This window comes from Balearica regulorum, chromosome 1 (genome assembly GCF_011004875.1).
Source record: "Balearica regulorum gibbericeps isolate bBalReg1 chromosome 1, bBalReg1.pri, whole genome shotgun sequence".
Classification (NCBI taxonomy): domain Eukaryota; kingdom Metazoa; phylum Chordata; class Aves; order Gruiformes; family Gruidae; genus Balearica; species Balearica regulorum.
The window spans coordinates 149,513,535-149,657,713 of record NC_046184.1 but is presented as its reverse complement, the minus strand read 5'-3'; the positions used below and the strand labels follow the sequence as shown (position 1 = coordinate 149,657,713).

Genomic DNA, 144,179 nt, shown 5'->3' with positions numbered 1-144,179 from the left:
CTAAACAGCATCTACCACTTCTACAGAAGATGGAATTCTTATATGCCGCAGAGTTTATTCATTTTGTTATATATTACTATATCCTCAGGCCCAAAGTATAGTTGCTTTTTCATTGTAAAGAAGAGAAAAACTGATGCTATCAGATCTACTGTATTGTTGGACCAGTGGCAACAAATTGTAAATACACCTTTTGCTCTGGCCCATGAGCTGCATCCAGATTTCACATCAAATTGGCCTATTCAGCTGTAAATCCATGGTCTACTGACAGGTTCCTCTGTAGTACTGCTCTGGCTTTTTTCTTTCTTCTTTTTCTTTTTTTTTTTTTTTTTTTTTTAAACCATTGTCAAAAAATGGAATAAAAGAAGAAAAGAGAGGAAAAAAAAAAAAAACAAAAAAAACCCCCAAAAAACCAAAAAAAACCTGTTCCTAAACGGCCAATCCAGAACAAGCCCTACTTTAGGGCTCTCTGCACCCCTGAACAGACATAAGTAAATTGTTTGCAAGCAAAAAATGAGCAGCAGGTTATAAACTGGCAGCTTGGCCTGCTAGTGCCATGGCAGGACAAGACAGAGCTTTGTGCTGGAAACACCCCATGCTGCATTTTCTATTTGCCAAGGGTCTGATCTTTTGATCTTGGTGTCCAGTGAAGCTGTCCAGGTTATAATTTCTTAAAAGTGTCGTGTCTAATACATGAGATTTGGGAAGATGAGGGACTAAGGGAATTGGCCGTGAAGTTTCAGAAGAAAACAGCTGGAAGGAGGAGGATGCAGATGGTCAGTCTGACCTTACCAACCCTGTGAAGTCAGCTGCCCTGTGTCCCTCTCTGATTTAATTAAGACTGGGAAAATATACTTGCTTCAGCCCAAATCTCTCTCTCTTACTGCTGTGATAAGTGCAATGAAAACACTCAAGCTATTTTGTTCCCTCATTAAAAAAAAAAAAAAAAAGCGCTTGCTTTTAATGGGTAATAATTTTGCAGCTGGATGAGTTTCCCTGGCAATTAGATTTATCCTCCTTAGATTTTTTTATACTACTCATATTTTCATAGTGTCTAATTTGATAGCCTAAGTGTTCAGAGCAGCTTCTCCTGGCCAAGCTACTCACATTTGGGTCTACAAACTAATTCCTGAGAAGAAATCGCCTCAGCCTTCTCCCTTTCTTTTCTTGTTCTTTTTATGGTAAAGTTATAACACTCAAAAAATTCATATATTTCCCTCATTTATTATTACAAGGAATAAATTAATTTCAGATTCATTTAGAAAAAAATGCAGTAGATGCCTTGTACACAAGAGGGCAGATCTGCTTCTCCTTTCATCATCATCAGTCCTCTATTCTACTTTGTTCAGTGATAATTTCTCCCTTCGGCCAGGCATCTGGGGCTGGATGCCACCAAAAAAGCATGGCCGTAAGGCAGCGTTTTAGTCTGAATAGACACTACCATCTAGGGATGGTTTAAAGGCCTTTTATGCTGCTAAAGCAATACCCATGGGAGTATAAACACACAGTTAGAAATGCTCCTTTATATTGTTATCGCTGTGGTTATTGAACCCAAACTGTTGGTTTGCAAGCCTAAAAAAGCCCAGACTTTCAAAGCAAAAAAGAGGCAGGGTTCACATCCAGTTTTTTCATCCTCTCCCCCACCCTCTTTCCTCCCCTTCCCCCAGTACCTAGAAGCACAGAGACCAGGAACCAGTTTCCATTCCTCTCTGCTGCCTGAGTATGAAGATTTAATTTCAAAACCTTTAGATGGGGAAGAAATATGCCCAACCTGAAGGTGGGCTGGGCACTCTGCAGCTCCAGCGTGTTGCGTGATGTGGAACCGAAACCCCGGCATGGGTGACTTGCTGTCCCCTCAGCCCCATTTCCTTGGTGCGTGCTTACTGGGCACTGGCAAGCCTGGCTACGGTTTAAGCCTGAATTTAACCTCCCCAAGAGGAAAGGAAATAGACTGAACCCAGACTATTTGCTAGCCCCTTCCCAGGCTTGCTCGGGGCACCAAAAAGGAGAGTGGCCACCCCAAGAGACCCAGGGTGTGGGTCTCATTCCCAAAGAAGCTTTCCACCGCAGGGAGGAAGGAGGACTTCCCCAGACTCCCCAGGTAAATTCATTGCCAGGGCTGCGCTTCCCGAGAGAGCTGGCCGCTGCCTCTTGCTTCCCTGGGGAAGGACTGCGCCTCTTTCCTTTGGCTCGTAAAACACTGCCGGCTCTTCTGCTCGCAGCGCTGCCAGAGAAGCCAAGGCAATTTCTGTCAAACTCTCCTGAGGGATGGATGTAAGCAACCCAGCAGAGGTGTAGGAAGTAAGCTGCTTCTCCCATAAAGTCTTGATTTAACTTAGCAAAACCAAAAAAATCAAGGTTTTATACAATAGTATGAAGTCACACGACTACACTGTCTCCAGCAAGCGGTCCAAAAGCAAAAAGGAAGTTATAATTTTGAAGAGCACCAAACGGCTTATTTTTTTAAAAGAGAAAAGACACTCTATATCAAACATTTTTCTTGTAGCACCTAGAGTCTTTGGGGAGGGCAGAAATGAACACGGTATTTGCCTTCCAAATGCCCTTGGAGAAGAGCTGAGGTGAGCAAATGGGTGAGCAAACCCAGGCTTCATAAGAGAAGAGCAAAGGTCAGAAAAGCTCATCTTTAAAAAAGGAAACCAGGAAAAAAAGAGAACTGGCCACGGTTTATCTGGATGCTTTTCCCTCCTACTTTATGGTGTCTCCTGACTCTGTCACATCCCTTGTATTTCATGTACAGGGGCAGAATATTGCTGTCACCAGTGTCACTTGGTAACCATCCAGCTAAAGGCCACCTGTTAGAGAACATCTCAGAGCTGAATGCCAGCTTTGAAAAAACCAGGGATATAGTTAAAGCCACGCATGTCAAATGTAATTAGAGATTTACTGGGACATTGCTGGAAGAACCTCTGGAACTTTCCAAAATGCTGGGCCACTGACGATCAAATGTATTTGCTTTTCCATTTTAGCAATCAATGAATCTGCACTTGTAGAAAGGCTGCTGAACTATTTATCACGTCAATCACAATTAGAGAAGTGCTAATCATGTTAAGGAGTTGTTAATCATACATTAAATTAAATGAATGACACATGCTCTCATACAGTGCGCTCACTGAATGGCAAGCCCATCTTAGACACTCTCCCTTGCTCTCTACGGTATGCCTGTTTGGCCTACAAGTATACAATAATTTATGCTTTTAATTAGATTATTGCAGTGCATAAAGTAAGTAGCATTCCTATCATCTACTAGCCATCTTTTTCCTTCTACAGAGACCTCTGCACGGTCAAGACATTAACAGATCTACCTTATCAATATATTCCGCAGTGCTGCTGAAAAATTGTTTTAAGGACTGACACCCATTCAATGGGGAGGGAAAAAGGAGGATTGTGTGAATGTGTCCCCTGAGCAAGCCAGCAATGGAAGACAGCTAATCTGTTGTGCTAGACTGGGGTTTGCATTGCCTGAGCTACGTAAGTACGGGGAAGGTGCGTCAACAGGTACCGAAGTGGTATATCCAAAGGTTTTCTCAGCCATGGCTAAGAAGTGCCTCTTCTGCAATTGAGCGAGCTTTGGCTAAAGTATAGGCTTGTTAATAGTGAAAATGAGAGCATATGTGTGTGAGCGTGTATACACCTATAAAAGTGAATGTAGGGAATGTAAAGGCAGTTAATACAAATCAGAAAATACACTGTGTAGCAAAACAAAAGAAAATATGAGTACACTGGCTGGCTGCTGGAAGAGCATCTGGGGCTATTTACCTGTTGTCCTGGTTTCAGTAGGGATGGAGTTAATTTTCTTCCTAGCAGCTGGTATAGTGCTGTGGTTTGGATTTAGGATGAGAATAATGTTGATAACACACTGACGTTTTAGTCATTGCCAAGCAGTCAAGGACTTTTCCACTTCTCATACTGCCCTGCCAACAAGAAGGTGGGGGGAGCACCCAAAATCTGGGACAGCTTGCCCAAAAAGCCAGGACAGCTGACCCAAACTGGCCACAGGGATATTCCATACCATATGGCGCCATGCTCAGTATATAACTGAGGGGTGGGCTGGGAGGTGGGGCAGGTCAGGAACTAGCTGAGCATCAGCTTCGGGTGGTACGAAATTGTGCTGTGCATCACTTGTTTTGTGTATTATTATCATCACCATCATCATCCTTTTCCGTCCTATTAAACCGTCTTTATCTCAACTCATGAGTTTTACTTTTTTTTTTTTTTTTCTTTTCAATTCTCTCCCCCATCCCACTGGGAAGGGGACAGTAAGTGAATGGCTGTGGGGTTGTTTTAGCTGCCGGCCAGGTCAAACCACAACACCTGTCCTTATCAGCTCTCCTCAGCATTTGCTTTTGTGCACTGCTGGTGCCGTGCTAGCTGCCTCTTTGCTCAGGAGCAGTACAGCCTGTCTTCTAACAGGTCACAGACTGTTAGAAGAATTTTAATTCCACCAGGGGCAAAATACTTGCTGTGATATCAGCCGATTGCTAGAGGGAGATGTCAAACTATTTAAGATGATAATTCAGTGGGAATTTGTATTAGTGGTAGCAAAAAAGCAAGATGGCTTGTTCTGATACTAATTTTGTAGAGGTCTTGGATCACCATGCAAATCCCAGAAGTGTGGGAACGCGCTGATTCGGTGTCACCAGCAGACCAGCTGCAGCTATTGAGCCTGATACTAGACATTAGCACATAGAAAAGCCTTGAAAATGAGAGAAGGAGCAAAGGCAGAGCATTTCATTAATGCTGATCCACATGGCCTTATGGAAAATTGATCTGTTTATAAAGAAAATCTGATTTCCTTTCTTTGATGAAATTACAAGTTTGTGTGATAAAGGAGCTTGACAGCAGAAGTATTCTTAGATTCTCCTTAAAGAAATCCTGCATGACACATGGGCTAGTGCTATCAGTACAACACATTAAGCACCCTAAGCTGTCTGTATGACAGATACCAAAATTGTTTGTCCATGGGTACTCATAAATGGTTGTTTCTAGTCATGTTCCACAGGGATCTGTATTAGAGTTGAACTCCACTCATCATTTTAAGTTGAGAAGCATATATAAAATTATTTCTAGTAACAGGTATAGATGATGAAGAAAGGCACAGTGGTGAGGAAAGGACGCTGATCCAGAATGACCTTGATCACTTGGGAAAGCTGCAGCCTAGGGCATCCAGGAGCACTTCTGGCTGTACCCTGCATCAGGTGTGGTGTCACAGCCAAAATGTGCTTTGATACCGCCGCCACAGCTGGAAAAGAGCCGGCCATCTCTGCAGGGTGGAGAGCCATATCCTCAGAAATATCAGCTCCCTACAGCAGCTTGAGAGGTGACGGCGTACAAGGACCAGCACGGTGGCCCGGGGCAGTGCCAGGTGCCGAGATCCTGGGTCTATAATCAGAGGAGCAGTGAGGTAAATTTAGCTCTGTTGTCAACATAGATACTAGCATGTAATTCTGGTGTCCCCATTTTGAAAGGGACTTGAAAGGGTGCAGAGGCTGCAGCGAAGAGCCACCAAAAGGAATCGAAGGCTGGAAAAACTGCTGTGCACTCAGAGGCAGGAAGAATCTGTTAATGCTTCAAAAACAGACTGAAGGGAGATTGAGTTTCTGTGTGTAATTTCCAGTGTGAGGTGGGAAAAAAAGCGTCTTAATATCTGGATGTTAAATCCAAGTGCATTCAAACCAGAAACAGTGACAGACATTTTCAGCTGTGAGGCTGTTAGTTGCTGGAACAAGTTACAAAGGAAAATGCTGCATTTGCCATCAGTAGGTGTCTGTGAGTAAGGGCAAATCTTTCTGGGGAGACTTTTTTCCCCACCCCACGAAGATACAGCACTATGGCCTTTGTTCTGAAGCAGATGAGAGAGGTGGTCAGATTTTAAAGTCTGTGCATTACTAAGTTACCTTTACGCATTAGGATGGAATAGAGGATACGGTCCTATGAAGACAGTGCAGGTCACAGCCATGTACTCAAGCCCATTAAATGTCACTGCAGTGTCTACTGCTGAGCCTCTGGGACTGATAGTTAATTTTAAAAACAGGCTGGATTTCTTCTGACATGGTGGTTTCTTATATGACTGAATTAGACCTGGGCACGGATGTGTGAGGCAGGTGCTGTCTGGAAGAGCATGCACCAGGAATGTGTTTAGATATCCCAGATAGCGCTTTCCAGTGCGAAACAGACACACATCCCCATCCAGCCTCGTGCTCTTACCTGTTTACTTTAGCGCTGCTGGAAGCTAAACACGCTCCTGCCTCTCTCCAGTTGCCATGTAACAGCCCCATCTGTTGTCACAACCCAACTCTTGCACTTCACCAAGATATCTTCCCTGTTTTGAACCACTCTTGGCTGTTTTTCTTTCTCCTCTATCAAATCCTAAATTTCAAGTGACTTAGTAGGGTTTTTCTGGAAAAGGTAGATTTGCTTAAATAGAATAATTTCTCTAAGTGTTTTCACCTCTAAGTTGCAAATGCCATTCAACCCAAAGTGACTATTTTGTATTTGCATAGTAGATTTCATGCACACTAGGGAGCATTTCAGACCTGCTGTGTTTAACTGCTAATAGGATTTGCAGCTATGTTTGTGAATTCCAGCTACCCCATTTACTTCACTGAGCTTCAAGTTTATACACTGTAATGTAGAATCAGAATGAAATATTAACACCATACACCTAAACAGAGAAAGTTTGTACAGTATCCTGCACTACATTATTCTCCATTTTCCATTGGAAAAAGGAGAAAGGCACAATGAGGCTAAAATAAATCTATAGCAATGCATGGGCTTTGGAAAACATTTTCTTTACTTCCAAAATACCCTGACTCACATATAATTTATGTGGAGCATGCAGATGATTTAGAGAAGACCTTAAAATGACCCATTAATCCAAATTCAGTTGGAAACTGGAATAGCTGTGATCGATCTGTTGTCACAACAGCAGTACACAGCAGCCATAGGAACAGACTGAGAAGATAACGCTGCTAAATTGTAGATGTTTTCCCACAGGATCTTCAGCCAGCTACAGAAACTTTCACAGTTTTCAAAGAGATACAGCAAAGATAAAAATTATATTTCATGTATTTTCCTTGCCTACTTTATGTGAACCAAACTATTGCTTACTTTTTTGTCACTTAAATGGTCATCTCACCTTATGTTTCCCTTTTTTTGTATTCCCCTCAGCGAATCTATATTTCTAGCCGATCCCTTCATTCCCGCACATCAGCACATCACCTGCATGTTAGGATTTACAGCATAGGATTCAGTTTAAACCAGAAAAGGACTGAACCCTGATTGGACCAGTTCTAAAGCAGAAAACAGGGATAAAGTTCTTATTAATTTGAAGTTTGTAGGCCTTGACCGTAGTTAATAATGAAATATTTGGTTTTATACCAGAGTTGTTTTTTTAATCCTCTAAATATTTGTTCATACCAGCCATCAGTTCCAGAAACATCTGCACGCTGGGGACTGCTGGAGCTGCTCGGTCTGCAGCTGCCAGGCTTGGTACGAAACTGGAGGAAGGAAGCCCAGAAACTCTCCTTCAAGGTGGCGATGACATACATGGAGCCATCTCTTTGTCTCTGTCCCTTCCTGGAGGACATGCACAGCCTGCATACCATATTTTGTGGGTACACATGCCATAGTGGATGGCATGAGGAGCACCTCTCTGGGCAGCCCCTCTCCAGCTGACTGACGAGGGAGAAGTCAGACCAAGCCAGTCCAACTGACAGTCCTAAAATGATGGCAAGCCACAAATTATCCAGATATACCAAGGGGGAAAAATGAGTCTGTATCATGGCATGGGCAATTCCCACACAACTGCCAGATACCCTGTTGCTGATTCTTTCCCAGAAAAAGTTTGTCCTTAGCCCTTGGTCTCCATCTTCCTCTCACCCCTCCAGTAAGGGAATATGCTTGTGGTGGCCTGAATGCCCCATTACCCTCCATGGGTCCCCTGTTCTTCTGTGTAGGTGGCTCCAATGGCTCACCCATGCTGAAGGACTCACCTTCCTTGCTGAACTTGTATGACCTTCCTGCTGCAGGCGGGGGTTTCTCTGCTGCCTGAGAAGGCCCACCATGAAAAGCGTAAGGAAGTACACAAACCATCAGCATGTTAAGCACGTGAAGTTTGCAGTCATCACCAGGATTTTTAATTGTCATTTGCAATGTGAGCAGATACAATTCCCACCACATGATTTGCCTGGATACAAAAGGCTAGTCTTGTCTGGGCTTGTCACGTGGATGCTTCCGTATTTGTTTGCTGTGCTTTTCTTGTTATTCATAATTTATTTAGAACCAACCCTGTTCAAAGTCAAAACAAAGACAGTATGTTCAGTCACTCAAATTATAGGTCATTCACCAGGGCAATAACCCAAGACTACGCAAATTCATACAATGCCTTCAAAAAAGAAGGAAAAACAGCAGCCTCATTATTTGGCAAGCAAGAGCTATGATTTTGTTGAGACTTGCTTAAAAGAGACATTATCAGATTTTGTTTTGTCGTCTCACCAAGGAATCTGTGCATAAGCATAAATTATTCAAGCATTCAGGATTTAGGATATGCCAGAGTAAAAATCTCCATCACTGTACCCTCCATTTGCCCTATGTTCCTCAAAACAATCCTCCTGTGCTGAGCTGCCTAATGATCCACAAAATGTTGGCATACTGCTTGCATGAAGTGGCTTTCTATCCCATGAAATGATAGTTCGCATCAGAGTTATGAACCGCAGAAGCACAGGCTAGGAAAACTGTTCAGAAAGCTCTCTCAGTTGAGACAAGAGACATCTGGATGTTTACAGCCGTTGAAAAATTCAGCAAGAAGCTTGCAATCCCAAGCACAACTACAGACTGGGTGGAGAATGGATTGAGAGCAGCCCTGAGGAGAAGGACTTGGGGGTATTGATTGATGAGAAGCTCAACATGAGCTGGCAGTGTGTGCTTGCATCCCAGAAAGCCAACCGTGTCCTGGGCTGCATCAAAAGAGGTGTGACCAGCAGGTCGAGGGAGGTGATCCTGCCCCTCTGCTCTTGTGAGACCCCACCTGGAGTACTGCGTCCAGCTCTGGGGGCCCCAGTACAGGAGAGACATGGAGCTGTTGGAGCGAGTCCAGAGGAGGGCCACAAAGCTGATCAGAGGGCTGGAGCACCTCTGCTATGAGGACAGGCTGAGAGAGTTGGGATTGTTCAGCCTGGAGAAGAGAAGGCTCCACGGAGACCTAGTTGCGGCTTACCTGAAGGGGCCTATAGGAAAGATGGCGAGGGACTGTTTATCAGGGAGTGTAGTGACAGGACAAGGGGTAATGGGTTTAAGCTGAAGGAGGGTCGATTTAGAGTAGATGTTAGAAAGAAATCCTTACTGTGAGAGTGGTGAGGCACTGGCATAGGTTGCCCAGAGAAGCTGTGGAGGCCTCATCCCTGGAAGTGTTCAAGGCCAGGTTGGATGGGGCTTTGAGCAACCTGGTCTAGTGGAGGGTGTCCCTGCCCATGGCAGGGGTGCTGCAAGTAGATGACCTTTAAAGGTTCCTTCCAACCTGAACCATTCTATGATTGATTCTATGATTAAAAAAGAGGCCACAGGACAGTGATTACACTAATACAAATAGAGATGTTTTTCCTGGACATGTACTTGCTGATTTGAAAGTGGCCTCTCTGCAGGCACAAGGGGATGGTGCTCAGTGTTCACCATCCAGCAGGTGCTTGGGTATGGCCTTCTGGTTGTTGAAATGAGCTATAGGATGAGGGGAAGGAAGAGGAGATGTGCCTATGGAAGTGTTATAAATGCCTAATCCCAAGCAGACTTCCTCAAACTGACTCTTTTTTTTTTTTTTTTTGCTTCTCATGATTTGTGGTCAGACGTACACAGAGTTGCAGGTCAAAGCAGTATTTCCTGCTAAATTGTCATTCTTGCTGCTACTCCTATAGCACAGCACATCTAAACTTAGCTAACTGTAGCCTTTTACATTTTTTTTTTAATTTATTGCTTAGACATACCATACCTTTCTTTCTTCAGATCAATGTGATAGTCATTTTTGGACACTGGGAGTATACTGGGGGGAGGATTCCTGTTCTGTACTCATCTCTACATATCTCTTTTCAGCCACTTTTGGAGGCAGGTTACTGAGATGATTGGACTTTTGGTCATGTCATTATAATTTCCTCCCCCCCCCAAAAGAAAGCTGTTTTCTAAATAACAGCAAACACGAACAGACTCTGATTATGAGTAGCTTTGTAACACTCTACTCCAGAGCAGCTGTAGTTTTGGCAATTTAGATCAGTAGCACAGAAGCCTTATTCCCTGGGTACCTTTCCCAGGTGGATAACCTGAGGTACTGTTGTGGGTGGATCGAAGTCTTTTTATTTCACAGTGGCTAATGAGCAGCCATGATATGGCAGAAATTTTTATGACCTCCACTTAGGTTAATCTGCAGTTAGCTACCATTTCTGAAGTGAAATTGCTGACTGAAATTCAGTCATATGGACCATTTGAAAGCCTTAAATGCATTGTTCACTGGTCACCTTACTTCTGGACTGTATGTTGACCTTTGTGTGTATTTCCTCTAATTTGTTAGTGAAGATGCAAAAATGAGCACCAGAAATAGCTGAGCAAAAAGCACTAATCATACTTTTTATCCCTCATCAAAAGTCTTAAGGCATTGTCATATAATTAGGTGAGGTGGTGCAGATGACTGTTATGCAAACTTTGTGGAAGAAGCAAGAAGAGGGAAAAGATAAATCAGTAGAACTGTAAGAAATAAAAAGGCTCTAGTTACCATGCTTTGTAATCTGAAAGAAAACCCAGTAAAAGCAGGAGAAAACAAATCATATGATCCAGTAGTTCATCAAAACCATCTTTATATAGAATGTTTTTTTTCCCCAATGTACTAATTTAAATCACTTCTGTAGATGAAGAAAAAAACTCCCTTTTGAATTTAAAGAGAAAAGGTCAAGAGCAATTTCCTCATTCTCTCCCATGACACAGCAAAGCCCTGTGCAATGGTCAAAGTTTTACCATAAATCACAGTCCGTGTGACCTTTTAATTTATTTATTTTTAATAGCTATCAAAACCAGAGGAGACCTTTACACTATTATCTGAAAGGGCAATGAGTAAGGGTCAAACCCTTCTTTTTCTGAAGTCAAACAGTCTGGGAGCTAGTGTCTTCTGCACTGGTAGAAGATAACTGAATTTGGGGATAGGTGTGTCTCTTGCCCTGCCTGCAGTCTGATCAGGGAGGAGATTTTGTTTCTGTTGATGGCTGATGAGTTTTTGACCAACACTGCCCATGCTGCTGCCTGACCCATCTGCATCTGCTCCGGGAACTATTGACTCTTCTTTATTCAAAGAAACAACTATATCAAATTAATTATCTCTCTCTTTCCTCTCTCTCTCAACACTTGAATGAGAGATAGGATTCCTGTCTGGGCGTGACTTAACATTTGCCAGTGAAGGCCATTAATCCCAGAGACAGGGAAATTTCCCATCGCATTTTCTCTTCTGCCTGAAGAGTCCCCTCCTTTTCCTCCTCACCTCTCTCCCAAACACATTCAAGAGAGGTAACAGCCTCTCCTCTGGGGTGGCTGGGGCTGGCTGGGGCACCAGCGGGAAGACACCCCCAGTCAATTTAGCAGGTCAGGCACGGCACAGGTATGAACTTGGCAGAGCTATGATCTGATCTTCCCACCCTGCCTTTTCTCCTCTGGACATCAGTGTGTTTGTTTTGCCTGCAGCATCTGAGTGACAAAACTAGCAAGGTCGTGGAGATAAAACAGAAAATTACTGAGCAGATGAGTGCTGAGAAAATCCGAGGATGGGATGGAGAAGCAGACAAGAATAGCTAGAGCTGAGCAGCCAGCAGGGAAATGGAAATAAAAGCCCATAGCTCTCCTTGGGTTTGCACAAATTTCTGCTCTTGTATCCATGAAAGTGACTCATGACTCCCTCAAAACTGAATTTTAGGATGATGAGGCAAAACCTGGCAGACAGCCTTCCCATGCTGTTCCTGCTCTTGCTCAGCACTATTTCTCCCCTCCCACATGGCACTTTAAATCACTAGAGCTGGTTCTGGGCAAAGTTTTGAAATGCCAACACGAAGGCAAAAATAGCCTTCCAAATGCTTTTCCGAAGTAATTTGATATAGAGGAGCCTGACAGGTAAGGTTTTCAGGCTGCTGGACTCTGCAAAACTCTGACTTTTATGGGAGAGCAGCTTGTTATGTACATTGCTGCAGATGTCTTTCTGTCCAGTCTTATTCTATGTATGTATGTGTGTGTATCACCCAACAACAATTGAAACCCCTTGATAATTTCCATATACGTTGTTAGAGGGGTAGTGCTCTCAAATATATATATATGGGGTTTTTATCTGCAAGAGTCATGAAAATAAGCAGCTAGCTAGAGAAACAACACCCTAGAAGCATGTAGGGTTGAGGTGGTCTCCTCATTAGTCATCAGAGAATCCACACTGAAGGCCCCCAAAAAAAGGAGAAGTTTCAGTTTGAGCTTATGCATTATTTGATAATGCTGAATCTAACCAAAGCCATAAACCCCTATTTTTTTCCACTTTGTATTTGTATAGAGCAGTAGGACCTTGCTCTTGGTTTTAATTGCTAAAAAGTCTCTGCTTCTAGTTGTATCTGATGTGCATGTTGCAAGTGTGTTGGCATTTTTTCAGATTTATTATCTTATAGATAAGAAACCTCCACACATCCCTACTTTAATTTGTCTGTATTTTAAATTCTCATCATGATCGGAAAGGTACTAAGGGTTTTGTCAAACAAATGTAAGGATTTGCTATTTGTCAGCTAAAAAATCTGTTACCTCAGCTTTACGAAAGAAATATTGTTCTGGTTTGTATGAGTTTCTGGACTCTGTCAGAGCTCCTGGGCACTATGGCAATACAGATAAATAATAACTGCAGCTAGTGCCAAATGGCACAGGTGCAAAAATAGTTTGTACCAGCTGAGTAGAGAATGGATGCTTCCCCTTCGTTTTGCAAGGAAAATTTGATTTTCTGAAAAAAAGAACAGAAGCGTTTAGGTTATCATTTTTTATTAAAATAAAAAAAAACCACAACAAAACAACACAACAACAAACCACCGAGACGAGAACAAATGTATTTTAGAAATAGCTCTGCAATGACTGTTGAGCTGTTTATTAGCTCTCTCACATCCCTGTCCTTTCCAGACACAGCAGGCTCGCTGGGCAAGCAGCGCCTGTAGCAGGCCATGCGACTCGGCTGCTGAGGAGCCACATTCCCCAGGGAAGCGGTGGGACAGGGCAGGAATCAAGCTGAGGAAGGAGAACCACTGAACCACAGCTTTCATAAGGTCTTAGGGTCAAGGTTTTAATTAATTTGCATTGTTTTCTCAATAAATTAAACATTCATTTCAGAAAGCAAATACTTAATTGAGGAAAAAGATGTTACATTGGTTTTCACCAAAAATAATTTTGAAGGAAAATTTTGGACTAACCTAATCAATCCTGTAGGGATGGTTTATGATTCCCAGTAGCTGGCCAAAGGAAGCAAGAGTCTACACAGCCACACAATCTAAAACTGAAACATTTACTGCTGCAAGACTGCACGCTTCTCCCTGGTCTTAGTTGTGGTAGAGGATTATTGTATGGCATTTCCATCAGAAACTCTGATGTCTTTAAGAGAAGAAGGCCAGGATGTGTTGCGTTTTGATGGTGATGCCCATGTGTCATTTTGTTCAATGGTTAAATAGTATTTGATGTTTTACTTCGAGCTCCAGATCCTGAAGACACGGGACTGAGTAATAATCTCAGATTTAAAACAACATCTTCAAGCCTTGAGATAAATAAAGCAAGCCTGTAAAGGTAACATCTAATCCTTCCCTTCCCACACATATCCAACCTTTCCTTACACCACAAGCTCAAGTATCAGGAGGCCATTAACACAAGCCAGAGGCACTGTTTTTAATCTCTAGCTTGTTGAAATCTGCCTCATTGTTTGTCTTTTTCTCAACACTTGGCATTGGCAATGATTAATGCTGCCAACATTTTCCTTGCCAGGAAAGATGTTTCTTTCCTCTCTGGAGATCCAGCGAAGCCTGGAGACACCTCCTGCTCTGGGGCTGCCTTTCCTCCCTCACCTATGGGGAGAGCAGCTAAGGAGGAGGATGGAAATTTCATGCCCCTTTCAGGAGAGGCGTTTCCAAGTGTGAAGGAAGGAAGGAAAAGCAGCAGTTTACAATTTTCTTGTAAGTCAAGAGCAATGGGAAAAGAGTCAAGGAGCTCCAAACAGCTTTTCCCTTTCTTTTCCACTCCTGCTGAAATGTAACTCAGAAGGTGCTGATAACCGTTCTTCTCTCCTCCCCAGGCACAGCACCATGGATTGCCCCAAGAAATGCTGCTTGACAGAAAGCTGTAATTAGAACAATTTGATTAACCTACAGCCTGCTCTAGGTTGATCCATAAAATGAGGGCTACCAGGATAGTACCTAGGTAGCCAGGTGGTACCTCGCCAGCTGGGTTATCTCAGCAGTCTGTACCCAGGCTGCAGGTTAGGACACCTCACTTACAGTGGCGCAGTGACCTGGGTTAGGCTTAGCTTTACGTGGGGCAGATCTCCACCTGCTTCTTCTCCATTTTTGCTCTCCCTGTGAGGTGGGGTGACCAGGAGAGCCATTTTTGGCTGGCCATTTGCAGCTGGATGTTTGCCAGCTCCTTTTCACCTCCTGAACACCACAGAAGTGCCAGATCAGATTTGAGAATCTGGCCTATTATTTTTTGATTATTGTCCCAAGGATAGAAGAGTACCCTCTTCACTTGTCAGCAACTAATAGGTCACAAGTTGGCTAGTTTACCAAACACGAAAACAATTTGCCAACGGCAGGGACTTAGACCCTAAAAGGAGCGAACACGCTTTTAGCTGGCAGCCTCCTCACCACCTTGAACAAAGGAGAGATACAGGGTATCGGTAGCTGCTTTTAAGTTGTCCCGAGTGATAACTTGTTTCTGATTTTTAGGCTGTCTGTCTTTTAAGTCTTGCTTGTCTATTGCTAACAACTGCTCAGTGAGCTAATGCTTCTTAAGAGCTGCTATCAGTCACCCACATTGCCCAGTCTGGAAAACAGGCGTGAAGATTTTGGTAGCTCAGTCCTTATCCCACTGCATCAGTGGGATCCTGCCACCGATGATGAAGGGTGGAGGATTAAAACCAAGTCATTCTGCTGCCCATTGTCAGGCTTCAGCAGTCTTAAACATGCTGAAAGGGCCTAGATTTATTTCATTTCAAATGATTGTAGTTCCAGCTGCATCTTATGTGAGTATAGAGGCAAAAATTCCTATTTAACCCTAATGGTATTTTAGTATATTCTAATTGCACATTCTTCCTTCCCTCCTATGCAGCAGCTACAGAACTTGGAAAGAGATGCCAGCAGTAGACGAAGAGGGTTTGGAAGTTATACAGAGATGTGGAGGAGGGGAGAGAAGGCTTAGGATGGACCGAAGGGAATTGCATTCCCTTCCTTGCTCACTGCTGACACTCCTCAGCCTCACATCTCTGCAGCCCTTCCCTTGGATCCCCTGCCACTCTGCAACACTCTTCCACTAAAGAGATGCTTAAGGTGGGAAGGGAACTTGCAAGGCACTAAAATGTTGCCCTCAGCTGTGATTCATGCTGGGAAGAGTCCTTGGCCCTCGCATTCAGCCCTATAGCTCATTTTGGCAGAGGAGCAGGGGTGGGGCTTGGCCGTCTGAAGTTCATGGAGTTATAACAGGAACACTTTTTATTCTTATTAAGGCAATGAGCTGAGTGTGGTTATTTAGAGTATTTGTGGGAAGATTCACCAGCCCTGATACAAAGACCTGCAATTTAGGGAGTTCATTCAGCTGCCCACACAGAGGGGGCTTGTGCACTGTGTGATGCCCTGGGGAACCCCAGGCAACCACAACAGAACCGGTCACCTCCAGCTCCTGTGTCCTCTCTCCTGCCCCATACAGATGTCTCAGAGACCCCAAGGTATGTCCAGTGGCAATAGACAGCTCCCTGTGGGCAACTGCTTGGAGCCCTCGAGGGCTGAGACTAATAGAGTCTCTTTTTCTAGGAATGAATAGGCTGCTCCAGAGGACAGTTAAGCATCTAAGGGAGGTCAGATGAATTTCCCTCTGGAGGTTAATGTTTCACTTCTTTGGTCATGCCCACAGACTTTAGACTTACATCTTACTTGTATCTTGTATAAAGTGAGACAAATCTCACTTACGCTGCAGCAAAACATGGTGTGGGCGAAGTAGATTGCAGTCATTTTTTAGAACTTTCTTTTAGGATCAAGACACGGATCAAAACAATTTACAAACCTCCATTTATCCTCTTTTTCCATTCACACATTACCTTTCTATTTTTGAGCTTATCTCTCAAGTTCTCTTTTTAAGGACTGCCAAAAGGACAGCTACTGATAGCCACGGCCACTTCCCGCCACACCACGTTTAGCCCCCAGGTGTGATTTCCAGGAGGTGAAGAGAGAGCAAGCGTTGGCGCGCGCGTGAGCAGGAGGGCATACGCTTTATAACAACGTCGAGATGCTGAAAAGCAGTAGCTGCAATGTTGATCATATCAAGGCAGCGTTACCAGGAGACACCTTGCAGCAAGGCAGACGCACACTGTTGGAGTCTCTTCGCCCTCTGGAAGGTAGTGGGTGTAATGTTTTACATCTCTCTCTCACTCAGACATGAAGGACGAGCAGCCTAACAAGGTCACGTTTGTTAGAGGCACGCATACTTCCATCTGCTCAGGCGGATGGCAAACAAAGTGCCTGGCTCAAAGCAAGACACTCTAAAAAGGAATTGTTTAAGAGGGAGTGTCTAGGCAAAGCTAGAAAGACGAGTGGTGGTTAGATACCATACTTTGAGACAGGCATAGGTACATTAAATCAAAGCCTTGTGTATTTATTGAGAAAAACAGCAAAAGCTAGTTTTGATTTTCAAAATCCTTCCAGCTGTATTATTGCTTTCCAGGCCACTATTAGCGAAGTGGCAGAGGAGATGCGTGAGCCTTAGTAGTGATGTACCCCCAAAGCTGAAAGTTCACTCTTCCACTTCTAATGCAGAACCTGCACTGCAAAATGGTTTGTGGCTACTGCTGAGTCTTTGCTAAACTTGAGTGAGCACTGTTTCATCTGGTAAGTCTTAAACAGGAGATCCACAAAGACATAATGCTAGTTTAGGCTGAATTTCTTTCATGGTGACTGAAGATAGAAAAGACCTCTCTGCCTTTGAGGTGAGAAGGCACAGTCTGAGAAAACTTGACTATAAACATTATTTATGGTAAATCCCTGTGAGATGAAAGCTGTATATGGAAAGCTATAACTCCTGGACTCAAGGATCTTCAGAGCATGGAGGTTTCAAAACCTAATATCTTACAAAATCTAGTATCTTGAATCTACCATGATAATAGAAATTAAGATGTCCATTAGGTTCAATGTTAAAAGCATTCTCTTTTCTTAAATATTATTTTGGCTAAATATATTAAGCAAATGACTGTTTGTACATGCTTAGATAAGGCATGGGAATAGAGAAGAGTAGTGTGTCTAAAGAATAAAGGTATTCTTTAATATTTTTCTTTTCAGACTTCCAGGAACACTCAATAATTAGTACAGAAAGGACACGAAAGTAGAGAATAAGAAATGCACAGTTTGCCTTTGCTTTGAGGCATCACTAGGATGTATTTTGTGATGATATGCACTTAAAGGTAGATCTTATCGTGGTTTTACTCAGGTTTAAGGCAATGGCATTATTCTCTGTTGGCTCCTGAGAAATGCAGCTCTTATTTGAAGGCATACCGTCAATTTGAATCAGCAGCTATTTCCTTTCCATAGAATGTTGTCTGCAAATTTTGCAGATTTGGAGTTTTCCAAGAATGCCTATCATCTCAGAAATACGCACTAAACTCAACTAACACTTGTGAAGACTTGTTAGTTTAGTACACAAAACTCAACTAACACTTGCTGAGACTGCTGTCTGAAGAGCAGACAACAGATGTCCCTGCTTCTGGGGCCAAGATCCCTCTCCTCCCTGCCTTCAATGTTGATGTCTCAGTGAAGAGGAACAGCATGGCCCGAAAAGAGATGCTTGACTTTTAGACATTAGAGTAATTGTCAGCAGTACCAGAAGGGAGCCCACTGACACAGCAGCAGAAAGCCAGAGAAAGCCAGGCCCTCTGCTAGGGACTGACTAGGGATACATGTCCATGGCTGGACACAAGCAGATGGATCATGTGGTGATGGCTCACCTGCAAAAATGACTCAGGCACCCTCTGACTCCTGGAATGGATGGGCAGCAGCACTGTAACATTAGCAGAGCTCTGAGTGAGACCCAGGCTTGTAAGCAAGTCCATGCAGTGCTACCACTGCCACCCACATGTCCCGGCTCATTCCCTGCTGCCATGGGCACCTCTGCACTTGGGGAGTGGAGACAATGGGTGAGGGTCAGAGTAACAGGCAGCCAGGTTGGAAGGGGCTCATCACATGCATGTGTCCAGCCTGTTCCCAATGGGTTCCCGCAGGCTAAGGACCTCGGGGAGCCATCACAGGCAATGAAGGAGGGGTGAGGAGCAGCAGCTGTGAGGGAAGCCCCATGCCAGCCAAAATATGCATTTGGCTTCAGAGCCAAGAAGATCAGCCAGCACCAGCTCAAATAATGCACTGTACCATCCTACCAAAGGATTTCCTGGAAATCCTTTTCAGACTCCCAGATGACTCCTAGGCAGCTTTAGTTGCCATCATTGGAGTAGACTGACAGTAGGCAGGTTGCTAAAAATTGAACATGGCATAAAATTTCAGCCATGCCAGAAACAAGATGACATTTTCTAAAATTGAGAGCAAATACTGTTTGACACATTTAGCCACAGAAATTAAGAGCTACTTAACTTGGTTTCTGCAAATGCTAGGGTATGGATATACAGTAAGAGCAAATTCCTAATGTCTGGGAATGGCTCCTAAAGCCAATCTTTATCTTTTACTTAGCTTAATTAATAGCTAATCACAGACATATAAGGTGGATAGCCATTGCGCACCTTAATCAATGTCAAAGCCTTACACAGCTCCTCCTGGTTTGTTTGGCTGGCTTGAAGAGGACTGTCAGCAGCAATTCATCACTTCTGAAGAGGGGCTGATGATAGGCAGCAGAGAGTGTTCTCAGAAACTCAGCCCCTGGGGAGGGACGGCAAAGTTTGGCTGTGCAGGAGCAGCCCTGAGGTCAGCAGCAGTAGTCAGGAAGGCATTTCAGGGGCCAAAGTCCCCTGCTGTCATGATGAGGGAGCCACCGTAAGATATGGGGGAACAGCACGGCAGAGCCTGTCTCCAGGATGAACTCAGTGAAAAGGAACCACTTTAGTCCCCTGCTCTTTTGCACGGGATTGCAGGCACTTCAGGAGGAGGTTCACTATTCTGGACTCACCTTTTATTTGTTTCACATTTAATGACCAGAGGTCTTGACTTCTTGACCCTTCGGAGGGCTTCAAAAGACTTGACCACGAGAATAAGTGATAGCCAGCTGTTCAGAGACCACGATGGTAACCAGAAGAATAGGCTGGGCCCAGAGTGGTATGCTTCTCTGGACTGAACTGGTCAACATGTGAAAGGGGATAGCAATCCCCTGATGCCAGAGGTCCTGAGTGGCAGACCCTGGTCTGCACAAAGCCACTTCACAGTTTCATGGTAACCCTCTATATTTGCTGACGTATGAAGGCATGAGATATTGAAGGTGTAAATAAGGAACGTTAGCATCCTTTAACTGGCTAACAGGGAAATTTTTAAGCAAGGATTCATGTTTATTAATAAGTCTCACAATTATTCTTCAGCATAAAAAAAATTTATTTCAGGAGCTTTTCCATGGTACATGAGACTATGCTGAAATAATTATGCTAACTGGAATCCTCTTAAAGGCAATAGCCACATTTTTTTTTAATTACTGCAGCACTCAGAAGCTGGCCAGGTCAATGTCTTGGTTGTGCTGGGTGCTCTGCTAAAACAAAGCAAAAAGGAGCACTCAGAATCTCACTTATATGCCAGCCTCATTCACGTTTTAAGCCAGGAATAACCATCCCTCTGTAGTAACCCTGTGGTTTGCATTTGTTTAAAAAATGTCTCCTGTTTTGTGCCTTGGTTAAAATTATGAGGGAAAGAGCTTAGACGAAAGATTCCTGTATACTTTCTGAGGTGTGTGGTTTCCTCCTTCCATACACACCTCCTGATTCTCTTCTGAAGAACAAATCAGAGCTTCACCTGAAAGCTCGTCCACTGACTGACTTCTTAACTGAACAGCACTCTCCCAAACTATGCTCAAAATAGTATTGCTCCTCATGCACAGATTATTCCCAATACTTTATTCCCCTTAATCATGAGACTGAACTCTTCTTGTTACTCGAGTCTCTCAGGCAAATTGCGTGCCCTCTTATCAAGAGAAAAAAGGTGAAATAAGGATCATGTTACAACCCAAATGTAGCAAGAGGTTTCTGTTGAGCTGTCCTGTTTATTTTAGTCGTTTGGACACCTTCCCACACCAGATAACGCTGAACTGAGGTTTAAGTTGTGGGCTCTGTGTGGTGTTAGAGATACATAAGACAAGAAGCTCTTTTTGGTGAAAAGCCCACAGACATGAATCATACTCAAAATTCTCTGGCCACCTCTGTTAACCCGTTGTACTGTTTTTCTTTCTGATCTCTTGGGAGTGGATGGTTGCAAACACAGAGACTTAGCCTGAAACCTTCTGTTCATGGCAGCTTCCCGTGGTGCGGGTGGCTTTCTGTGATACCATAGATTTTATTTCTGTGGTCACTTCAGCTAGGAGATCCTCTGCCAACCTCCCCACCTTCACCAGTAGTTTCCAATACCGTCTTCCCACTTTACCTGCACTGCTACATTTGCTTGTGGGAAGCACGAGCTGAACCAAGCAGGGGACCTGGTTGGATTACAATCTTTAGATGGCTCAGTTCTCTCAGCACAGACTCAGGCAGAGCTGCATCAGCCCAGCTGGGCTGGCTGTGCTCGATGTCGCAGTAGCAAGGGTGAGCGTTTGGGGGCTCAGGCAGGAGGAAAGATGGGGTTTGCTGACAGTGGCATGGCCACAGGGAGAGTTATCCATGGAAACATGCACCACACCGAAGAGATTAGCTAGGTTTGCCACCTGTGAATGTTGCTTCATGAAGGGAAATGAACCTGTGAATGAGGAGAGGAATGGATTTAGGAGACTGGAAAAAGGCAAATGAATTACCTCAGGAACACCTTAGAATCATAGAATCATAGAATTATAGAATGGTTTGGGTTGGAAGGGACTTCAAAGATCATCTAGTTCCAACCCCCCTGCCACGGGCAGGGACACCCTCCACTAGACCACATTGCCCAAAGCCCCATCCAACCTGGCCTTGAACACTGCCAGGGATGGGGCATCCACAGCTTCTCTGGGCAACCTGTGCCAGTGCCTCACCACTCTCACCAGTGAAGAATTTCTTTCTAACATCTACTCTAAATCGACCCTCCTTCAGCTTAAGCCCATTACCCCTTGTCCTGTCACTACACTCCCTGATAAACAGTCCCTCGCCATCTTTCCTATAGGCCCCTTCAGGTAAGCCGCAATTAGGTCTCCGCGGAGCCTTCTCTTCTCCAGGCTGAACAACCCCAACTCTCTCAGCCTGTCCTCATAGCAGAGGCGCTCCAGCCCTCTGATCAGCTTCGTGGCCCTCCTCTGGACTCTCTCCAACAGCTCCATGTCTCTCCTGTACTGGGGCCCCCAGAGCTGGACGCAGTACTCCAGGTGGGGTCTCACAAGAGCAGAGGGGCAGGATCACCTCCCTCGACCTGCTGGTCACACCTCTTTTGATGCAGCCCAGGACACGGTTGGCTTTCTGGGATGCAAGCACACACTGCCGGCTCATGTTGAGCTTCTCGTCTGCCAAGACCCCCAAGTCCTTCTCCTCAGGGCTGCTCTCAATCCATTCCTCGCCCAGCCTATAGTCGTGCTTGGGATTGCGCCAACCCACATGCAGGACCTTGCACCTGGCCTTGTTGAACTTCATGTGGTCCGCACAGGCCCACCTCTCCAGCCTGTCAGGGTCCCTCTGGATGGCATCCCTTCCCTCCAGCATGTTGACCACACCACACAGCTTGGTGTTGTCGGCAAACTTGCTGAGGGTGCACTCGATGTCGCTGTCCATGTCGCCAACAAAGACATTGAACAGTGCCGGTCCCAGTAGTGACCCCTGAGGAACACCACTCATTGCCGTTCTCCACTTGGGCATTGAGCCGTTGACCACAACTCTTTGAGTGCGACCATCCAGCCAATTCCTTATCCACCACGTGGTCCATCCATCAAATCCACGTCTCTCCAATTTAGAGACAAGGATGTCATGCGGGACAGTGTCAAATGCCTTGCACGAGTCCATGTAGATGACATCAGTCACTCTTCCCTTATCCACCAACACTGCAACCCCGTCATAGAAGGCCAGCAAGTTTGTCAGACACAATTTGCCCTTAGTGAAGCCGTGTTGGCTGTCACCAATCACCTCCTTGTTTTCCATGTGCCTGAGCATAGTCTCCAGGAGGGTCTGCTCCATAATCTTGCCAGGCACAGAGGTGAGACTGACTGACCTGTAGTTCCCTGGGTCTCAAAGCTTTCCTTTTTGGGAAGTCAAGATATACCACATAGGGGTGTCTAGGCTTGCACAAATAAGATATACAAGCCTTTGACGTAGTGAGCCCTAGCAGTATGGCTTCATGCAAGGGGAAGGTGTGATGTTTACATGAGCCCGCATACCTGTACTTGCTTAATCCAGCCAGCTTCTTACACAGAGGCAGGGGAGACTGTGATGTAGAGTACAGCTTAATCTAGAGCACATCTGTGGAGAAATTATGCATTGGCGGTCCATCTAATCTTCAGGCTACCTTGTACCTACACTGCTTATCCCCACGTGAGACAGACTGAGCTGACAAATGCCACGATCACACCTTCACTGCATTTTTTTTAATGACAATTTAACCCATCCCTTTTTCTTTATTTGGTCGTCATGGAAAGTGATTGATCCCAAAGGCACATTGTCAGAGGGAGTGTGCAAGGCTGAGTTTCTGGATGCAGAAGGCAGGGCAACTGAAGCAGGTAGGGAGTACGGCAGATTAGTGTAGATAGACTAGGTTACAGCTGCCACCTTAAGAGGCAGTAGCTGTTGGCCCAAAATAAGACAGATGTAGCCTGACAGGTCAGACCAGGGTCACAGGTAGCCTCCTGCAAGCTCTTTCATTTGTCTGTGGGGGTGAAGTTGCTCTATCATAATTTACAAATGCCATAGGTGACCTGCTATACATCTCAGGTCTCCTCACACTCTTGCTCCCTGTCATGTGCCTGTAGCTATAACTTCAGTTTTAAAGTGCTGAAGAGCTGTTACAGGCATTTCGGTGACACATACATATGTCCGAAAGCCTGGGCCCCAAAGTTGTTTATTTATAGGCTACTAGACATGCTCGGCTCCTATTTCTGAAACAGGCACTTCCCCCTCACATTTGTGGCCATCGTAACCCATGCTCAGCTCATGCAGTTTAGATTTTCTGCTGTCTTATGCCACCCCTTAATAGAAGGCACCAGTGGTGGAACCAAAATGAGCTTCTCCAGCAAGGCAGGACCTTGAGCAGAGGGTTAGCTCTCCTGCGGGACAGAGATTTGTAAGGGCAGGGGCTTGGCCGTCAGCAGTAGGCGGCTGACCCTAAAGCCTAGACTTGAGCCCTGGGAAAGGAGGGGCCTTTGCAGGCAGGAGCGGAGCTATACAATGCACAGCAAATGAGCAGATCAAGGAGAGGTATGTAAGGCAGGCCCTGAGCAGAGGCTTTGGGTTTTTTTTGGATCATTGTTTTGGACTGATGATATGGACACCATGTGTCTGAATCAAAAGGGACTGAAAAACAATCCAAAACCAACTCTTAACCTCTCCCAGGTATTCCAGTATTCTCAGTGTACTTCTGTGAAATGAAAAAAAAAAGCAAAAATACAAAATCTGAAGCAAGAAAGCCCACATAATTCTCCAAATACAGACTGCCTCACAGCTGAAATCCCCCCAAGCCAACCCATGTTCTGCTGGCAAACAAACAAATGGAGAATGCTGCGCTTTTTGCAAGTGTGTGGGTGAAAATCCTGCTACTGCCTCTTCTCTCTCTGCCTAGCTGACCAGACAGTGTGATCATTTGTGTGAACACCGAGGTCACTTCACCTGGACCTAGGAGGGACAGCCCCAGCCGTAACACTTGTTCCCTGTCTGTACACTGCCATGCCTTAACGGGGTTACAGAGGAGAGGGGTGCAGGCAGCTCCCTCTGCAAGAACCAGGCTTGCCACCTTGCTGTGCGCTTATTAAATAGTCTCACAGCTCTGGAGTGCTAGTCATTCTGGGGTTAATGGCTGGTTAAAAATGCAGACCTTTTTTCCAGAATATGAAAACATGTACAGTATTAACTCACCATTCAGATAATGTAAAACGACATTTTAAAATCACCTAAGCATATAGGTGGAAGTGGTTTAATTTATTTCAAAATAAAATGTACTGAAGGGTACCAAGATTCCCCAGTAAAAGGCTAAAAAAACCCCAGCAGAGGCCTGAGGGTTGCTAAATCACCTTTAGCAATGACACATGCCCACAGGTGAGGGGGAGACATGGTGGAGGCAGGATTGTGCCCCCGAGCTGGGCTGAAGAGCTCCTGCTGGGACGATCACCTCGCTGCAGAGAGCCATCTCCCTCTGCTCTGAAAGGAAAAGGGCTGCGGTCGGGGGGGGAATGGGCTGGGGATGAATCCAGGTACCAAGAATACAGTGGACCTCTTGTCCTGCAAACTGTAGACGTTTCCTCCCACCTCCCTCACCCCTCTGGGCCGACCCCTGGCACCTCGTGCCCACTGTGACAGGGGAAAGATGCAAGTTTAATCTCAGAGAGAGGGTGGAGGAGAAGGAAAACCTGTGAGAGCAATGGCCTCCGTAGGGAAATGTCAGTCCCTGATGTAGTCTGTCCCTCTGATAGCTACATTGCTTTTTTCCAAACCCCCATTGCATGTGGCTGCATAACACAAACCCCAGCTCAAGGGGGACTAGCTGAAGAAGAGGACGGCACCTGGAGCAGCCTCGCTGGGGCTCCTGCAGGCGATGCACCAGACTTCCATCCAGACCTGGCTTCGAGAGTTGCCCCCACCAAAGGCAGGGCTTTCTCCTGCCCCAGAAATCAGGCTCAGCCACCCTTGCAGAAGGAGAAACCATGGAGGAGCTGCAGGGCACCTGGCTGGGGCTAGGTGAGCCTTGCTGGGGGAAGGAGGCCACCACCGTCCGCAGGGACAGCACTGACGCAGACGGAGAAGGAGGGCATCCTTGCAGGGAGCCGTGCCTGCTGGTCTGGTAAGCTTGTGGCAGTGTTTTCCTGTTAAATCCTGATTAACTCAGCCTTAAAGGCTCAGCCCAGGCAAGCCTGTGATATACAAGGACTCCTCGAGGCAGGTCAGGTAAACTATATGCTTTATAACTTCTGCTTTTAGTGTCTTACTTTAAGAGTCTATTAACTTAGCATATAAATTACATCTTTTAATATAGGAAAGAGAGATAGGTTTGAATTAGAAAATGCATTAAATTCAGGTTTTGATCACTATTCTTCCCCTACTTCAAACTAAGAGTAGGTTATTAATGGCAACACAGAAATTCCTGAGTAATGCAGTTTAAGCCGGATGCTTTAAACCATTTAAACATAAAGGACCAGATTCTCCTTTATACAAAGGCCCTAAAGCAATAGAAAATAGTATTTAAATCCTCTTTCAGACCTAAACATTTTCATTAAGAGCAATTTTTATAGTATGTGTCTAATTCAATCTAATCTTGCAAAAGATGGTTTAGTGCATTTAGTACAAAGTATTTACATGATAACAGATAAAGTGAATACATCATTTTGCCAGCTATTAGAATACGGTTAATAATTCCAGTTGGAGCACTCAGCTGTAAGAGATGCTTTCCATTTCAGTGAACTTTCTGCTACGGAGAGGAAAGAAATTATTCCTCCACATGGCTGAGCATCAGGTTTCTTTCAGCATGAAAGCAGGCTTGTAAAGGGTCGGTGTTTATGGTTGCTTGTCTCCGTCAAGCGTGTTTTCTGACATGCAAATAACTTGCCATCCGCTAGCAGGCTTTAAGCAGCTCCACTTTAAAACCTTCTTCTGCAAGGCTGTATTAGCCCAGCCCAGCGTGTGCATGGATTAGCTTCATTTTAGGAGGCGATGTAGTAGTTTCTTTGGTGCTGTGCTGCTACAGCTGCTACAGCTGTGTAAAAAGTACTGTGTGGTAAAAGAAAAAAATTGAAAAAGGTATCTGTGGATACCTGCCCCCTGAATTCAGCTCTCAAGACAATCTTTGCTAACTCTGAAGAACACCAGGGGTTGATTTGTGACTGGACATTGACTTGGAGCAACTCTTTCTGAACTAGTCTTTACAGCTAATAGCTGGGTTTTGTCTTGTTTTGTTTTAGCAGTGCTCACTGTTTAAACAAGTGAGGATGTTTAAACAAGTGAGGATGTTTAAACAAGTGTGGATGTCCTCATACTTTTGGGTAAGCTGAATAATGCTCTGGGCTCCACAGGCTGTACAAGACACCTGAGGTGGCTCACTCAGTGGTATCTATCCAAGCTGTAGCATCTATGTGCCCTCAGCTGGTACCCTCCCTTCTGTATACATGTACCTTTGACTTTACATCGCAGGAAATAAAACGACTGTGTCACACAACTAAACTTACACCATGAAAAAGCCATTTTTGTGTCTGACAGCTCAGGTATGACCTCAGGCTGAAGCCAGAGACTCCCTCTATAATTGACATCCTGAGGGATGACACTGCTTTTACACTCACTCAGCAGAGCGGGGTGGGTGAAGGGCTCCCCTCAGCCCATCACATTGCTGACCAGGGCAATGCTTTCCACTGTGGCAGACCTGCTGTGGGACCCAGCCTGCAAAGTCAGCCCCTCTCCCTGTTCTCACAGCTCTGCAACTGCTGCTGTGCCACATCTAGCAACCAATCTGGCTGAAAAAAAAAAAAAAAATTAAAATGCACATTTTGAAAAAAAAACCCCACCTTATTTCATCCTAGCAGACGAGGTAGTCTGTGGGTAAGAATGAGCAGCCAAGACGAGGGCAAGACAATAATGTCTAAAAGCCATCTGACTAGCTAAAAGGTAGCCTGGCAGGTGACATGTTAAAACGGGCCAGACTGCAATCTGGAGTGAAGGGACATGGAGGAGAGAGAAGGCAAAAGGAAGGGCAGGGAGGAGAGGACTTGCACCCATTTGGAGTTTCACCCTGGGTGGAGCAGGGTGGCTGAGACCCTCTTTCTTGGGCAGCAACACGTGCCCCTGCTCCATGGAGGCTCTGCGGTACAACATGACTTACCTGGGGAGCACAGGGAGCACCCCCCAGGTACCCTGCACTCCAGTCACACCTGCACGACAAGCAGTACTTCTGCCACGTCACTATTCATCTGTGCGAAAGTAACTGAGTGGATATTTTGGGGGGAGAGCTAATGTTATGGTACTTTTTCTGAAAGGCAATCTACCCACGGCAAGGTTGCATAGTTGAAGACCAGGCTCCCATAAATAATTAGTATCGCAAATCTTCGCCTTGAGTTTTATCTTTGTCACAGTGACTGGAATGCACCCCACTACCATCTGTGATTATAATTCATGCGTCACTAAAACCACAAGGTATGCTTTTTACACGCCTGATGTCCACCCCTCCACCCACCAGCACTGCCCGTAAATCTCCTTTTTTTCCAAATATGCTAGGACCCACTGGCAAAATCTGAAGACTTGCCAAGTATTTGCTTGAAATATTAATATATTGTTAGAAACAGGACCTCTTCACAAAAGACATATCTGACATTTCCAAGGAGTGTCTGGTGAGCTAGAGTATCTGGAAAGTGTCTGTTGGGAGCATGATGGAAGTAGTGGGTCAGAATAATCTTTTGCAGCAGGAAGCAGTTTTAGCAAGGACTTTGCTTCACTAAAAATGAAGATGCTGACAGAAGCTAACCTAAATCAGCTGCTATATTTATTACCATTGTTAGCAGTTTTGATAATAATAGCAATAACAACAACAATAATAACAATAATTAATCAATGCAGGATGGGCTGCCTGCAGCAGTCTCACTGCCCCACAGCCTTAGCTGCTTGTTTACTGTGCTGTACAGTGCATGATCCCTAAAAGTGACTGCATATTCAAGAAAAGGGAAAAAAACCCAACAGCCCTGCATATTTTTAAGATCCACTGCAAAGTCTCTGTAGGTTATGAAAACATGTATAATCTAAGTAGCAAAATAATAATTGAAAAAAATTCTGCCCGCCTCAGACAATCCAAACCAAGAGCCTTTCCTTGAGTAGGATCACACACAGTAGTGATCCTAAACAAAGCCAGGGACACTGCTTAGGGCAGAGGCTTTTTGTGCCATGGCATTATGGAGAAACAGACCATTCCCCAAGGCATTGACACCGTTTCCACAGGTAGCTCGCTTGTCTGGGTATACCTACAGGCTGACAAAATGTTTTTATTCTGAAGATTGTTTAGGACCCAAAATTATTTGACATTATGAGATATTTAGTTCAGTGTGGTCCTGTACGTTGCTGCCAGCTTCTTGGGAAATCATAGTACCCCAGGAAGCAGGTTGCAATATCTTTGCTTAGGAATTTTTTTTTCACCTCTGCCACAATGATGCAGGTGTAGTTAACCCATCCACCATGATGGGTAGTTAGTGCTATAGAGAGAAAAGGACAATGATTCTTCTGCCGTGCAATGCACAGGTCACAAGGACCCAGACTTTGATAGCAGGGAAGGGAATATGCAAGGTGACTGAGGACTAGCCCTAGATCAGACTCTTTCATTTTCTTGGGTGCTGTGGTATGCGTGTATCAGCAGCTTTCATAATAACTGGTACCAAGAAGGGGAATTTTCACAAATAGGTTTCATGGGAAAAAAAAAAAAATTTCTTCTTGCTTACCTTTGCATGTGGCCACATGTGGTGGCACCACTGGTCACCCTCTCTGAGCACCTACAGCACAGCTGGCCAGATGTGCTTCACCCCTTTTGCCTTTACCACACCATGAGGTTCAGGAGAAGATCTTTAGAAGAGTTTTATTCCAGATCAGGCTGGTACAAAGCAGAAATGCACACAGCAGTGTATTCACATTGCCTAACCTAACTCACCCAGGTCATGGGCACCCCCTAACTGAGCCACCTCTGCTCAGCACCCTCTGGGGCCTCCACTGACCACAGCAGGACTCAGGACTTTTTATAGATTAATTGAGCTAAAGGCTTGAGTCAGCATGAGTAAAAAAGGCTGAAACACTTCAGGAAGGCTGCTGAATATCGCACAGGCGCTACGGGTGTTTAAGAACAAGCTAACATTTTGTCAGGACTTCTGTCAGAAATGGTATGTCTGCAGCTGATCTTGCCCAGGGGCAGAGGACTCAGCCCTGCTTTTCTGTGGCTCTGCGGTATTCAGTGAGTTCCATGGTCAGGAGGAGGAAAGCTAGAGGAAGCCACAGAGACCCTGAATTGCTCAGGAAGCTGTAACAGCTTAGGAAAAAAAGTTAATGAGAAAACAGCTTTGGGGAAATGAGAAGAGTATCAGAAATTTAAATTTTGAAACTTGCCTGAGGCATCACTTCTGGAAAAATCAAGCTACTGTAACAAGTAGTGGCTTGATGTGGGGGTTACCCTTACAGCTATGCGATGTTCATTTTCACTAGAAAGCAGTGCTAAGTGAAATGGGGACTGTGGGTTTTTTGCTATGAGATTCAGTGCCTTTGTGAAAAAGCCTGATGGGAGGCTTTGGCAAACCTTGTTCTGAGCTGTGCCTGCCTCAAATTGTATCAAACAGAGCTTATAAGTTACTGGTAAGTCTTTAGCCTCTACCTCAGCTATTTGCAAAGTAAGGTCTGGGAAGCAAACTGGTCTAGCTCACCCTAGTTTGAATAAATCGGAGAGTTTAAAGCAGTTCTCGTCATCTCAGCCTCTACCACTCTGTCTGTCTGTGTGGGACTGGTTTTATGGCCGGATCCTTATCTGGCCTCTTTAATAGCCTTGGTGCAAGGGCTGACATCAGTAGGCACTCAAGTCTGTAGAAGTTTATCCATCTATCTGTGGCATCAGACAATGTCTTGTCTATTAAGCTGACTCTGAAAATTTGCTATCTAGGGTTGTTTTCACATCAGAGAATAACGTTTAAAGATCGACAGTTTAAAACACAGATGGCCTGGGCCAAATGGGCGCTTTGGTGACTATTTGCAGAGATCATGCAGAGTTCTTCAGCCCAGCCCGAAGCAGATGGTGCCTTATCCAGAGAGCTACGGTGTTACCAGATAAAGTGTCGTACGGTTACAGAGTCACCACCACAGGGCTCTGTGTGAAATTGTGCAGTCAAGGACCAGGAGAAGGACCAATCTTGTGATGTGCAACTCCATTGCTAATGGCAACTTCATTGCTAGAAGGGAGCCAGACCTGTCCTCCTTTCTGAGAAGAGGTTCAACCACCATATCTCCAGAGAGACCTGCTTGTGTGCTGGAGAAACAGGGAAAGAGAGAGGACTTACAGAGCACTCATGTGCGACACTTGTAAGACCTATGTGTTTTCACCCTGAGTGAAAGGCAGGATACTCACACTTTTTACCACCCCGCATTTGGGGCCTGATTCAGAGACCTTGAAAACTTTCCATTGGCTTCAGTGGAGTTTGGATCACGCCTGAAAGCTACCCAGCAGCCTGGAAGGGGGAAAATTTAAACAAACTTTTTCCCCTGGAAAGATCCAGAAAAATAGTTCAGGAAGAGAGAAGTAGGATATTGTGGGGGTTTGGTTTTGCTGGGGTTTTTTTTGTTGTTTGGTTGGGTTTTTCTTCCCCACAGCAGCTCTTAATCTAATGCTTGGATTATTTTTAATGCTACATTCTTCTTCTTGTTGTGATTTCTAAGGAGAACAGCCTGCAGGGCCTTTGGCCGCGGGGCCCGGCAGGCAGCTGAAACAGAGCAGCAGAGCTCCCGCAGAGAAACACGGTCCACGGCCCAGCTGGCAGCCGGGGCTCCCAAAGGGCCGGGGAAAGCGGGGGGCACTGGGGCAGGACGAGGTTGCAGAGCCGCACAAGGATGCCCTCTCCCAGAGCCGTGCTGGGCAGACGCTGCCGTGGGGGGCAGAAGGTGACTGGCAGCCGGTGCATCAGCACCAGATAGCGGGGTGACCCATAGATTCAACAGCAGAGTTTACAAATCCATCGCAGTCCTTGTGGCTATCCCAGGGGCCGGTGAGCAAGCTCTAGGAAAGACACAGGTTTGATTTGGGCTATTGTGAGCCATGCTCTTGTTTAGTCTGGGCCTCTTCCAAAGTCAGTCTTAATGTTCTGGTTTGTGTTCTGGATGAACTAAGCTTTGCTTTTCCATTTTTGAGAGAGCCCAGAGAGCAGGCTCCTGGTGTGAAAGCCCTATCAGCCAGGCTGCTGATGGGAAACGAGTGTCTCACATTTGTTTCCTTTCACATCCTTTTAATTTAGAAGCGCATAGATACATTTAACAGGAGCACACACCCTAAAAATAGCATCTTCAGAACAGCTGGAGAATCAAGAGTTTTACTTTTTAATGATTACCTTAAGCAGCCCTGCTTTACAATCTGGCCTTGGAACTGATCAGCCTTACAAACAAAAACATTTTTCACACCTTGCTACTTTTAAGATACAATGTCCTTTAATGGCTTTTCTACTAATTAGCTGCCATAACTTCCCAATCTCTTGGCAGAGGCTCTTTTTAATGTATGTCAATAAAACCGCCAAGCATTATGGTCTTTTATTCAAAGTGTGTCGATAAGGGATAAGCAAGCATAACAGCGCTGTTTTCTCCCCACTAAAGGCCACCTCCAGCTGCGTCTCTCCAAACATCAGACCTGCCCAGGCAGGAGTTGCCAGGAGGGGCTGTGGATGGGGAAACCCCTCAGTAGGGCTGAAGTGGTCAGGAGGACAGAGCAGAAGGCTATTGCTACAGCCCCATCACAGGTTTCCCTGCTGCTAATGCAAACTGCAAAGCCCAGAGGAGTAACCCCTCACCCAGGATACAGGGGATCGATAACCCCGGTGGCTGTTTCAGAGGCGGAGAGCATTGGGCAGCTGCTGTGATGCTCCTTCATAGCTCTTCTCTTTCTCATGGGACAGCTCTTCAGCCTGACCGATCTGCCAATAAACATGTCAGTAAAGAAAAAAACCATCTGAATATCAATAAAAGGGGCCAAAGTCTCCTTAGCTGTGATCAGTCTCTAAGCATCTCCGTGATCTAGATGTTGCCAACAGTTAAGTCCAGCTCTTGCACTTTCCCTTTTACAAATGGCTTTGCTCAAGCAGTATCAAGTGCTGGCTGGGCTAATATCAATAGTGGATATTAAGGGAATACACACAATCACGCTAGAGAGTAACAAATGATCTGCAACATGCCCTTGGGTGCCCATCTTAAAATAAACATTTACAGCCTCAGTTCTTCAGCAGTCCATAACAGAACCAGCCTAATGCCATAATCTCAGGATCTGTCAGCTTGGATCACACTGAACATTGGCCTTTCTAGTCTTACACTGCAAGCTGTCTCATTATTCCTAGCTAACACAATTATCTGTGCTCACATTTTCCACACAGTCTCAATAAAACACTCAGATATGTCAAACCAATAGTTTAATTAAATTATGGCAACTGGTGTTATTTCAGTTACAGGAGTATCTGAGGCAGAGATGCTGAGGATTAAACGTGGAACTTGTGCTTTCAGGGAAGGGGATAGACTCTGTTCTGTGTGAAGATGAAGCTTTCAGAGGGCTGAATTTCATTAGCATCTGAATCCTTTAGAAATCATGCTCCTTTCACACATTTCAAGTTGGATGCTCCAAGAAGGAAGCCATCAAGCTCACTTGTGGAAACTTTGTCTTACACATGCAAGATCCAGCTATTCCTCTGTGCTAAAGAAGCCTTTGTAAGTGGTTTAGATACCCTCTGTGCAGCCAGGCATGCCAAGACAGCATGGCTCCCTATGGGAAGCTCTGCTTGGCCTCTGCTTTACTAGCCACCCAAAGAGCAATGTTAGGTTTCTATGTGTTATGTGACTAAAGGGCAACCACAGCAAGCAGTAAGACGAGCAAGGATCAATGACAGATGGAGGCAGCCTAGTGACCTGAGCAGTGAAAATAGGGCCCACACAATCAGCAGCTTCCTACGACCATCAAAGGAAAAGGATTAGACCATTACCGGTGTGAAACACCCCATGATGGGACAGCCAAATGGGTCAGACAGCCATGCACAGAAAAGGGAGATACTGCCTAACAGGATGCAGCATGGTATGCACAGGAAGAAGAATCTGAGGATTGTATAAATTTTTTTACAGGAGGTTTTCAGGGGACTGTGGGAAGGTGTGGGTCTCAGTAAGGGATGCTTATGGGAAGGACCAGAGATGGAAATATGGAGGCATCAAGGTGAATTAGGGGGATAATCAACATGAGGAAATAGAGGGGAAAAGGAGATAAAAGAGCCCAGTTGAGTGTATACTTGCTTAACTGAGTCCTGTGCTTCATCACCACCATCTATCCTGTATTCTCACTAAATCCTAATTCTAACTGGCTTCTGTGAGGGTGCACTCTCTGTCCTGAGCCATTTTGTGTGAGTGTTACCAAGCTTCAGACCAGACTAGCAGGACTGGAGAGTACCAGCACCCAGAGGGGGACCATGAAACTCTGGGGCTCATAGGTCCAAGCGCCAGCAGCTGGAGGAGACCAGGAGCTAGGTGGCAACTAGAGGACAGAGCTGCTGAAGTGACCCATACATTGTGTGTATATCCTAGTAGAGGACTTTAATCCTGATGCCCCAGAGAGGGGGAAGAGGATTGGGCTGTCTGTGCTGTGCATGTCTGTGTGAGTGCTGGCTGGGCCGATAAAGGCACTGATTCCTCTTTGTGCTGATCCGTGTGACCAGCGACGTGCAGGGGGGTGTGTGGGGGTTTGTGTGTGTTTGCTATCAGGAACACATGTTCAGCCTCAATAAAGGCTGGACCCATGAATGTGGAGCTGCAGCAGCTTCACCTACATCCCGAAGCTCACCAGATGAACTTGCTGAAGACTCCGTGTTGAGGCACTTTCCTAGCTTTCCAGAGATAGACTCTGTCCCAAGAAGACTTCCTTTCCAAGCCTCATTATCAAGTTTCAAAATGTCGCATGCAACTTGGGGAGAAACATCTGGCTACCTCTGGTTTTGTATCTTTTCTAGGAGAACAGTCCAACACCCCGGGTTACTGAGTCGTCGCTTCTTTGGAAATGGAATGACGGTGGTTTGCCAGTTGTCCTTAAATCACTCCTACCACCAGACAGGCTTGAAGATAAAGTAAGGAATGAATTTATTCAGGAATCCAAAGATCAGCAGTATGATCTCCTTATTTAGAGGCAGCTGTGCAGAAATAAAAGAAAACTTACAGCTGCAGTCAGATTATTCTAACTCTGTTCTCTGTTTTATCCAGTTAAAACGCTCTCAGCATGCTTACATACCTTTCAGCTGGAAACTCATCTTGAAGCAAGATCTGGCCCAGAGCTTGTACTGAAGGGATCTAGATTCAGTATGTCCTTGCACATCTCTTTTCTGCCCTGGGATGTTTCAGGTCCCCCTCACACCTCTCCTATTCGTGCCCTCACCTGGCCTGAGAAGTGTTGGTGCCTGCTGGATAGATGGGATCTCCTTCTGCCCAGACAGGGGAAAAATATCACCATCCTGGTGTCTACAAGACCGAAGAAAAGCTTCTTCTCAAAGGCAGAGCAGGATTCAAGCCTCCTTGCATTAATTCTTTATACACTCAAAACACCAGCTCATGTATATGCATAAGCTAACAATCATAGTAGATATAAACATACAAACAGTGTTAATGCAGGTAGTTAATTAGATCTTGGCTGCATCGAGACAAGAATTAATGGTATCCAAATTATTTCAGGATGACAATGACATGAACATGCTTGTCATGAACAATGACCCTGCAATACCTCATGAGGGCATTTTCTTCCTTTGAAGGTACTGGATGAGAGATTTTTGGAAAACATTAAAATCAAAAGTCATTTATCATACTCCATATCCTATTAACACAGTTTTATTTCCCACCTGTTCTCCCAAATCCAGGATCCATGTTAGCCAACACTTTGTATCAAGCAGTCCCTGTGTTTAGATGTCATATTTGACACTAGTGCCTGTCCTCACTTGCAAAGTTTCAAAATTGACCACTGTTGGCAGGCATATGAATTATTTTTTTTTACTTCATTTGTAAGGATTGTAGACATACCTGCCACCGTTGCATTAACATCAGGAGGAATGATCTTGGGCTGTTCGGCGTTAACCTGATCTCACTCCTGTGAAGAATGATTTTGACCTGCAGGTTATTTTGCTTTTGTTATTTTGCTGGCTGGCTGGTGTTTCATGGGAGGGTTGTCCTTTATAAGATTCTGGCATTCAAATCTACCAGGCTACCAAGAAAAAGACGAGCAATTTTTGCTGCTAGCATGATGCTATGTTTGAAAAGGAGCAGAAATGCTCTGTTATTCACAGTCACATCGAGAGATGATGCAAATCATTTTCCATCATAGCAGCAACTGGCCACACATTTGAAAGGTCTCTCTATTCAGTCCTTTAACACAACTGTGCCAGAAAGGGGACTTTGGGAGTTGTGTTTCTGGGAGCCCCTGGGCCTCCCCTACCACACTTTCTTCCTCCTCCTACTCCTCCTCCTCTCTCAAGCCACAGTGCCCTGCAGCATGTGTAATAGAGGTGGAGTAACCCTCTTTTATAGACAGGGAAGTGACTTCACATCACATTTGGTGGCAGATGGCTGTGACTGCAGAGCAGCTCCTCCTGGGCTGGCAGCAGCCCTGGGCATGCTGGCCCTGGCCCTGGGATGAAGCTACAGCAGAGGCTGGGGAGTGAGGGGTTTCTCCTGCTGGGGCAGTGGGAGGCCCCACGGGAAGGGCTTTAAGAGGGCCCTATCACAGACCTTAGCTTTGGATCCTTAATCTTTTCTGGTCAGACCTGGATGCCATAAACCAGGGGAATATAAAAAGCAGCAGAGCTGCTTAAGTGCCCAGGTGAGCTCCTACCAATGCTCTCCCACGGCTCTGCACAAGCCATCCTGGAGACATCCTGCGGCTTTGCAGGGGAGCAGGCACCCTCTGTGCTGTTTTGGTACCCAGCTGCAGCCTAAAGGGAGATTCACACCTCTTCTGCAGCAGTACGATTTTTCTTAAGATATAATCTCCCCCAACCTATTATATTCTATTAATGAAATTTTGTATTTCTATGCCATTCAACATTTGTTTTCCTAAAAACTTGATCTCTAGAAGGCAAAGTTGTCTCTGGAGCCCTTCCTGTACACAAAGATAGATTAGGATCAAAGCAGAATCGAAGCCAGAGAGCCCACAGGTCCTCCCATTTTTCTAGACTCTTCAATGCCCGGAGGCCTTTCTTTTTATACTCTTTTAGGTTTGCCAATTATTGAACCTCTTCAGGCCCAAGCTCAATTGCAAACCATGGGTGATGCCCACAGCTCATGCAGGCGCTTGGAAAAGCACCTTCTTCTCAATACGCTTTTGCAAAGGAGCACATTCTTCCTAAAAGAGAGAAAGAAGCACTGCTGCCTGCTGAGCAGGAGCCAAGTTTAGTGCAATCACAGATCAAAGAGAGGTGTGAACCTCTCGTCTCCATCTTGGCAGGGCACTCTCCAGAATGTTTAATGCTTGTGCCCAAAAATTAAATGGCAGATTTGTTTACAGAAGTGTTTTCCAAGAGATTCTTGGGCTACGCTCAGCAGCTGCCCTTATCGCTGGTGCTGGGCATACCTTGCGTGTCTGGGTGATTTATCGCTTTGAACCGCTTTCCACAAGACTCCTGTTCGTGAGGCAGGGGCATGCTCCAGCATCACTGAGGAGCCGTAAAACAACAGCTGCAACAGATGGCTTCAGCTCTCGTCTTGGTTTGGCGTGCCCTGCCAAAACTGTGCCAGACGCGCACGCTTGTGCGGGGCTTGATGAATGAGGAATAACGCAAGAACATTTGTCAACTGAAAACGAAGAGCAATAATGTGCCGTAGGGACATAAAGTTAAACAGAGAGATATGGGGAGTGAGGTGAAGAGGGAAAGCTGCAGGTGTTTGGAGGAAACACCTGCTAGTCCTTGAGGGGAAAGAAGCAGTGGCGAGGATGCAAAGGAGGCAGAGATTGAGAGGATTAGCTTGCAGGTTTCGTGGCTTGAGTGGAGAGGGGAAGTTGACAGACCATGCACTGACACTGCAGATGCCTGGGGCAGAAAGGAAGCAGGAGAGAGATGTGGCGTGCCAACCACAACAGTAAAGAGGAGAAGAGATGGTGGAACATGGAAAACCCATGAAGAAAACGATGGTAATGCTAAGGTGGTCTAGTATTACATTGGATGATGGTTTTATGAGGCATACAGGTGGCAATTTGAAAAAAGATCAGCGAATTCATAGTCAGGATATATGCAAAAAGAGAATGCAGATTTTGCATGATAAAGACTCTAATCTCACTATTCTCCAGTTATATTGTAAGTTAGTGTATCTTTTTAAAGTATGAAAAAGGCACAGTGGGTTTTTTTCCTAACAATCTGAAAATCAGAGAGCTCTTTGTGTATTTTGATCAGTATGTAACTAACAATTTAGCTAGTCTCAGCTGATGAGACACACACAGCAAAGACCTGTTGCTTCCTTGTTCAGCATGCTTCAGTTTTGCTTTCTGCACTCCGACAACTTAATGGCTAAACACGTCTGTCAAGACTTTCAAATTAATGCGTGCCCATAGAACTGATTATTTGTCTTTGAATTGTTTTTTTAAAAATCTGAGCAGCTCTGATGATGATAGGTGTAGCTCTGTTTAACTGAGGTACCATAAAAAGCCATCCTCCTGGTAAATGTCATGTTCTCTGTCGAACTCGGCCATAAAATTAGAGTGCCACTTTTAATACACATAGCTTTTTTAAGCCACCAGAAAAATCACTGTAAGCTCTCACAAAAGACATCACTGAAACAGAGAAAGTATTAATACAATCAGCTGAAGATTTTTTATGTTATGGATGAGAAAAGAGGCAAATCGGTGCTTCAACAAAGAGAGAAAACAAGAATCTAAGAATTATCGTAGTCATGCACAGGATCTGGGTGAGGGGAAACGGTAGGTATCAGGTTTGACATTAATTTTGGCACTTGCATCCAGGCTAATCTAGGCTCTCCAGTTAAATTTTTCGCGTTGTGCTAAATGACCTGAAAGGTACATGGTAGCCCTGCACTGCAATTCTATCAGTAACTCCACAAAACGCCAGCAAAGATTGAGTTACCAGTTATGTAGTTGATTATGTCTCCAGGGGAAGGATACACACCATAACACTAACAGCTGCTCTTTATAAACATAACTTTTTAATATTGCTGGGCTTGTTTCAAATTGCACAAGATGGCCTTCAGCAGGCTAAGCCAAGCCACCAGGCTTACACCAAGGCAACGCCAAAAAGTGGGGCCACAAAAGACACAAGGCTTAAACATTTTGTGGAAGATTTTAGATTTATCACCACTGCCAGCTGCATTATCCCAGTTTCTATTTCTGTGCTGTTTTGGGAAGTGCCTTTGAAGGTAACGTGTTGTACTAGTTTTGCAAGTGAAGACTGATGTCCTACTTAGTATGTCCTAAGAACAGCCTATTGATTGCAATGTAGTGCCTGCAGACAGGTCTATTCTGGGGTGCCAGAGCACCTCTGCTTGAGACAAAGTGCCCTCACCCAGCATGAAACCTGAGGCAGAAGAAGTAGTCTTGGGGCTTTTTGCTGGGAAGCATGCTCCTGCCAGAAGGATCCTTCTAATGGCTGTGGAGGTCTGGGAAATTCTTAGTCCTCCAAGGGCTGGGGTTTTTTTACGATCTCAATGTATTTTTCAGATCTTGTTCTCAGCAATGATGTCTCCCATAGTTTCCCCTATAAGTGGGAAACCTGAGCCCCAGGGAGCTTAATTTGATTTTTTTTTTTTTAAGTGCTTGGCACTTGCACCTCCTCTGTCCTTCAGTGGGACTTGCATGCACTTGCCAGGTTTGATAACGTGGATGTGAGTGTCATGTCCAAGGTCACACAATGAATTAATGCCAGAGCTGGTATTATTATTGCTTATTATGGGCGGACTGACAATTACACCTATGCTTAAGGCAAACTACAGCCTTTATTACAAAAGTCAGCTTTAGTCTCTATACATACCAAAATAAAACTGCTTAGGCTGAAATTCCTTATCCATACAAGCACCCTTGTACTTGAGGGCAGGCAAAGCAGCCTGGGTTCTTGCTTGCTTAATTTTGCTGGTGGCAATTTCTGGCTCTCATTGCTGGGTTCACAACACTGTACTGCTGTCAGATAATAGTTACCTCGTGAAAAAAATACCTTTCTTTTAAAAGGAGTCCTGCAAGTTTCTTTTGCACGTGCACTCATACTCACTGGTGGAGTTAGGTACAGTGTGGTAAGGGCATTCGTTCAAACAAGGCAGGTAAATGTGCAAATGGGCATCGAATTTTGGTGTTACTGGGATTGCTTCTCCCATCCGCTTTGAACTCAGGCAATCACTTGGATCACTTTGTCACTGCAACTCACAAAGAGTTATATCTCAGTTTGTTGTTAAGTGAAGGCTGCTCAGCTTTATCAATCAGGGCTTAGTTTGGTGGATTATGAGGGTAGATTTAGTTCGGGACTGAAGAAATCTTAGAATGATCCAAAACCATCAGCTACAGAGGAGTGGATGAGTATTTCAGCCAAAACAGGAAAGGGCAGAGGTGGAGCCACGAAACAGCTGCTAAGAGCAGTGGCCTTTTGTGAGCTGTAACATTTGCTGGGCAGATAAATAGAGGAGTGAAGAAGAAATGATTCCTGCTTTTCCAACTTTATTTGCACTCTGAAAATATATCCAGAGGTGTCTCTGGCTAAGAGGGCACCATCAAGTCCTCTCTTTACTTGGGGCATGTGTCACTGGATTTGCAAAGCGAATCCTCAGATACAGGGCCATTATGTAGGGGCGGAAAGGCAGCAGTGCAGCCTGGGGACTGGATTCCTCTCCCTGAGTGTGGGTGGGGAAGGGGATGGAGAGGGGGAAAAAAGAGAAAGCTCCCTAGGTTTTCCATGCAAAGTTTGGATTTAGAGATTTTTGGAGAGTTGGGTGTCTGAATTTTCAAGCTAAGGCTCATCTGCATCATTTACATGGTATTGTTTGTGCTGGAGGAAGAGCTCCTGCCTGTGCTCTGAGGTTCTGTCAGCCCCCAGACCCGGGGGGTGCAAGCCACAGAGGGACTGAACACCCTGAGCACTTGGGTTCAGAAGCAGCTGGAGAATTTCACAGAAAGAAAAGAAAGAAAAAATCCATTAAGGTCATTAAATATAGTTTGCTTCTGTCTCAGAGAGTCCCCAAATGAAAATCTGTGGGAATTCAGGAAATTGTTCTGGGGAACATATATTCCCAAGCATGAACTACTGGCCATCACTGGAGGCAAGAAAATGGGCTAGGTTAACCTACATGTGGCCCAGCACAGGCATTTTTGTGTCACATTACACACAGCAAGGGCATCTCACGCTGAGTGAGGTGCATTTCACATCACTTCAGTCACCATCAGTTAGCTGTCTGGTGTGAGTCATATCCTCTTCCCCTGTAGTCAGCAGTGGGAGATAGACACCTCCACCCACCAAAGAAAGCATGCAGATAACCAGCTTACACTAGATGCCAGCTTTTGATGGCAAAAAGTAGGTGAGGTGAACTGCTGATGACAGCACCCATGGAAAACACAGAGGTCACAGGGCTCCAAGTGTTTCAGCCTGCTCTCAAGCCTACACGTAGCTTTGCAGTGATGATATCTTCTTGGAGCCTCGGCTCAAATCACAGAGCAGGAGGGGAAGCTGGGCACAGACACAGCCCTTGGAAATCACACATGCTTTGCTGCTTCATATGAAGGCACCTCCACGTCATCTGTGCTCCAGAGCCTGGGCATGGTGGTGGACAGCTGCCTACCATGAGGGAGCTGGGGCTGGGGTGCTCCTCCATCCCCAGGGGCCTGGAGGTCATTGGTGTCCCTGAGGCCACCACAGCCTGCCACAAGCATTTTGATAGGCATGGGAAGGCCTGAAAGGGTGCAATGCTCCTGATGCCCTGTGTGCCTCCTGGCAAAAGGCTGTGTGTCCACAGCTTTGCATGGGGGTCAGCACTTGTACATGCTCTTCCTCCAGGTGCGAGGCAGCTGGGTTCAGGGTTCCACGTGCAAATGACTTATCTGGAAGGCACTGGTGAGACCTGTGGCTCTGAAGGGCGAGAAGAAGCAGGCAGGCTGATGGCTTGCTGGCACAGCCAAATCCCCAGTTCATAGTGGCAAATGCTAGTCCCATCTTCCTCAGCGCAAGTGCCTGAGTGTAAAGTGTTTGCAAAATATTGACTACCAGCAGAATCTCCACAGGTTCTCTCTTACCCTCTGGCTCTGCTACTAAGTCTCTGGCAGTCAATATCATATGTACAAAACCTACCTCTAAATCCCCCAAATTAGATTAAAGGCTCAACAACATCATAACATGGTTTTAATCCCTGCGTTACCTACAATGAACACAAATGTCAGGACAGCAAGGTCAGATTCCCATGAATATCTGTCAGTAGAGCTCTTCCTTTAGAGAAGGCAGTACTGGTGCAAGCTGGTGAGCTTTTGTTCGTTAAAGCTATCCTGAAGATTTACATCCTTCTTGGATGCCCACACTATGGCATCTTCTGTGACTTGCAGAGAATGGCGGGGTGAATCCTGAGCATGAGGGATCAATGGCAAACCTTCTAACCTCAGTGTAACAAATGGGTAACAGGACCTTGGCGTGGTTTCCACAGGGGACTGTGCTTTAAAGCTTGCAGCATTTCCTTTGCATTTCAAAAGCGCAGCTGGACTCCATGATCTTAAAGGTCTTTTCCAACCTAAATGATTCTACGATTCTAAAGCAGTTCCTCTAGCACACGCACCTCCCATTGCCCTGGAGTAGATAACTGGCTGAAATTCTTGCTTTGCTTCCTCCCCATGCCCTAGTCGTGCGAGCAGCAGGGCTGGCTCCAGTGCCGCAGACCCATGGAGATGGCAAAGGGGCCCGCTGTGCCACCGCTGCTTTGGGCCAGAGCGCTTCAGCCCCTGACCTTCTTTTTAAAGGGCTAAATTCCAATGCCACTATAAAGCTGAGAAGCCTGGAGATGTCTCTGCTCCCAAACAACATCCACCTCTCCTCCATCGTTAGCCTGGCACCCTTCTGTATCTCAGAAGTGCTGGTGCCCCGAGCGTGGGGCATTTACCTGCCCATCTCAGGGGAGCAGCCCAGCTGTTGCCTGCTGTGGGGAGGACAGGATCAGGCCCAGCAGCCTGACTTGTCGCTGATGCTTTAGCCTTCTGACAGCATCCTTTTTCAAGGAGTCATCTTTTCCCCAGTGACCCTTATCAAAGAGTAAAGCAATACCCAAAATGAAACTGGAGACAGTTTAATTAGAGGGACAGTGAGGGGCAACCAGACTTACAGAACATTTGCTTTTTTCAGAGAAAAAAGCAGTAATGTTTGTGTTAACAGATCTGTAATCCACGTTCTCAAGTAGAGTTGAAGTGTGTTGGGAGGCCACGTTTACCTCAAGCTGGTCCCCAGTTGCTCAATGTTTACATCAGATCCAAATGTGCTCTGTAATTGGACTGACACCTGGGGATTAAACACGTTGTTGGTGCCCAGTACAGCCTGGACTGAGGACAACCATCTTTTATCCAGGTTGTTTCTACAACGTCACCTGGACCTTTGAATCATGCAAACAAAAAAATTGGCTAACATGAAAAGGTTGAGGCTTTCCAGAACTGTCCAAACATATGTCCTAACTACCACATTTTTTGCTGCTTATACAGCTTTTTATAACTGTTTATTGTTCTGGGAAATGAGAAAGGGCTGTTTACAGAGTAGCTAAAAGAACATGTGGCAAAAGGCCGCTGACTCTAGGATGAACAATATTTTCATCAGAAACCTGTGGGACATTTCTCTCATCTCCCTAACCTGAGTCTCTAGGCCATGCTCCTTGTGCACGGCACTTGGGAGCTGGACATTTCTGCATGGACAAAAGGAGATGGGTGAAAGTCATTTGTTCCAGGAGACTTGACTCAGGCTGTCAAATCATGCTGCTTGGCAGGGAATGAGGACATGTTGTTATGAGCTTTTTTGTGTTAAGATGAACCCTCCAGATGCCAACTTCTCATTGGTTTGGAGTTAAAACCATAAAACCTGACTGGGCTCCATGTCAAACCATAAATCAGTTTGTCGTGTCAGAAAACCTGGCACATGGTTTGTGTTGGTATCCAGTCTCCACGGCTTAAACCATGCTTGCTATCCAAATGAACTGCTCAGAGACAAGCTGGGAGGTGACACTATCTCCTAAAGACTATTACTCCAACAGCACTCTGAAGAGAAGAGGAGGAAAAGGGAGATGAAGGAAATGGGGGGGTTCTTTGGGACTGTGGAAGTAATAAATAAATCCAGCAAAGAAATCAAATCCCTCAGCAAATACCCCTACTTCAGCCAGGAGGAGGAACGACAGGCAATCTCAGTTCAACAGCACAGTACTTCTTCAGAGAGTTATGCTGCCATGTAAAGGAGAGTCATTTGCCTACACATGGAGGTTACCCGATGCTATTTCTTCACCTCTCTGTGTTAAAGTGAGGTTTCCCTTTTCCTCCCCTTAAAAAAAAACCCCTTAAAATAGTTCAACTTCATATCAAGGGCTGTATCTCTGCTGCAACTTTCTCTGCAGAAGTACATTGAAATGCAGAGCTGGACCCAGCACTGGCAAGGAGGTAGGCAGGTTGTAACCCCACCTCTGCACTGAGCCTGGCTCCATCAGGTTTTCCTCTGGAGCCAGCAAGATGCTGCCCACAGTAGCTGCTGGAAGAGCTTTTTTCCACCTCTAATCTCTCACTCCTTCTGTGTACGACTGTCCTCTTCACCCGGTGTCACACCTGTGATTGCAGTGGGAAGGGAGCCGCTGCCCACGCTGATTTATTTTGTGACCTCAGGCTAGACTCTGAAGCCACCGTCTTTTTTGCTGTGAAATGGTAGCACTGGCACTACCTCCCCGCACATGAGGCGGTGCAGGGGTAAAACCAGGCAGGACACGAGGCACGGACTCCCCTGCAACAAGGCTGCACAACTGGGTTGGACAGACAGACGGATGAAGGGGAGTTGGAGTTACATCCGCAGAGCAGTCAGCATTTTCTGTGTTTCTGTGAATCACGGAGCCCTGACAGATAATCTGATTGAGAAATTAGTATTGCTTAAGCTCAGCCAAAATATCACACCCTGAAATAACGCTGGCCCCTTGAGGTCCCTCGCAGGACCTCCCTACAGCAGGTGAGTGTATTTTAAGATCAGGCACTCCCAAATGGAGAAGAGGGAAGGGCCGGGGTTGCTCAGGAGCGCGGCAGCCCTTTCCATCGGGGCCTCGTGCCACTCTGGCTATGATGCCTTAAAAGGCTGGTAGCACAGAGATGCTGCGGTCCTTATCTCCTGTGGATGGCTGGTACTTTGGAGATATTATATTTATAGCTCATCCAAAGCACGAATGCCTAACTGTCTAATTACTAAACATATAGTCTGGGCAATCCAATAAAGCAGCGAGTCTGTCCCCGTCCTCTCCCGTTCGCAGACTCACAAGCAGAGGCAGCTCCAAGCTGCAGCAAGGTAAGACAGTGACTTATTTTGGTTTTCACTGTCCTTTTGGCCCTTTTCTCCTTTTCATCTTCCCTTTGCAAAGGGGGCTGGCAATTTCTCAGGGTTCTGTGTAGACATCCTGAGGGGAGCGCTTGTTTTTTATGGGAAGAGTGGATTTTAAGATGTTTGTTCCCTTCTTGCTGCCAGGGCACATACAGAGCGTCTCTCTTTGTATTTGCAGTCTGCTGTTGGGAACCAGGTGCTAACTAACAGCTGCTCTTTAGTTTCTGCACTAATAATACGCTGTCATGTTTTCGTGTTCTCAAGGAACACAACCATGTCTAACTATAGACACTTTCCTGGTTTGAATAGCAAACTGAATGACTTCAGGCAGAAAGCTTTTGATTAGGTTTTTTTTTTTTTCCTCTATCAGCATTTTCTCCTCTATGATGAATATTTGGAAAATGAATAGATAGTAAAAAAACAGAGGACAGAAGGAACATTTTGCTTTTTTTCCCCTCTTTCAGACCATTTCCTAATGGCCATGAAAGAAAGAAAGGCAAATTACAAGCGATGCTTGCTGATTTAATGTTTAAACAATTACTTGTTATGGATTACAGCAGCTGTGAGGAAAGGGAAAAGAAAGCGAAGCACTGAAACATAACTGGGTGTCAAAGCAGGAATTCGTCAGAATCAGCCTGTGAAATAGCATTAGCGATAACTGCCAAATGCCAATTATCAGGCTATTGTTACATTAAATTACTTGTAACCTCATCTCATGAGAGCATTAATTTTCAAATGAAGCCAATAAAAGAAGACCTCTTTGGAAAAATAAGATTGTTTGTGCATGTGTATACATTTGTTTGGATGCATTTACACAAGCATTTTTAATATAAACATTCTTATAAAGAAAGATTTTTAATCCAAGGATCACAAGGTATGACACAGAGGTAAGAAATATTAACTTGCGTTTAGCCTGAGAACTAAAGCTATCACATTTCCCACCAGAGATTGTTTACTATTCCATTATTTAGGAAATTAAATGAAAGGAGGCTGCTTTTTTTTTTTTTTTCTTTCTTTCTTTCTTTCCCCAAAATGCTGAGCAACCATTGCTCCATGGGCTTTGACAGGATCGTGGTCCCCTGGCACCCCTGGGGAGCAGAGCCCCTTAGACCTGACCTAAACCCAAGGCTTGTAGGAATGGTCAGACCACTTCAAAGTGTTTGGGATTACACTCAGTCCCTAAGTGAGGATTTGAAAGGCAAAAGGGTAGATCCTTAGTTGGTCCAAAGCTGTTGGAGATCCACTGGCTTTAGCTAAGAGGTGGATATTTACATCAAGTGCTGATCTGGCCGGTGGATGTGGAAAAGTTGGGTCTGGTCCCAGGGCTGTCTCTCCAGCTCTATCGTGGCAATACAGGCAATACGCCCAGCAATGCTCCCGCGGGAGATGAGGCCCTGGGGCCGTGCTCGGGCCATTACACACTCCTGGCCTCTGAAGCCAAGTGACCACATCCAAAACATGTCCTAGGGACAGGGTTTGCTCCCAAACCATGCCGTAGCCAACATCTAGACAACTGACCAGTGTGGCTGACTGAGTTTCAGTGCCTGGGAGCATCCAGTGGTCCTGTTCGATTTGTGAGCACAGACACAGCCTCTGAGGGTGCCCCCACACGTTCAACCTCACCTGGGATGGGCACCCACTCCTGTGGTGGACATCCTCGGTTAAGATGCCTTGTCTAGCTGAGCTGTCCAGGCTTAAGCTGGCGGGGACCCACAAGTGTCAGTGCAGATAGCGGCAAGACAATGTGCTTAGGAACAAGCTTGCTCTACCTTTTATGTGAAGAACAGCACATAACTTAAGCGAAGAAAAAAGGAATGCAAAATACCAAATTGTCTGCACACATGCATATCTTATCTCGAGGCTTACTGTCCCTGCACGGATGCCTTGGAGGCTTAACCGCAGCTGGTGCCTCTGCACATCCCTCTCTTCTCCAGCAGTAATCGTCTCGCTGCTAGACCGTGGTCTGCTCTGTTCAGATCTGCACAGAGCTCTGATATTCTGCTCCCCAGCACAGGTGAGATGAGTTTTGCAAGTTGGCTGGAGCCCAGAGGTAGCTTGTCCCACCAGGGAGCACAGCATGGACTCTTAACAGGCCACCAGTGGGAGCTGGCAGCTGTCTTAGCTGGACCCACTGTTTTTTTCCAAGATCTTGCTACTAAGCTAAACTGATGTGCCTCCGCAGTAAATTGTGCAATAAAGAAATCATGTACAAAACTAATATTTTCTTTATAGAGTAGTCTCGCTTCTCCCATACGAGAAATTTTCTCATGTCCTCAAATTCTTTTTCTATCATCCAAGCCTCAGGCTCAAACAATAAAAATAACAAAATCATTCTGGTTGGGCACTTAATGTTGAAGTATCACCACTGGTGTATTGACAGTATTCCCTCTTAAAAACAAGAAGCAGAAGCAGCATTCCAATCATGTGCAGCCAAACATTAGGGTTGGGGTTTTTTTAAAATATTTTGGCCAAAGATCTTTAGCTTGAATAAAATGCAAGAACATACATATTAACACAGTGATTTTTCACTGGATTTGAATTTAAAAGTGAAATAAAACAAAAAGACCCAAAGCCTGTTCCCAAACTGAACCCATTCTAAAGGCAGTCTTTCCAACAATAATACTTTGTTCTTACCTAGCATTTGAAAATATGATTAATGGATGAATAACTTTACTTTTTCCCTTCCAAACAGCAAGCCATCAGAACAAGGCAGACCTTTGATTGCAGCTGGCAAGAGGCTGGGAGGGGGCAGACTCATTCAAACACTTCTTTAATACAGAAAATGTAAAAGGCCATTTTACAAGGAAGAAAAGCAGAGAAGGAAGGGAATGTGAAGACTGACTCGGGGGTGAAATCCTGGCCCCACCGAAGTCAATGGGAATTTTCTCAGAAACATCCACTTATTTTAGCAGAGCTCAGATGTCCTCCTTTTCCTTCTATTTTTAACAGTGCCAAACTTGTGTAGATTTGCACCACCAAAGCACATTTTCACATTTTTCCTTATCAGTTTTCCTTTTTTTTTTTTTTGTAGCCATGTATTGTCTAACCAGAGCACAGGCATGCTGACACAGTTGTTTTTCAGTGAGATGAATTATTACTGGCTGCAATATTTTATCTTTGGCTTTATATCACAGTGAATACAGTTTCATGCTGATAAATCTCAGGCTGTTTCAACAGTGTTCATCATCTAACGCTGATTAGCTTTGAGAAGCATAGGTCATATTACAGAGAGTCCTAGTTTTTTCTGAAAGCAGTTGCAGCAATTCTGTCTGGTTTTGCTCAGCTCACTCTGACACAAACATGGAAGGAGCACTACCATATATATTTTAAAGGAATCCATCAACTTCATAAAACTCAAAATATTTCTGCTGCAGGTTGATTTACTGGCTACCATTAACACATACCACCAGGAAGCAGTGAAACTGAAAGAGCTAGAATAAAAAATATTTTCCCTCAATTTCAGTTTATATTTTCAGTAACATTTTGTGTGAAGCTAGTTGTACAGGTTTTCTTGTAAAATATTTTTTTTCCTGCTGTCTCTGTGAAACTTCCATATTGCAATGAATGAGAGAAAAATTCTCCTTAAAAAAGGGAAAATATGTACACTTTCAAACTGCATTGTCACAGGAGTAGAATGGGCACCGACATGGGGACATAAATTGTTTCACACACTTCATAAACAAAGCCAGTGGGCTTTCAGATCAGCATATTCCCTGCCAAGCTTAACGGATTTTTCACCAAAGTCTTACTAGAAATTTGCATGCTTTCTGTTGGAGGAACGTAGGTAACATTGGCTACTACTCCTTTTTGGTAGTCTGCAGCTAGGGAAGCAAAGCCCAGCATGCCTAGAGATTACCATACGAAAACAGGAATACCTACAATCCACAGATACCACCACACAGAAGCCCATTATTCTGTCATTTATCCCGTTTTTTAAATGCTGAGTATCCTAATTTCCCATGCATGAAGTCCATTGACTGCAACACGCCCCACAGCCTCCAGCGTTGGGTGCAGAAAACAGCAGGACACTCAAGGGGTTAGGACACTGCTCATAATATAAGCAGAGCGATGTGCCAACACTGTATAGCATGGCACTCCTGGTACAGAACAGTAAAAGAGAGAAAGCTATCAGAATAAATTCCATTTGTTGCAGTTTTCAACTTGAAAGCTATCAGAATAAACTCTATTTGTTGTAGTTTTCAACTTCTGGGTGTAAGCCCTAGCTCAGGAATTCGCATGAGCGCAGGTTAACCACATTGTGTGTTATGTATTCCTATGGCCTGCATTTCATATCGTTGAGTATTTCTTCTCTTAACATCCTTTTAGGGGAGAAAAGCAGCACTTTCTCCTAATTCAGGAAGGAGAAGTAAGGGCCAAATCAGAGGGCATACTCAAGTGCTGAAGTGCGGCGAGGGTTGGCAGGCTGTGAGACCCAGCTCAGGGCTGCAGTGACCCAGGGCTTCAAGAAATACATCTTGGAGAGAGACTCTCCTCTCTCTTCCTTTCATCTGCCTTAAAAATCCTCTAGCCAACATGCACGATGCTGTGCCCAGCTCTGCTCTATTAAGCAGGAGGGAATATAGCGGCTGAATTCTGTCTGCCCCACTTTAGCTATCCAAGGTCAGATGTCTGAACTATGCAGCTGGATTCCCTCTAGATTCAATGGGGAAAGCAAAGCACATATATAGGGTAGTTAATTTCATCCTCAATAGGTGTCTAATGAACCACCCCTCACGAGTGCCTCTCCTTCTCCACCCACTATAGTGACATCATGGATGTCTTGCTTGGATCAGCCAACATTTGGTCAGTTAAAATGAGGTGAGATGGATGCCACTATAGGTTATTTGCCCAGATTACACAAAACATTTTCTTGATTGAGGTACAGACTGTATTACCACAAGTCCCTGGCTACTACCTGCAAACTCTCCCCTCCGTTCTACTTTTATGAACCAGGGTGCTTTAGTAACGTAGACAACAAAAAGACCTGGGTTGTGCTTATGTCTCATCTTTCACCTCGGTCATTTTTACTTCTTGTATTGGTTTTCCTGTATATTGATGTGTTCTGGGGCATTCACTGGATACTCATGAGGTGAGCTGAGGCTATCCTGGTGCTATAGAAACTCTTGAAAGTCTGCTTCCAGGTGCAAAGTGGCACCATGAGCACAGAAGGAGCACATCAGAAGAATGGAAAGTGCTTCTGGTGGAAACATGTAGGAAGTGGAAATATTTTGTTAGGAATTTTTCCTCTCTTGGTGGGGCTGTAACAGAGCAATAGTCTGCAGAAATGACTTTGCCTCTCAAACCAAAAGGGTGTGAAAAAGTTTTTTCAGGAATGAGGGTTATGAAAGAACATAGAAACTTAGGAGGAGGGAATGAATGGTGATGTTTTTCTAGACCACCCATTCTCATCTGCAGGGAGAAAATGACACAAACTTATTTGAAATCTTGTTATGGCAATAGTCTTTTCAGCCAATATTACCTGAAAAAGTTTTAATTCAATGCACATTTTTGTGCAAAGTTGAAGGTCTCTGTAAAATTGGAGATTGCACTGGAAAAGTTAACAATCTTTTGTAGAAATCTTGAATGGAAAGATGAGGTTTTGCATGAGATTAGTACTTTCCTGATCTGATGCTATGAGTTAGACTTGTATTCTTAATTATTTCTACTGAACTGCTTCCGAAAAAACATCAGCATGACTGTGGTAACAATGACAATCAGGCAGTTAGGACACTGGTGTCTCTCATTGCAGACTGGCAATTTAAAATAAGAAAAATAACAGAACTTTCACTACTAATGGAAGGTGCTTATGTAAGTTTGTTAGTTAGGCAATCAATGGGAAAATATTCAATCACTATAGATAACTTATTGTAAAAGACAAATTGGAACTGATGCCAAGGCCATTCATTTGTAAACTGTTTCACCCTCCATCTCACCAAATTCAGTAAGAGTTTTACTCTGAGGTCTCCAAGATTGGCTGCAGAAGCATTTCTGAGCTTCATGGTAATAATATTCACATGTCTTTATAGACCACAACCTTAAATAAAGCCATGGTGTTATTTGAGTGTCATCTTACTTAAGTCTTGCATTTCAATAACTTGCAGATTCATAACCTAAGGAGGATCTAGATTTATTAGTGCAATTAGTGTTTTAGGATACAATTATTTGTTGCTGTGGAATATTGGTGGCTAAGCTGAAGGTATAATTATAGGGACTTAATTACATGAACATAGTATATGATGTGCACAGTAAAAAGACATGTTGTCCTGCTTAAGAAGATCTTTAGGCAGATAGAAGTGAAGAAGACAGTGGTTGCAGATGTTGGCACCCCAGCACACACTTGAAAAACAACCAGCAAAATGGTCTGTTTCAAGGATCTTCAATCCACCAGGTCTGAAAACCAGGGGACCATGGAACTACAAGCAGCAAAGGATTCAAGAAAGAGGGACTAGAGTGTGCCCAAAAGGCTTTTTCCTGACCCTGAAGAACAAATGGTGGATGAGATAGAGGAATAGACCACATCAACCAAACCAGAGGAATCTCAGGAACAGGTTTTCTAAGGACATCCTTCTGGAAAATAGGTAGATCTGATTTACTGTCATGTTTCTCTGTTAGATAGCTTTGTCTCAGTTCAAAACTTTTTGATTTATAACAAAATATTGGCCCTCAGGCCAACTAGCATTGGCACAGCTGATGTCCATACAGTTATACTGTTTTACCAGGCAAAACAAGATGGACACATCCACCCTTCTCTTAGGAGCAGTCCTTTGAGCAGGCCAGCTCTTGGGCTGTGCCAGATACCCCTTGGGAGAGGCAACGGGGGCTTTGGGCTCAACCAGACCAGAGGCTGCACTTACAGTTGAACAGTGTGGACCATCCTCTGCTGTGTTTGGGCAAACACAAGCTACTGGTGTAGATGCAGGCAGGGAAGGCAGAGGGGCCAGAGGAATGGGCGATGTGGTCACCCAGAGATCTCCCTGTCACTGGCACAAGAAGGTTGCAAGGAGGTTGCAGTATGTGAGGGCAGTTTGTTGATCCATCCTTTTCTTCTCAGTAGCCCTCGCTTTGCTTCCAGTGGCAAAATGGCACGCAGGGATGGCGTGGCTGGGCCACCCTCTCCCACCACCATGAACAGGAGCACTCAGCTTGTGTGCTGGGGATCATTTGAGTCCATGCATGGTCTTCCCTTTGTCCTAGCCATTGCTCCCCCTGTTATCATTGCTTCCTGCTGGAGTCTGCCGCTCCTCCCATTTGGCTGCTTTTGGTAATGGCTTCCTCATTTGTTGAATGAGAGTGGCTGAGTTAGCTGAGATCTAGCACATGAAGGGCATGGGCACGTCCAGCTCATCGTGCCCAGAACGGGTTAGGGTTGGGTTACCAGGTGGTTGTGCTGACTGCTGGGAGAGGATTTGTGACCAGACGCTCAGCCTGGATACCTGCCCAAGTACCTACAGCCGTGCCTCCTGTCTGCCTTTCCCCCCGTGCTCACAAGTGCAAATGTAGGGTGGATATGCAGCTTAGTAAAGGCAATAGCAAACAGCTCTGGGTCCGAGGCATGTTCACATAGAAAGCTGGCAGGAGAAGCTGAGTGGGCATGGCTGTAGAAGAGCTGTGGGCACCCAAGCAGAGCAGCCTGCCTTCCTCCCAGGTCTTCCTCTGCCCTCTCCTGAAAAAGTTTCTGCTGCCTGTCAGTGCTGTGTCTGCTGCCAGACAAGCCAGGCCCTTCCCCACGTTGTTTTTTTTTCTGGATATCCAAGTATTAGGAATTCTTCCTCATAAATGAGGGGTCTGGATTCCTGAAAATCCTTCTGGATATAAGGAAAAGCCAGCATCACTGTGGACCGAGTGCTCTTCAGGGAGCAGCCAGCCAGTGCTCAGTTGTGTAAGGCATTTGTATTGTAGCAACCCAGCAAGGGCTTGCTAGACTTTATGGTTAGCCATTAGGGATAAATGAAAGGACTAGCACTGCTTCATAATTTGATTGCTGGCTCCTCTAATGATTCAAAAAATTACTTATCTTCCAGCATGAGACACATTATCTTCAAGACAAGCCATTGTTATAAACATTTATTTCATTTTACTCCCAACATTTGAATTTCATTCACATTAAGACAGCAACTCCACTAGACAGCCTTGTGAATATAAACTTGGCAGGGACAAACACAATCCATATGTCTATCAGGCTGACAATGCATGGTATATTTTTTCAGCTCTATGTGAAGTGTTAGACATGAAATTCACATCAGCAACTAAATGATTGCTTTAATCCTATTATTTAAAGGGCCTGAGCACTTATACAGTTCAAAGTAAGCACAGGCCTAAGAGGATCAACAGCAAGGACTCTACTTCAAAGTGCACAATCTAAGCTCATATTTTCAATCATAATATATGTCTGAGCCCACGTCTCAGACCCTCTCAGTTTATGCATAGTACATACAGTGGTTGAGCAGAAAAATAACTGTTGCCATACAGAAGGAACTTTCTGCAAAACAGGATGTCCCCAATCATATTCAAATTGGAGAGGGTGACTGTTTCTACTTACATCAAAATATTAGGAGTCTGAAGTAATCTGGTAATTGATTTGCAACTGTATGCTTCTTTTGAATACTAGGCAAGTTGAACGGTTTGGGGAATGACAGGGCCGATAGATAACAGACTATCTGTACAAAAAGAGTCCTCAGGGAAGAGATTGCTGCAACAGAAAAACCTAAATGAATTTTTTTTTGCTCCTGTGTTCACTGTGAGGAACTTGGAGAGCTTCCCACACCAGAACGCTTCCTTATGGGGATCGGCAGAGGATCTATTTCAAGCTGAAGTGTCTGTAGAAGAGGTATGGAACAAATAAACAAAATGAATAGGAAGAAAATGTTAGAACCAGATGGTGTTCACCCAAGAGATCTAAAGGGACTCAAGGATGAATTAGCTGAAATAATAATAGTGCATGGCCTCTTATTTAAAACAGGCTTAGAACTGAGCACCTGAAAGTAGCTAGTATGGTGCCAGCCTTTTTAAATGGCTCCAAGAGAAACAGGGGGAATTAGAGCCTGGTAAGTTTGATAAATTTAGTAGAAGTTACTATGCAGTGTAGAGAAGATGGATAAATATGATACATTGGGAGAAATTCAATACAGCTTCGTAAAGGGAAATTATGCTCTACAAATCTACTGGGTTCCTGTAAGATGACAAGAAGCACACAGATACAAGAGATCTTTGTTTGGCTTCTTACTTGTACTTTTCCATGCAGTCAACAAGGGTCCCCACCAAACACTCTTAAAAACACATAAACAGCCACAGGATAAGAGGGAAGATCTTTGCATGGATTGCATAAAATCAGTTGAAACATAAACAGGCAGTTCTTGCAGTGAAGGGAGATTAATAGGAGATTAATAGCGGAAATTCTACTAAGACTGAGAAACAGAAGGATCTTAGGCAACAAGATGAGTGGGCATTGGAACAGCATCTTAAACTGAATGTAGATAAGCATAAAGCAGTGCACATGGGGAAAAATGTAACTTTAGCTATGAAGTAATGGTTCTGAGCTGACCACCTGGGTGTGAAATTTGGGGGTTATGTAGTTTACCAAAAAAACCTGCTCAGTGCTCAAAAACAGCCAAAAAGGAAATTGAATGTTAAAGTTCTGGCCCCTTCATCTGAAAAAGTAAATTCTCATATTGAAAAAAGTTTGGGGAAGGATGATAAAACACAGGGAGTAGCTTTCATACAGAGTGACTAGGTAGGCTGGGACTCTCCAGCCTAGGAGAGAGATGGCTGAGGGGAGATACGATAAAGATTGGCAAAGACATGAGCAGCCTGTAAAGTGTGAATAAAGACCAGTTGTTCATTATCTCTCCAAATGTAAGACCTAAGAGGCATCAGGTGAAGCTAGTGGGTAATACGTCCAAAATGAACACAAGGAGATGGTTCTTCAACAACATAGAGTAGAGCTACCTGTTACAGGAAACTGTGAATTTCCTTTCAGGGGATCAGGAAGGAACTGTGCAAGTTCATGGAAGTGATATTCAGTATGGATACTGCCTCCAGGTTGAGAATTCCCTGAGTCAAAATTTGTTGGAGGTTGGGAGAGTATTATGAGGATATATCATTAAAGACTATTCTCATTTTCTTCCCAAGTCACTTCTTGGACCCCAAGAACAGGACAATGAGTTGGAGGAACCCTTCTGCTCAACAATTCTCATATTGCCATGGCATGATCTGAATACCTACAAATTACAGGTTCTGTCTGACACTAGTCATCATTTGCAAGCACTCATGTTAGACTGAAAACTCTAGTCTGAATGTCTTTTTCTTTCTTTCTGCCATCTGTGTTAGACTGACAGAACTTATGCTCATTTGACTTTGGAGGTTCTGGAGTCCTAACGTTAATCCTTAAGGGCAGGCTAGACAAAGATCTGCCAGGAATGAGTTAGATCTTGTCACTCCTGCTTTGGGAATGACTTAGATAAGTTCCTGAGGCGTCTGCCAACTGCTCATTTTTACAAACCTCTCTTTGCTCAGAAGCTCCCGGGGCCTCTGGCTGGCTGATAAGGGGAAATGGCAGTTACAAACGTTGCTGTTGGCTCTTTCTAGAGGGTCGTAAAAGTTGTCAGGGATGCAGGCAGAAAAAGCATTGAGGGGAGCAGAAGGAAATTATTCACACAGAAGTAAGGTTTTGGAGAAGAAGCCATGAGCAGTGGGAGGGGGAGGATTCTGGAAAGGGGACTTTGCCTAAAAAACAGTGGAGAACACTGGGAACACTGCAGGGAACACTAGTATGTGAGCTATTTTGTAGAGAATTGCATGTCTCTTGTGCTATCAGAAACACAGAGCGATCAGGTTTTTTGGAACAATCATAGTGTGCTTGTTTCATGTGTCTGAAACAGGGAACCATAAATCATGATTATACTAAAATGCATAAATCCTAAATTAAGGGGTAGTGTTTGCCAGTTCAGAAGACCAGCAATTACTGCAAACTCTGTAGTAATTTGACATCCCAGGTTCCACCCGCAGGGGTAGGAAACCCAAAAGCCTCTTCCCATCTGTTATACTCCGGGCCCCACATGGCGATGAAGCTGAATCCAGAGGAAAGGAAAGAAGCAACAGCTCCTCCGCATAGGTCTCTGCACTGTCATCGTTTAGAGTCATCGTTTCTAAAGACCACTCACCTCTCTTCAAAGGTAGCCTCTGGATCCCAAAGCACTTCCAAAGGCGTGGCACCAAGCTCGCTATCCCTGGTTACAGATTAACAGACTGCGGAGCTGAGGGGTTTAGGGAATGCTTAGAGTCCAAAGAGGTATGAGGATGGTAAAGATCAAAATGTTTCACTCTGGTTTTCTTAAAAAGTAGAGTATCTGTTCCCCAGTGAGTGGAAAGAAGGAGAAAGAATCGTAGCAAAAGCAGGGAAGGAGAAGACTATATTCAGCAAAAATTTTTGTTTTCCTCTCGCTTCATTACAACTCATCATGATTTCTTCTTCACTTGGTTTGCAGCCTGATGAGGGCTCTCCAGGGTGACTGGCCCACATGGCACAGACCCTTGCCACTTGGAGAATTGTTTGATGGGCTGCCTTTATCCTACAATGGCTTTTATGGCTTCTTTTAATCCATGAGGACCTGGGATGGCTCTTCTGACAACACTGCTTGTCCAGTGAAGGACCTGTCAGTCCTGTAACATGGTACCTCAACTTTCCAAGCTGTTGAAAACTCAATTGTCACCAAGAGGGATTTTCCTTAGCAGATACCAGTTCCTTAAAATCCTGGCTTGCTCCTTCAAGCTTCTTCTGATGTGCTGTCTGCTCCTTCCTCAAGCATCACTACTGCTCTTCTCCCCTGTGATCCCTTCAGTTCATGCTTCACCGCTCATCAATGCCAAGAGTTGTTTGTCTGACATGTTGGCCAGTGTCTCATTGCCACATTCACTTTGAGACATCTTTTTCAGGACACAAATTTCTCTGAATGAAACTGGGATTAACTGGACAGAAAAGGAGGTCCTCACTAACTTTAAAAACTGAATGAAATCTTTGTCCAAACTGACCATCATGATCTGAACTCCTTTCAGCTCCATCCCAGATCATGCTATCACAGAAACATCCTTGAACATGAGTCAGTATCATCTATCTTATCACATAGCAATATATTATCCTTCCGAAGACAACTTTTCCTATACAAAACCAGTTCTTCAGTGCTACTGAGCCATGGCACCTTCCTCTAAACTCACTGAAGAAAATTATTTAAAACTGTATGTGAAAACTATTCAAGCACATTAAGAAAGCAAACACAGAAACATATTTTTTTCCAGATTAGATTGCATGTTTTAAAACACTAAGATTTTCACATTGATTTAGGCTAAACACCCTCCCAAAAATAAAAGAAGTCTTGCATCAAACAAAAGCAGACAAACTTTCACTTCATGTTGAAAAGTGCCTTGGCTGTAGTGGTTTTAATGGATTGTTCAAAGGTATCCATAATTCCTTCATCAGAATCTGTGAAACTCTGATATTTCTTATTTGCTGAGTATTTCTAGTTGAGGATTGAGTCACCTAAGGGAATAAAGGAAGATCAGAATATTGCAAAAAACCTTGTGACTGGAAGATTGAATGGGGAGAGAAAATACACACTAAAAAATCTATTTACTCTTTGCATATTGCTCATATGTTTAGGGAAAACTATGTATCTGAGAACATCTTATGAGAATGAAATTTCAGGGAGATTTAATATTACCTAGCTGTTATTTTAGGTTTAATGAACTAAAATGCAACGTCTGCATGAGCCTGTACTACCTCCTAAGCAGAAATGCCAAAAATAGCAGTTCTCCTAAATACACCCTTTCGTATTCAGCGGAAGCTTGTGTTACACAGGTTCTAGCATTAGAAAGGGATTTGTTGAATTCTGATAACTTAAGAGTTTCCAGGATAAAATAGAGGTGGAAGGAATCAGTCAGTAGCTTAGCCATTTTCAAACCTAAATTGTAGCTTTCCACCTCCCCTGCCCTCTCAGAGACATTAAATTTCTCTGTGACTCAAAGTGGAGGCGAAATAGAAATATTCCACTTCCAGCTGTCTCTTTCCACTATTTTTCTTTCTTCATTCTTTTCAGCCAGAAAAGGAGATAAGTGCTGAAACGGTAGTTATTCTAGCATCAGCCCAGTAGCTGAAGTGAGATTTCTGAAAGCTTAGTAAAATCATTGAGACATCCTACTATGAAAATTATACTTTTTTCATCTTGCTTCCCATATGTGAGGTATGGCCTTCTCCACATAGAATTAAACCTGTTAAAGCACACAGGCCACTGAAGAACAAGCAATAGATGCTACGTCAATGCTACATATGTGAGGAATATATAAGTCATAGAGTATGTTTCTAAATCACAGGCTGGCACTGAATGATACTTGTATTTTCAACCTGAAATGTAGGCAACCTATTAGAAACATTGCCTTCTGTTTTCATTGCATTGTCTCCTCTGAAACCTTGAAGATGGGTGAACTGTGCTGGGTTAATCAGGGAACTAATGAAGGAAAAAAAAAAAAAAAAAGTGGGTCACTTCTTAAACATTAAATTTGCCAGTGGAAAACCCCTGCCCTTTCCTCTGTGTCTGCCTGACAATTGAGGAAATTTGGTGTTCTTCCATGCACCCCCCTCCCCAGTGGATTTGATGCTGGTGGGAAAGAGGGTGTGTGGGATTTTACCAGTCACTGATGAATATTTACTTGTCAGATAAGAAGGTGAAGTGAGCAAGGGTGGACCGACTGAAGGAGGATAAGAGACCAGAGGTTCCCCCTGCCTTCCCTAGTAGTGTGTGATGGGGTGCATACACCACCGCATGGGGTGAGGGAAAGGAGCTGCCTGGTAACTCTCCCTCATTCCTTTTGCAGCTCCACGCACTCTTGATGTGGCTGTTGAGCGTCAAGTCCCATAGTGACCCACAGATCATCAGGTTTTAAATTGGCAGAGGCTCTTCTGCCTTCAAGGAGTCAGAGATGTTAGATTAAATCAAACAAAAATGATCTAATCTTCCTAAAATCAACCCATGACCTGCAACAGTTAAACTAAACCATTTCAGCCAGAGCCAGTATATATTTTAACTTGTAATTGCGGAAAACACTTGTATTCCAGCAGGTCACATTAAAGTATCTCTGGCAGAGTTGCTGCAGTGACTGTCAATGGACAGAGAGGGACATGAAAAAAACCATGGAACTTGAAAAAAAAGATCAAGTAATATGTAATATTTAATTTGTTTTAGAAAGGTTTGGAAATAAACTGACTCATATAGCCCAAATATCATCACATTCAGGGCCCATTTTTCTTCTTTACATACATTTCTAAATCACAGCTGAGGTAAGAACTATAACTAAGGTGGAAATTAATGACTATTGTTGTCCTGTGCAATAGTTTAATCTAAAAGAAAGAAACTAAAGAATTATTATTATTATTATTATTATTATTATTTGTTAGCTAGTCCTTTGTAAATTTGCCAACAACTCACACAAGAGTTTGGCTGTCCAGAGCTCTATATTTACAGTGAAACTAAAGAACAGAAAGATGCAATGTCTTGTCCAAGGGCATCTAGCAAGCCAGTGATGGGGCTGGAAACCCGTCCAGCAATTCTCCCAAGACATAGGTGCAGCTCCATGGTAGCTCAAGGGCTCACTGAAAATTGCACACTGTCTGGTTTAACTCATCTTCCAGTGCCAGCACAAACGCAAGGGATGATCCAGGGACATGTGGCTGAGGAGTTCAGCAGCTTTGATTTAAATAAGCTTTAATAGTCATAGAATCATACTCCTTAATCCCATACATTCAAGGCACAATGCCTGTCTTCTGAAAATGCAACTGCAAGTGCTGCAGCAACAGACAGACCAACCCATGGGCATTGCTGGTCATCAAAATAACTTACATCTGTAGAGGAGGTTTTGCTTCTGATAGAAGAACTAGGAATGGTCCTTCCCCACCATTTTATTCTATACGTGCTTTTGTAGATTTGGAGTAGCACTGAGACGGACTAATACACTTCATCCCCATTCCGAATATGACTACCATTTGGGTGCACAGAAGGACCGTGCACCCAAAGAAGTCAGGGCTCTGGCATGAGTTTGTTTTGCAGGAGAAACCATTAGCTAACCCATATGCGCACCTGCACAGCCACCCAGACATGTGCTGGGACCCAGCGTCCAACGCAAAAGGACATTGTACTACCTTGTGTCATCTGAATGCAAAACAATAGCAATACTGTCTTGGGCTAATGGGCTTTACATTTTTATCCTACTGGTTTCTCTTAAGGTTGAAAACATTCAAATTAAAGCACCTCCCTTCTTTGGCAAGCACCAGTCATTACTGAAGTATTACCCTGAATTGCCTCCCCACCATACCCCTCCAATGGCAGAGAGCAAACACCTCCCGTGTGCTTCTGATCCAAATTCTTCCCTCCGGGAGGTTTCCCAGGACCCTCACTGTTTTGATTAACAGAATGTGTTTCTGCTAGAATGGTTGATAGATGAAATTGGATTTTATAGCAGAAAAATTAGTTCCTGGTTATAGGAGGATTAATGGTCCCCCCTCTCCTTAACATGTGCCCACTGGCAGGGCTCTCCGCTGGGTCCTGAGCGTGTGCTGAGACAATCTGTTCCTTTGGCTTTCTCTTACACAAGGGGTTGGGGTTTGGTTTTTTTTTTGTTTCATTAATTTCCTCTGCTTTTCTTCTTTTTCCTCCTCACTATGGGGGAACTTGGAAAGAAAGAAGGGTGGAGAGAAACAAGAATGGGCTCGGAACGCTTGTAGAGAAACACCTGCACACTTGCTCCTCATAAAAAGGTGCAGCTCTCCACAAAGGAGAAGAGAGACAGCTTGTTTCACTCTTCTCTGGGCAAGGCACTAAGTCACAGCAGGCAAAACAGCCAAAGTGAAGAAAGCCTTATACCAATTTTAACCAAATACTTTATTCTCTCAGCCAGGCAAAGAGCCTTACAAACGTTTGGGTTCGAGTTGCTGTAAAACCTTTCCTTCTGTAAAGCGCGATCCCTCAGCTTTAGCAAAGCTACATTATTAATAAGCATCAGGCGTTTAGAGAAACAAAGGCTGGAGGGCGGGGGGAGGCTTGTTTTAGGAAGGGGGCCAAGAAAGACAAGATGTTTAGGAGGGGGAAGTATCGACACCCTTGGAATAGAGAAAGTGTCGAATGCCAGCTGCAGAGCGCCTAAAAGAATGAGTGTCTCCGATGCTTTTGTCTCCTTATATGGTAAAATGATAGAGAGGGGTTTCACTAGGCTGGGGAAGGCAGCAGCCTCTTTCCACACAACACTGCCTGCAGAGCTGAAATGGGAAGAGCCGCTCTTCACAGGCAGTAGAAAGCCCCGGCTAGCTGTACAGCTCTCCTCTGCAAGCAGGCCGGTGAGCTCTTTACACATTTGTTAATGGATGTGACCCCCTGTCCCTGGTCCAGGAGGTGACATTAACTGCCCGCTACTGCTCTGTAAGTAAATATCCCTTTTTTTCCCCTCCCTCCCCACTACCCACAAATATATCTTTGAAGGTGTCGCTTTAAACAAAGGGTGCAGAAAGGAGGAGAGGGTTGTTTAATGCCCCAGTGTGATGTTGGGTAAGGATGCGAGGAGAGAGATTGGCGGTCCCCCTTTCTCCTGAGCACGCAGCGAGGGGTGTGAAGAGAAGAAAACACAAATTTCTTATCAGAGCAATTACTGCTGCATGTCCGTCCATAAAGTGACACATCAGCGAGCTGATGAGGCGCTGGGTCATTTCATGTGTAATTATTTTTAATGAGTGTATTGTGCTGCGTGTGTAATCCACTGGGGAGGTGATAAAAGGTAGAGCTGGGGTCTTAGATTGCTTACACCTCTGTGCACACTCCTGCTGCCGAGCTCAACAAAGGAGCATTTTTGCACTCAAGCAAGAGCAGATGCACACGAAACAAAGGTAGCTTTTCCTCTTTGCAGGCAAACACTATGGACAGATTGTGTACGGGAAAAATGGGGAGCTATCAGCATCGTATTTCTTCTTGTTACGTGGAGAGAATAAATTTGAATGCAAATCCCAATTAATAGCTCTGATTTCCTTCTTTTCGTGCTTCTGTCTGCGTGCATGTGTGTGCAGCCACAATAACCCAGGTCCGTAATGTATGCTGTCTAACATGGATTTCTCTGTGTACATAATAAAGGAAATACTAACTTTGATTGTCTGCATTAATGGCTGTTCTAAACTTTCTACTTCCCTAAAGGGACATGGCTTTTATTTAGTTCACCAGATACCTGCATATTTCAGCTTTGCTGTGTACAGGGACACACACATAGTCACCAGAAAGCAAACCTTATAAAATCTATATACCAGCAGCAGTCGGTCAGTCTGTTATTGTTACTCCCCTGACTCCTATCTAGAGGTGCATGAACTAAGATTGCTGATTGCTGATTGACAGTGAGATTGCCACAGTCAGTAGCTGTAACATTTATTGTTGGCTATACATAGTTGTACGCAGTCTTAAATAGGATTTGTCCTAGAAGGGACCAACAGAAGGGGTGTGTTATTAGATACTCACATGCGTCCGAATGTGAAGGAATGCTATAACTAAGGTTGCCATTCGGTTTCTGTTATGAACCCTATTTTTATCAGTTCATATATTTATGGGACTCCCTGGTTTCTGGCTAAAACCTTCTGTGCCTTTTATCAGCCAGATGGTAAACTGAAAATGATTGCTTTGGGCATTTGGATTTGGAAGGCAGAAAAATAGTCTCTTTATTTTTTAATTTTACAAAGATTTCTGTTTGTTTTCTGCCCCTGTACAGGGAACTGGGAAAGGATGCACTCTAAAGGCTGGTCTGTCAATAGAGCCTGTGTATATTCTCAACCACATTTGGAGAAAATTTTAAAAAAAGGATATAAGGTGTTATATTTATTGAAAACTCAGTTCTTAACACTCCTATAGTGGCACTACTATCCAAAATCAGACTAGAGCACCAATAAAACTGTCTTTTACCCTAGCCATAACATAATGATCTTTGGCTTCCGAGCCAACACATGGTTGAGGTGAGCAGGGCAGCTGAAAGAACACAAACTGCTATTGCTGAGAAATCATATTTCTGAAAGTTACGTGGGGTTCCCACCTGACGTCTCCATCTGACTAGTAGGCCTGAGGCTGGGAAACGGACCAGTTCTTGAGGTCTTTTGAGAAAGCTTAGAAGATCCCAAGATGGCAGAAGTGCTGGGGTAGAATATACTTATTTTTGGTTCTCATCATTCTGCCGATTATGGTTCCATGAGAATCAGCGGTGCCACACATGCAAGCATCAAGTAGTTGCTTCCAGGTTGTTGGGTTTTATAGAAACATATTAGTAATTTTTGTGAGATCACCGTTATCACATAGCAGTGCCTATGCCGTGTCAGATATATGCAAAGCTCGTGCCATGAAGAGCATGTAATGGTGGTTCCCAGCTAAAGTACTCAGGTACAGATACAGCCCTGTTTTCTACCTACGATTATACAGTTTCTTAAAGAAGTCCAGGGAAGCCCTTTCCCTGAAATCATATCTTTCCTCTCCATACAGACATCAGCAGTCCCAGCTGGCACACTTTGCTTTAAAAAAAAAAGTCAGACAACTCCTTCAATCCCACGCAACACAGTCCTCCAGGACATCAAGAGCCAAAAAACCCCCCAAAGTTGGTGACAAAGTACAGCTCCTGCAATTGCAAGGGCTGGCAAGAGTTTCTGTTGCATTGCACTGCAAATTCAAGCTCTCATCCCAAAAGAAAGCGATTAGGAGGGCTGTAAAGACCTATATTCACAATAATGGCTCCTGGCTCAATTCTCCAGGGCATTGAGCCCATAGCCCAAGAGCCAAGTCCTACCTGCTGTAGGACTCACCTCCTTGCCTTGCCCCACAGGAGTTAGGACATTCAGAATTAAGTGAGGGTTAGATATACGTTAACACCATCAGCCAGAAGAAGTGGCTTCTTCTCCATGAAAATCAGGCTGAAAACTGAAGTAATGCCCGTTGCTGCTGGCCAGCATGCTGCCACTGTTTTGAGGTCCCCACAGATGAGTTACAAGCAGGTCTGAGGCTCATTCATGTTTCTCTGATGGATAAATCAGTCCTGAGCATCTTCAGAGAAACTCTAGATGATGTAGTATTGTAGGCAGTCAGCTTCCCTCACTTGGGTACTGCTTCAGAGATCAGGGATCTCATAATTTGCATTTTTAGACTGATTAATTCTTATTCTGTAATTTTAATGTTTCATTTACATATGCACAGTTATTTGTGATGCAGATTTACCCCAAGTGAGGGTGTGAAATGGCAGGGTAATGACAGGTTTCATGGAAATAAATCTTGGATACAGTGACAGCCACTGAAGCATTAACATTTCAACAATACTAATTAGCTATATATATAGAGAGAGTTTGATTAAAAACCAGTAGAGCCTTCTTTGAAGGCTGAACACCATAACACTCATGCCAGGTGAAAAAGTCCTCATTTTATTCCTTTTCACATACCCTTCTATATTAAATTGGATTACATTAACTAGGATGCTAAGTGGCTACTGTGCATATAGCAATACACTGTAAGTGGAAAGTAGGTGAGTGTAACACTGATATAACAATATTCATCCCAATGCCATCCCTGGAAGTGTTCAAGGCCAGGTTGGATGAGGCTTTGGGCAACCTGGTCTAGTGGAGGGTGTCCCTACCTTTGGCAGGGGGGTTGGAACTAGGTGATCTTTGAGGTCCCTTCCAACCCAAACCATTCTATAATTCTATGATTCTAAGATTCTGTCTGTCCCTTTCACAGTAAATTTCCTCTAAAGTTGCAAATCTATCAACCACAGCAGAGCAAGCCCTAAGGTTGCAGTTTTGGTGGAGTGAGGTAGTTCTAGACCCTGGGCAAGCACAGGCACAAGGGCTCAAAACTCTTGAGCTCCACTCTTTATTTCATCTTGCATAATAGAAGTAGCAAGTTGCTGTAAAAAATAAAACTGTAAAATATCTGTAAGCATTTCCCTACCCCTGTTCTGTCATTGTTCTGAAGCACTCTTGAGATTTAGACCAAAGTGTCTTCGGAGACCAAGACCCTTCCTCTGATGAATTCCTCCTCCTCCATACTACACTGTGCATCTCTCCATGGTGAACCCAACATCTTCCTTCTTCAGTTATGCAAGATCTCGCCCACAAAAAGATTGCCTGTGACCAAGTCCCCAGGCTCTCTGTGTCTTTCTGTGTATCCTCGTAAGTCTCTCATGCACCGCAGATACTTTGGCTCAATGTTAACAGCTGATGTCTTTGCTCTCTGTGTCCGTCTCCAGCCCCAAACCTCAGCAAACAAATTGAACGAAACTGGTTTCACCCAGGTGTAATCAATGCATTTTGCTAAGATGTGCCCGGCTGAACAGCCACCTCTAAGGTTTACATAGCCTCCTTTGCCACATTTTGGAAAGCCAACGGCACAGCGGCTGAGCAGAGAAGTGTGGATGCCTCACAGCCCTGAGGCATTCACTGTTGCAGTGGTTTTATACGGCAGCTGAAAGATGTACATTAACTGATCCTACCCATCACCATGCGTGCCAATTATCTTAGATAGAAAGGGGCTTTGTGGTCTTGCCTCTGTAAACAGAGCCAGACAAAGAGACCCAGAGCTGTTCTGCTAGAGGCCAGGAAAAATAACGAAGCATTCTTCCTCCGTAGGGTCCTCCCAGTTTTGCTTCTATCCTTTCTAGAAAGAAGGAAACATAGAATATTTGGGACAATGTGCTGGTTTTGTGCCCTGTATAATAGTATGTAGGATTTCAAAAATATAGGAGAATTCGGAAATGTCACTGCGTGGTAGCACATGGCATTTGCTGGATATTTTTGTCTTAGGGTCTAATTTCTCTGGGATTAGCAGTGTTCCTGTCAACAAGAGAAAGTAATGCTTTTCTGGAAAAACAAACCTCCATTGGAGTTTAATGTCTGCAGTCATTTAGCTTATACATTATTTCAGTAGGGTAGGGCCAGATATAACAACGAATTTATTAATTTCATATGATTTTTCTCTTCTATCATTTTCTGTTATCTGCTTAAATGCTCGTATTAGAAATATGAATTTCTATGCTTACGTAATATCAAGTATTTGATCTTTCTCTTTGAGTAAGCCTTTGCTTATTCTGCAAGAGAAAGAAGGAATACAGCAGTTTCAAAATGCTTTAAAATAGAAAATAAGAGCAAGCCTTTCCGCTTGAACTGTGCTCTTCCTTGCTATGGTAGACTTAAGAGTCATGCTCCATGTTATTTCAATAGGCTCCTTTTGTAATTGAAATGTATGCAGGAATGTTGGTAAGACCATACATCCTCCAGTCATTTCAATATCAGCCTCAGATAATCAGAGTGTAAATTATGCAGGGTACGCTTTCAAAGTGTTAGTGCTCGGTTCTTCTGTGGTTTCTGGAGTTACTACCACTGGTGCTTACTCTACCACTGCTGGAGTGGCTCTAAACTGGAAGGGATCCTTACTGACTGCCAAACACAACAAACCACACAGAAACCACAACTGGAGCCTTCCCTCTCCATTACTATAAGTGGGATTACTTTAGCCAGGCGCGTGAGGAACCTTACCACACAAGAAGCATTTTCAGGGTTTGTTTATTATTATTATTAATATTATGTTAAGGTAAACAATCTTAAATAGCAGACTTTCCAATTCCTGATAGGCTGACTGTGCAATGCAGGCAGGAACCAGGTATGCTTTGGTTATCTGCACATGCTAATGCAGTCCGTCTGCTCAGAAAACTACTCTAAAGTACTTAAAAAGAGACATCGGAATGTTATACCATAGGCAAAATAAGTCAGACATGTACAAGGAAGCTGAGTTGCTGGAAAAACCTAACCGTGATTCTAAAGAATGTTTTAAGGTAACTATAAAAAGTCAATTAAAACTAAACTTTTTTTAAAATAGCTTTTAATATTTATTTAATATTCTATTTTAATAATAGAAAGGTCTGAGTGGGATATTACAAAGAGGTTTCTTTACTTGGATTTGGTTTTTGTTGGTTTTTATTATTACTATTATGTTCAAATATCAAACCAAGTTTTCCTGGCTTTTGCTAGGGAGCTTCTAGGAGATCTATAAATATCTACTTTGAGCTTAAAACCTTCAGAAGCAGCAACGTACACCTCTGTAATTAGATACTTCTAATATCCTAATCTTGATGTGGACACTGGTAAAGCCATCTGAGCTTGTTAACAGGGCTGTTCTGGGAGAGCAATGACATATTATGTTATAAGGCCTTGATTTCTTGAAGACAAGGTGTCAAATTCTTTTGATGAGCTTACTACAGGATTGTTTTTCCACAGCAGCAGCAAGAGAACAAGGCTTCTACTTTCTTCCTAACTTAAAAAGTTAAAGTGCGCGGCCACATCTGTCTACGCATCCTTGTCTTATTTACAAGCTTATCATAAACCCCAGATCATGGGATACAGGGATACCTAACAACTTATTCCCTACAGTAATCATGACTCACCTTTTTAAGAACCTATGCAAAGGTGATGGTATGAACAACAGTCATAGTAATAAGCATCAGTATCTCAATAACCTTACTAAAGTATTTTCCTTTTCTTCTCTTTAATCAAGAAATGCACCTTCATGCAACAGTAACCCAGCAGCCACTGGCAAGGATAGAGGGCCTATGAAAGGAAAAGAGTGGCTGGCTGGAGTTCGTGCAGGATGAGCTGTGCATCACTTGCCTCTCAGCACCTGGTTAGCTTTTGCATTGGCCATCTTTAGTGTAAGGAAGCGAATGTCCCTCTGTGGCCCATGGAGGGAGACCTGGCTGTTCTGCATCACCTGGCTTGGCCTCCCACGGCCTGGAGCCCACTGCTAGAGGGTCAGGGATCCAAGCAATATCTGCCCTATGGCCGGCTAGACCTCCAAGCATTCAGGTTCCCTTTGCTTTCCCTCTGTTCTGTCATCATGGTATCTGCAGGCACTCATTCCATGAATAAAAGCATAAGCTATGTCTGCCCAGACAAAGAAAGAGGGCTACTGCCTCTTAACGTCTTTTAGTAAATGTAAACAGATAGGGTGAATGCTTTGGGTGTTTGTGGTGCGCATCTGCTCCAGCTAACTTCTGAAATTCAGGTGGACTCTGACTGTACGTTACTTCTTTTTTCTTCTTGTCAGTGGTATTGGAAAATAGTTGCTTCTTCTTTTCCTAAAGTAAATTAAAAAGAAATAAAATTAGCTTTCCCCTCTCTCCTCTTGCATGGCATTATGGCCTGGTTTGGAAAAACGATTACCTCTTAGAAGAGTGGCTTGCAGTTGCTGCAACGAGATGATAGATAACGAATGTGGCAATAGCTGCTAAGTTACAGGAAAATAATCACCTCTTGCCAGAAAGACCAGCATAGTTTGAACTGCTAGTTCATAGTTGCAAAGGATATCATAAATCTTTGCAATTTAGACTTTGGAACATTAACATAAATTGTTTCCAAACGCTCTAGTCCTGCATGGCTTATGTCACTGGAGTTGCCAGACACAAATCTTCCTTTCTCAGAGGAAGGAAAATAAACAGATAGAAAATTCTCCATGTGCACAGTTCTTCTGGAAAAAAGTCAGATGGGAGAAATGTGTGTACATCTTGGAAGAAGATGAGTGTCTCCGAAGACCTTTTATTTCCTGCACAGGTGGCTAAAAGAACATCCCGCTCCAGGGGCACAGGTAGAACCCCAGCCCCAGTGACCTAACTGAGATCAATAGTAAGTCCCTGTTTGGCACCTACAGGGGTTTAATGCTGTGTCTCCCGACACTGTTACAGCAAGACATAAGAGCTTCACCTCACTGAATAAACTAAACAACTACATTTTTTAGACAGTTTCTCCTTGGTTTCTCTCTCTCTCATGCTTGTGCATCTGCACCTCTCAGTGTTCAAGACCTCCTAAGAGGGGTTGAAATAAGAGGTGCACAGAACATCTCTTATTGAGCTTGCAGACATAGTTGAAAACCTAGGTAAGGTCTGGGGCAGCTAGTCCCCTTTCCCAGTGGTTAATAGTTTCATGGGATGGGAGAACATCAGATGATTTCTTAATGACATTATGAGCCCTAATTTTTAGGAGGTAATATGATAACTTTAACAATTACTGCTAGTAAAATGAGACTGACTGAGCAAACAGGGGAAGAAGAAGAAGAAGAAGAAAGCATAGTTTTTAAGTCAGCCTACTAAGTTTTTGGTAATTTTTATGCCAATTCTTACTTCCTGGAAGACACAGTGTGGGTAGTGCTAACATTTGGCATAAGCTGTAACTTCTCTTCTGGGCATGCAATGGAAAGCACTTTTCCTTTTGGAGATGTACTTGTTATGTCTAATGTTGTAGGGGGGAGACTGTATGGCAGAAAAATCAATTTCTCCTTTGTGGTAATGTTAGTGATCTGAAAGAGCATAAGTGTAAAATGACTGCTGCGATAAAATCTAAAGACCTTGTTGTACCACAAAGAGGTGTAATAAAGTTGAGCCTCTGGCCCACAAAGCTTTACAGTCAACAAGTATCAAACACAAGAGGAAGAAATAGATAAATAGATCAATGGCAAGGAGGTTGAATTGCGATTTGTGTCCACCCACAACTGTGAAAGTCTTTTGTTTTTTTTCTTAAAGCCCAAAGCAGTGCATAAAGCCTGCACTAAGCTAAACATGATTTTTTTTTATACGACAGGAACCAACAGACTGCTGATGTAAAGGGCCATGTGTACAAAGTGGCAGGCAAAAACATTGCTCAGTATGACTTCGCATTTCTTGTGTGTAAGACAACAGTGAAATAATTTGTTTGACCTTCCTGCTAATTTTTCAGTAGATAGGCCCCGTGATTACTTGACATTTAATTCTCTCCAGAGAAGAAGAAAAACTGTTAAATATCATCAAAATATCACATGGTAGATCGTGAGATGCAATCCAAGGCCCAGATCTAAACAGCTGGAATTGGGATGCTTCACCCCGAATTCCATCTTTCTGAATGAAACCACATGAACCTGAAATCCTAACCTTAAAAGATACTGGATCTGAAATTGGTCCCAGATCCAATATAAGATTCATGCAACTAAACCAAAAACGCAGATCTTGGAATCTTTCCTTTCTTGTCTTTTGATTTCCCAGATCTCTGGACTTGTGTCTTGAACCCTTCAGTGTCTTCATAGAGCAGAGTTCACCTCTAAATCTGTTTGGGGGACAGAAATCAGGCTTGCCTCTCCCTGCTCGGGGTGAGATGGGGACAATCCACTCTAACAACCTTAAAGCACATTTAACAAAACTAGATCCCTTTCAGGATAGGGAAGCAAGTGCCCAGGTATTTTCCAAAATAGTGGCAGTGACTATTAAATAATTAGTAAGTAAATTACTAAATAATTACATAAATTATTAACTAAGTCTATTAACTAATGCTTGCCTCTCCTCCTGTGAAAAGCACCCAGAAAATAATACAGCACTCAAGACGAAACCTTCTGTGACTAAGAGACAGGAACATCCACTTCTAAGGGAATAGTTCTTCCAGTCACAAACCACTTCTATATTTCACATTTAGCAGCTTTGGATGAAGGACAGAAATGGTGTAAACTGTAAAGGAATCACACTCTATGTATTTTGCTTTTACACATCTTGGCTGTAGAGAAATTTTTCACTCTTCAGTATCACACATTGACTTCTAATTCAGGGCTAGAAAGAACTAATTCTGAAGAAAGGTGAAAAATGCAAGTTCATAAATGATTCCTGCTCACAGTTTAAATTAGTAATAATGTAAATTAACTGTGCAACCAAATCTAAAATATATCTAAAAAATATCTAATAAAGTCTGGTAAAAAGTACAGATTTCTGTCCTAAACACAGACTATTTGGACAAAGCTAGTTCTCCTTTGGGATAGGAAAATTAGTTAGTTCATCCCTACATCATCTGTAGGGTCAAATCAGCTGGACTGCTACTCCTTTTGGGTTGGCCATGGCACAGATAACCAGCTGTCAGAATTTTTCTTCCAAGCACATTTTGGGGTTTGGTAGTTTGTCTCTCTATCTTCCTTAGTAGTTACTTGGAGTTCAAAAGATTTTCCAGCAGCTCAGTCACCATTTACCGCTTAGTCTGTGCTAGTCACCACACAATTCAGCAGCTGACAGAGTATTAAAAATATAATAAATTTCTAAAAAGCTTTCTAGCTATCAAAACAAACTTTGCCTATTCAGACTACCCTAAAACCTTAATCAAACCCCAGCTATGGGGAATACAAGATAATGATAAAAACTGAAATCCTGGAGGAGAACTCAGGATTTCAGAATGCCCTAAGGGTGACTCCCACCACCAGAAGGAGAGGACAAACTCCAGATTCGAGCAACCTGTGCCAAGAACACTAAGCAAGTAACAATTTTTTGTTTAAAACTGAGGGCTGAAGTTGGCAAAAGTACTGTGGCTGCTGTAAATGCCACTTGTGTGTGAAAGACAGAGGTAGCCACTTAAGTCATTAGTACCCAAAGTATTTAAGGCTTTATAGATCAAATGTGGCTTAAAGAGGAGATCAGGCCTGGCAGGCAGTGAAGACCATGCAGTCCAGGTGGAACGTGCTTTCTGTCTGGGAAATTCCCCTTCCTAAGCAGGCAGCTATGCCCTGCTCCAGCTGTAACCTCCAAACAGATTTCAGGTGCAATGCACACTGCAAGCCTCAGGTTAAGAAAGCAGCTGATTATTCCAGAGAGACCCAAAATAAATTGTCCCAGGTAATAATGAACATTCATGCAAGTAATCAAAGGCATTTGTGTCATCATTGCCTGTGTGTGCATCCAGAAAATGCTGGAGACATAACAAGACCTGAGGAGCAAACAGCAGTTGTCCCTAATTCAGACAAGCTGATAACATCGTTTGCAGTTTCTTCTACTTGCTTTTTCCCCTTCCGTAATCGTTGTTTGACATTTGCCTGAACCAGGGCAGCTACCTCTCACTCGCATCCCAGTACTCTGGGGGCGGTTGGATAACTTGTTCAACTGCATCAGAGAAGAATCTGATACACAATCACTAACCCCACATACACCTCTTGCTGTTAACAGTGCCCATAACCCCATGCGTGAGCAGAGATGGTTAGTGGCTCACTGCGGGGCAGTGATTGCCATACATTGGCTCACCGAGAATGTTGAGAAGGAAGGAGCAGGAGCACGTAACAGAGGTGCCCAATAGCCTGCGCATGACTAAAGTCTGCCAGCAATGCAAACCTTTGTCTTGCCTTATGGAGATGTTCTTCCTTCTGAAGATTAGCTGGCTCATCCTCTTTAACGTACTTGGCTCCCTCTGCCCCCCCATGGAGACAGCTTCTTGCTTTGGATCTTTTGGTCAAACTTTATATTTCTTAAGCATCCCATGTGAATTCTTTACACTCGGGATTTACTCGTATTCCTAGCTCTGGTCAAAGACAGGTCAGTGGATGGCTAAAATAGATAGGCTACTGTCTTTACCCAGCACTGCAAAATTTATAGTCCAGTTTCTTCCTATTGTGTTGATTTATCTGACTGAAAGTTCAATTTAAATTAAAGTACGATGAGATAAACTGGAATTGATAATAAACACTTCTTGGGGGATTTGGTCAGGTGTAGCTCAGTCTAACAAGTGCCTATTTCTGTCTTTGTGGCAGGATAGCTGGACTCCAGACACCAACATGACTGAACGCTTTGACTGCAGCTACTGCAAAGAGTCCCTGTTTGGTAAGAAGTACATCCTGAGGGAAGACAGCCCATACTGCGTAAAATGCTATGAAAACCTTTATTCCAACACCTGCGAGGAATGCAAAAAACCTATTGGCGCTGACTGCAAGGTATGCCAGATTTGTGTCTTGTTACGGAAGTCTTGACAGAGTAGCCTGGATACATAGCTCTAAGACATGGTGCTATCACCTGGAAGGATCCATGAGTCCATCTTAAGGGCTACCTAGGGACTTCTCTTGGTGGGAGAGCATGCTTTCTGGACCCCTGTATCTGCTTTTCACCACTTCCCTTGGTAAACCTTTCTTTACCAAGCATGTTAACAGAAATGGAAGAGCAGCCCTCTCTTCCTGTAAAGCATAGGATGGTCTGATGATCTGATGTTAGAAAGTATCTCTAACTCATTAGGAGAGCTCAACTGTCCTTGGCGCCAGCTAGGATCTGGGCAGGAGCTGATTTTGCCTACCTTTGGGTAAGAGGAAGGTAAGTCACTGCTGGCTTTGCAGTGCCCGAAATTCAGTTGTCATCAAGAGACAAGACACGGTCAAGAAAAGTTACCAACTCACAGACCACAAAAATCTGGCTAACACTGACCCAGATAAGTCATCAGTCAGAATGCAGTTAGAATAATTACCTTTTAAATACAGAATGATGATAGTGGAGCTTAACTATAGATTGCAAAGGAGAGAGCAGAAGCGTTGCTCGTTTGAGCTGTGCACTGCTGTATGACATAGAAACACCTACCTGATACAAATAAGGTGTGACCACCTGCATTTCTTTTCATTAACCAAAACAACTGAGTTCATGCCAGTTTTACTCTGACTGAATGAAGACAAATGACATTTGAACCATCCCGTGAAGTGTCTGTTGGACTGCTACAGACATACTTCATCCAGTGTACATCCTCCTTGCACAAAATTGACCTGTTCAAAGTTGGTCAAGAGTTTTACTGATCGGGTGAGTTTGCACTAGAACAGCAATTTGCATTGCATGGCCACGGGATTCTTGACGGGTATGAGAAGGTCTGATGTTTGATTTCCTACATTGCTGATCCATACCTCTAGAAGCACCGATTAGTCCCTGTTACTGATACTACCACTCTGTCACTAGTTCAGAGATATAAGAATATATGCTTACTCAGATTAGGAAAAATGTCTCATATCTTCCAAATTGATCTGTCCCACCCTTTTGGCAAATCAGTAGGAAAGCCCCTTTCAGAAGCCTTAAAGAGGTGAGAATGTTTCACCATCATGACAGGGAACTGGCAATAATCTGTAAGAGGGTATAAAACTGCCAGCTTTCCTACAGCTCATAAATATTCAGATTAGAGAAGAGATACAGCTGGCCTGACCTGAGAAAGCAAAATATTTCTGCCCCATTCCAGAATGTGCTTTTGTTTTAAGGTCTCTTTCTAATCCCCTGAGAAGATATTTCCATGTGTTGATATTCAAGAATTTAGAAAGTTGGACCAGCTTCAACAAATCTCAGACAAAGTATTCAGGAATTAATCAGGCTGAACTTTTCAACCCAGATTTATGGATTTAGGGAGTGTGGGTGTTATCCAATACACTGCTCTTCTGTACTTTTAAGCAAGACACACTCTAATAGCAGATAGAAAAGAAAGCCCCTGATTGTCTGCAATGTAAGAGTATTTTATATATGTAAAGAACCAGAACTATATATGGAAAACACAACTATAAGATTTCTTAAAGAACTATAAAGTGTACCAGAAACAAATGTGTCCCTTTTTGTTTCTGTGACTGCTGTCTCTGCCTGTCCAGGCTTTATGCTGCAGCTTTTGATCCTATTGACCAATTTTAACAAAATTCTGACAGATGGGTAAAGGTTGCAAACTCAAATTCCTACAAGTTTTCTGGAAAAAAAAATGTGGTTGGGTAGAAAAAGACATCCTATTTATGTTCCCATTGAGAGGAAAACTAGAATAGTTTTTCAATAATAGTAAGAGATGCTAGAGAACACATTTGAGAGCGCCCTTCTAAGTGCCTCAGCCACAAGGTAAGTTTCAGAAGAAGCTTGTGCACTGTATGACTGAGCATAATTCAGCCGTGAAACGCAAAGTCATGAAAAATCACGCTTCTGCTCCTCATTAAATTGTATGTATACATAAGTATATAAACACATAAGAAATACACACATATACACACACAGACATATATGTATGTATTTTTATATGTATCTTTTTACACATTGCATTTACATTTTCCCCTGAGCAAAGAAGAAAAAATGTACTGTGTTTGGGAATAAACCCAGTATGTTTACTGCATGTACACAATGGAGTCCATATTTATTTGTATGTTCTGACTAGCCTTTATACAGCTGTAAAAACTGGAACTGAAACTTAATGGAGTAAAAGTGTTATCAGAAAGTGTCCCATCCAGGCCTCTGCATCCAGCAGGGGCACACACCCTCCCATCAACATTATAACCTGAAAAGCTCCATGTAGCTCTCACCTCAGATCCTCCTTTCCGAGTCCCTTCTTGGCCACTGCTGTTTCTCTACACTGAGAAGAGCCAAACTGAGAACCCAGCTGCAGCTTCATTTCCCTCCTACCAGCCCTCCTGGTTAAAAGCAACCCTCCTACAGTGGAAAGGGTTACGCTAAACAGGTGTTGACGAGAGGACAGCCAGCCCTCTGTCTCTGACACTACTTGTAGTGTATCAGCACTGGTGCAAAGCATCATCCCACCTGAGCTTAACTTAAGCCTGCTCAGACACTGGCAATACTCCAACTCTTCCAGCACTGGGCTCTGAGAGGGTCAAACACATCAGATTTTCACCTTGTGTTTTAGCTACAGCACAGAGAGCCCATAAGACCACTAGCCTGAAGACAACAGAAAAACATTATGCCGTTTCTCTCACAGCTATTACACATTATCCATATGCCAACAGGTTCTTATAGAAATTTATTCTTTCTAAAAAAAAAAAAATTGGCATCTCGTCACCCACATTTCTGGCAAACACTCACCACACGTACAGTTTCATGCTTCTTTGTGGAAATCCATCCATTATATTCTCATTTGCTTAACTGCTGAAGTGTGACTTTTCATTGATTTTGGCTTTTTTAATAGTTTCCTTGCAGAAACCATCACAAATATAAGAAACACATAAAGTAATCCAGTGTTTAATACAGTCCAGAAGTTGGCCTTGGCAGGCAGGAGGGGGTGAAAACTCTCTCTGCAAAATGTAGAGAATGAAATTAAAAGTGTTTTGTGACATAAAGTTAATGTGTCAGCACGCAGACCAAAAATTAATCAAAAGGGTCAGTCTTAAAAAAAAAAAACAGCCTCTTGTAATGTGAATCAGGAAAGGGAGAAAATATTTAGTTTTCCCATTTTTAATGTTTAAACCTTGTCCTGAGTTGCAACACTTTTTCAGTGCATTACTGAATATCAGACTACATGTTGTGAAGTGGAATGGTAAAAGAGGCAGACACCTTCATCTCTTCTCGTATCCCTAAGGTGCTGGGTTCAGCACAATATCACCTATTTTTACCTTTTCTAAACATGCTTTTGATAGGGAAGTACCAGTTTAACATATTTGTTTTGCTACAGGGTGTACATGACTAAAATCTGTACAGCATTTTGTTGTCATACCCCGTTTCCTCTGCTCAACCTTCTGAAAAGAGCATTGCGGCATGCAAAGAAGTCTGACGTAGCCTTCACTTATGAACAAACACATAGAGTTACTGTTCTGGTAATAATCTCTCCAATCTCCCTCTTCCTGTTGGGTCCCCATTGAAAGCCAGTTCAGGAGAAAAGGTAATACAAAATGGCTTAAGTTTACTTAGACTTATCAAGCTAGAGTAGAAGACAATGCAGTTGCAAGGTATGAGGAGTCTATGCTTAACCCACTTACCTACCTGGTAACTCTAGTCCTGGGGCTCTTCTAGTTTAAAAAACAGCAGAGGCACCAGCAGTCTCATCCTAGAGGCCCAATAAACCATGCTGGATCAAAACTACACAGAACTATGGAGGAGCTATAAAATGTGATTTTGCCAATGCTGAAAGTTATCTTGACAAAGTTTTCTTTGGGGGTAACATCATGAAAATAAGTGAAAATAAAATTGTTTAAAAAGCACTTAATGGCATTTCAAAACCAGAAGTTTCAAACCCATTTGGGTTTAGGGATGACTCTAAAGTTTTGGATAGGAATAGCATCAGCATTAAGTTTTGCTTGCACCATATTCTTACAGTCAGTCATGTGAGTGCGCACCAAGGACCTCCACTTGGCCCACTCTCTGACGTCTGTTTGAGAAACATCCACCATTCATTTGGTTGTCCCAAGGACCAGTATTGCCCTCCTCCCCTTCTCTTTTCACTAGTCTGCAGCACTCTGCACTTCAGTTGCAAAACACTTGTGCAGGAGAGACCATATCCATGAGCAAAACACTGTTTCACTTCTCAAATGTCAATGTATGGCAATTCTTCAGTCTCTGTATTTACGTGTGCTTTATCTAACAAGCACACGGGGCTGTCAGTTTTCATAGATAGATGCACAGATTGATCGCAAAAAGAGTCATTCCCCAGGTTTCTCTTGGGCAACAAGGGAAGCTGCATTTAAAACTACAGTTAAAATATGTAGCACCGGGGACTCATTTCCCTCAGGCTGCATAAAGCGGCTGAGAAGTCATGCTCGTCAATATTTTAAGGATACGCTCCAGTTCTGAGTCCACAATAGTAATGTTCTTTATTAGTTCTTCCTGGAAATCCATGCAATAAACAAGAATTAGCTGTATATCACTTGCACCTTCTGCTGGAACACATTTATTTGGGTTACAATCAGCTAGTGTAACCTAGAGCTCGCACACCTAGAGTAAATCTAATGCTCTTTCAGCTTAAGCGAGGACCAGCCTAACAGTCAGACAAGCTTGACGCCCGTTTTGCACATGCTCCGGTGCAGAATCTGTTCCAGGTCAACACAGCCACAGCTTATGTACATGACAAAGGCTCCAGTTACATACGCAGCACACTGAAGCAGACCAACCCTGATTTCTGGTGACTTTATTACACTGACCTAAGAACAATCATGATGCAGAAACTGTTTCATCACTACATTGGACTTCCTTGCTTCAGATGTGACAGATTCAGAGAGAGAAAGCAATATCCATTTCATCGCTCTAATATTGTGCTGCAGGCACGCCAAAGCCAGACATCTTAGACTCCCTCTACATTCGATGACAATATCTGTTATAATCATCCAAGGTAGCTCAAGATTATTGAAGTCAGTCTGTATCTTGGGTACTTTGGGTTGCAGTTGCGCTTCATCGCTTTTCCATGATGAAATATCTGCTACTTTCACCTACCCAGCTACTGTCTATATGAGCTGTCATCATAACTGACTCAAGGATCAAACCTTTCATCATTGACACCTAATCCTTGTCTTCATTGCTCCTCTTCTAAAAGGCACGGACCTTCTCCAGGGTATAATTTTATTGATAAAACAAGGCAGAACAAAAGCAGATATCAGCACATGAGTTTTAGAAATTAAAAATAGCTTGCAGAATATTGCAAAAGAGAGGAGAAAGGCAGCAAGTGGAGAAAAAAAAAGAATACATCCTATTGCAAGAGAAAGAAAACCAGATCTGTTGTCATTCTATTTTCTAGCAGGCAAATTTCACATTTTGGAAAATTCTGTTTTCTGTATGTTGTATTTTTCTGTCAAAAATCTTATTCCCCTCTGAGATCAGATTTAAGCTATTGAACTTCATTTAAGGAGAAAAAAAATGTAAATAACTTCCAAAGAAGGTTTTTTTTAAAAAATTTTGCTATTAGAAAAGATTAAAGTTTTACAGTCAGAAATTTGCGTTGTTTCCAGAGGAGTTATCTGAAATGAATACAAGCTGAATAAACAACTGTCTGAAAGCTGTAAAGTGGGAGTCTTAATTGTTCTATGGCAGAGTGCAACCTCAGAGATGAAAGACACATTGAGTACCCATTGTTACTCACAGTGATTTAAGAAATTTAGGTAGCGCAGACGTTCAAAGGAAAATTCTTTATTGCATGGTCAAACTCTGACTGCAGTTACTATAGTTTAACAAGTTACCACATATCAGCTGAGGTAGGCAAAACTATTTCCGTGTTTCCTGTTAGCTTTTTATGAGAACAAGGCTCCTGCAGTACTGTTATTTTAGGTTAACCTAAATACACAGTATCTTTCGTTTGCTCTAGGCTAAGATTGCGCATCTGGAGTTACCTGTGACTGTACTGACTGGCACGGAGCAGTTTAGGCCAGATTATGTTTGAACACTTTGTGATGCTTCCATTTACACAATTAAATAAACCTGATATTCTACAACTCATTTTCTTCCTTCTGTTGACCAAAGTAATTCAGTGCTTGTAATACACAGTGGATCTTGAGCAAGAACCTGAGAAGTTATTTCTGCTGCAATTTTATACTCCCCATTCATGACACTACTAGCCCCTCACACTCCCACCTCAAATGGAAGCCTATATATTTTGGGGGAGACACCCTTTCTTGTAACGATCTAAGCTCCTTTTTTTTTTTTTGAAGTCCAAAGACACTGTTCAAGTGTTATATGATTAGGCCACCTTAATTTAAATTTTAAAAGGCACGATCTATATCTTCAGGTCACAATTTTTAGAAGGACTAGGGTTTTTTAAATAATAAAAATACCACTGCAGAAGGTATTTTAAATACTTAGGTGCCCATGCTAATCCCTTTTCCACAGTGTTCTGGATCACTGGCTGCAGGTATAATGTGATCCCTCATCTTTCAGTCTGATCTACATTTGAAACATAGGTAAACCAAAACACAAGAGTCAGTAAAAATTAGTCGCGGTTAAAAAAAAAAAAAGGAATAGCGATCAGACCAATTCCACCCTTGGTGTAAATCTGTTGAACTGAATAAATACCAGAAAGTAATTGGGAAAAGGATTTCTGTCCAAGAGTGAACAGCTATGGAAACAGCAATAGCTAGGACAAATAGGGGAAGTCTATTATACCTATGAGGTTAACAAGTTTTAATCTGACTCAAAACCAGGGCTTTAGTCTCAAAGGAAATACCTACATGAAACTAGTTGTTCCTCTGCCACAGACAAAAAATGAAGGTTACCTTGAACTGAAAAAGAGTCGATAGTTGTCATGAACTGCTCTTGGTTATCATAGCAAAATAAGTTCACCTTCATCAGAACATTTTGTTTTCTTGAGCTGTGCAAATTAGCCTCAGCTCCTGGCTGTGGCTCACATTTGGACGTGCTAGCGTTCTCTGAGCTTCCAGTTGTGCAAAGTATTTATTCTGTTTACTCTGTGGTTTTGGATTTCTACAGGATCTGTCTTACAAGGACCGCCACTGGCACGAAACCTGCTTCCACTGCTTCCAGTGCAAGAATCCATTGGTGGACAAACCCTTTGCTGCAAAAGAGGAACATCTACTTTGTACTGATTGCTACTCCAATGAATACTCTTCCAAATGTAATGAGTGCAAGAAGACTATTATGCCAGGTTAGGATGCTCACTTTTTGGACTAAGAAAAGATTAGGCTAAATATCAAGCCCAAACTCAGCAAAATTTGTGACAAATGTTTTTCCTTGACTATCTCTGCTAAGTCATGGTGAACTTCATAAAATACAGTGGATGGTGCACTGTAAGTCATTTCCATGACCAGAACACATAATTTTCATGATGGATCATGACAGAACTGTTATTCACATGAAGTGGATTACGCTTGAAAATTAGTATTTACTTCATTTAGCATTTTTGTTAATGGGATTTATAGTTTTCTACCCAAGTACTCATTAAAAGACTTTTGATGGATGGACAACTAAAATTGATCTTTTCTGTCCAATCCCAACTTTATATTCTGTCTTGATTTGCTTCCACTGCCTGAACACCAGAGGAAGCTTGCAAATTTAACAGTTTACTTAATTAACAGCTTAGCTTTTTATGTAACTACTCTAAATTTATCTTCTCCCATAAAAATGAAAAATTGGTCAAAGAAAGGTCTTTTTCGAGCACAGAGAAACAAGAAAGAGCTATTTTCTCTTTCAAATTGGGTATCCAAGAAAATAGATGCCTGAAACATGAGGTTATAGTAATAGATTGCTAAAACCTCATTTGCTCATGACAACACTATAGCACTCTGTGATGATTTGAGGGCTTAAAGTGGAAGGAATATTGGTCCAGAAATAAAATATTAAAAGGCAATTTGAAGAATCCACATACATGCTCCATAATGATTACTAGTTACTTTTTCCAGTTAAATTTTTCCTTGGCTGGTTCTCACAATGATCATCTTAGACAAAAGCTGAAAACCACAATTTTCATTGTCGACCTAAGATGTTTTGATAAAAATGAGGGCCTGATGATGAAATAGAACATATAAAAACAACAAAGATATTTAAAAGCAGATCGCCCTATTGATTCATGATTGAGTATAAGCATCTCCTTTTATTTACTCCACGTACGCTTGTTTAACAAATGACATGCTTGAGACCGACCAGTGGTAGTTTTAAAGCTGGAACTACATATACATGTATATATTTTTAAGATTGTTCATCAAATTCACCCCCATGTTCAATAAGCTCATTTACAGAATGGATCTCTTTTTGCCTATTATGCAAGATATGGATTAATTAGTAGTAATGGAGGCTGGATTCAGCAACTCAGAGAATCCTTTCTTCTCTTATAATCTGAAACAGAAGACAATTTTTTATGAAGCTTTACAACAACAATTGGTCTTTAGCTGTTAGCTTAACATAGCCATGATGTCACCACATTCAGCGAGCAGTCCACCCAGCATGTATTTTCTACTTACGCAGCACACCATGTTAGTACAGGAGCTACACCAGAGCACTGTGATCACCAACTGAAGCATAATTCATTTTGAAAGAACCAGCAAGTGGTTGGATACCCTTTATGGAGACTGTTAATGCTACACTTGCCCTTTGCTTTGCTCCACTAAATGTACAATTTAAATTTAATAAAGCATTATCATGACAAGCTCATTAAATACTAAAGTAATTACAAGCTTGATCTTTCGGTCCTTCTGCAAACTAAACTCTTACTGACTTCAGCCCAGCAGCTAACAAAACAGGTTGCCTTGTGTTTCAGTGACAACACAATCCCAAAGAGAGAACAGCTAAAAATGTGAAAATAAAATTCTAGACTACTAAAAAAAGTATCCCAAAAACTACCCCAAACTACCCCAAAAGCATCCACATCTCCTTTTTCCAAAATGTCATTCCTTCAAGGACTGATTTAGCTGCTTCTTGATATGATGCAGAGAGGGCATAATTCTTCAAAATTATCCATTAATAAAATGGATCAGAAATATTCCAGCATCGGCATCAGGCAGAAAGATAATTAACAGTTCACTTACTACACTCCTGCAAGTCAATTATTTAAAAAAACTCAATAATAATCCTGAAGTATGCTTCCAGGCAGAATTTAATGAGAAAAAGAAGAAAAATATGCAACTAGTAAATAAAGAGAAATTAATACTTGAGATAGGGAAAATGGTAAAACTTCACCCTGCAGTAATGGGGGTGGGGAAAGTTGGCATCAAAGAAGTTAGTATGGTTCTTCATCATTAGCCAACATATGATCAGCTTGTCAGTCCACCAAGCGCTTGACATCATGTTTGTTGCTACAGGCTTTAAAAGTACTGCAGAACTGTAGGAGCATCATTTGTTTGTTTTCCCGTCTGGCCAGTATCAAAAATTCTGACTCAAAGTGGTACACAGGAAATTATACAGTGTGCAAAGAAATTTCTCCACATAATAGGGCATCTCCAATGTCCTGGAGGGGCTCAGAGTCCACCTGTCATACAGCGGACTGAATCTGCAAAGTACAATATCTGTACCCTAAAACTTCATTCTAGACAAGCACATTTAGCTCCTAACTACCGTACCACTTTTCTGATTTTCAGTAAAGGATTGTTTAAAGATTTTTCTTCCTTTCACATAGCAACCATGGTTTAAATACAACTGAAGACAGAGAGAAAGCTTCTCTCTCAGTGAAAGTTTCAAGACACAGAAAAACATTTAGGATAAGTGTTGCAGAGCTGGAAACCATTGCAAATTTATAGTGGACTTCATTGAGGACAGGAACAAGGCCACAGAGCAGATACGAAGTCATCCTTTTTCTCAGACAGTGACTACACTCTATTGGGAAAGGGAGGCAAGAAGTTCAGCAGGAATTAACCAGGTAGCTTGTAGCTGTCTAAAAAAGAAGCAAAAAGGACTTAGAATGAATGAAGTCAATGGCCTTACCTTCACTCAGCACTAGCAGCACCTTTTATTGGTGTCTCCCCAATTCCCCAGAATCTTCCTGTTCATTAGAATTCATTATTAACTCTAACAATACCACAAAAAGGTGTTCTAAGCCTTCATTATTAGCAGTATTTCTCTTCTTTACAGGAGGAGGAGAAGCATTCACTCTCAAAAACTTAAAATGGTGCCCAATACCACACAAAGCTGACAGAACCATGAAATAGCCTCTGTCTCATAGCTGCACTGCTTATTGACTGACAGCCAGCTGTCAGGCAAACAAGAGCTACCAATTGCATCAGTCTTGGCCCAGAGGAGTTCACTTGATGCTCTGGTCTTATTACAGGTACTCGGAAGATGGAATACAAGGGCAACAGCTGGCACGAGACCTGCTTTATCTGCTACCGCTGCCAACAGCCTATTGGGACAAAGAGTTTCATCCCTAAGGACAATCAAAACTTTTGCGTACCTTGCTATGAAAAGCAGTTCGCCATGCAGTGCGTCCAGTGCAAGAAGGTAGTGCTCTTATTTTACTTACTGAAAGCTTAAGGGATTGAAGTCCACCCCATTTTACGCCCATGTATGTAGAATATCTTATTTTCCTCTCTGTGTTAAAAGATTCAAAATCAACTGATTTTAAAAATAGTATAATTTCAGCTCCCATCCTGCACCAGGCACAGCATTTACTACATTGAGAATTCTCTTACTCAAGGTTAAAGATCCCTTTGTATTGAAAGCATTCAGAGAACACACTTTAAAAACAAAACAAAACAAATCAAAATTAAAATTCTGCAGTGGAATAATCTCATTTCAATATATAACCCATCATATATCATATATCCAAACATTTCAACTGGAAGGAAATTGAGCTAACCCTTAGAATTTTAAAAAATGATCAGTAAGTTCAAGCCAGGCAGATAAGCTTGAGACAGAGCAAATGCTGTTCTAGGAATAAAGACTAGTAAACACAATATGTTCAAGAGTATGACTTCCTAGGCTAAGGACTTTTTATTTGTGATTTTCCTGAATTCTATACACAGACACTGATAAGAATTTTAGAATTCATTCCTAAAAAAAAAAATCGTCTCATCACTTACAGAACTAACAAATCCCAGTTTCCTATGGATATGTTCATAGGCAAAGACAATCAAAACAGTAAATTCCCTTTCCCAGTGCCACTGTTTCCTCTTTGTCTCCCTTTACCCTCCACGTACTTCCAGCCACCACCTGTGCCCGCACTACCCAGGCTGTCTTCCACACGTGCTACCTGCTCATTTGCCCTTCCAGGCAAACAAAGCTGCAGTCTGGTCAGACATACCAGCTGGCCAGGAACGACTGCATCTTTGCTGCTGCACAGGCAAAACCAAACAGGTAAAGGCTCAATTTTTCTTTCAGCCTTTGACCAAAAGTATACCTAATTACCGTTACTACCTCCTATGCATCGATCGATTTTCTGAAGCTCCTAGCAGTTTCATATCTTAAAAACTCTGTCTAGTGTCCAATTTTAACCACATTTAAGAACAGGCTCAAAAATACTTCGGAGAGAGGCAAAGACACAGATGAATACACCTGTTAGGTAGCATGATCGCATACAAGCCCAATTCCCAGGGAATCTCTCTTTAGTGAGGAAAGGAAGAAAAAATAAAAGTGACCAATTTTACAGCCTTCTTAGGAACACTCAAAGGAGAAAAAAAGCTCAGTTTGTCTAACATCAGGGAAACTGTTTTTGTAACTGTACCACAACTTGTTGTAAGAGGAAAACCCCAAAGTCTGGAGAAGCAGAAAGCAAAGACTTCAGCTAAAATTTGAAAGAAAACAGTCTTTGCCAAGGAAAGTAACAGGGGAGTTGAAACATGTAAGGTAGTTCCTTCCCCGTGAAAAATGGGACAGGTGAAGGAACAGAGATGAGATGAATCCTAGCACATAAATATGAAAAGCAACATCCAAAGAGTAGCTTTACAAAGAAAGAGGATAATGGAGAGTGAGATTATACAATATATGGAGAATAAAGTACTTTTAGTGTGGGGCTTTTTTGTATAAATTAGGAAATTAAAATAAATCACTTGCATGCTTTTCTCAAGGTTAACTCCAGCCTTCTTTCCCTCCTCCCACCCACAAAACCTCATCACCCTTCCTCTCTACCAAATCAAGATACAAACTAGCCACCCTCAAGAAAACACTTTCTCACTTTCCATAAAACAGGCCATCACTACAGGAGGCGTTACTTACCGGGAGCAGCCGTGGCATAAGGAATGCTTCGTTTGTACTGGATGCAAGAAGCAGTTGTCTGGACAACGCTTTACCTCCAGGGATGAGTTTGCATATTGCCTGAGCTGCTTCTGCAACCTCTACGCCAAAAAGTGTGCTGGATGCACAAACCCAATCAGTGGTAGGTCTCTCATGGCCAGAGCCTTTAAATTTTGGGTTGTTTTGGGTTTGGTTGGGTTTTTTTCTCAATAAACTGCTTCTAATAGTACAAATAATTCAATAATTCATTCTGAATAACTTGAGAGACTCAAGAAACTACACAATTCAAGATGTGTGAAATTACTTATGATGCCTTTAAAGTGCCTAACAAAAAGAAATGGAAGAGGTCCTTAAATTGGTTTCCTCCTTTTCACCTGATTTTCATGGAACACGGTGGACAGACAGTAACAGAGCTATGCATGTACCGGGATATGCACGTTCTATACGTTGATCCACTTGTGTTCACTAGAGGGATCACTGACCTCAGCAACAACAGTCCTTCCACCAGCAGAAAGTAACTGGCTTCTACCTCATGTTGTAGCACAGTGCATTTCTTCCCTGACTTTTTGGGACAGCAACTGAGAAATCACAGGGCTTTTAGATACAGCTTTCCAGTACAAAAGTACTTAAAAGGCCAACTGCTTAGACCTTTACTACAAAACACTTTGCATAAAAATATAACCTCCTCTATGAAGTAATCAGCATTTAACAGCATGACCCATACAAGACTGAGAATCTATCTGAACCATTTTCTCTTGTTATTGCTCTGCCCTTGTGCCTGTCCCTCAGTAATACATGCTTGATTGCACCGCTCCTAGAAAAGCCCGTGTGTAACCCCACAAGTACTGTTTTCTGTTCATGTGGAAGAGGCATTTCTCTTCTGAATATTGCAGTCCTTTCTATCATATCCTTTTTTTCAAATGTTGCTACTAAAGGCAAAACCAAACAGAACCCCTTCTCATCAGGTAAGAGACATGCCCAACTAAGTATTTTCACTGACTTCCAGCTAGTCATTCCAACGCACCATATTCAAACTGCTTGTCATTTCTGAGGTTAAGCAAGAGATAATTACTACTAAGAGACATTTGTCCCTTTTCTGTTTTGTCCTGTACTACTTCAATACTCCTCATGATAACCTCCATAGCCTCACACTCTTCAATGTTTTTTTTGCAGTTTGCTAACCTGCTTTTCTTGAGGCACTCTTCCTTCAAAGCTTTGAATCAAGTCATGACACACAACCTGTCAGACTTCTTTGTTTAATGACCTAAGCATTTTTACAAGACAAAATTAACTTACTCAGATGCCATAGAACATTCTGTAAAAAAAACTATCAGACTTCTGTCCAGGGGCAGTTGCTTTCCTTTTCTTCTGCTATATATAATGCCATCCCTTGAAACATCATTTCTGCCATTATCACCAGTGATAACAGTCTAGTGCACTAACTTGGCTGAACACAACAGAACTATTTGAGGATGCAAATATTGCTTGCTATAGGATAAGGGTGGCAAAAATAGCTCAGCAACAAATAGATTTGTCACAAAGGCATTTTATTTTTTCACTACTATATGTCAGATCTCCATAGCAATCCATAAGGGAAGTCTGAAATAGTATCACTTGATGGCTGAAGTGTTATTCTTTTCTTGTAACAGAATGCTTTTGGTTTTCAAACAGGACTCGGAGGAACCAAGTACATCTCCTTTGAAGAACGGCAGTGGCATAATGATTGCTTTAACTGTAAGAAGTGCTCTCTCTCGTTAGTGGGTCGTGGCTTCCTCACAGAAAGGGATGACATCCTCTGCCCTGAATGTGGGAAGGATATTTAAAGCTCAAAATAAGAGGTGGGGAGAGGGGAGGAAAGCCATGCTTGCAATATATAGTCTGAAATACACGGATGTTCGGAACTAGCTTTGCCACTCTGTGTTTCGCTGTATTATTAACATCACTTAACCTTTTTCTTCAAACTCCAAATCTGGAAGGAAAACAACTTCAGAATCTCTAGTAGCAGCACTGGTGTTTAAGATTTCTACAGCTAACCGAAACTAATGCAAAACCTGAGATGTAAAACTATTTGGGTGTTACTGACATAACATACTCTTTTTTTCCTTTTTTTTTCCTTCCACTAAATATTCCAGTTACGAGCAAGTGATAATAGTTCAAGGATTACAATGGCCACCCACAATACATTCATAGATGGATATTCAGGGCGAAACCCTCAGCCCGCTGAAATCAATGGCAAACCCCATTCAATTTCAGTAAGGCTGTGGTCTCACCTCAGTGTTCTTGAGCTATGTGACTAGTGTGTGCTGTCAAGTGTGTAGAAAGACTGCGAACGTAGAGGGTGTTTCAACGTACAAGGATTTGTGCTATGCCATAAAGAGATAACGATAAAACAGTTGAAGTGGGAGTGCTTCATAAACAGGTACATTTTATTGCATGACTAGCTGATCATTGTGTGAAGTACAAGTTCTGATTGACAGTATCAGTATTACAGTTAGTCAACATTACACTGCACATTGTATTTTTCAAAATAAAATCATTTTAAACAAAACTGTGAGTGTGCCTTAACTGTACTTAGGTATTTACAAATAAAATGCTTTCACAGTCTGAAGAAACACAACGCAAAAGCCATACAAACACAACCCTTTTTGCACCCAGTCGTTATGAAACTGTGGAGTTTAGACAATCCTCATACAGGCCCTGCTGATACAACAGTCTTCTACTAACTAAAATCAGTGGGAAAATTATCAGCAAAACTGAACATCTGTATGAAAATACTGAACTGACTGCAGCTGATAAAAATGTGTTCATAGGCTCTAAGCTCAAAACCAAAATATTATCGTTCTCAGCAACCAAGAAGGTCAAGACAACTCAAAAGACATTTAATCTTTGCGAAAGTCAGAAGTTTAACTTCTATACTAGGGCATGCTTTAATTTTGCTCTGTATTGCAATACGTAATACCCTTTGCTCAAGCATCACTTCTGCTACATTTGCTGCAAGGCAACTGTCAGCAACAGTGTGCTGGCAGGACAATAAAATGAAGAGAAAACAATCCAAAGGAAGATAACTCTTTTCCTAAAGCAAACTTCAAGAAATACAGCCATGTTACGCAATGTACGATCCTAGTACACCTTCCAGATGGAATTAATTTGTATCCAGCAAAAGGAGAAAAATAATATATCACACTTCCAACAGGAATCTTCAGATATGGAAAGAAGATTTAGGAGTATACTTACTGTGTGTGTAAGTGGGTAGGGAAAGTTTGCTCCTAGTTCCTGCCACTGCTCTTGAATTTGTCTCTTTTTGGACCAAGTGTAAAGTGCTCACAAATCATTCCTCTCTCATTAATTCAACAAGGTAAGTAGATGCATCAGACCAGATTTGGTTTACTGTACACTATTTGAAGAACTTGGCTGGCTGACATTTTTGAAGTGCACGCTGTGCTAATCGGATCTCACTGAATGAGCAAATTCTGTCCTTTGGTGACTTCATTCTACGATGAAGGTTGTAGTAAAGAATAGCCATAAAAATCCCTCTTATGTCCACACCCCCCAAAGGGGAGCAAGCACCTCACTCTCTCCTGTGGGGTCTGGCAATCCCCCAGCACACTGCGACTCTGTTCTCATACTTTGCTGAGAAGAAGGATTACTATTAGCTAAGGGGGTAGTGGAAAGTTGTAAGAGCAGCATGGCTTGCACCTTGCCCCCCAAAACGCTACAACAGATGATAAAATGGTCCCAGCTTTAGGGAAATGTAGGTGAAACATGACAAGGTTCGAAAGCATACTGGCCTGAAAACAAGGCTGTTACCATGCAATAGCAGCATCACACTATGCATTCCTGTAGTTCTGCGTATCACTCCTTAACACATACTAACACACACGTGCTCCTAGCAACTGAAACTACAACAAAGTACAGCCTATGCTCTAAACCACTGCCAACAAGCCACCCACAAAACAGAACTCCTACCAGACTGTTACACTAGTGCAAGGACCAGCACTTCACATCATACTAACTGCTGCTAAGACTCCAAGGTAGCTACTGAGCCTTTTACCTTGTGAACTTTTTCTTAAGTTCTAATCACTTCAAGACCATTGAAATATAACCTTACAAAATGAACAAGCTTAATTACATCACAAAAACAAGTCAACACTGCTCTGCTTTTAATTGAATTTATTTAAATAGGATAAGGCTACTGAAAAGACAACTCTTTACATACAAAATGTACATTACGTTAAAGTTTGCTGTACTCAAGTACAAAAACTGCACAAGTGTTTAGTAAAAGGGAAACAGCACACAATATTTCAAAACACCCATTCTTACCATTTTACAGCATTCGAGAAGTGCCTTTTATGTCATAACAGTGAATGGAGAACTTCTGTCAGTAATGAATTAAGCTACAGTTTTTGGTTTCCATATTAATCAATGTTAAAAATGTAAACAAGCTTTCAGATCACTACTGACAACTTCTTTTAGTGGTTTAACTAAGTGGATTCAGAATTTCATTCTTTCTTTTTGTTATACTAAGTCTGGAAGTGTTGTTATTATTTACCATCCATATCTAAAATGAAACTGGTGTCACCCGAGCCACTGAGATTTAATAAACACGTTTCCATCAACTTAATTGGATTTCTGCCTTACAAGGCACTACCAATAATCCAGGTGAAACACCACATTTCACAGAAAAGCAACATCTATCTTAAATTACCAAAGGAAGGGGAAATAGGTTGGGGTTTGTTTGAGTGCAACTACATACACTAATGCTCTCAAGGTACTTCTTTGTTGTCCTGTCCAACTGTAAGTTGAGAAAGCGCTGGCCTGCATTCCACAGGTTTTCCCCATATTTTATAAGCATGATTGTAACCAGGAAAGCAAGCAAATTTGTTGTATCGGCACATTTTTACACTTATGCATGTATAAAATATGCCTGTGTATTTAAGAGAACGTGGCACTAATCCATTCACTACTTCCTCTCAGAGATTCCTATCAGTCTAGTAACATACTTCCATCTGTGCATTTCTTACTTCCTACGTCAATAAGAGAAACTTCAATTTGAAGTAATGCTGTTAAAATAGCTCATCTCTTATTACCAACCTAACTTGCACTGCAAATTCTACACTCCTGCCTGTTCTGTGCAACGAAAAGGAAAAAAAAATTGTCTCAGACTATCTTAACAACAGAATGGTCAGTTTTCTCATCTAAATTAATTACCTTTTTAAAGTGAAGAAGGCTCTTGGGATCACTCTGAATCTCAATTGCTATTTTAACTATTTAACCAGAAGTGGAATAAAACTGAATCTTACTGAAACAAAAATACATTTATATGTGTGAATTGTAGTGACATGCAGGAGATGAACTATAATAATCTTGAAAACTAGAAGTGGGGAGTTTAGTATATTGTAATATTACCAGCTTTTAAAGAAGTCATGAGCTACTTGGGGTATAAGAGTAGACACTTTTAAGGTGACTGGTGATAATAACTCCAGCTTTACAACAGGGAACTTTTAAACTTGTTAAAACTTCACAGCAATCTGAATCCCTGTAAGGTTTAAAAAGAATTGTACTTAAACTGTTTAAATATGACTTATCTGTTTGAAAATACGGAAGTAACATTTATGTTTCAAGCACCATTAGCTACTTCATGGCCATGTAACGTGCTGGATTTTCTTCTTTGCTTCTGTAGGCTTTAGATCATTCTGGAATACAAGAAAATATATAAGTATTCTTAGATATACTGTGCAAGTAGAAGTTAGTAGTTAACCTGCCATATTCAAATCTAGTAGTGACTATTGCTGTACCCAGCTATACGCTACTACAACAGTTTTCTATTGCCACCTTGTGGAGAAAGTTAAATATCACAGAACTTCTCTAGAGAAGATAAAAATAAAGCCAATGAATTTAACTACCTGAAAATCATGTATGTCTTTTGTTTTTTCTTAATTCTACAACTAGTTCTGCAAAAATATCCTTCAGTTATGCATCTTAGAAACCAATACATATTGGAGTTTCAAAACAGGCTTCTAAAGTTATTTCAGATTGCCTTCTTAAAAGGCTTGTTAAAATGGGATTGTATAAGGGAAAAAACCAAGCATAAAACTAGGAAACCAATTTACTTTTGTCAAATAGTAAAAAAGTAGAAAAAGAGAAGGAAAAGTTGGTCTTCCTTTGTAATGACCTGTATAAAAAAACTGAAATAATTGCCAAAGCCTCGGTTGAACTCATCTTTCAAACCCCGCCCCAAGAAACCAGGAAACAAATCAAGCAAGCCCAAAGTAAAACAATAGGAGACTGAAGTGGTGAAATAATTACTTATCACCATCTAAAACAAAAACCAAAATCTGAGAAATTAGAGCTTTAATAGTTCACACAGAGTAAAGACAGGTATATGAGTTTGCAAGAACATTCTGCAACACATTGGTTTGGGGACCACAATCGAGAGATCTCTCCTCTCCTTAAGAGTTTCAGCATTAATTTATTTACAGCAATCCTGTGGATTGCAACCACTGCAAGGTTTAAGGGAATTAGACTCAAAGATCAGAGGGATAGTTCTGCGCTATTCAGTACGAGAACTTCAGTTTTTCTTGAAAGTCAAAGAACAGTCACTTGCTTGAAAAGGCAATTGTCATTACCATTATTATACTAAAAATATATCAGGCTTTACACTCTACAGCCATCTGCCAAGTATACTGATTCCCCCTGGCTGCATCACTTATTGTTCAATACCACATTCTTTCATTTCAGACAGTAAAGTAACATCCACACAACACACTTGCCTAACTTCAAACGTGTCTGACAGACATTAACCAAGGCATGACTGAACTTAACAGTATTAACTTGAACAACACAAACTGTGGCTAAGGTAGAAGACCTTAAGGTCATAGTTTCTGAGTGCGGTTATACAGTGTCACTTAAAAGTGTTAATCATTGTGTCCACAAAACATTTAAATTAAATATAAAGAAGCTATGAGGTGTATACTAAAAAAGTTTCAAAAGCTCTGTAGGTTCAGATCTGACCAATACTTGGAAGAGCTCTAAATACTAAAATAATTTAATAATACTGGTAGTAGGAAACACACCTCTCCAGCATAAATTTGATTCAGGGTCTCAGCCATGATTCTTGTAAAAGTTGCTAACATCGTTTTTCAGAAGAGCCACATGTTTAGGTGCTCATGTCTAACAGAAGTCTGATAGAACCCACCAATCTACACAGCAAGGACATTATCTGCATTCTTTCATGAAAGGATATTTAACAAAGAGATTAACAGAAAGCATTTCATGAGGCAATATTGAGAAAATAGAAGTTAGGTCTGGTGTACTGGAAAAATTTTAATCAATGTAATTGCAAACTGCATATCTAAAGCTCCCCCTGCAGTTCAACTGAGAACATATATTTCTATTTCTTCCTTTGAAGCCCACACTTACTCCAGATATTCCCATATCCCAGTGGAAATGTGAAAATTCCTTAATTTGTATCATGAAGGGACACAAACAAATATAAGACTTATCCCTACTTTGTGGTATGTTTTAAAGAGATGGCCCATTGCTCCTTGCTCACTGACAAGCCCTTAAAGACTAATCACACCTTTGTCAAAAATAACCACTGTTCTATCTTTCTCCCCAACTGGCAGCTACATTCGGCACCATTACCTACACTTTCAAAGGTATGCCCTGCTGAATTAATGTATCCTGCCTTAGCTCTTCTCTCATCACTTCAGCTCATCAGCCTCATTCTGCCCCCATCTGTAGTGTAGTTCTTTACAGAAAATTTGTTTGCAGCTGAATCTAACTCACAGAAAGAAGGTAACAATTTACCTTTATGGTTAACAGCTCAGCCATCAGTCATCTACTTGCTAACAGCACCCTTCTGATCAAGACCTCAGCATAACTTTGTCACCATTTTATAGAAGCCCAGGTACCTGATTAAGATCACCATGGCTCCAAATGAGCACTTGACCTTTGGCCTCTCATTTCAACTAGTATGGTTTGTTGTTATGGCTTCTCATTAGGCCCACAATCTAGGCAGCTCTCCAGATTTTTCACATCCAGTTCCTTCCTCAAGCTTGCCAATTCCTATGTGAGATCTAAAACAGATGGTCGTCTTCCTCTAAGGATATATTCTACAGCTCTCAGCATCTCACTTCAGTTCCCGCAACATTTCTTCTTTCACTTTGACAAATGAAAGCTTGTCCTACTCAGCCATTCAAGTGTGATTGTTACAAATGCTATCATTCCATTTTTTTCTTCCCTACTACAGAAAACAGACCACTTGTCCTCCCTTTAAAGCTGTTCGTGTTGTTCTATAATAACTGTTCTCTCTCTCAGACCTACCAGTAGGATTACTTTGTTTGTGTTTTATTTGACTGCTTCCAGCACCACCTTAAGCATTACCTACTTAGTAATTTTAAAATTACATGCACATTTTCTACAAAGCTGCCTCTCTCATACAGAAGTTTCCCATGGACAAATAGAAAGTACTTAATTTCTTTCCTTCTAATCTTTCCCAAACCGGCTACTATTTTGCCTCTTTCTAAATAAACACTCTACGATTACTCCAAAAGAAAATAATCCTGAAAACTCTTACAAGGGTCTACCTTTGGCTCTTGCAACTTTCACTCAAAAAAACCCCCAAAAACCCCAAACTGAAAAACAAGATACTGAACATACATACCGGCAAATCAGATTCCTCTTTTGGAACAGCTCTCTTTAACTTCACAACAGTAGTTCCTGCGACTGGAGACAAAGGGTACACCTTCAGACTAGCCAACACACTGCTGTTAGTCTTTGAAATATTGTTCTGCTTAGCCTCACTATTCCTCATTCCCAGCTTAGCGTCCTCTGATAAACTGAAGGCTGAAATGTATGTTGAGGCATTTGAAGGAACTGATAATCTTCTAACAGTGTTGGTGGTGCTTCCAGCTGGAGGAGGTTTTAGGCGATCAGCAGCTCCGTTCTCCGTCTTCCTCACCTTTATGCTCGTACTTGTTGAATTGCCATCAAATACAATTAATGGCCGTTTCCTTAAACCTTCCACCGTTGTAACACTGAAAATACAAATTGTAAAATTCTCAGACACACAAGCTAGATGGTCCAAAAATAGCATATCCAAGATGTGGGTAGTGAAAACTAATTTAATCTTGCCTAAAGTAAAAATATATCCCAAAACACTAACCTTAAGCTCTTAGTTGCTTCAAACTTAGGCAACAGAAATTGCTTCCACAATAGAAAGGGGGGAGGGGGGCAGGGGGTTGCGTGAGGAACAGCGTTCCTCAGCAAAGAGGGTCATGCGAGGAACTTTCTAGCAGACAATTACAGTTGTACGACCAAAGACCGTATGCTTATACCACTGCAGCTAATACAGAGTAACTAAAGAGATAGTAGCTGTTAAGTATTTCAAAAGGTGAATATTTGAGAAAATGTGTGCCACCTTACCTACAAGAATAGCATCTAATATTCTGATGCTTCTCAATCTCCCTGTTTCCACTCTTATTCAAAATCATAATGTTAAGTCTAAAAGACTGTTAGACAAGGAATGAAAACATTAAGCAAAAAAGCATATGTTTTTGAAATAAGCTGTCTTTGAACTGGAATCCACAGCTGATTTAATGACTTTTTTTTTTAATAGTTTGTGCCTTTAAGCCTATGTGTAATCAGAGCTGTCCAATTTAGTAGCATCTGATTTATGAAAAAGGAATATTATCAAGCTAATACCAAAACAGTAGTATCAGAAAACATCCCGACTGCCAAAAAATAAAGCATAAAGTTATCACAGCTCATTCTACATGAATTTAGTTTTTTTTAAAAAAGCATTGCTCAAGAATGACAAAGTGTTTGGAAAGCGCAGATTTAACAAATAAAAAACCAAACCACCATTAAGTTATGTAATATTCCTATTTAGAAACTTCAGTTTTCAGCATGCACTCACTGTTTAATCATTTCATATTAAAGAGGCATAAAAGTTGAACAATAGTGTTTTCAACAATGAAATACATTAATTTGTAATTAATGAATTTGACAATATTGATGTTAGACACCTCAACAGACTTTAAAATAAGCCACAAGCAGAGACTCCATTCATTTGACTTGGAACAACATTAGATTAGTAGCTGCTGATAAATCTCACATATTAAGAAATCACACACTGCTTGCAAAATTTCTGTCCAGACCAGGGTTTTCTTCAAAAAAACAAAAGGAGTCAGAATTTAAGAGCTCATAGAGCAAGACAAATTTCAGCTCTTATTCAGATTTGCTTCTACATTATTACTATCCATTCACAACAACAAATGTCACACAATCCTCCTCTTTTTCTATTTATCAGATTCCTGGAACTGATAGAGACAAAGAGACCTTCAATTCGTTTGGGACTTGTTTATCAAGAGATCAGACACAACTCTTTGGCTTATGTCTACAGTAGATGCCATTTCTAGAAGAGCTTCTACACAATGAGATTAGCTTCCAAGACCAGAAGTGTTCAGCCAAACATGTTGTTTCATTTAAATACTACTGAACCAACAGTAGCATTTAACACATTCATTAAATTAAGGAGTATAATTTCACTTGAAAAGTCTAAAAAGCTGATGTACACTTCAAAAATAAAACATGACACTTTTTGCTCACTTCAGCTTTGTCCAAGAATTTATTCAACACTCCTGACAAGGAACACATTCCCCAGCAGCCTTTTTGGAAAGCTAGTTTACAAACTATGTGAAAGAAAGAAAGATTATACCTTTTTTCAGTCACCTTACTTAACATAAAAACACTACTTTTCCCTGGAAGTGTTCAAGACCAGGTTGGATGGGGCTTTGGGCAACCTGGTCTAGTGGAGGGCGTCCCTGACCGTGGCAGGGGGGTTGGAACTAGATGATCTATGAGGTCTCTTCCAACCCAAACCATTCTATGATTCTATAGAAAGAAGCACTATAAGCTAGGTATCATTAATAACATTTGGATGACAAAAAAATATTATCTTTCCCTTTTTCCTATTATTACAGCAGTAGAATCTAACACTTCTGACACAGGAGACCTGACATTCTCTGTAAACTGTAACAATGTCCAAAAGCTGTACAAGTTTCATTAATTAGGCAAAGATTAAACTAAATGCATTGTCCTAAATTCTACAAGTCTAGCCCAATAAAAGCTAAATTACCTTTTATTCTCACTTTTCAACTCATTTTGCTGTCTTTTCTTTTCCATCATTTGCCCCCATCTACTTTTTGGTAAGTCACGCTGAGGCAGGGGAATGGCATGTTGAATATAGAGATCAGTGAGACCATCTTTGTCCATCTTTACATTATTTTCGACTAGTATATTCTTCTGTGGGGAACAGAAAAAAAAAAGTTGCTATTATTATGACAAATTCAGAGCACAAGCATCTTCATGGCATAATTTCTTTTTTCAAAAGCCACTTTAAGGTAGTGTATTGGGCATAAACACTAGGGTTTCAAAAACAAGAGGCTGCAGGGGTGACTGCTGTGGAGAGGCCATGAACTGCCCTGTGGCAATGGCAGTCTGGTCTGCCAGTCTGCTTTCCTACTGTCAACTTCCCTTGTTTTCCCTGTGGATTACACTCAGTCCTCCCTTTCATGAGGCAATAGATAATGCAGGATGTTGGGGTCAGTGCATACTGGTTTATTTTTCCACTGCCTGCAAGCGCATCTCTTCACATATCTCCTCATGAGCCTCTTCCCGTGTGTCCTTTTGTGTCTCCTGCTCGTGGTGGCTGCTGCTCTTTATTAAGTGCATTTGAGCACAGGTATCATGAGCCCTTCTGCTTGAAATTTTGGGGTGTGATGCGTTGTTTTCATCAGTGCCAGAGACAGCTGGATTCAGCTGCGACCAGTACCGGGCAGTTCATCATCTTTGCCCACACAGGTCAATCCTGCAGCCCCTTCCTATTCCAAAGCCTGTAATCTTCCCAATAAAAATAGTAGCCAAACAAAAGGAAAAAGTTATGATAGACATACTGTTGATGACTGATGTTTTCATGCACTCTTCAACATGCTTCCCTGAATCCAACAACACCACCAGAGCTCTCCTCCACACTTCTAAAAAACCAGCAACTAGAACATAACGCAGTTCAAACTTACACATGTAGAGCCACGCTTTCGTCTTCAGTTCCCAAAGAATAAGTCGCAAAGGGAGATTTCTATTAACTGTCGATTATTACAGAACACCAGCTGTCTTTCTAATCACGTATAGGGTTGTGAAAACAAAACTTCTTGGTATCTCCTGCCAAATGTATTAAAAGAGAAAAAAAACCCCACTAACTTCCTACAAACTAGAGGTCACTGAAAGCAGGCCAAGTGTCTGCCACTACTATTTTTGGCAACACTTCATGACTCCTGATGTGGGCTTAAAACCAGTACAGTTTTGTCCACATAAACTACATGGACAAGAGCATACAAAATTTCAGTAAGTTCATACAAAACTCTAAAAGTTTGATTACTATTGTTTCACATACCAAAAATTTTCAGGTACGGCAGTAACAAGGATTCCAAATCACACCCACTGAAGCTTCATACAATCCAAACCCACTTATAACTCACTTTCAAACTCAGGTTTGTTCTGTTGGTTTTTTTACAATCACGCATACTTAAGCATTAGCTTGACTTCTTCTGTAGGATGCATTTCCTTAATTCACTGGGTATGACCATGGCAAAGATCATCTTTCCACAGATAACTTTACTGCATGCAAACACTGTCTCACAGACATGCTGATGTGAGTAAACGATCCCTGAGAAGCTACAGCAGCGGCGTCCAAGCACGGACGCTTTGCAAACACGGAGACATCTCTCACACCACGGGCCTCCTCCAAGCAAGCACCCAGCCTGCACAGTACGGACTTTGGGGTTTGTTTGGTTTTACCCCAAATGCTTCCCGCGCACCCACAAAGACTGGAAACAGCAGGAGGACTGGGACGAAACTCCGCGGGTAGGTGACGGGGGGAGAGGCGTTTCCCCGCAGAGTAAAGCGGAGAAACAACCAGGGCGGGTCTAACGCGGAGGGGTGACCGCGACAAGAAGCGGTGCCGCCGGCCCGGGAGGCCTCCCTTCCCGCCGGGCGGGGCAGGCGCCGCGCCGCACCCCCCGCCCCGCCTCAGGGGCCGCCGCTCCGGGACCGGCTCGTTTTCCCCGGCGGCGCCCGGGCGCACCTGCTCCAGGGTGAGCCGCAGGAACTCCTCCGAGAGCAGCTCCGGGTGCAGCAGCAGCTCCGGCTCCGAGCGCCCCGACCCCCGCTCCTCCTTGCCGCCACCGCCCACCCGGCCCCTTCCCTGCGCCGCCATCTTCTTCCCCCAGCGACCCCTTTCCGGCCTCCCACAATGCCGCACGGAGCGCGCGGGGCGGGAGCTCGCGCGGGAAGTGACGGGAGCCCTGTGACGTCAGGGGGGCGCGGGCCCGGCAGGTGTTTGCGTATCACGAAGCCGACGGCAGTGGCCCCCTGTCCGGGAGGGTCGGGACGTCGCCGGCCGGAGTGGAGGAGCCGTGGGCAGCCAGACACGGAGGGGCGGGGAACGGGCTTCCAGAGTGCACCGCTTTCGCGTCACGGTCTGGAGCGGGAGGTGGTCCGTGACGTGAGCAGCCTGACTCGGAGATGGCGAAAACTGGGGGTGCGCCCTTCCGGGTCAGCTTGGCTCCTCTGGGCAGCTGTGCCAGCGGGTTGGGCAAAGCGGGTCGAAAGGGGCTTTGCATTGCTGATGACGTGATGTCCTCCCCCAACCGATGCTGCTGACTCGGGAAGACAAAGCTATTTTGTGGTAGTTCAGTCAGCATACAAAAGTACAAAACGTTTATGTTTTGCCACCGAATTGAACAGCAGCTAAAATTCTGTCCCTAAAAGTGCTGACTGCCAGTTGACACCTCCTCATCTGCAGTGACGAAAGTCGCTCTGTAATTCCAAAGTAAAATAACTGCCTGCTCGCTCGAGTTAGTAATCTGCTTGCATGTTTAAAAGCAGAACAGAGAATTACAAATAATTACGTTAGTAAATTAACAGCGTTGTCATTGCAACATAAACTTGCAGCGTAATTCGAAGTACCTGGTGCATTTTACAGAATCGAGAGGCACAGGCAACACGAGGAACGAAAATATGTGCACGTGGAACGCGCTACGTGACTCGGTAAAGTTACTGCAGTACGTATGCAGTACTTTTAAGAACACGAATTCAAATTTTGAATATTTTAAGATCAGTGAGGTGTAAATCAATCCAGGTACAGCATTTACTGATACGCTTTCATACGGCGTCACCCAAATGTGCCTTCCAGCAGTTCGTGCAGTTTGCGTCCTTGTGCTCTTCCCTCTTTCCCGCCTCCCAAACCATCCACGACTGTTGCGTCTTGGCTTGTCTCGGAAGAGCCGCCTTCTCCCTCTGCGGTTATCCTTTGTACGTCAGGGCAGGACCTGGTCTGTAGCTGCCGTTTGTGACGTAACTACAGCATTTCGAAACAATAACCGGATTTCTCCGGACCTGCCCGGACCACGCATGGCGTACGTTGTTCGCACCGTCGGGACTGCCTGCAGGCGGATCTTCCTCTGCGTAGGTGTAACGGTTTGGATGCAATCCCTGACCCACAGCGCGCGCGTGTTTGCGGCCGTACTGGGCCGGCCGGGGTGCCGCGGCCTGGCGCAGGTCGTGGTCGTCCTCCCTCCCTCCCATGACAGGAGCGACACCAGGGCGCCGTTACCCGTCCTCGGCTCCGGCTCCAGGCAAACCGCGCCGAGGGGCAGCGGGGACCGGAGCCGAAAACCCTCCTCCCAGGGGCGCGTGGCGGCTCCGCTGACGTAGGCGCCCCAGCCCCGCCCCGATGGGCGGGGTTCCTCGAGGCTCCACCCCTTGACCGGTGGCGCGGGGGTTGCGGGTGCCCCTCCCCACGTGACCGGAAGGGGCCCCGGCCCCTCTAGGTGAGGCGGCCCCTTTCCCTTCCTCACCCCTCCCCTCCGGGAAGTGGTCACGCTCGCGCAGGGCGGGGCCTGTGCCACACCGGAAGCGGCGCGTCCGTCCGTCCGTCCCCGTTCCCCGGCCCCCCCCGCCCGCCGCCCGGCGTGCGGCGAGAGGCCTGGGCGGTGACAGCGCGGCCTGAGGCGGTGTCCGGCCCGGCCCCGGCCGCCGGCACCGCACCGCACTGCACTGCAAGGCCTCCAAGCAGCGGGCCCGGCTCCCGGTGTGGCGGCGGCGCCTGGCGCTGGCAGGTGCTGGGGGAAGGTGAGCGGGAGGAGAGGCTCCGTCTCCCGCCGGGGTGGAGGCGGGTGGCCCTGGGGCCGGTCGCTGCCTGGCCTGATTTGCGCCGCCCGGTGGGGCTGCGGGCGTGTGAGGGGACAGGGGCAAAGCGAACGGCGGCGTTTCTCCGCCGTGCGGCCCGGCGCGCCGGGCAGGGTACGGGCGTTCCGCCGGCGTGAAGCGGATCGTCGTCCTCCCGGGGTCTGGTGCGGGCAGGCCTGGCCCTGGGGTGGGCCAGCAGGTGGGATCCGATCCAAAGGTTCGTTAGGGCCTGCACGCAGTTAATTACACAGGGTGTTGGAGTATGAGTACGTGAGCGAGCAGTGCAGAGGTAAGGTCGGTAGGGTGCTGATTTGTAGGGCAGCAGCAAACAAAATGTAAATGCAGAGCAAGGTATTCCTTAACAAAAGTGAGGGACAGCTGCTTTCCACTTTTTACCGGAAATGAGTGTGTGCAGGGTTATTAGTGCACTTAAGAAAATAAAATTTAGTAGGCTGATAATTTGCTTGCCTGTTGATTATCCCCATTATCTTGTTTTCCGGAGTTCTGAACATCTAAAAAGTAGTATACTAACTCTGGGGTGGCCTCCTGTGTTTCTTTGCAGTGGGCATAGGCCCCTAAGGTCTTACAAATGAGAACAAAATACATATTAAAAAAAAAATCTCAGATTATGTGTGTTGACATTGGTTGTTCTTAAAAGCTTCTTTCAAAGCTTTTTTTCTAGCATGAATGTTTTAATTTTTTTGCTACCAGGCTTATGTAGTACTATGTTGGGTTTTGTTCTTTCTGCTCAGGGATTGTGTATCTATTTTGATTTTTTTTATATATATACTTCTACTTTTCATCTACTTTTATTTAGTAAATTTTTTGAAGGTTTTTAATACTTCTTGGTCAAGAGCAAAATTCGGTAGTTTTCCTAATGGCATACATGAAAATGTTTAGCTTGGCCTACAGGAACATGAAGTTGTTCACAGCTTCGGGTACAAAAGGTGCCTGACCTCTCCAGACCATAGTTTATCAGTTCAGGTTTCACACAGGCTCTTAAAAATGGTTGGGGGTTCTTTGACAGTCAACCTTTGGGCAGCCCTCTTTAAGTTAATGTTTCTTTTGATAAGGTTGGAGGATAACATGGCTGTGTTGCCAGAGACTTGCATTATCATTTTACCTTAGGCTATTTTTCTAGTACTTCCTGGGTTTGGGGTTTTTTTTGTTGATGGCCAGAACACTAATTTACACCCCAGGTGAGGATGCAATTTGAAAATGGCATGGAAGCCCAAACTAAAATCTTTCTAAGTTCTGAAAAAAAATAGGAAGATCTTGGCATAGAACTCCACTATGATCTCTTTGTAGCACGGTTTGCTTCTGGCTGTATTCTTAGTTTGATCTAATTTTATTTAGTGGTTACTTGTGAGTTGGGCACCTTACCTTTTCTCACTGAATTTTAGAAATTTTTGCCATGATTTTCAACGTTCTCTTGCAAAAGCAAGGGTTGGTGGGTTTTTTTTAGATGTAATAATTTGAAACTAAATTCATTTTGACTGTGTTTAGTTTCAGGATTGTTTGCAAGAGCATTTTGATGATGTTGGCCTCTCTGGTCCACAGAAATTTCATTTGATGTTTTGCATCTCCATTGTACATGTGGACTGCAAGTAATTGTCTATGGTATTTCTCAAATGGGGTCAAGGTGTTTAGTGTTGCACCTTCCTCTGTGTTGGCTAAGTGATTGTTACAGACCAGTCATGACAAATTAAAAGGCAATTAAACAAAATCAGAAATTTCTCATCTACTCTTCTTTGAAGTGTTGAGCACAGTTGTCTGCTGGCTTCTTATCAAAATAACACAAGTCTGGAGTACAGTAAAATTGCACGGATGGTTTTGAAAACACTATTAATTGCTTTGTAAATTGCATCTGTCCCTTGACAGTGCTTGATTGTAAAAGGGTAGGTATAGTTTGCATAATATGAAGATTAGAAGAGCTGCTTAGCACTTAAAGACAGTCTTTTTGGAATGGTTGTGATAGTAGTGAACAGAAAGTCTTAATTTCAGAGACATTCCATCTTGAGCTTAATGAATGCTTTATGGACTATGCTTCCAAATTGTCTGTGTGAATGCGCCTTGTAATTGCTGGTGCATATAGTCTGGTACAGAGAATACGTAAATACCACTGAATAAGCAGCTATTATTAAAACAAACAAACATCAAACCCACCCCCCAAAAAAAAACCCCACATCCCACCAAAACCAAACCCACAACTTTTATTATGAACTGGATGAAAACTTGCATAAATTATTATTTAAGTGGCTTGGAAGTTACATATTTCTGATTGCTGGAGAGTTAGGAATGTGAAGTATGTGTTAAAATGAAATATGCCTATGATATTTCGCTAAGAGACTATGTACTAATAGGCCTAGATTGAGTGTAAAGCAATGTGTTAACTTGTAGCACTAAATGCCTTGTGGCTTCTCTAGAAATCTGACAGTGGAAGCTTGTATCTTTTCATGTACAGGTGACAGAAACCTGTACATGACAGGTTTATAAATCACTTAAGTACTAGCAGGAACTACTTGTAGTGCCAAAGTATCCGAGAGAGCCAGTAGAATGCTGGTTGCTTGGAAGAAGGCATCACTTCAGAAAGAGACGAGTGCTGTTGTGAATCTGCTTCAGAATAGGCTTGAAGTGGAGGCATACAGTTCAACTCACTTCTGTGATTATTAACGTGCTCATTCTGGCTTGTGTAATCAGGTTGGAAATACAGTATAGACTATTAAAAATGCAACAGTGAAATTTTTGTATTGGTGAATGTTAAATTGTTACCTCTGGTATTTGATTATGTGTGTGTGGGTAAATAGTGGGTTTTTTTCTCTTTAATCAGATCACCCAGAAGACACAATGAGTGTTAAAGCTTTCAAGCTCGTTTCTGCTGTTGAGCGGGAGATGTTAATGGGAGACAAGAATTACATCAACATCGAATGCATTGAGTGTTGCGGAAAGAACCTCTATATTGGAACCAATGACTGCTTTATCTATCACTTCCTGTTGGATGAAAAGATATCAACAGCTGGAAAAATAACTTTTGTTGCCACCAAGCAACTGCATAAATACCTGGGCTTGAAGAAGCCTGTGAGTGAGTTGAAAGCAGCCTCTGCCCTCACCAGGCTTCTCGTGCTTTGTGACAACACAATAACACTAGTTAACATGATGAACTTGGAACCTGTCCCCACTGGCGCTAGAATCAAAGGAGCTGTGACATTCGCATTAAATGAAAACCCTGTGAGTGGGGACCCTTTCTGCGTCGAAGTCTGCATTATCTCAGTCAAGCGGCGGACCATTCAAATGTTCATGGTGTTTGAAGACAGAGTCCAGATAGTGAAGGAAGTGTTTACTCCAGAGCAACCCTGTGCTGTGGCTGTAGATGGTTACTACTTATGTCTTGCACTTACTACACAGTATATCATTTTGAATTATAGTACTGGCATCTCCCAGGATCTATTTCCTTATTGCAGTGATGAGAAACGGCCAATTGTGAAAAGGATAGGCAGACAAGAATTTCTGTTGGCTGGCCCCGGAGGCCTAGGTGAGACTAAGGATTGTAATTTTTTTCAGTTTTTTTAACTTCTCTCGATTTGGGAAGCAAAGCTTAACTAATTAAGTGTTATGCACGATAATGATAATTTTATTCACAGGACTGTACTGGAATGTTGAGATAAAAAGGTAGATGGTAAATTTTTGGTACTAAGTGTTATTATAACTCACCTGCTTTTTTAATGCACAAAAATCTGATTATTTGTATTTAAGTTGTGTGTGTAGAAAGCTTCATTTCTGTATAGACAGCTACCAGTAGTAGTATCTTGCATCCCAGAGTAAAAAAATTGGTTAATACCAAGTGAAACTTCAGAGGCTGATAGCCTTTCTGTAGTGACTAGCCAGACTGGGTCTGAGGAGCACCATGTTGCTACAAACTTGTTAAATATAGTGTAGACGAGTTAATTTTTTCCTTGGTTGCTATTGAGAGGAGTTCATATGAAGTCCCATTTTATAGAGTGTAACAGATTCTCAAGTAGGTATGTTCCAGTAACATTTCTTACTAGCACTGTAGTGTAAGTAAACTGTATCCTAACTCCTGTAGAAGTAAACTCTGTCCTAACTGTAGATGATGTCAGATACTACCCAGTTTTTATGCTCCCATTTGCTTAATTTTTAAGAGTATTTTCAGCTGTGTATTACAGAAAATTGTAGCTTAAGTATTGCAAAACCAAAGTTAGAGCATGTGAAATAATGCTCTTTTCTAATAGACAGATGATTGAAAGGACTACTGCTGCTGTACTCTGTCTAAATCAGCAATATGCTGTGAGGACCCTTTTTTGGAAAAGCTGCAATATCGCAGAGCTGACAGACCGTAGGCTGAGTGCTTTCGTGCTGTTTTCCATCTGACTCTCCATTTAAGAAATGCAGTTCATGTACCTTCCCTGACACATTAGGAATAGCATGACACAAAGATCACAGATATTTAATTCAGGGGTCTGCATGGGTTTTGGTTTTTCAATATAAATTCCAAAGAAAAGCAAGAGTGCAATCAGTTGTTTATATTGAAGTTTGGTCTTGTGGCTAGAATGTGAGGTGTACGTCAACTCACTGGTTTTTCTTGAAAGAAGTAGACTTATTGGAATATCAGTTAATGCAAATTAAAGATGTTCCAAGATGTTTTTTCAGACATAGGTTGCCCACTTCTCATTAAAACTATTAGTTGCTTTAAATGTGGACATGAATTTGTGGACATTAACCATTTTAGTAGTGCTGTGAAAGTTAAAATATGTGAATTGACTGTCTGAAAGTATTCCCTTTTGATATGTTTCTAAGGAGATTTCATTCTTACTTTAATCTTTATTTATCTTTTTAGGAATGTCAAACCAGATTCTGTTCAGCTGGTTCATTTCTTTTTTGATTTAAGAAAAGATACACTTTCAAAAGCATAATTGTATTTAGTCAGAAAGCAGAATTTTATTAAGTCCAACTTTTGCTCTTATCTGGTGTCCTGGAAGAGGGCTATACTATAAGGCCTTTACTCATAAAATTCAACATGTTTGTGTAAGTAGATTGTTCTGGGGTTAAAATATCAGATATGTGATATCTTAAGCAAATGCACTTCTGCAGCTCTAAAAGTACTATAAACTTACCTTTTTTTCCATAATACAGCTTGTACTAGCTCAGACATCTTACAAAGACTGCTATGGATTGCATAGTTTTTCCTTGCCTAATTCAGCTTGTGGTTTGGGTTTTTTTGATCTCTATTCCCTCCCCACTGTTGTTTTGATTAGTAGTATCCATGTTGCTGTTCTTGGTAAAATTCTTTGTGTCTTTAACACTAGTGTCTATGAAGTTGTGAAGATGGTTGATCACCTTTATAATATATAAGCATTATATATCTTGGTATTTGAGGTAGGCCTCTGCTATAAAGTGAATGGACTTGAAAAGGCTTGATGTAAATCTTCAATGCTAATTTTGGTTTGCTTTTGTATGTCTTACTGGTTAAGACATGCTTGTTTGACATTTGGTAGAGCATCTATGCTAAAATCAGCCTCTTTTGCTGAGGTGGCTATATTCTGCATTAATATATTTGGCTTTATAGTGTTTGAAGTGACATTTATCTAGATTAATTCACTTTTGAGTTAAGACTGAAATTTAGAATGGCAGAAAGCAACTGCTTAAAATGGTAATCATAAAGTAAAACATCTTTGAGTTTCTTGGGTATGTAACCTTTCTCCTTACCTGGACTCTGCATTTAAAACTGATTGTTAGAATTGTTGATAGTTGATCCATAGACTTAGCCGTTTGGTACTTTGGCTCTACTTGCAGTTAGTATATAGGTCATTCTTTCAAAGGGAGGAGGAACTTCTTTTCTGATGTATCTTCATTCTGTCCAGTAATTAGTTCATTCAGAATTGAAAATCAGTTCTTTCTGATTATGTATGAAACTATGCTTACCAAAATTCAGCTTTTCATTTCATGAAGCTCTTGTTGCATGTTTCTGTGGTGGGTTGACCCTGGCTGGGGGCCAGGTGCCCACCAGAGCTGCTCTATCACTCCCCTCCTTCACTAGACAGGGGAGAAAAGGTGTAACAAAAAGCTTATGGGTCAAGATAAGGACAGGGAGAGATCACTCACTAATTATCGTCACGAGTGAAACAGACTGAACTTAGAGAGGACATTCATCTAATTTATTACCAAGCAAAACAGAGTAGAGGAATGAGAAAATAAAATCAAATCTTAAAACACCTCCCCCCACCCCTCCCATCTTCCCGGGCTCAACTTCCCTCCCAGCTTCAACCTCAGCCCCCCCCAGCGGCACAGGGGGACGGGGAGTGGGGGTTACAGTCAGTTCATGACACGTTGTTTCTGCTGCGTCTTTGTTCTCAGGGGGAGGACTCATCATTCCCCTGCTCCAGCATGGAGTCCTTCCCATGGGTGACAGTCCTTCACAAACTGCTCCAATGTGGTCCCTTCCATGGGGTGCAGACCTTCAGGAGCAGACTGCTCCAGCGTGGGGTCCCCCATGGGGTCACAAGTCCTGCCAGCAAACCTGCTCTGGCCTGGGCTCCTCTCTCCACAGGTCCACAGGTCCTGCCAGGAGCTTGCTCCAGCCTGGGCTTCCCACGGGGTCACAGCCTCCTTCAGGGGCCTCCACCTGCTCCGGCGTGGGGTCCTCCACGGGCTGCAGGTGGAATCTCTACACCCCCTCATCCTCCCTCCATGGGCTGCAGGGGGACAGCCTGCTTCACCATGGTCTTCACCACGGGCTGCAGGGGGATCTCTGCTCTGGCACCTGGAGCACCTCCTGCCCCTCCTTCTGCACTGACCTGGGTGTCTGCAGATGTTCTTACATCTTCTCACTCCTCTCTCTGGCTGCAAAAGCTCTCTCTAACTGTTTTTTTTCCTTCTTAAATGTATTATCACAGCGGTGCTGATGGACTCGGCCTTGGCCAGCAGCGGGTCCGTCTTGGAGCCGGCTGGCATTGGCTCTGTCAGACGCAGGGGAAGCTTCTAGCAGCTTCTCACAGAAGCCACCCCTGTAGACCCCCCCCCGCTACTAAAACCTTGCCATGCAAACCCAACACAGTTTCTAATCAGATTTCCTGCCGTACAGAGGCTTTAGGTTTTAAAATCAAAGCAAACAGTTCTTGTATATTGGTGCAGGGCACGCTTCCTAGCACCAGCTGGAGCAACTACCCCAAGACATCAGAGGCCTCCGCTCGGGCCGAGCTCCCAAAGGACGATGGAGCTTTTCAAACCTTGAGCTGAAGGGAGTGCCTGGTGCCTTTTGCTGATGCTAGGACAGGAGGAAGTTTTGTCATTGCCTGCAGAAGATGTGTGCTTGGTTTAGGATTTGTGTTGCCAAGTAGAGGAGATGCAGGACGAGATCAGCAGAGTGCATGGCATCAGAGGTGACAGAAAGGAAATTGAATCTTCTCCAGCACCCAGGCATGAGCCTGAACCCCCAACTGTACTGAGGGAAGGGCAGGCTGAGTCTCTGCTTGTTCTGTGATGGGAAAGGCTGGAAACTTGTGACTTCTTGTAAAAGGAAGAACTCTCCTCTTCTGTCTGCAGATCTGCATCTGTAGAATGTGTTCAGTGCTGTGGTAGCAGATAAAAAGCAGGAAGCTCTGTCCAAGAAATCATCTGAGCCTGTACAATGCAGTAGCATCCGGAGGAATTAGCGAGTAACAGTAGTGGGAAACTCCCTCGTATTGGAGATGGAGGTTTTCTCATCAGTCTTGCTGGTGAGGAAGAACAGCTTGAGGAGGAGTGGGTGGATTGTGCAAGTCACCAACTGGTTGCACAGCTTGTGGTGACAAGGGATTTGGCTTTTACGACTATGGATCCCTATTTAAGGAAGAGATGGGATCTACCAGGCCAAGTGAGGCAAAAGTGTTTTTGCCAACAGGCTGACCAACCTGATGAGGAGGATTTAAACTGGGACTGGTGGTTGTAGGCTGAGTTGGCAAACTCAGGATGCAGGATCATGTGGATGACAGACTTTGTAATCACCAGACAGGGCTGAAGAGGCCCTGCTACAGGCATATGCACACAAAGAAGTGTGCATGAAACAACAGTGAAAGCTCTCTCAATTTTTCTAGGAAGTCAGCACAGCTATGTGTTAACAGCTGAGGTGGGGGGTTACCCATTACATGAGAGCAGCAGGAAGGTGTGTTGTGCCTTGGAACAAAGGGGGATGCAGCTGAGAGTTTATGGGTTAGGGTTAGAGGGTGGGCTAACATGGATGACATTGTGGTGTCTACTACAGACTGCCTTATCAGGAAGATGTTGTAGGTAAGGCCTTCTTCAGATAACAGGAAGAAGCCTACATTTGCAGGCCCTGGTTCTCAGGGGACACTTGAACCACTCCAGTACCTGCTAGAGGGGCAGCACAGCAGGGCACAAGCAGTGCTGGAGATTTCTGGAGTGCATTGGTGTTAACTTCTTGACTCTTGGATGACTGAGGAGCTGATGAGAGGATGTGCTCTGTTGAACCTGTTTAGGAATGTGAATGTCAGGGAAGCAGCCGTGCTGCAGGTTCCGTGAGATGGTGAAGTTCAGGATCCTGAGAAGGGAACAAGGCAAAAAGACCACAAGGCTGGAGAGGAGGACAGCAGACTTTGGTTTAGTTCAGGTTCCTACTTAAAAGAATCCTGGGGGTTTATGGTCCTGGAGAGAAGGACTGCCTCCTCCAAGTTCAAGAGTGGTCCATCCCAATGAGCAGGAAAACAAGCAAAGGTGGCAGGAGGCCAACATTAATGAACAAGTAGCTCTTGACTAAAGTCAAATATAAAAAGGAAGCAAATGAGGTGAAAGGAGTGCCAGGTGACCTGGAAGGAATATAGAGAGACTGTCCAAGCATGTGGGGATGGGGTTAGAGAGGCCAGAGTCCATCTGGCGTTGATTCTGCTGAGCACCATGAAGAGCAACAGAAAGAGCTTCTACAAGCATATTGGCAGCTAATGGATGCCCACTACTAAATGGGGCGGGGGCCCTGGTGCCAAAGGACGTGGAAAAGGCCAAGGTGCTTAATGCCTTCTTTACCTCAGTCATTAATGGTATGACCTTCCTTCAGGAATCCTCAGCCCCTAGGACCAGTGGGAAAATCTGGAGTAACAAAAACCTGCCCTCAATAGAGCGGAATCAGGTTATGGGACATTTAAATAAACTGGACAGACAATGCATGGGACCTGATGGGGATACGCCCATGAATGCTTGAGGGTGGTGGTCAGTGTCATTGCAAGGCCACTCTTGATTATCTTTGAAAGGTCATGATGATCAGGGGACATTCCTCAGGACTGGAAGAAAACATATGTCTTTGTTCCTGTGTTAGATGAGCAAGAGAAAGGATCCAGGGAAATACAGGCTGGCCAGCCTTACCTTGATCCCCAGAAAGGTGATGGAGATGTCCTTGTAGAGATGAAGAATGAACTAGAGAAACAGTGAGGTGGATTGAAAGCCTGGCTCAAAGGTTTGTAGTGAGCAGCACAAAGTCCAGCTGGAGGCCAGTCACTAGTTGTGTACCCCAGGGGGCCAATAGTGATGTCAATACTAACATTTTCATTAACAACTTGGATGATGGGGCAGAGTGCACCTTCAGCAAGTTTGCAGATGATACAAAAGTCAGAGGAGTGGCTGATACCATTCAAAGGGACCTTGACAGGCTTGAGAAACGAGCTGACAGGAACCTCATGAAGTTCAACAAAGGGAAATGGCAAGTTCTGCACCTAGGGAGGGGCAGCCCTGTGCACCAGTACAGACTGGGGGCTGACCGGCTGGAAAGCAGCTTTGCAGAGAGGGACCTGGGAGCTCCAGTGGGCAAAGTGACCATGAACCAACAATGTGCCCTTGTGGCAAAGTCCAACAGCCTACAGGGCCACATTTAGTGGTGGACTTGGTACTGTTATGTTAACAGTTGGACTTGATGGTCTTAAGGGTTTTTTCCCAACCTAAATGATTCTGTTGGGAAAAGTGCTGCTAGCAGGTTGAGAGGGGCAGTTTTTCCTCTCAGTCCTAGTGAGACCAGGTTTGGAGTGCTGGGTCCTGTTCTGGTTTTCCTGGAATGGCATGGACATACTGGAGTAAATCCACTGAAGGACCAGAAAGACAGCTAATTGATTGGAGCACCTCATATGTGGCGAGACTGAGAACACTGCGACTGTTGAGTCTGAAGAAGAAAATGCTTGCAGAGATCTTACCAACATGGGGGCATGTAAAGAAGACAGAGTCAGACTGCTTAGTGACATTGTATCCAGAGAAAGGGTAAGAGGCAGTTGGTACAAACTGAAATGCAGGAAATTCTACGTAAACATAAGAAAACAAATTCCTTGTTGTGATGATGGTCAAACCAGGAAACAGGTCTTGGCGAGGATGTGAAGTCTCTGTTCTTAACGATACGCAAAACCTGACTGGGCAAGGTCTTGAGCAACCTGTTCTAGTTGACCCTACTTTGAGCAGGGAAGTTGGACTAGACAGTTTCCAGAGGTCCCTTCCTGCTTCAACTTTTCTATGACTGATGAGGAAAAAAAAAATAATTTAATTACCTAATTTCAGTTTATTCCTTTTCCAGAATAAACTCTTCTCAGTGGTGCATAGTTTGAACAGTTGCATAGTGATTGAGTAGACTACAAATGGGGTTGGAGAACTGAGCCTTATAACAAGCGCACAGGTACCAAGCAGAATGATTCAAAGTTATACAGTGCCTTTTCTCATAGCTGATGACACTGCATAAAGCAGGGGGTAGTCAACAGTAACCAGCCTGTTCCCTTCTTGTTTTCACCCACTCCTAGTGTTCCTCATGCTGTGAACTTTTAGAACCAAAGGTTTTCATATTCCTTTTTAAACAAGTAGTAATTAATAAAGCAATTTTGTTTTGATTTTTACAGATATTTTTACTAAGAAGCTTTTTGGATTAAAACAAATAAACAAAAGCTACAGTCTATTGCACAAAGTAACCTGATCTAAGTTGGTCCCACTTCGAGTGTGTGTGGGGGGCTGGACTGGATATCCTTCAGAAATCCATTCTGATTTAAATTATGCTGTGATTCTGTCAATTTCTAGATCTCTTGGTGCTGAAAACAGTGTAGCTGTGTTTTGGGTAATTCTTGTAACCTTTGGATAGAGTATGCATTTTTAATATGGAATTGATTACTTGCTTCATCTCACTTTGATCAAACACATGCCTGTGCTATAAAAAGGCCATGGTTTCTGACTGTAGTTGTCATGTTTATTGTTATCCTTAGGTGAAAGTTGGATGAAGACAGCAAATGCATCATTCTACCGCAGAAGCCATAGCTATTGAGGGCAGAGGATGTAGGGAAACATTGACCTGGAAAAGTAACGTGCATTGCTCTGCATACCCTTTCACTTCCGTAAAGGGTTTTTTAAAATTACCTAAAAAAGAGCTCTGTCATTTTAATAAAATAAAAAAAGTTTTTGTAAAATTTCTGAAAATGTCAGAGAAATAGAAAATACTAAGAATTAATGTTTCAAATATAATTAGTCCTGAGCTTCCTACTGGTTAGTATGTATTTAACTCAAGTTTTCTCCCACTTTTTGAAATGGAATTATAGCACAGAGTAACAACCAGAAGGCATTAAAAATGGATATTGTGATTTACCTGGCATAGAATTCCACTTCTCATCCATGAGAATATCAAGATCTATAGAGGAAATTGGGAATTATATATTATGGGGGAAAAAAAAAGTATTTTCTGTAAGGTGCTCTGATCGAAAAGCTGATCATTATAGTGAAAAAGCAAGTAGCGTTTGCTAATAGTTAGATGCAAGATTTTAATTTTATGTTGCACCATTAGTCATGGGAAAGGGCTGATCATTTCAAAGCTGCTGTAAAGGATCCAAGGATCCAGAAGCTTAATCTCTACACTACAGTTCTGTAAAAACCTACAACCTGTTTTCCTTTTTTTTTTTTTCTTCTCTCTCTCTCTCTCCCCTCCCCTCCCACCCAAGATGGCCCTCCTACCCAGCTACCCTTACCTCACCATCCTCTGTTTGGAAGAGATTTTATAAATTGAATAACATAATCTTTTAATCTCCTCTGTCCCTTAGAGCTCAGACTTATTCTACGAGCTGTCAAGTGGCTCGTTCCTGCCAAAGAACAATTTTCATGGGCAGGTCTTTTTAATGGCATGAAAACACTGGGTTTAAGGGGTATGCATTCAGATTTAGAACAGAAGTTTACATCATGTTTCAGTATGGCTCAGCTGGCACAGGATTACTGAACTAGGTCTGAAAATTTTGACTGGAGGTTTTCTTCAACTAATGTCTCAGGAAGAACTGGAGAATACCAAGTAGCATAAATAGAACCAGTGGCATGCGGTCCAAAAGAAAGTCAAACTTCTATTAAGCTAGGAGAAGGAGGGAGGAGAAAAGATAGTGGCAAAGAAAAACACAAATTAACTGAAGACTTAATATGGTTATTTTGAAGACAGCATAGGAGATATCATTGGGATATTAAAAAAGTCTTTACTCTGTGCTTGGCTTTTGGGAAAATATGCTTTATTTGCAGCCTCTGCATTTTTTTTTTCAAAGGATTGAATACACAGATGCCTCACAGGAAGCAACTCCTCCCAAGGAGCTGGACCCTTGTTCTGTGAAAATTTTGCTGTAGCAAAAGTGAAGAAATATAAGTAAATGATTGTCTGTTGACTAAAATGCTCTTTAGATGTTTGTCACTACAAGGAACAAACATGTCTGTATTGCCAGATAGGTCAGGCAGCCCGGGTCTGTGGCTCCTACTAAGATAGTATTGTTTGAACTCACTAAATCCTAACGTTTTGAAATGAATTCAAACTACATGGTGTAATTCTTATTTAAAAAAAAAACCAAAACTGAAACTTACTGAACTTGAATAATTCTTGCTAGTTTCTTTCAGTATTCCTCTCTTTTCAGCTTCTGGGGTTGTCTGTTTCTGTGGTGAAGGAGAAAGGAAAAAAAAAAAAAAACCCTGAACTAACCAACAGGTCTGTAAGGTCCAGGGAAGTGTGATGTGCTGTTGTCATACCACCTGGTACTGCACCTGTTCTTCTGAGACTTTTTATTTCTGTACGCATGCTTTGTATGAAGAAAACAAGTCTTCAACTAGCATGAGCCTCAAGCTTTGTTTTTCCCTTTTTGTAGGCATGTTTGCAACTGTAGATGGCATTTCACAGCGTGCCCCTGTGCACTGGTCAGAGAATGTGATTGGAGCAGCTTTGTGCTTCCCTTACGTGGTTGCTCTCGATGATGAGTTCATTACCGTGCACAGCATGTTGGACCAGCAGCAAAAGCAAACCCTGCCTTTTAAAGAAGGTCACATTCTACAGGACTTTGAAGGTATTAAAAAGGACACTTTTTTGCATCAGTAATTCTGAAACAGCCACCACTGTGGTCGCAGTCACTTCAGTGTGCTTTTTAAACAAAATGTCTAGCAAGCACATTAACTGTTGAAACTTTTATTGCAAATGCTTTCCTGAATAGATTCCTGCAGACTATGTTAAGAAAACTTCAGTCATCCAAAACTCCATGTTTCTAACAAACTGTATGCTCATTAAATGTGCTCTAATTGTCGAGTTAATTGTCTGTGGGGTTAGAGCTTTTTCCTGTAACTTAATTTCTTTCAAAGGAGCAATGTTAATTTAATGCAATGAGTCAGTAATTGTGAGCTACAGGCTCACAGCGGCTATCCTGACACAGTTCTAACATCTTAAAAATTGTTATTTTGTATTCCTTTCTAAAATATCTGTGTAAGAGGTTTAAAAGGGGACATTTCATAAAGAATTGTTAAATAAAACATACAAAAAATTCTTTTGATCTATTCTTCAATTAAGAACACCTTAGCGTGGAATTCATTGCATTGATTTTTTTTTCCAGGAGAGCTACAAACTCTAGCACTACAAACTGTATGTTACTTGCTACTTTTCACGTACAGCTTAAAATTTTCTAATGTAAGCCTGTGGAAGTATCTGGCTGTTAAAAGTCCTTATTCTCTGGAATCTGGGCAATAGTTTCACTGGTGGCCTTTACAGCTTAGTTCGTCATGAGAGATTATAGCCAGTTTCACTTACTCAGAGTGGAACAAAATCTCCTGTAAATAAATAAATTTACCATTATCTCTGTCTTTTTGAGCTGTAATTTACAGGTAAACTATGCTATCTAGTGAATATGGTAACAATAAAGATGAGGTTTAGAACTTTAACGCTGTTTAGGTTCTTGTATCTTAAATAGTAAATCTTAAAGCTTATTTCTGAAATGTGTTTTTTTGTAGAGAATGTAAACTGAATATGTCTGTTTACTCTGTACAGGAAAGGTGATTGTTGCTACTAATAAGGGAGTGTATATCTTGGTGCCACTACCTTTGGAAAAACAGATTCAGGATCTTCTAGCTAGCCACAGAGTGGAAGAAGCCCTTGTTCTGGCAAAAGGAGCTAGAAGGAATATTCCAAAAGAGAAATTTCAGGTCTGTCTTTCCTTTAATTTTCATGAAAATATAAATTGCACAGTGGGGCTGTGTATACCAATGGTCAAATGACTAGAGAAGGTGGGGGAGGAATCTACATTGAAGAGAAATCTAATACCTTTTATGGTTTCAGCCTGAGGAAATAGATGTGCTGCTGAATTGACTTGTGGTTGTAAAGGCTGTGATGTTAGCAGGGTTGATTGCTGTTGTTCTGCTGGTTTTTTGGAGTTGTTTTTTTCAAGTGTCTGACTTGAAAAAATTGAAACAAAACTGAAAAACTAGTGATAGCAAATCCACTGCTATGCTTCCTTAGTACTAGGTTCAGTTATATTTGCTATTGCTATTCAAAAAAGTATACTTTATTTCAAATCGGAATTTTTAGGTTTTACTTTTTTTTTAGTCAGAGATTCTCACCATATCCTAAACTCCACGGTAGTACAACTTTGAAGTTAAGTGATGGGAAATCTAAAGCAAGTATGTCCTACTTCCAAAGTTACACAAGTAGTGCTTGTACTGGTGTGTAGCTGAATGTATAAGATTTCTGTGTGACAAAGTATCTTAGTAACTCGTTGATTAGAGATTTGTACTCATTTCCTTCTACCTCTGGTTTATATTACCTTTTCTACTGTATTTATTCCTATATGTCATTGAGAAACTGAAACTTGGAAAAAGTAGCATGAAACCTCTACTCACCAAGTAGGTGAATGACTATTTGACTTGATTTCTTTCCTTTTTAAAAGCAAAGTTTGATCTGTAACCTGCAGAAAATCTGATTTGTTTCTTTTAATATACTTTGGAGCATTTTGTTGCCATTAAAATAGTATCTGTTTGCATTACTTTCAGTTTGTTTAGGAAGATGTAAAGTTTGGAACATGACTGTGGAAATTACACAATTGCAGTGGTCCAAAATGATTCATTCTGTCAGGATATTTTTTTTAATTATTTAAAAAAAAATCAAGACATTTCTAATTCCTTGTCATTTAAATTTTGGTCAAGGCGCTTGAAAACCAGTCATTAAATGAAATGAAACTTGTATCAGCTTTCATTTTGATCCTTAACTCCTCCGTTGAATGAACAGCTGGGAGGCTGCTGGAAGTAAAAAAGCTTGGCCAGAGAAGTGTTTCCATTCTTTTGCTAAGGTACAACTATCTGGAAGTACTTGAACATGAAAAGTATTTAGGCAAATACAGAGTTCAGTTTCCAACATGTTTTGCTTTGCATCTGCACTTCCATCTTTTCCTTTGCAATCTGTTTAAAGAAGCAAACCAAAATCCTGCTGTGACAACAGGATGCCTGATCTAATCAACATCTTCTATGTATGATGACCTCTAATTCTCCAATTATTTCTTTCCAGTTTATGTAGATTTAGTGTGGAAGATGTCTTTGTGTGGTTTGCCACAGGATGAACTGCAATTCATTTTCTAAAATACATGATTAAGAATCTTATTCCTCCTAAATTTTCTTGCATTTAGGATTTTTCTGTCTTTGGGATAAGTTACTTTTTGTTCACACTTACCTTATGCACACAGAATTTCTGTCTTCCTGAAGTTACTGTTTCCAAGAATGATGTAAGTTTTTTCTAACTTAATGTGCTTTTAAGGATGTTCAGTTACTTTCAGTCAATGCCACAGCTGAAAAACAGAAAACATGACTTTCAAGCAAAATAGCCTGTTCTAGTTCTGGGCTATATTTGCAAACTGATATTAACCAGCTTAAATTGATGGAGTCTCCTACTAACTCATATTAAAATGACTCAACTTGGCCTTGTTGTTGAGATGTTAGTCCAATTTTTCAGACCTTATCTGTAGTTGGAAATGTAACACGTTGAGCTTGCTTTCTTTTGTGCCTCTGATACTTAATGCTGTCATTACAGGTTTGTTACAAGCACATCGGGACTTTCTTTTACTGTAGTCTCACATAATATAAATCAAATGAAATTCAACTAAATTACATGCCTTACCATGTGTCTTTTGCAACATTTTTTTGGTGTACTTTAACTGATCACATTGTCGCTCCTTTCTAACTCCTGTCTAAGAGAGATCTTCAGATAATAGATATTAGATAGATAATAGGTATCTTCTAATAGATATCTTCGGATGTCTGTTGTGCAAGCTTTACTGATTCCTGAGTAGCTGACACTTTCAAGGCCTTATTTTGCCATTTTATACAAGCAGGGGGAGGAATGCATAGGTTTGGCATGAAGACACTTGATCCAGCCACTATAATTTATCCATACAGAAGAGTGATAGTAATTGTCTGCTACCTGTACTATAGTGCCCCCTTTTCCACATACTGCTTTAATTTCTGCAGTTTGCAATGGCTGTTACCACTTTATGTGTGAGTTGAACTCAGTCACACCATTGTAAGACAGTTCTTGGCGACATACGGGGTTTTTTTTCCTACGGTTCAATACTGCAGTGTCATTGCATGCACGCACAGGTGCGTGCTCTCTGTCTTTATATCAGCAGTATTATATCAGCATAAATACATGCGGAATGATAGTGGGATTGAAACAATAAAGTACTGTACTCTCAGAATTCTTTGTACAGCCAATATTTAGTTATTTGCATCAGTAGCTCTAACCTGTTATTTAACCCGTGGTCCCTGCAGACTGCAAATTTTTCTCTGCCATATGAGATGAAAATTCCTTTGTCATTGGGTATCGAGAATTACTGCTAGATAAAAAACACTAAGCAAAAGTGTTGCAAAGAGATGGCTTTGCTGGATATAATTTTTTGGTAGAAGAATACAAAGGCCTTTCTACCATGCTACCATGAAATGACTGAATACTACTTATTAATTTTTCAGGACAGCTGAAGTTTGCAGAAATCATGGTTGATGGTAGTGAAGACCTTGGTTAGATTGACACACATCTTGCATAGGTATCTCTCTTTTTTCTTTTTTTTTTTTTTTTTAATTCTCATTTCCTTTTAGTTTCAAAAAAACATTAACTGCACTCAAACCTGACCAAAAAGCCACAGTGACTTTCTAGAAAAAATCTTTTTGGCAATCTAGTTGGTAATTCTGACCATTTTAGAAAGCATTTTTCTAGCAATTGAGAGAAGGCTTTACTATAGCTATCACAGCTTCAGCAGTCATCTTTCTGTTTTCTAGCACTCTTTCAGTTATGAATTAATATAAATCTCATTTCATGTTTTTGTAGCTAGTTTTTTAATGTGAATTCAGTCAACAATATAGCGTTTGCCTAAAACACTTCAAGTCCTATGGTGGTTCTTTAAAATGATCTGGGAATAAACAATGTGTTGAATTTTGGCTGGGTGTAACTTAGTACATTTTTAAAAGAAGCCTATTGTGGCAAATGGATCTGGAAGAACTCGAGATGTGTTTTTCTGTCATAAACAAAAGTTAACTCTATAGGTCTAGCCCATTTTTAAAACCCTGTGAGAAAGAGAGAATATTAAATTTTCCAATGTTTCCATAATCTTTACCACAGGACATCTTAATGTCTAGTGTTTATCTTGTTCACTAAAAATCAGCCTGAGTACTCCCTATCCTATCACTGCATCTTCAAAAAGCTGGGAAAGTGTCTGTCTGTAGACATCGTACATCTTTCTTTGTTGCGTGGCTTTAAGGGACAAGTGAAGATATGTCAACATTTAAATGAAAATGAATACCACTTAATCAGTTCAAATTTAAAACTGATTCCTTGGGCCTGTACTTACACCATCAACAAGCTCTTTTCAACTTCTAGTTGAAAAGATTGCAGTACAGACTAAGCTGTACAATTAAAGCAGTATTTTCAGTGTCTTGGATCAATTCAAACTTAATTCCAATATCCTAATTCACTAAATATATAAATGTTAGTGGTCGCTCCGTTGCAAAGATTGAAACCAGACTTCAAAAAAGTACCCCTACTTTTGATACTAATTTCTTTAGCAGGGTGAGGAATGTTTGTACTTCAACCCTTCCTGGAAAGTCTGGGGCTAGATTTTGAAGTTTTTCTGGTGCCACAAGATGCAGATAGTTGCAGATTGAAATCCTTTACCAACATCTTTAAGAATGTGACCAGATGGGTGTTCATCAGTTCACAGATAACCATTTATTGGTGTAATAACACAATTGTAAATCCAAAATATTTTGGATGTTTGATTAATCACCTGAGGTAGTTTTACTTTATTACTGCAATTAAATTCGCTTTTAGCTTTAGCTAACTATTTTGAATTAGTACACTTGGATATAAAGCATAGTAACATTAATTAATGTAAAGATGTCATGAAGTATTGGTCTTTTATATTGTTACTTTTGTCTGGAAAGGTGTGCCAGATAGCATTTCCCTCTGGTTCCACTTCTCTCCCCCACACTGGCCAGGCAAGAAAAGTCTCACAATGGTACAAATAAATAGGTTTTAATGGCTTGCTAATGATCAAGATTAAGTACTTCCTTAAGATAATCCATTAGTGAAGCATGCACAGACTAAACGGATTTAAGCCAAGCTTTTCTCTTGGTAGATCCACAATCTTTAATCAGGGTGAAAAATCACGGATTAGAGTATCAGTCTACCCTACTTGAGGCCTGACACTCTCTAGCAATTCCTGCCTGGAATGCATGCTGAATGTCTTGGAGTTTCTCTGAGTATTTTCATTGAAAATGGGAGTCTATTATTAACAGCAGCATTCATGTACAATGTTAAACATTAGAAAGCTGTATATGCGTGGGAAAGTTGAAGGGAAAAACTGAGAGCATGCGGATGTAGCTAGATGTATTTGCAGAATACCAGTGTTGTCGCAAATGGTGGATGCTTTGCAGAGCACGGTTTAGGTTCCTTGCTTTTAGTAGTTCTCTTTTGCTGTTGGAAATATTCTGGGCCCAAGAGTGTCATTTAGTCTGGTGGTAATTAATTGACCGTTCAGATTAAATACCTAGCATTTGAAGTAGTTTTATGTTCTTCTGGTGAACTTCTTGTAAACTTTCTTCTGTCTAGGCATGATCTTAAGACTAAAACTTAATAACACATAGGTTTTTCATATGGTTTACTTGTGCTTCTCTTTTAACTATATTTTTATGTACATTGCATAATGTACTGCATATTGGATAAATTGAACTGCCTTGGAAGTATCTTTATTCAACAACAACAAAAAAACTGGCAGAAAGTCAGAAATGTGGTCATCACATGGGGATCAGACTATAAGAATCAGCAGCAAGGTTGCTCGAGAAGTGAGGTGAGACGGGGAGAAAGTTGGCTGCATGTGGTCAAGTGGGACCCTTGAGTTTAAATCTGAATTACTGGGAACTTCAAAGGTGACCATTGGCCCTCTCCTTTGCAAGTACATGAGCAAAAACTTGAGGCAAGTCAGACTGATGTCAGATAAGTCATTATTTGAATAAGAAAACTTAAACTTGGTATTTGTTGACTTTGCTTTTAGTAAGTACTCCTGAACAGTGTTGTGTTCACACACTTTTGTGTAAGAAAATGAGTCTGGGCAGCAGATTCAGTATATTCAGGTACATAGAATTTAAAATGTAGAGGATCAAGGCTTTATTTTGCATGTAACTTGACAGGTCTGGTTGAAGATCACGTGTTTGTTGGTTTTGGCAGGTAGTTATTGCAGTAGTGGCTAGCACTATGTAAATAACTCCTTATAAATATAATAAACGTTTTTTCCCCCCCTTCTCTTTCATAGGTAATGTACAAACGAATCCTGCAGCAAGCAGGTTTTATACAGTTTGCACAGCTTCAGTTCCTTGAAGCAAAAGAACTCTTCAGGTAATTGTGTGACAAGAAATTTATTAATTTATTTTCTTTAAATGAGAAGTTAGTGTTCTTGGTTTTAAAAACGTAGTTGCTTGAATGTTTTTTGATGCAGATATGAGTTCACTGTGATAAAATGGTTTTGTTGGGGGTAAAAACAGTAATATTGAAACAACTTTATAACTGAAGAGTTAATGCAACTGATTTTTTGGTGTGCTAACATACAGTAGCATTAAGGCTGTAATCTTGTAATCTGAGCGTTGTATATGTGGAGATTTTTTTTACTTTATGCCCATGAAGGTCAAGTAACAAGAAGTGCCAATTTAAATATTATTAACACAATTGCACTATTTTTTTTTTTGAGGATGCTGATACTGAATTTGTTTTAACACTTGTTCTGCAAGGCCTTTTCCAGAAGACAGATTATTTGTTCTTGAAGTCTGTACTAACCTTCCCAATTTAGCTGTTTCAGCAGTCATTTGTTTACAAATTGACCTTGGTACTCCACTTTCATTAAAAAAAAAAAAAAAAAGGCTGCTCATTACCTTTATTTTACCTGATAATTTCATTTCTGCTAGCCTTGCCTCATTCTGTGATGAGGTGCTGTCCAGAGCTAGTGTGATCCATGCTGACCACATAAAATAACTATCCTTGTTATCTGCTGAAATTCACTTTAAATCAGTTTAGAGTCTATGGAATAGGATTAAGGTTAGACAATTTGCTGTATGTTGTAGGTGCATACGGTATAGGAAGAAAATTGTCCTTGGGTTTATGGAAATGTATCAAGAAAAATAAAGCATTGGCGAATATTACTACTGAGGAACGTCTCCGTTTTGCCTCCTGCTCACCAGGATAACAGGAGACACTGGGCTTGAATGGGCAGTGTACACTGAGTAAAAATTCGTGAATGACAGGAAAGGCCTGAATAGCATTTAATGACAAGTTTTTTTGCCCACAACCACCTCCTATATTACCTTGTCATTGTTGTCATTAGTGAGCAACTTGCAGTCTTTCTCCTCCTGGTAATCTTCCAAACACTAGACTGAATCGCTGCTGTGTAGCTGAAGTAGAAGTACAAGCTATACATAGTTAGGAATCCTTTACAAAATTCCCACAAAGCCTTTCCGTGTGGCTTTCCAGTGGACTTTTTTCAGGTTTTTTTCAGTGTGGCCAGCTTTGGTAAAATAGCTTGTTGAGGTTGTACTGGCTATAAAATGTCTCCATTGTCTAGATGTGGTTAGGTGGCCAGAACTGTATAGCTCTGCAGCTGTCTTGACTATGGCAGACACTTCAACTGCAACTTTTTTTCTTTCACTTTATTCCATCCTGCCTGGCAGCAATTCTCTGTGTGGTCTACTCTGGGGGCCCTGCCTTGCTGATAGTAGCCTGAGTATCTTTTAAAAACCCAGTGAAAAGGGGGAAATGTAACCTGCAAGGAATTCTAGCACCTTGTGGAAGGAGCTGAGATCACTTATGTAGCCTCTGTCCACCTAGCAGTCTAACAAATGAGCTTTAATGAACAGGGTTGTGGGAGCTTCTCTCTATAGAAAGAAATATGCTTCACAAGAAAATGTGCGGTCCAGGCATGAATTTTGGAGCTGAGTCGGAATCCCAGGGTGTTCCCTTCCTCTAAAAGCTGCAACTCCAAAACAGAATTGTTCATGAATTGCTGAAGTCTGCTGGGGGTGAGAAAGCAAAGATAAGTTTTCTGTGCTTTTCTTCTGGCCAGTCATATACGTGTCATGGTTTAACCCGGCAGGCAGCTAAAACAACCACGTAGCCCTTAGCTCGCTCCCCACCCTCGTGTGATGGGGGAGAGAATCAAAAAGAAAAAAGAAAAAGGTAAAACTTGTGGTTTGAGGTAAGGACAGTTTAATACAACAGAAAAGGAAGACAATAATAGTAGTGATAAAAGAATATACAAAATGAGTGATGCACAGCACAATTGCTCACCAGCTGAAGCTGATATTCAGCTAGTTCTCGAACTGAACTGCCTCCTGGCCCATCCCCCAGTTATATACTGAGCATGATGCCACATGGTATGGAATATCCCTTTGGCCAGTTTGGGTCAGCTGTCCTGGCTGTGTCCCCTCCCAGATTCTTGGCTGCCCCCAGCCTTCTCATTGGAAGGCCACTATGAGAAGCTGAGAAGTCCTTGACTGCTTGGCAGCAACTAAAAACTTCAGTGTGTTATCAACATTATTCTCATCCTAAATTCAAAACACAGCGCTAATCAGCTACTAGAAAGAAAATTAACTCTCTCAGTCAAAACCTGGACAACAAGCTATTCAGAGTATTTTGGTGACTCTGAAAAACTCCTTATGAAATCCAGGTTCCCTGATTTTTCAGCCCTGGTGAACACACTCAGTTTGAGTATTATCTGGTTATGCCCTTGATGTTAGACTTGTTCATTTAGACTTACTGATGCTTGGAAGAAAAATTGGAAAGATAATGGCAGTCTGTGCAACCACTTCCTCCCATCTCCATGTGTTGCTCTGCAAGTGTTTCAAGCTAGCGTTAGTCAGAAGTAACTTCAGTCTTAAAATGACAAAGGAAAACTTGCTACCTATCTGAGAAAAGATAGATTTAGCAGTAAAAGAAGTGGCAACAGTACCTCCAAGAACTTAGTGTGATGTGGACCTACCTCTGACCACCTATGAAGTTCCACAGAAAATACCTGTCAGTTACTGGCTAGCAGGGGGAAATTATTATATTGGACTAAAGGTCGCTTCTTGCATCAATAATCTTCTTGGATAACCTTGTCAAGATATAGTTATAACTTATGCTTAATTTCATAGTTCTTAAATACTGAAACTTTTAAGTGGAATACTTTCCTGTTAAGTTCCTTTTGGTTTTACTGATACTTCTGAATACTGAAGAAGGTTGACAAAGAGGAAGTGGTAGCTTTATTGAAACTCAAATAGCTCAACAAAGGGAGGAGAACTTTTTTTTAGCTGAATCAGTTAAACTGAGTGAGATGTCACAGCAGGGCTTCTTTGGCCTGACAAATTCTGTTATAAGCAAGAACAGATTTGTGACTGTGTTACGTGATATATATGTTACTGCTATTTCATTTTGCTATTGTTGGAGGCTCACACGCAGCTAGACCAAACAGCAATGTTTAGCAGGCTGTTTGCTGGGTTCTAGATGTCTTGCTGAGATGTTGGTAGCTGTCACAGTGAAACCATTTCTCTCCAGTGTGTTTGGTTATGTCCTTTCACTGATTGGATGTTGCTTACAATCTGACATGCCAGGCACTGGAACTTTTCTAAACTTTATTGTTCTTTTTAACAAATCAGAATGTTGACTCTCTTCACAGTGTTGTCTCACCTGGGAAAGGCTATAGCAAGACTTATAGCTAAAATCTGTCCTACGCTGGAAAGGTTAAAAAATTGCTGGTATTTATACTTGGAGACATAAGTAGTAGGACACAATGTGAGATTTGCATCTTAAGTGTGATGCAAGAATATAAGCTTCTATTACAGCTAGTGGGATCTAGGCAAAACCGCTAAATCATGTAGACTTCTTTGACATCTCTGATATCTGTAAATTTAGGGGTCTGAATTTAGACCTAAGTTTCCTGAAAACTTGTAGATTCTTCATGTTTGTATATATGAAGCCTGAAATGATCTAATGCAGGATTACTCAAAGGGAGGTTGCCTCTTAACATTGACAGTTTGACTTGTCTTAAGAGCTTGTTTTCTACTTTGTAATAAGTTGCTAGCTATGTTTTGCTAAACCTGAGATGCTAGAAGCTGAAGACTCAAATCTGGCTTTCAAGGGAGATGAGGTCCTTTATAGCTGCTCCTAAACTGTTTCCTCCAAATGTGGTAGAAAGAGCCGAAGCCAAAAGGCCTCCACAGATCCCAGGAGCCATAAGCCTTGAGATGAACGTTAACTGTTCATGCAGGTGGAGTCATTGTTTAGTATTTGGTGTTTTTCTGAAGAAGTTTGTTCTGGAGGATTCTGTGCTTTTGAGGAGGCTACTTAATTGCCGGTTACCATTGCTGTGGGGAGAGCAAAACTGTACAACATGAGCTTGAGTCAGACCTGCTGAGAGAACCACTGGTGAGTCACAGCCCAGGGTTTGGGCTAGACTGTGTTGGAAACTGGTTTTGATTCTTCTTTTGGAAGGAGATGGTCATTAAGACCAGAATCCATGAAGTTCAGAGGTGAAGTAGTTGACTACTTTCTTATCTAGGAAAAGTTGGACGGTAAAATGAACAGATGCAGAAGCTACTGTAGAAGTTGGAAAATGTTTTAAAACTTATTAAAAGTGGCATGTTAAATAGAGCATTTTTAACTTCTTCATCCATCTCCACAGTTATAGTCTCCATCTCAGCTTAGGCCATCTCCAAATACTTGACAGTGTAGCCAGCAAGGGAACCAACGCTTATACTTGAATTTCTGCAGATTTATCAAGACTTCTTGCTTCTGCACTAATTTTAAATAGACTGTTGATGTTATTCAAGTTATGGGTTAGCTTCTGTTACAAAATCAGTGAAGAACCTTGGCGGGAGGTGGAGGGGATGTCTTCTTTCTTTAAATAGGGTTAATTTTCTAGTGTAATACATCTCATGTAATATATTTTATCTGGTGGACCTCAAGTTTTAAACTTACTAGTTTACTTTGGACTAGCCAAAGCTGCAGTTAGGTCACTGTAATAAGTTCATACTGAAAGACCAAATGCTCTTTGAACCATGAGGTCACTCCACTGACAGAACTTGCTACTTCTTGGTTATTCTGCCTCTTAAAAAGAAGTCCTCATCTACTTGTGAGTTACATCATCATGTAGATCTAAGAATTTCAAAACCAAATATCAAGTCTGAAAAGAGGGATTAAAAGGAAATTTCACTTGCAGAAATCTGCAAAGTAGAGATGAACACTTTACTCTTGGTTAGAGGCTGGCCTTTCTAGTGTAGACATACACAGAGCTCCTACTGCCTGAAAAACACAAATCAGAGAAACTTGTTATTCAAACCTCTCCTTACGGGAAGGCTTCCCATGTTCGGATTTCTCTCTTTTGTGGTCCTCTATTGTTCATGTTGCTGTTCCCATGCTTTGCAGTCACTAGGTTCTGGAACAGGATACTTGCTGCTTTTAAATTTGCTGTTGCTGATATCTCCCAGAATTTCATTCTTCTAGTGTAGATTTTGTAGCCAAAGGACAGTATTTACTGTCCTAAACAAATTTTTTTAAAGTTCTAAATAGGTGTTGCCATGGTGATTCCTCTTACTAGTTCATATTTCCTGGATGGTTTTGGAAGTGTGTCTCTGGCAAGGAGTGAACAGCTCGGGGCATGCCCCACTGCTTTAGTTACTTTACAACAGTAGGGAAGGGATGAGCCTGCTTGTGAGGATGTTTCACTCTTTATTGCCTGCAGAAATCTGCTGTGTCGTCTATTTCTGTGGTTATAACTTGTTTGGTTTTGGAATTCTTTTCAATCAAGTTGGTGAAGGGAAAGTCCTTTTTCAGGTTGCTGATCACCAGATAGGTCAGGACTATTTAAAAAAAGTTTTATTTGCCACAAAAGAGTAACTAAACAGGATTTCTTTTAGAGAACTGTCAATTACTTTTGATTTTTTTCAGCAACAGTATCTCCTGCATTTCAGGAATTCTTATCTTTAAAGATGAATTCTGAATAATGAATTTGACAGTGAAATAAAACGTAAATGCTGATTTCTTGCTCTTCTAACGCAAGGCCTGGGAGGAGGAGTTGTTCTACCTGTGAAAATTGGGGAGTTATTTGCCATGTGTGAAAAATCTTCTCATTTTATTTTTCTGTCACAACATGCACTCTCCAAATGCTTGAGGAATTTCTTCAATCTAGGCTGAAATAAAAATGTTTTGTGGGGGATATCTATGTTACAACCTGCTCCTGGATAAAGTACAGACTCCCTTCACAGGCCAAGTGAAAAAGCCACCCCATAGCATCTGACATTGATATACATACAAGACACATGCCTATAGAATAGATTACTACTAATTTGTGAGATGGATGCATAGTCAGTATCCATGGTTCATTTTCAGAACCTCCTTAAGAAATGAGCTGAAGGAGGAATCTGATGCATTTCAGGGTTGGGGAAGATGTTTTCCTCATCCAAACACATGTTCTGAAAGCTCAAGTTTTCTACAGGAAGTTTCTGTTTTCTACAGAATTACACTTGCATAGTCTTTGTGGCTTGCCTGAAACAGTTCACTGCTTTTTTTTTTTTTAATTGTTTGGGGTTTTTTTTGTCTCCGTTGTAAGACTAGCTCCTGTGATGTATAAATGAAGTCTAGGACAGTCCTGGGAACTGCACTAAGGCTATTCAGCTGATTTTTGTATGTGTCGCAGAACAGCTGTGGGATGTCAAAAGCAAAAGGCTGGCCAGTCTCCGAATTCTCAGAGCTTTCACTGTCTAGAGGAGGAAGAACAACGATAATCAAGTTTGGACAGAAATTGCAAAAAAAATGCCAAATTTGTTCTGAATATATTTTCTCTAGCATAGAAGGCAATAACTCTCAGAAACAGACAACCTGTTAGTGTCCTGACTGTAAGCATATGTGTGCACACATTCCCAGTATGGTTTTTTTTTTGTGCCTATGTATACTTTTTCTTTCTTTTTGCTTCATCTAGTTTGACACTGTAATTGCAGAAGCGGCCAGCTTGATGTCCGGGAGCTGATCTCTCTCTACCCCTTCCTGTTGCCTACTTCCTCTTCATTTATACGATCTCATCCCCCTCTGCATGAGTACGCGGACCTAAACCAACTGACCCAAGGAGACCAGGAGAAGATGACAAAATGCAAACGATTCCTCATGAGTTACTTGAATGAAGTCCGCAGCACTGAGGTTGCAAATGGCTACAAGGAAGACATTGACACAGCTTTACTCAAGCTGTATGCAGAGTCAAATCATGAAAGCCTTCTGGATCTGCTAGTTTCAGAGAACTTTTGTCTTTTAACAGATAGTGCTGCCTGGCTGGAGAAGCACAAAAAGTGAGTGGATTTTTTGAGTATTGCATCTTTGAGACCAGAGGGAAAATTGTCTTAAATATTACTGGCTTCTAGAGCAACATGTTCAGATCCTCGTAGTTTCTGTGCGTTCAGGTCAAAAAACCAACTTGGCCTGACTTGTCAGCATTTTAAAATATTGGTGAAAAGATACTGATTAACAGTCTGAGGTAAAGGAAATGTGTCCTCTCTTATGCTGGTAAATACAGAGTTCTCCCTGAAAGTTTCTGTGTCCAGCACAAAAATAAGGGATTGGTTTAGATTTGGAAAAAAACCCAGGGTGATTTGTTTGCCCTTGTGACAATGTGAGAGTTGAATGGATGCAGTAGTGGTACATGGACAGAATAAAAAGGATGTTGCTTAAGATGACTGCAATTGACTTCAAATTGGAAATGCCAGCAAATGGAGAATTGGCTGTTAGTCATTAAGCAGGAAACACTAGATAGTAAATGTGTAAAATACAAACTCCAGTTGTAGGTAGTGTCTCTGTCTTAGATTTAGTTTCTTTAATCTTTAAATTGTGTGGTGCAGTAGTAGCAACTCCAGTAGTGAAGAAGAGTCCTTAAGTGTGGTTAGATTTAGGGTGGTTTGATTTATTTTGTGTGTTTTGTTAAATCCTCTTGGTAAGTATGGTTTGCATGGCAAACTTTTGCAAATGTAAATGGTAGAATATTGTTCCATGAGAACAGCCATTACAAAACTTCAGCTTTATTTTTATTACATTATACAAAAAAAAATTCCATAATGACACTGTACAGAGCTTTTCCTTGCCTGACTTGCTTTCATGCTGCAGTAAAGAAAAAAAAATATGTTTCTGATAGTTTTGAGTAAAAGCATCATAAAAATTTGATTGAATGATACCTGATTAACTATTGGAGGAATATTTATTATTTGGAGCTGTGTGTTGAGTCTGTATATAAAATTCAAAGAACAGCGTAGGAATTATCTGTGATTTGACACGTACTTTGTTTTACTTGGAGCTAGTAACTAGAAATTGCCTTAGAGACAGTAGAGACACAGACACATTTCTAGGACAGAACTTTTCTTGTTTGATTCTGAAAAAGGGCCTACAGACACTTGTTCAAGTGTAGACATGGCTGTGTACATGTGACCTAAAAATCCCACTGTAAGCGATTATTTGTTATTCTGTGCTAATCAAACCATAACAAAATTGGTAGGAAAGATCTAGCAACTTTAATATTAATTTTATCTTTCTATACAGGTATTTTGCCCTTGGTCTTCTGTATCACTACAATGGTCAGGATGCTACAGCACTTCAGGTTAGAATAAAGCTTTCAGTGTCATCTGTAAACCATTCCAATATGCCAGTTTACCTCCAACATAAAAATCTGAGGTGCTAATTTATCTGTTTGCAAAGTAGTGATGTGTATATATATGAGGGAAACTTATGCCAAGACTTCCTTGAATAAATTAATATGCTAGATGTGAAAAACTTGAAGACCTTACTGACGATGACAGCTATTTAGATGCTTGTATGCTGTTTTTAAGCAAAACTGTGTGTACCAGAACATATGTTTGTACTCTTGGAAGATGGACAGAAGCGCTAAAATAATCAAGAGATCACTTAACAAGATGTTTGAGGGACTTCAGGGACATATCCTGTGCTGATTAGTCTGTATACACACAGCAAAGCAGTATTGTAATCTCATGACAGACACTGACAGCCCCTAGGAGTTTTATTTCCTTATTTGATGATCGACAGTGAACTCAGTCTGCAAGATCTGTGGGTTTCTCCTGGGTTAGTAATCCCTTTGGGGGGACCCCTGCTGATGCCACTAAGACCAACAGTGGTCTGTAGACTGGAATCTAAGTAATTTTATTATTCCTCTCTGCAAAACTTCATCTAAAAAATTAGTATGTTCTTGATCAATAAATAGCACGTATGTCTCAGACCATGTCCGATACCTTAAGTAGTTTGCCATACTGTGTGGCTTTTTGAGTATGTTAATCACAGTAACGCTGTTGAATGCATTCACATCAGTTACATAAATAGTAATTTCCTGAGCAGAAGTCCATTAAGGACAACAAAAACAGTATGTACCTTTGTCATGTGCAAGATATTTTTCTTTGTTTCAAGGAACAAGGTTTATTGTTAAAATGGACTGCTAGATATGGCACCTTTTTGTTCCAATTATAATTTATATTAAAAAAATCTCCCACAGTACTTAAAGTTCTTCAGTCAAAATGAAAGAAGAGCAGAAAATCAGGTTGTCTTCTAAATTGTTTATATCATTTGCTTTTAATCTTGCACACACAGAACGCATGAAAATTATACCAGGCATTGAAGACATGAACTTTTGAAAAAAGTTTGCTTTGTGCTTAGCGTACTTCTTCCTGAAGTATTTGGCCAGTCGGTCTCAGAACGTGAGAACCTACATGATACAGAGTCTGAATTAGTTGAATATGGCAGGGGCAAGAAAAGCCTGTGATGGAGAGGAGGCATGAATTTAGTGACCAGTGAGGCCCCTTGCACTTGGTGTTCCTAGGAGCTCTTTCTAATTCCTCAAGCCCCAGTGGCTAATACGAGGTGTTGTAGTAGCTCACATAAAATTTTAAGTTGTTTAAGTTAGAAGGGCTAGTATATGTTTGAAGCACTTTAATCTTTGTGTGTTTTTGTTGCAGTTATGGGTGAAAATAGTTGATGGAGACATTCAAGATTCTACACGTTCAGATCTCTATGAATATATAGTAGACTTCCTTACATTCTGCTCAGACCAAGATCTAGTGTGGAAATACTCTGAATGGGTTTTACAAAAAAATGAAGAGGTTTGTGATTGGTGTACTTTTCCCAGAATATCACCAGTATGAAGTATTTCCCTGCAGTGGTGTTTGGGTGTTCATTAACATTGTTCCATCTTGATAGTTAATTTGGACCATTTTTGCAAAATGTTTTAATGCCTTCTTTCTACAGAAGAAAACTTCCAGGTTTCTCAGTCCTTCTATGTTCCTCTGTTAACAAGTGCTAGTGAAAATTCCTTCTTTTTCTTCTGAAAATAAAGTTTAGGTCATTCTATACAATGAAAGATAGCGCGTGTTTTCTGGTTTTCTTCATATTAAGCAAGATAATTTTCAGATCTTAAAAAAAAAAAAAAAAAAAAAATCACCTAACAGGTTAACTGTCACTGCTGTTTTTTTTTTAAAAGCATTCCAGGGACAGGTGACATCTAGGACCTAGATACACTAGGATATGGAATAAATAACCTTCATTCAAGACAAAACCTTCTTGCTACAAGAATTAACTTAATCCACCAAAATTAAAAAATAATTTTGCAACATCCATTAGTGTGGTATCAGACAGTCTGTGCTGTTGGAACTTGTTACTGCCTAATTTCTATTAATTTAAAGCTTATTTATTACATGCAGTGATAGATTTCTAAGCTTTTGTTTTGGTCATTATAGAAGTCTCTTAAATGTGATGATGATATACCCAGCAATAAGGCTGTAAACATTCTGGTCTCTAACTTAGCTTTCTTGCTGCAAAGGGCTGAAGTGTCCTGCTCTGCTGTTATGCAGATCTGTTCAGTGCTTTTTGTGGCTGGTGGAGGTTGTGCCCCACACAAGGTTTATAGGCTGGACAATGTATAGACTACAAATTGAGGTAATGGAGGTGGGAGTGAGTGAGATCACAGTAAGCACTGAGTAGTGTAATCTTGGCGGTGTTGAGCAGGGTTTTGTGTGTTGTTTATCTTCCTGAGTAATGTACTAATTTGATAATGCTATTAAATAAGTATTTAAAATAAAAAGGTAATAAAATGGTTACCACTGAGTTCCTAAATGCAACTGACTCTTCCTAGGTTGGCGTACAGATTTTCACTAAAAGGCCTTTGGAAGAACAGGAGAAAAACAACATTAATCAAGACGATATCATCAGTTGCCTTAACAAATATCCTAAAGCACGTGTTAAATATCTAGAACATCTAGTATTGGACAGAAAAATAGAGGTGAGTCCTACAAGGCTCCTAAAATAGGCATAGGATTCAGAATACAGACTATCATGAACAACTCCAAAAAAAAGCTAAAGTCTAGAAGAAGTAAGCATAATTTGAAGGCTTTCAAATGTACTCAGAGCAGGGAAGGGAGTGGTTTTAAGATTAAAGTGGAGCATGAGGAGTAGATATCTGCATTATTTTTAACTTTTCAACTCTCGTGCTGGCAAGACTGTTGCTTACCTCCCCTCAGAGTTGGTGGTTTTTTTGTGGTTTCTTGGGGGGGTTTTAAACATCTGATTGTTGTATAGTTTTCTGTTTCACCGATGAGGCTCAAACCTCTGTCTGGTAAGAGCACAGAAAAATGGTTGAGCAACTGCTAATCCTATTGCACTGCAGCAGCAATATACTAAAGTTGCTTAATTCAGTGTTTTACAAGTAAGTATGTTTTATTCTGTCCTTCTGGAGACATTTAAGCAATTAATGATAGAATTAAATAATCCACCTCTCACTAGAATTCCAAACCACTCTAGATGTTGAGTGCCCAGAAAGATGTGTTCACAAGTCATAAATGACAGTATATTCTATACGTGGGTTTTCAATACAGCCAAACATTATGGTACTTGGATATGAGACATTTTAAGCACAGGAGAAGTTACTAGAAGGTACTAGATTATTGTAATTGCTTTAGTGAGAATGTTTCAAAGAGTCAAATCATCAACTTTTTTTGATGAATATTGGGTAATAACACAAAAAGCACTGTGCCTTCAGAGTGCCTGTCAACCTCTGATGGCTGTCTCAGATTTTATTGCAGAAATAGAAAAAGTCAAAGATCATCCCTGAATGGGAAGAAAAATGCATTAGATCAAAATTACTCATTTTACAAGGGAAACAAAAGGAGAAGACACAGTGAGGATCATACTTTGTACTCAGAGAGGTCTGCTTTACTGCACTGCATTGATTTTCATTAGGTGGACTTTCAAAAGGAAGTAATTTTTGCATGAGAAAAGCTATTTATGGATCTTGTTTATTTAAGGTGAAGAGGGGTATAAGAATAAGATGTTTCATATCTACATTTTGGAAATACCTGTATTAACAAAAGAGTCTCAGGTATAGTGTATCTTGTGAAGCTGCTCTAAGTTGTCTATCTACATAAATAAAAAAACTTTCTAATTAGTTTGAATTAAAACACATTTCTATGTGATTATGTAGATCTTCATCACTGTTATTGGTGGGGAGAAGGGGTTGTGTTTTGTAAACTGAGCCAACATTGTTCTTTTCATCTGTAGAAAGAAAAGTACCATACCCATCTAGCTGTCTTGTACTTGGAGGCAGTACTTCAGCTAAAATCCATGACCACAGATAATTCTACAGAAACAACTGAACTGCTGTTTAAACTACGCAGTCTTCTTCAGAAATCTGATCTTTACAGAATTCACTTTATTTTGGGTAAGATGCATGTTTTCTATTATAAATGATGTCAGTTCCAGCAGGAAATAGGAGGTGGGATGGGGAAGTTTTTATAGGATAGAAAACAAAACGATTTGAGGTTTCTAGGTGTATTTGGTTGATAGGCTTAGCATCTGTATTTCTAACAGACACAAGTTAATGTAAAAAGTGTACCTGTTAGTGTTGTCTTTGACCTACCATAGCTTGTCAGGTACAATGGTATGTTTGCCACTGCACCAAAGCCAGAATAGCATAACTAGCTACAAAAAATATCTTCATACAATTATTTTCTCAATTTATAGTCAGTTTCTTTTTAATGAGCATGTAACTTGTGACAATCTTTTGCCAATGTTTACAATTTTATTTGTAAACAGAGAACTGAAGCGAAGCTTTGAGGAATCTGAATACCAAGGATGTTTGTTGTCCATAACCTGCTCTCACCCTGAAAGCTGGGGCTCATGCTAAACAAAAATATGAGCATCTTTTTGAGTGAAAAGTGCAACATCTGCCTTACTGTTGGTATAAGGCAAGAAAGAGCTGAGCTAATTTTTTTCCTTGGCCAATGCTTATAATGGCTATATTTTTTTAACGTACCTTCCAGTGGATGAAAGGGAAATGACTTGTTATTTTACTGAAAGATATGAAATGTTTTTCTGAAATTCAGTGGAAAAATCCAATGGATGTGGAAATAAAAAGAGCCGAGTAGCAACTAAAATAATTTACCGATGTTTAATGTCCCCTTGCCTTTCCAGTCAGCAAAACATTACGCAACAGATAATGTACAAGTATAACACAGTCATTGAAACTCTTGCTCTTTTTCATCTTTTAATTTTTAACCAAATTTTTAAGGGCAGGAGTTTCAAGATGGATTATTCTCTTGAAATCAGTGTGCTCCAAAACACAGGATTTCTTACATGACAATCCTTATCTTACATGCAGGTGAGATCAATGCATGCTAGTGTGTTCCTCCTTGGTAAGCAAAACATTTTGGGGAGGAAAACATTGTATTTCCATACCTTTGAGAGAGGCCTATGCCAAATCTTTATCACCTTTACAGTAAGTGGAGGATTTCCTGCTATATATTAAAATGCCCCTATCTGTTGCTAACACTTTAAACTGTCAGACTGGATTAAGGATTTGTAGTGTCCTTTTCTTAATGGGAAGTACTATTTGATCTTTATTGTCTTCTATGGACTTTAAACTATTCTCTAATTTTCTATAATACTGGTAGAAGTAGAGGTTAAAAATATTGTGGCTTCATCTTACAGTTTATCATGCGTGGTAGCAATGTGCGCAGAAATGTGCAAGGCTGACACGCTAGCATTTAAAAGGTGTCAGTGACACTGGTTTTATCATCTGTTATTTAGTAATTGCTTCTTCCTGTGTTTTGTGGTGCTCTTTTGTTATGTGTTTCCAGACGTCTAGGTTTTCTTGTACTTACAAACATCTGTCCTCTTTATAGCTGCCAGGACCTCTGCAGAAATAGCAGGAGTTGAGTTCTTTGGGCTTGTTTGCATTGACTCTGGGAGAGGGAGTAGTCATCTTCTCCACTGAGCAAATATTACCTTATTTCTCATTTAACAGACAAAATCCAGGGCACAGACCTTCATATGGAAAGTGCAATTTTATATGGAAAACTAGAAGAACACGAGAAGGCTTTGCATATCCTTGTCCACAAGTTAAAGGACTTCCATGCTGCTGAAGAATACTGTATATGGAACTCTGAGAACAGAGATGTGCAGTACAGACGAAGGCTTTTCCATATGCTGCTGTCAGTGTACCTAAATCCAGGCACTTCGGATTGTGCGCTAGTCATGGCTGCTGTGGATCTCCTGAATAGCCACGCTGCTGAATTTGATGCGGCTCTAGTTTTGCAGCTGGTGCCTGACAGCTGGTCAGTGCAGCTCCTCTCCCCATTCCTGGCTGGAGCAGTGAGGCAAAGCGTTCATACAAGAAGAATGACTCAGACTGCACTTGGGTTAGCACAAGCTGAAAACTTAATCTACAAATATGAGAAGGTAGGTGTGTGTTTTGCTGGTTTTTTTTAAAATATAAGGTTTTTTGAAGGTTTACAATTAAGTTCTTTTTTATATATATATATATAATGATCAAAAGAAGTTTGAAGAATTAGGACAAAGATGTCTTCCTGTCCTTGGCAGTTTTCCTTGCTGCATTTATTAGGTTTTTTGCCATGACTGCTAGATTCAAACTTAATTTTATGCTTTCCCTGTAAAACAAAAAGGAACGTGGGGGCCTTGAAATAGGAAGAACTTTGGTGAACTTCTAGGCTGAATGAAAGTGAATCTGGGATTTGCAGATTAACAAAGTTCTTACAGAAACATTAACAAATGTGAATTAATGTTTTTTTTTCACTAGGATTAAGACCTGTCGGAATTCGCAAAAAAGTTTACCCAGCACTTAGTATTAATTGAAGCTTGTTAGTGGTAAATTCACTTGTGAAGCTTTATTCTCATCCTAACTAGAGCTGTGTTGCTTAAAGCTTCCTGCAGATTCTTAAATCTGTTTAGTTCTAATGACAGTATATCCAGCAAAATCTATCTGGAATAAAAATGCATCAGTGCTCAGTGTGCTGCGGAGTTGTCCTGTGACCTTATGTTGGGTTTTCAGTTGCATTAAATGTGTGAGTGCTTTTCTTTATTAAACAAAGAAAAATTAAAAAAATAATAAAAAAGCAGTCCTTATGAGGAAGCATGAGTATGAATGTGGAAATTGAATTCAAGTTAAGTGGTTCTGGGGTTTTTTTCAAGCTGTTTTTTCTTACTACCTCTGTCATTGACCAGGTTTGTTCATTTGACACAGTTTAAATTATATGTCTCATAATTTCCCTTCCTTTCTTGCTAGATTGACGTTTGGATTTTTTCCTTCTCTTTAGGTTAAACAAAAAGGAACCCCAATTCTTCTTTCGGACAAAAAGGTCTGTCAGTTGTGCCAAAATCCTTTCTCCAAGCCGGTATTTGTCAGATACCCAAATGGGGGTGTGGTCCACACACACTGTGCTGCAAACAGACATCTGAATTCAAACATGACTCATCACTCTTCCAGCTCCAGCAATCAGACTTGAAATATGTTCTGGTCCCACAGGTTCCCATGACTTATACCCCATTGAAAGTGGGCTGGAAAAAAAGAACAAAGTGCAGCTACTTTAGGTATAAATCAAGATGAACAGCTAGTCTTTGGGTTAATGGGAAGACTTTCAGTAAATATGAAATATGTCCACTTATCTTTTTGATTTCTAATGAATGTAGATAGAAAATTCACTACTAGAAATGGAGAGGTGCAAATATAGGCTCTTCTGTATATAGTAGTAAACAGTTCAAGAAAACGAGCCTTTTCTTCACAGTAAGGATGAATGTTATGGAGACAAGGCAAACAGTTACTTTAAGAAATGTCATTTTGCACTGAATGTGGTGTTGATAAATTTGTAGAGGTGAAGACGGTATCTACTGGAGTTGTAATTCTTGGAACCTTACGTGACAAGACTGGCATCACGCAGCTTACTATCAGGACAAAAATGTGCATTGGTTATAATGTTTGCTGCAGCATGTCCTCTTTTGGGCTGGATTCTCTTCCCCAGGATCACATTATGAACTTGGTTTTTGCTCTACAAATTGTTGGGTTTTGATGCACTTTTTAGTAGCCCCCTGCTGTATAGAATTAAAATGTAAGCACTGGTCTGTTAGATTTCTACTCCTACAGTTACTGTAGTAAACTGAGTGGAAACTGATAGCCTCAGCCACACAGCTGTGCTTGGAAGAAAAAAAAAAACAGTGTCAGATTGTCTGGTCAAACTGTAGTCCATTTTATATGGGGGAAGAGACCTTAACTTTAATAATGATTTATTTATTAATATGCAAATATATTGTACATACAGTTGAATAAATTGATCTTATATCATTCTAGAGTTTCTTTGGAGGATAAAGATGTAGCTGACACAAGTGTACAGGTTATGTGCTAAATGTTTGCTATAACATAACTTAGGCAGATTGGAACTCCACAAGAATAGGTTTGAGTACTTGTGGTTGACTTTGTGCAATCAAAATCATGGAAAGAAGGTGTAATTGGGAAGAAATCTACAAAGGTGCACTACAGGGGTACTGGATTTGTTATATTCTACAAAACATTCTGTAAACTATGACTTTTCAAATAACAACAAAACCCCCTTACTTAACTGCCCTGATAAGTATTCACATTGCTATTTAACTATTTTAAAGTAATCAGTTTAAAAGAAGCAGCTTCCCATATGAGAGGTTCAAAAATTAGCACTTTTATTTAAAAGTTAAGCATTTCTTTTAATTCTGTAAAGCTCTAATAAATACCAAGCTTACTGACCAGCATGCAGTTGTATTAGTATGGCTGCTTACTGTTCCAGCATTCCAAATCAGAGTGGAGACTTTCAGCAAAATGGAGTATCTGCATATCTTCTAGGTGCGATCTTGGCAGAGGTCTCCCAAGACAGAAAGGTTGGCTAAAGAAACAGCACTGTAAGTGTAGCAGTGCCTCCCAGAAGAGGCAACCAGAATACATCCAAGGGGAGAAAAAACAAAACAAAACACCAATTTCTTTGTCTTCGAAGCAAAAGACCTTTGGATCTTTCTCTTTCCTGAGTTTGAAATTAGAAAAGTATAGCTGTTGTCTTGGGTTTTAAAAAAATAAAATCAAGTAATTTTGTAGTGCTTTCTGCTAAGACATGTTAGCCATTTTTAGTGAACGGCACCTGCAAAAAAGACAAATGTGAGCATTTCTGACTTAATTCTGACACGACTGATTCTCCTGTGTTGCACTGGTATGAGCAAATTTTTCTGTATCTTGTATTCATGGTTTTCAAACACTGTGTATGCAACTGGCAATGATGCGATAGACAGATTTGTAGTCCCCTGTCCTCAGAATACTTGCTGATAGAGAGGAAGTGATTTTACAAAGATCTGATAAGCCTTTTGCAGACAGTAGCATGCGATTCATAAGAAATACTTTCTTTTGCTGCAAGCATCCTCAGTGTTCTTTGTTCCTATTTAATAAGGAGGTACTAAAACAAATACCACTCTCCATGATTAAGACTAATTCTAGCTACTAGGTAGTGATGAACTTAATCTTGTCAACTAGTGTTGCAATGGAATAGAGATCATATCATGCCAGACCACAAGAAAGTTCTTAATTGTTACCGCATGAAAAGATATGGCTGTAAAAGAGTAAACAATTCTTCATTAATATTTGATATTTTTTCAGTTTTGTACTTTGGCTAAAATGCAGCAGTAACAATAATTGTATGTACAGAAATCAGAGTCATGCAAGGTAGCAGATGACTGAAAGGGTGATTAGTATTGAAGTGGGGGATCTAATTTTTTTAGCCCCCAGAAATGTGGACTGGAAAAAATACTGGCATTTGATTCGTACATTATTACCTGTTTCTTTGTTAAATTTTATACTAGAACTCATTTGGATGAATTAATATGGAAATCCCACGGTAACAAAAAGACAAAGCAAAAACAACCAATGTGAGGCTGAGGTAGAACAAGAGCTCAGCAAGGAGGTGGCAGGTGGAGGATGCTCTTCCAGTCTCTGTGCAGCACTTGAGCAGCGGGGATAATACTCGACCAGAGGAGATGACAGCCTACATCAGAGTGGTGCGTGATATTCTGTATTTTATCAGCAGGAAACTTATGAAAGGTTGCACTGAAATTCCCTTAGGTAGGACAACTACAGCTCCCCTTGGGTAAGAACGTCACATCGGAGAACCTGACTTTGTTCCTTCTTTTATTTTGGCACTGTCAGTCTGCTGGTTCTTGTTTTCTGCACCTGAAGTCCTGGGACAGCATTGCTACTGTGGTTAGTTACTCTGGTATGGCTGTGGCAGCAAGGAGGGAATGAGTGGTAATCTGGTTATTAATTGCTCAATGGTTACGTGAAGGAGGAGAGGCAGGGAAAGGGAATATTTCTTTGACCATCCTTCTAGTTTGGAAATTAAATGGGCTTTGGGAGTTTAAGTTTGATGCAATCTTTTTCTCCCCGGTTAGGGAATGTGGTGTCTTAGACCTGCCCTTGGAGAGAGGAGGTTCTGTCAGAATATTTCTTCAGTTATTTGTGTTTGTAATTCATCTCTCTCACTCGGTGGTGGTGGTGGTGGTTTTTTTTCCAGTGAGGCTTCTGCAACATTGTATGTGTGGAAACAAAAACAGTAGTGCAGTTTGGTTTTGTTGTTGTTTTTTTTTTTTAAATATGACAGTGTGTCTGTGATTCAGCACATAACAAGTGAGACTAGTCTCTCACACAGATGCTTTTGCAGATACTGAGGCACATTTGCTTCACATGTAGCTTCTAATTACAGAAATATTGCAGCTCTGACTCTTCTTAAGCCATCCTCTGTTACAGTCCCTGATACATACAAAAAGCACTCATTAAACTCTTTTCTACTTTTTTATATCTCCATACTTCCTCACATAAAAATTACGTGTATATGTCGTCATGTGCAGTTTTTCTCCTAAGTCAAAGAGATGAAAAATACTAATGACAAAACATTGCCCAGACTCTGTTACTCTGCTTGAAATAAGATGAACGGCTGTGTATTTATGAGAGAGAATTTCCGTTAGGTGTTCATTTCTATGTTTTAAAGGGATAAGTTATCACATTGATAATATTACAAGAATGCTGGTCTCAAAGTCTGGAGAAAATAAGCAATTGGCTTTTGTTGCACCACAGGTACCTATGAACTGACTTCATACTGTGGTGGCTCAGGCACGCACAGGAGTCCGGGTTACAGTGAGAACTTCTCTCTTTGTTCCCCTCACTCCCCATCCCCAAAAACTTTCCAACCTTTGTTACCTGATTTAATGTCACTCTTCTAGCACTTAATTGACATGGGTGTAAATCTTGAGAGTTCTGACTGGGCTCCTGAGCACATCTGTCTTTGTTCAATAAAATGTCACTTTATTACATCAACCACATGAAAGCCTAATAATGTGTCGTGGTTTAACCCCAGCCTGTAACCAAGCACTGTGCAGCTACTCACTCACCCCTGCTCCCCCTCCCGCAATGGGGTGGGGAGGAGAATCAGTAAAAAAAAGAAAAGTTGTGGGTTGGGATAAAGACAATTTGATAGGATAGCAGAGGAAGAGAATAATAATATATATATAAAACAAGTGATACAAAAATGCGATTCCTCACCATATGCAGAAGGGAAACCAAACCAATGCGCAGTTTGTTTCTGAGCAGCGATCCCACCTCCCAGCAGCTTCCCCAGTTCTATCTGGAGCATGACATCATATGGCAGGGAATATCCCTTTGGCTGGCCTGGGCCAGCTGTCCTGGCTGTGCTCTCCTGGCTCCTTGTGCATCTGGCAGGGTGTGAAAGGCTGAAAAGTCCTTGACTTGGTGTAGACACAACAACTACCAGCAACAACTGAAAACATCAGTGTGTTACAAACATTATTCTCATCCTAAACACAGCTACCAGAAAGAAAATTAACTGTATCCCTGCCAAAACCAGGACATAATGTCAGCTGTGGGAAGGTCGTGGTAGGGATGGAGTGTCCATGTTTTCCAAGACCCTTTTTACATGTTTGAACAAACAAGCATTATCCTGATTCTGCTGAATCTTTATAACAATGTCTGTTCTTTGCAGGACTTCTGTCCTGAATGGCATTAAAAAATATTTTATTTTACAAGTTTTATCAAGAAGTAACTTTTTGCTTTCATTGTTCTTCACAATTTGCTGCAGTCTCTATTCAGCATAGCTCTAAGTGTTTTATTAACATCCTGCTGTTTATAATAGGCACCAACTAATACATTTTCATTGTGAACTCTCCTATTGCCTATACTTACTAATTAATTTTTCTCTTGCTGTACAACACTTCGGGGCTTATGCCTTGTGAACACTGATAATTAAATGCACTGCTACTTTTAAAGGGAAGAGAAGAAAAGAAGTTAATGACATTCTGTAATGTCCGATTACAAAACTGAAGTTCCCCTGCGGTAAATTTGGTCAGATGGAAATCTACTGTTACTGCTTTCTGACTTAATGGTTATGTTGGTGAACATACACAGCAGTATGTGTAATGTACAGATGTACAAATATGTTGATTTTTAATAAAAAAAAACTTTTAATTAAGTTTCTGTCATTCATTCCTGTTCTTCAGTGGTAAATAGAGGATTCATCTGGGTGACTGACAGAGGTGGTCAGATGAAAAGGCTGAATTAAGCAAGTGCAGGGTCTTAATGGAGTTAAACAGATGTTCTTAAAAACTAGTGAATTTTACTTTTGGGAAGAAGTTTTGCTTTGTTTTTTACCTCTTCCTTGGCTGGATCTGGGTTTTTACAGATTAAGGTGAAAGTAGCTACTGCCATTACAGATTTGGAAGATCTTGATCTGCTTCTGTGCAGCCAAAGCAATTCCTTCCATGATTAAACCCAGCGGTTACATGGGGAGTCTGGTCAGTGACACATGTGTGGACATCCCGGAGCAATACAAAGAGAAGGACTAGAATGTTTTGAGGGGAAGACCTCAAAACAGGGCTGGTGTTGACCTGGGAGTGTAGGCTGGTGCTTATATACTCTACAGCAGGGAGCCGGTGTTCCTCATCATCCTCCTCCTTGCTGCTCAGGAGTAATGGCCCTGACTCAGAGCAAGCTTCGGTGCCAAAGGGTCAGGTGTCCCCCTCTTCCCACATCCAGCAAGAAGGGGCCAGGGCCACCGCAGTGGCATGATAGGACCCGCTGGTGTGGAAACCCCAGGAAAGGGAAGGTGGTAAGGAGGCTGTGGTAAGCCAAGGAAATGGGTGTGATCTCCAAGAGGACACAGCAAGGGAGGAACAAAGGACAAGTAGGGAGACGAGGAGTTTGTGTTTAGGACATGCAGGTGTGACCTAATTCAGCTGGTCTCCAGCCCCACTCTACATGTGCTTGTGTCTTTTCTCCAGGCATCTTCCCTAGCCATGAGTGAGTCCAGAGCAGGGCCACGAAGTTGATCAGAGGGCTGGAGCACCTCTCCTATGAAGACAGGCTGAGAGAGTTGGGGTTGTTCAGCCTGGAGAAGAGAAGGCTCCAGGGAGACCTTATAGCAGCCTTCCAGTACCTGAAGGGGCCTACAGGAAAGATGGTGAGGGGCTGTTTATCAGGGAGTGTAGTGACAGGACAAGGGGTAATGGGTTTAAGCTGAAGGAGGGTCGATTTAGATTAGCTGTTAGAAAGAAATTCCTTACTGTGAGGGTGGTGAGGCACTGGCACAGGTTGCCCAGAGAAGCTGTGGATGCCCCATCCCTGGAAGTGTCCAAGGCCAGGTTGGATGGGGCTTTGGGCAATGTGGTCTAGTGGAGGGTGTCCCTGCCTGCAGCAGGGGGGTTGGAACTAGATGATCTTTGAGGTCCCTTCCAACCCAAACCATTCTATGATACAGGGGAAATCCTGTACATGACCAAAACGTACTGAGGATGCCAGCTAGAAAGTATAGGCAAGTGATAGCCTTTGGGCAATGACAACTGGGAAAACTGGACGGAACATCTCTCAGCCCTGAAAAAACATCACTGGAAAGAATTTAAGAGAATATGCCAGTGTCGCGGTTTAGGCCCAGCCGGCAGCAGGGTACCACGCGGCCGCTCGCTCACCCCTCCCCCAGCATGATGGGAAGGAAAAGTATAACAAAAGGCTTGGGTAGAGATAAGGACAGGGAGAGATCACTCACTAATTATCGTCACGAGCAAAACAAACTGAACTTAGAGAGGGAATTCATCTAATTTATTACTAAGCAAAACAGAGTAGAGGAATCAGAAAATAACATCAAGTCTTAAAACACCTCCCCCCACCCCTCCCATCTTCCTGGGCTCAACTTCACCCCTCAGCGGCACAGGGGGACGGGGAATGGGGGTTACGGTCAGTTCATCACACGTTGTTTCTGCCGCTTCTTTGTCCTCAGCGGGAGGACTCCTCTCAATGTTCCCCTGCTCCAACATGGAGTCCTTCCCATGGGTGACAGTCCTTCACAAACTGCTCCAGTGTGGTCTCTTCCATGGGGTGCAGACCTTCAGGAGAAAACTGCTCCAGCCTGGGTCCCCCACGGGGTCAGAAGTCCTGCCAGCAAATCTGCTCCAGCGTGGGCTCCCGTCTCCACGGGTCTACCAGTCCGGCCAAGGACTTGCTCCAGCCTGGGCTTCCCACGGGCCACAGTCTCCTTCAGGTGCCTCCACCTGCTCTGGTGTGGGGTCCTCCACGGGCTGCAGGTGGAATCTCTACATCCCCTCATCCTTCCTCCATGGGCTGCAGGGGGACAGCCTGCCTCACCATGGTCTTCACCATGGGCTGCAGGGGGATCTCTGCTCCGGCGCCTGGAGCACCTCCTGCCCCTCCTTCTGCACTGACCTGGGTGTCTGCAAAGTTTCTTACATCTTCACACTTCTCTCTCCAGCTGCAAAAGCTTCCCTCCTCACTGGTTTTTTTTCCTTCTTAAATATGTTATCACAGAGGCACTGATTGGCTTGGCCAGCTGCAGTCTTGGAGCCGGCTGGCATTGGCTGTCAGACACAGTGGAAGCTTCTAGAAGCTCCTCACAGGAGCCACCCCTATAGCCCCCACACGCTACCAAAACCTTGCCATGCAAACCCAACACAGCCAGTAACTAGGCAAGGGTACAAGTGGTCACTGCTAGGTTTATGTATTGGTGTGGGCATGTGCATCCTGCAGGGTTGGGGTGTCCTTTGCCTGCTACACCCCCCTCTCTTTCTCTCTCACATGCAGTTTGTGGATGTGATGGTTGTCCTGGCAAAGTATCAAATGGGCAGACCTCACCGAAACCATGGTTTAACTTTGGTATGAGGGAATCTGTCAACTCAATATTCAACTGTTCTTGTGCTAAAAATCACTTGGCTCTTTGCACAGGCTGTTTAATCATCAGGACTTGCTGCTCATTTCAAGTTTATGCAAACAGTATCATAGAATCACAGAATGGTTTGTGTTGGAAGGGACCTTACAGATCATCTCTTTGCAACCCCCCTGCCATGGGCAGGCACACCCTCCACTAGACCAGGTTGCCCAAAGCCCCATCCAGCCTGGCCTTGAACACTTCCAGAGATGTGACTGCCACAGCCTCTCCTGGGCAACCTGTAGTATTTTCACCTGTCTATTGCTGCACTTTTTAGCCAAAAGTAAGTTTACATAAAGAAATAATATCATAAAGACTGTTGAGCAGTAGGTCTGTGCCATTTAGTCAACTTGGTTTGAGTTGCAAGCGTGGGTTTGATGGTATTGCACTGTTGTGGTTTTATTTGATGTCTCAAAGCCAAATAACAAATGGGAACGTGCTCCTTCTCCAGTTTGATTTGTGCATTAAAACCTTATGGGGTGGTCAGAAAGTAAGACAGAGAAGCAAAATTTATGCAGTTTGACTAGCTCTTCCCTGAT

The 144,179-nt window shown here is 42.1% G+C and overlaps 3 protein-coding genes across 18 annotated transcripts; 2 read left to right on the top strand and 1 right to left on the bottom strand.

Moving 5' to 3' along the window:
* Positions 1 to 44,625: 44,625 nt before the first annotated feature.
* Positions 44,626 to 87,529, top strand: FHL2 (four and a half LIM domains 2). 7 transcript variants are annotated; one of them, XM_075738979.1, is made up of 7 exons: positions 44,626 to 44,781; positions 72,428 to 72,602; positions 79,795 to 79,969; positions 83,081 to 83,250; positions 84,937 to 85,123; positions 86,653 to 86,715; positions 87,114 to 87,529. In XM_075738979.1, exons 2-7 carry the CDS (start codon positions 72,447 to 72,449, stop codon positions 87,125 to 87,127), a joined length of 765 nt encoding a protein of 254 aa, XP_075595094.1. In that variant the 5' UTR covers positions 44,626 to 44,781; positions 72,428 to 72,446; the 3' UTR covers positions 87,128 to 87,529. The 7 variants fall into 7 exon arrangements, with proteins under 7 accessions (XP_075595094.1, XP_075595055.1, XP_075595084.1 ...); XM_075738969.1 differs by having other exon boundaries at positions 44,640 to 44,781; positions 72,423 to 72,602; XM_075738940.1 differs by having other exon boundaries at positions 86,653 to 87,529.
* Positions 87,530 to 89,136: 1,607 nt separating this feature from the next.
* Positions 89,137 to 98,304, bottom strand: C1H2orf49 (chromosome 1 C2orf49 homolog). Its single transcript, XM_075739003.1, has 4 exons — positions 98,126 to 98,304; positions 96,122 to 96,288; positions 93,647 to 94,019; positions 89,137 to 90,674 (listed from the first exon to the last, which is right to left on the bottom strand). Exons 1-4 carry the CDS (start codon positions 98,255 to 98,257, stop codon positions 90,618 to 90,620), a joined length of 729 nt encoding a protein of 242 aa, XP_075595118.1. The 5' UTR covers positions 98,258 to 98,304; the 3' UTR covers positions 89,137 to 90,617.
* A 128-nt stretch (positions 98,305 to 98,432) lies between these two features.
* On the top strand, positions 98,433 to 140,898 carry TGFBRAP1 (transforming growth factor beta receptor associated protein 1). Of its 10 annotated transcripts, XR_012832818.1 has the most exons (15): positions 98,433 to 98,581; positions 99,236 to 99,511; positions 103,061 to 103,762; positions 113,358 to 113,552; positions 114,521 to 114,675; positions 120,318 to 120,400; positions 127,024 to 127,365; positions 128,603 to 128,660; positions 130,024 to 130,167; positions 131,196 to 131,342; positions 132,617 to 132,776; positions 134,361 to 134,794; positions 135,670 to 135,943; positions 138,224 to 138,418; positions 138,567 to 140,898. XR_012832818.1 is itself a non-coding variant. In XM_075738856.1 (13 exons), exons 1-13 carry the CDS (start codon positions 98,566 to 98,568, stop codon positions 135,856 to 135,858), a joined length of 2,898 nt encoding a protein of 965 aa, XP_075594971.1. In that variant the 5' UTR covers positions 98,433 to 98,565; the 3' UTR covers positions 135,859 to 139,727. The 10 variants fall into 10 exon arrangements, 8 of the variants coding, with proteins under 8 accessions (XP_075594971.1, XP_075594954.1, XP_075594983.1 ...); XR_012832817.1 differs by having other exon boundaries at positions 138,224 to 140,898; XM_075738856.1 differs by having other exon boundaries at positions 99,239 to 99,511; positions 135,670 to 139,727.
* The last annotated feature ends 3,281 nt before the right edge of the window (positions 140,899 to 144,179 follow it).

What these genes read in the sequence shown, in the direction of transcription:
- TGFBRAP1 (XM_075738839.1), top strand. An exon ending in GCGGATCTTCCTCTGCGTAG is followed by an intron (nt 99,512 to 103,060) that starts GTGTAACGGTTT and finishes CTCTTTAATCAG; the next exon opens with ATCACCCAGAAGACACAATG. An exon ending in CAGAATTCACTTTATTTTGG is followed by an intron (nt 132,777 to 134,360) that starts GTAAGATGCATG and finishes CTCATTTAACAG; the next exon opens with ACAAAATCCAGGGCACAGAC.
- C1H2orf49 (XM_075739003.1), bottom strand. Translation starts at nt 98,257, where the DNA reads ATGGCGGCGCAGGGAAGGGGCCGGGTGGGCGGTGGCGGCAAGGAGGAG. An exon ending in TTGAAAAGTGAGAATAAAAG is followed by an intron (nt 94,020 to 96,121) that starts GTAATTTAGCTT and finishes TTGTATTTTCAG; the next exon opens with TGTTACAACGGTGGAAGGTT. An exon ending in AAGAGGAATCTGATTTGCCG is followed by an intron (nt 90,675 to 93,646) that starts GTATGTATGTTC and finishes CTTGTATTCCAG; the next exon opens with AATGATCTAAAGCCTACAGA.
- FHL2 (XM_075738940.1), top strand. Translation starts at nt 72,447, where the DNA reads ATGACTGAACGCTTTGACTGCAGCTACTGCAAAGAGTCCCTGTTTGGT. An exon ending in CTATTGGCGCTGACTGCAAG is followed by an intron (nt 72,603 to 79,794) that starts GTATGCCAGATT and finishes GGATTTCTACAG; the next exon opens with GATCTGTCTTACAAGGACCG. An exon ending in ATGCACAAACCCAATCAGTG is followed by an intron (nt 85,124 to 86,652) that starts GTAGGTCTCTCA and finishes GTTTTCAAACAG; the next exon opens with GACTCGGAGGAACCAAGTAC.